Source organism: Mchenga conophoros, linkage group LG8 (genome assembly GCF_057382185.1).
Source record: "Mchenga conophoros isolate Kocher_MC1m ecotype Shallow Benthic linkage group LG8, M_conophoros_male_GT1.1, whole genome shotgun sequence".
In the NCBI taxonomy this organism is placed as follows: Eukaryota; Metazoa; Chordata; class Actinopteri; order Cichliformes; family Cichlidae; genus Mchenga; species Mchenga conophoros.
In genome coordinates, this window is record NC_140533.1 from 5,548,001 (window position 1) to 5,657,972 (window position 109,972).

At 40.7% G+C, this 109,972-nt stretch overlaps 3 protein-coding genes across 3 annotated transcripts; 1 reads left to right on the forward strand and 2 right to left on the reverse strand.

Moving 5' to 3' along the window:
• Window positions 1-28,328: 28,328 nt before the first annotated feature.
• On the forward strand, window positions 28,329-57,500 carry gsg1l2b (gsg1-like 2b). Its single transcript, XM_085283709.1, has 5 exons — window positions 28,329-28,786; window positions 29,690-29,737; window positions 33,535-33,687; window positions 50,022-50,133; window positions 54,685-57,500. Exons 1-5 carry the CDS (start codon window positions 28,486-28,488, stop codon window positions 54,983-54,985), a joined length of 915 nt encoding a protein of 304 aa, XP_085139835.1. The 5' UTR covers window positions 28,329-28,485; the 3' UTR covers window positions 54,986-57,500.
• A 381-nt stretch (window positions 57,501-57,881) lies between these two features.
• Window positions 57,882-74,653, reverse strand: hs3st3l (heparan sulfate (glucosamine) 3-O-sulfotransferase 3-like). Its single transcript, XM_085283708.1, has 3 exons — window positions 73,837-74,653; window positions 59,731-59,960; window positions 57,882-59,249 (listed from the first exon to the last, which is right to left on the reverse strand). Exons 1-3 carry the CDS (start codon window positions 74,334-74,336, stop codon window positions 58,861-58,863), a joined length of 1,119 nt encoding a protein of 372 aa, XP_085139834.1. The 5' UTR covers window positions 74,337-74,653; the 3' UTR covers window positions 57,882-58,860.
• A 7,734-nt stretch (window positions 74,654-82,387) lies between these two features.
• Window positions 82,388-96,845, reverse strand: LOC146567976 (low-density lipoprotein receptor-related protein 1-like). Its single transcript, XM_085283710.1, has 3 exons — window positions 96,785-96,845; window positions 83,731-83,875; window positions 82,388-82,644 (listed from the first exon to the last, which is right to left on the reverse strand). Exons 2-3 carry the CDS (start codon window positions 83,848-83,850, stop codon window positions 82,507-82,509), a joined length of 258 nt encoding a protein of 85 aa, XP_085139836.1. The 5' UTR covers window positions 83,851-83,875; window positions 96,785-96,845; the 3' UTR covers window positions 82,388-82,506.
• Window positions 96,846-109,972: the final 13,127 nt, after the last annotated feature.

Sequence of the window (109,972 nt, forward strand, 5' to 3'; positions counted from 1 at the left end):
CGACTCTGTTACTGTAGAAAACAGTAACAGTAACATGCAGTAATAGTAGTAACAGTAACAGTTTATACTGTAAATAATGGCAACAGGGTGGATATGTTATGCTTTAACATACTCATGATTTCCCTGCAAAGAAAAACATATAGAGAAAAAAAATAGTACTTATAGTGTTGAATATTATGAATAAGTCTATCCAACAATAACAGTAACGAAAGGCCATTTTTTAATAACTTATATTAGCAACTGAACTTTAACTAAGATGACTGGGGACATGGTAGTTGCAAAAAAATTTGTAAATAATTGTAGATACATATAATTGTTTTCTATGAGTGTGTGTCTGTCAAAAATAATAAAACCAAGTCTTTCAGCTACCTTAACGTCTCCTGGGACTTTTACACAAATCAACTTTCTCTCTTTCCTGCAGTCAGCAGTCCGAGGTGGAGGGCGAGGTGAGGCTCCAACCTCTGTCATTACCCACAGTGATACCAGCACCCTTCCCACATCTGTGCAGACGGTGTCATCTGACACGGACCCTCGGTTCATTACGTAACTATTGTCATTCAGAGCTGCGCGTCCTTGACTGACACACTAACGCCTAATCCCTCTAATTTGATCTGTTTTTCTCTTTTCACTCAAACAGTCTTATCAGAGACCTGTCCTGCAGGGATGGATCTCAGGCCATTTCTGCACTGCGACATGCCTGATATGAAGCAGCGCTTCATTAACCCAGAAGATTTCCAACCTGATATGAACTCCCAGCCTGTCTGACAGATGAGACGCAGGGCAAAGCTGGACACAGTGTCAGCTTTGTTGTGTACTATGAAAATTAAGATGGACTGATGTGGGTTTTTCAGGTCAGATAAGAGTCTTCACATTTCATCATTTTCCAGCTATCAGCTGAGTCTCCCCAGGCGATTTCATTCTTGTTAGCAGCGAAAATATCTTCACAAACCAGATGACTTTGTAAGATGATCACACTGGGAGAAACATTTCACTCAGCATTATTAAATTCTCAAAGTGAACACAACAACATTTCTTTCTGTGTTATCTAGTTAACCATGTTTCGTAGATACACAAGAGCAACACTTCATCTGTTGTATTTTCAGACAAGATACATTTGTCTGCGTCTCAAAACCGCATCATTATAAATGGCATGTTTGGGCTCTAATGCACACTTCAGGATGTTCCAGTTTAGGGGGACCAGACAATGAAGAAAGAAAATCGAATTTCTTGATTATACAGTGTACCCTTTCTTGTTCCTTGGCTTCTTATTCGTGACACCAAACTCCCCCTCCATTGTTGTTTGAGCAGACTAAACATGTGAGATAAGACAAAATAATTTGCACTTGAAACAAAGACTGGCCAGATGTTTCCCCCTGCTTTTTGCATGGGTGATGGGTCTAATTTAATGCTAACACTTTTGTAGTGTTGTATAAGTAGAATTATGATTTTTAAATTGGGTAAAACGAGTAAAAACATAATCATCACACTGCAAAACAGTTGTTTAATACAAAATAATACAAAATATTGGGGCTCTGCTGACTCATAGGAGTGCACATGAGCCTGAAAATCATTTCTGCATACAACTTCTCCACTTATTGACATCTGAGTAAATCCTCTTGAGGTTTTTCTCGAGATTTCAGTATGAAGAAGCTGATCACCATCAGGCTTCATACAGCAACATTAGCAGGCATTCTATGAGTTGCATTCGCATGGTCCTCTCCTGAATTTGGATGGGGAGTTTGGAGATACAATCAATGCCCTGAGCTATTTGTTGTGTTCGCTGAACCTTTTCTGGATAGTTGTTGCTGTGTGGGAGCGGGCATTAGCGCTTAAAACAAAGCCTGGCCAGATCTTTCACCCTGGAGAGGGAAAATTCCTGGAAAAGCCACTGTGGGAATGACACTGTAAAGAAAGGGTGTTCTTTGCTTTCAGAATATGTAAAGAGCCATTCATACGGCATCAAAAACTAGAAGCTACCGAGAAGTTTGCTTTCCCCCGAAACACACAGTTAGTGTTGGGCAGGGTCAACTTCTTAACAGTCTTTAAATCCCTGAAGAGCCAACAAGGGTTAGATTTTGGTCTGGGTTAGTTAGACTTTTTTTCCTGTTTTTGTCCAGTTTTTTTGGACTATTTAAGAAAAATGGTAATCCACAAATGAATATGAGATTTCATTTGAAAGGTAACATTTACAAGTTTACCTATTTGGCATGTATCTACTACAAATTCCAGCCTTAATCCTACTCCTAACCCTAGATTGGCTGCTGATCAGATGGTGGGTGTTAAGATGTTTATGCCGGAATTCAAAGTAACCCAGCTGGCAGGCTCTGCTGTTTCTCTCCCTTTCTCTCGCTCACGCTCTCTCTCCACCTCTTGCTTTGGCTCTCTCTCAGGAGGAGTTTGGAGCAGGTGCCCTGAGGAGGAGCAGGTCCCGCATTCAGGCAAACTTGCTCATGTGCGCCACGGCACGCAATTTATCTATTTATCACTGTTCAAGATTTAAGGACCAACTTAGTTTCTACCCCGTGCCAGATTGTTGTTGCCCTGATAATTTGGCTTTGAAAAATATTACCAATTTTTGAAACTTTACCTGTGTTCTAACAAACCATCCTAGCTTTCTCCTGGTTTATTACTCTGCTCGTGCTTTGTTTTACCTGCTGCTATGCTAACCTGTACTTACCTGCAATCATTTTCCACTGCTCCCAGTAAGCTGATTTAATCATACTCACCTGCACTCACCTCCCTGCCCACTCTCCACCGTCTCTCCTGAACTGTCCTGTCTGCACTTCTTCAGCTGCAACCTGAGAGAAAGGTCAAAGTAAGGAATAAACCCTGCAACACATTTAAACATTCCTCTTGTCAAACTGGGACCTTTTCTCTTCTCTAGACAGCATCCGTGGAGAATCCCTGACCCAGTCTCTGTAAAGCCTTACCTGAAATTCACCAGTCTGCCTCAAACTTCATGCTTCTATGCTCCTTTAACTACAGTCTGTAAATACCACTGGTCACCTGTCTCCTGCATTAGTATGCCATTTATAAATACAGATATATTATATGTACATGATGTAACAGTAACAAACATATCTGTATTTATAAATGACAAACTAAGGAGGAGTAATGATATATGTAAGATGAATTGAGCACTTGCTAAATCCTTATTAATGCTTAATAGTGTGACGTTATCATAAAGTGCTGCCGATTCAACAAAATGTTATTTATATAGCATCAAATCAATACAACAGTCACTCCAGAGCACGTTGTACGGTGATTGCTCCCTATGACCAAGAACTTGGCAACAGTGTGAAGGAAAAACTCCCTTTATAACAATGATGCACTGTATAAAACACAGACAGTGAAAACAGGTAAGTAAAGAAGAAACACATTATGGGAAACCCCAGCAGTCTAGGCCTATTGCAGGGTAACTAAGGGAGAGTTCAAGGTCACCTGATCTAAGCCTAATTATCAGCTTTATAAGTCTTTTTAAGTCTAATCTTAAAAGTAGAGACTGTGTCTGCCTCGCAAATCCAAACTGGACATAAAAGTAGAAAGCTCTGTGTGTCATGGTCCTGGGTCGTGCGACCCAGTGTTTTGTGTTTTAGCCTATTTTGATGTTTATTCTTTGTTTAGGGTCACTAAGGCAGTCCAGCCATTTGTACATATTACCCGTGTATTAAGTCTCCCTTGCCCTTCGTGTGTTTATGTCTGCGTGTCTTATATTGTCAAGTCCATGCTGTCGGTTATGTCATCTCCCCTGTACTACGTCTCCCCGGTTCATGTGTCTTGTCTAATCTCCATGTTTCCTGTTTTACTTTGAAAGTCTGTATTCACGGTCAGTGTATTCAGTTTCACTCCTTCTGTCCTGTCGTTAAGTTCATGTGTGTCAGCTGTGTTCCCATGTGTGGCCACTTCCCCTGATCATCCCTCATGTGTATTTAGTCTCTGTGTTTCATACAGTCTGTCTCGCGTCGTCTGTGTTACCACCTCCTGTGTTCTGTACCTCCAGCCATAGTCTTTCCTTAGTTTTGTCCAGTTTAGGTTTTCTGTTGAGTACTACACGTATGCTGCCCTCATTCTGTTTTTGTTCTTTTCATCAGCCATAATAAAAGGCTCGTTTTTTTGGAATCCACTCCTGCATCCTCGTTTGTGTTCGCACCTGGGTCCACCACACACCTTTCCGCACGGTCTGCCTCCGCAGACCGTGACACTGTGTCTCACAACCATTGGGATGGAACCAGCTCCACTGGGATGAGTTTAATCACCCTAGGTGCGTAGACCATTATAAGAGACAGACTGAATAAATTTAAGATTGAAACATTGATTAATGGCAGCCATACCTTCGATGGTTTTAATGTTGTGGCCGGTTGTGGACACAGTTTTAACTAAGTAGATCACATAAGTAGCTGTTTGCCCATCTGTCTTATCCAGTGATCTTGAGATCCACATCTTCATCACTCAAGTGTCTCCTTGAGTCTCCATCTCTTTGACATCCACAATGCCAACAACTGTTTTCCTGAAAATCGACCTCTTCGCTGCAGTTAACACATTGCTGCCTCGTTCTCTCCTCTCACCCTGCCTTTCAATATCAGACTCTCCTCTCACTTCAATCCCTTCAGCACAATATCTCACCCACCTTTTTAATTCAGGGTGACTTTCAACCCGGCATATTACTGACGTAAAAGCCATCTGCAGCCACTTTGTTTATTTCCAGTTGAGACGCCGTGTCTTTGTGAGGGATGTAACGGAGCAAACACTAAGACACACTTCCTGCCTGTCCTTGTTTGAGAACATGCAGGACAATGTCGAGAAACCTGGACAAAATTAGGAAGAGACGACAACAGGCATTCTGACACATGCAAACAGTCTGGAGGTGGGGACAGACAGTCCCACCTTCACAAAGTATCTGTTTAATGGCTGCAATCATGTCAAAGCAGTCGAAGAACAGGATGAACTTATACCTTCATGCACGTTGCCAACACTTCTCAGAGGGTGAAAACACGTCTTTATTGCTCTAAATAAATACCCATCTTAATGTTACCTAGACTATCTATGCAAATTACAGATACAAAGTGATGGATTCCACTCTGTTTTATTAACTTGTGTAACAGTAAATCAGTGGATTACTGCATCAAAGTAATTTTATTTATAAATTGTTTGGTGGTTTAAAATGATGGAAGGCAACTTAATCTGCCTTTTATGACCGTATCTTAAATTCTGTGAACTATTTTACCAGAACCTTATAACTGGAGTGAAATTACTGACAAATCTTTAGGGACGAATTTCAGGAACCTTTGGGGAAATTTCCAGGAATATTATCTTGTGTGGAACCACACAAACCAATCATATTCTTAGTAACATTTTATGGACACTATCCTTGCAAAAAAATTTCTGTTTTGTGACATTTTCCTCTTATTTTGTCATATTTCTCTTTGATGTCTTCCTTTGGATATTGTGTAACATCTGTCACATATACTGTAGGTTATCTACCATTTAGTTCCAAATGGACAAACGCAACAAAAGTTATTTTTAAAGTATATTTTACCTGATTAGTCAACAAAATTCAGTGCTGCAAACATTTCCCTCAACATTTATGTCCTCTGTCCTCGTTCTACAGCAACCTTTTTCATAGTGCTTCCATGTCTTTCACACATTTATACTGTGGCTTTATTTCCTAGAAATACAGAAGAATCTTAAAAGGGTTTTAGTCCCTGGTGGAAGACATGTCTAATTGCTGATCGCATTAGACATGTCCATCTGTGCATACTTGCCTTCTGACCTAATCACCCTGCAGATTAGTTCTGGGTGGTTTGTATTTGAGAGTCTGATCTGATGTTTGGTCTATAAAGCTCCAGTCTGTCAGTCAGGTTTCATAGTGTGATCCAGAATCAAAGATTTTCATCAGCAGATGTGTCCAACACCCCAAAGTCGCAACGTGTGATAAGATTTTAACGAAAATAACAAAATAAATCCCCTAAAAATGCCATTCAGTCCTAGTAGACTACTCCACAGCTTCCAGATGCAACAGATATCTCACTCACTTACTGCTGAAACGATTTTTAAAATAATTTTTCAAAGAACCCGTTAAAGGTCTTGACCAAAATAATGTTATGCCATTAAAAAAGTGTACTTGCTTTATGTCTAAGGTTGTGAAAGGGATTACTCAGCCTCCTTTAAATTAATGTAGTAAATAATCCACCAGACAAAAGTGGATGCTGTCATCAGAGTTTATAAAACAAGGGTTTTATTTCTATTACTAAAACATCCAAATAAACATTTATGAGGAAAGCGCAGTAATTGAAGCCAAGAGTGTGTTGTTTGTTTGTTTTTTTATCCTTACCCGTGTAAATATCACTGTAGTTGAAGCGGTTATTGTGCAGTGGTCTGATTACACACCTGTGAGCCAAATATAACCCGATTTCAGCCCTGGAAGCTGTGGACCATTTAGACACTTTTTAAAACTTCTAATCTAAACAGAAAATGTATCGATAAACAGTTGAAGTTAGATTGATAACAGCCTGAAACAATGACTCATATTTCACTTCTCGAGCACATTTAGAGAGAATAGTATATACTTTCAAAGGCCATAAATGACCAGCTAGTTTTAACCCAGAATCCAGTGCCCACACAGCATTGGGGAATGGTCAAGACCAGGGCTTCCCAATCCCAGTCCTCGAGAGCTACTATCCTGCAGCTTTTAGATGCATCCCAACACAGCTGAATCAAATGGTTTGATTACCTCTTCAGCATGCCATCGTGTTTGGCAAAGGCCTGATAACAAGCCATTCATTTGATTCGGGTGTGTGGGAACAAGGATGCATCTAAAAGCTGCAGGACGGTAGCTCTCGAGGACCGGGATTGGGCACCCCTGGTCAAGACCAACAGTCTGTAAAACCTAGTAAAGGTAATTTGGGAATTCTCTCCAAATCCAGCTTTAAAAGCATATCTCAAACAACAGCTTAAGACACAGATCTGTGATTTAGCAGAAAGCTAAATAAATCTCCCCAGTGTTATTTCAGGTTATAAGATAAATTAAACAACATGTCTATTGCGTTCCCACAAGTTCAACAAGGCAGCATATTTACTCACTCCCTCTGTGGGAAGATTTGGTTTTTATATAATGCTTTCAATAAAAAATAAACAGTTCACAGAATGATCAGTGGATTATCCAGACTAACAGGATTTGCAAGGAAATGCTTTTGGATGATTTTTTTTTTCAACATAATTCTTAAATGCTGTAGGGACTGTGAAGTAAAATTCCCTTCAGTTTTTACCACGGTAGATGAGAGAAAATGAAAAAAGGTCTAGTTGCAGCAATTAATCCATTTCACACATCATAAATGCAGATTAAAGCATATTTCAAAGACTTTTTTTATTTACAGTGCGTACAATAAGTGATCTATCGTGTTTTATCTTTCTTTGGTGGCACAGGAAAATATAGCATCAGCTGACAACACAAGCACAACCATTTTATTAGCAGTAAACATACTGAAACAATCACCTCAATAGCCTCTATGCCTAATTGCAGATCTCCTTATACAGTACTTCAGGGGCCTTTGTGATTTAATGTGCTGACAATGTGTTTTTACTGCTATGGAGAAAGGCAGCGTGTTGACTGCCACATGCCTCCTGCTGCTTTAGCATCAATGGCAGTTTTGTGTCTGTCTAAAACATGAAAGCACTCTTGAGAATCCTCCAATTCCATCCTGTGGGGAAATAAAAAAAAAGACAGAATGCTGCAGAAGTAGAATCTGTGTGGGAGTGAAGGTTTTATTGGTTTTACAGTATATGCCAGGGAAGGAGATGGTAAACTCAAACAATGAATCGTTGTCCCGATTGATTTTTATCCCCTGATCTTTCTCTGAGACTTTTACTTACATGGTTTTAATTTTGGAGAATTCATTCACCTTCATGCGGTTACCTCCAAGATCTGTGAGCATCTTTAAAGCGAGAGATGCTCACATTTATGCTTGATGGAAACAATATTAAATACACACACTTCCTCGGAAAGCTGTGCTGTCATGTTCAGCTTTTACAATGACATCATGTCTCATCATTGCCTTTACATTACACCATTACACATTTCCTTCATGGAATAAATCTGTCTGTCTTAAAAATGCAAACATATTTTTTGAATTTTTAAATATTTTTCTTTTTCTAAAATTCACAGTCAGTATTTGCAGTTTTTCACATTACGGCATCTTTACTGAAGAAAGAATGGCATGGATGATCACTGTTGGTCAAGTTACTTGAAAATAGTAATTAGTTACTGATTACTGATTACTTCTCCACGAAAGTAATCCTGGTACTTTACTGATTACTTATTTTCTTGAGTAATTAGTTACTTTATTACTCTATTACTTAGTTACTTTTAAAAAACATGATACACAACCTGAAAACATAATAAAGCAATGGACCTTTCAACCTTTCTATTTTTTCCTGCATAATCCATCATATAAAATTGAATCAAATGAAAAGCCTCTATTTAAAATTTGTTTTATTAATTTTAATCCTTTAATTTTATGCACATTGGATCAAGCAAAAATTATATGCAACTGTCTTTGACTGGAAGAAATGTGTTTAACATTTAAATCTATTTTCTGCATATCCCAGCATGTAAAATGCTGCGTGGGGCCCACGCTAATGTTTTTGTCACTTTTTACAGAACTCAAAGTAATGTAAGTACTTCCCAGCTTTAAATGCTGCATGGTCGTACTCTCCCGCGCTCCATATCATCCATTGTTGATCTGCACACATCTGTTGCTGCCATGGACAGCAATAACGCAGTGTTACGGGAAAGTAACAGTAATCTAACTACTTTTTTTGTAATAGTAATCCCTTACTTTACTCATTACTCGATAAAAGTAATCAGATTAACACATTACTGCCCACCTCTGATTGATCTTTCTAATCGTTATATATTATGATAACACCTCCTGGTGTTCCTGTCCTAGGAACAGGGTCGAGGGAAAACCCAGGACACAGAGATTACATCACCCAGCTGACCTGGGAACACCTCAGTGCTCCACCAGATTAGTCGGAAGATTTTTGGATTAGATTTTGATCCCTGCAATTTTCTAACATGGGTGTTAAAATCCTTCCCCCCCCCCCCTCAAATCTTTATCTTAAATGTCTTAAATTGTTCATTAAGTGCTGACCTCCATATCTGCTGAAATCCTCAACGTCTCTGGGATACTCCTTACTTACCCAGTTATGTTACTGAGCTGTGGCCAATCAACCTGATTTGCATCAAATTCAAAATGAATGTTTTTAACAAGCTGAAAATTCTCAGAATTGAGAGAAGTCTGTTGAATTTCTTCTGAGAACCACAGTAAACATCTTTCATGCACATATCTACTGATATTTTGTTGAAAAAGCTAACTGCAGTACTTCTGTCTGTATTCTTTAAAAAAAATTTGTGTGTTAGATACACATATTTTTCAGCCATGTCTGCAAACTGAATGGCATTGAACAGCTTTAAAAGTTTGTGGAGAAGAACAGAAATACTGAGCCACATCTGACTCATAACTCAGACACACACATGATGAAAATGGTCTTAAAGCTAGTGTGACGTAAATGTTTCATTTACCCTACCTTGAATAAATCTATTATAACTCCAGGAGTACTGTCATGGCTGCTACGGCAGTTGTGTGGTGTTTGTGACGGAAGAACCCAAAATGCAGGCAAAGGCTGTGATGCGAGTGAGCGTTTTGTTTTCAGTAGTACCAACGTGACAAAAAGAGGAAATAATGAACGGGGAGCTACCAAAACCTAGACTGGGAAAACTAACCTCATGCAAACAGGAACCGAAAAACAAAATGCTAAACACCAGGATACCTGGAAGTATGAGGAAACAAAAGGCATGGGAAGAAAGGCTGTGACATGCATGGGTGACACGGAGAACGTTACAAAGAGAGACGCAGAGAAACACCAAGAAATGCAGACGGACACACTAATATACAGAGATGTTTATTAAAGCTACTGCCACCATATTAACCTTTTTATTACAGGTGCAGCCATAATCACTTTATATACATTAAGAAAAAACTCAAAACACTGGGGGACCGACTCACCACCACCAACAACAGTTTTGTTCTAAATATAAAGTGCCATTATACTTTTGCGAGATCTCGCAAAAGTTTTGCGAGATCCCGAGTTTGTTTTGCGAGATCTCGCAAAAGTTTTGCGAGATCCCGAGATAGTTTTGCGAGATCTCGCAAAAGTCCGTCTTAATTTATTTTTCTCCCATGTCCCCTGCGGGGCTCCGTACCATTAGCTAATTTAGGTAAAAATTTTTAACATGTATGGCATACATGTAATTCACTTTTAAAGACAGATGTATTCTTCTTCTTTCACCTGCTTTCAGCTCAGCTCATTCAGGAACGAGCCGTCGCTAACAGCTGCTTCCATGCTTCAGTTGCTGCAGATTGAAGTACACAACACATGCTATGACAATAACACAAAAGCTTCATGGAAGCATTCAAAACAATCTTTTCTTTCTGTTACTTTCTCTCTGATTGTTTGCATTATCACTATCAAGCACTCAGTAACACATTAGTTGATTAACACCAACTGCTAAGACGTAGATATTCATCAGCCACACTTTAATGTCCTGCGGGGCTGATTGAATCTCGTTGAATTTCCACCCAAAACAATCACACAATGAAACCAAGTGCTCCGCTTTCAAACAGAAATACCACTATTTGCAATTCCAGTGGCGCAGAGGCATTCATTATTTTCATCAACTTCGTCCTCCCCAAAGGGGATATGCAGCAGGCAGGGTTTAACTGAATTAGCCGTGTTCTGCCCGGCAGTAAGATTGATACAGGAGTCCCCATGTTACTCGGTCATAGATCTGAAGCAGGTGCCAGGGTCTAAGTGAACCATACCTAAAAGCTTATTGACCCTCTGCAGTTGCCATATTGGCTAATATCTCATGTGCTGCATAATAGTGACTAAATGGAGCTTGTGGACAACAGCAGTGGGGAACAAATAAAGGAGAATCTGGAACAATGCAATACTTAGAAAAACATTGGTATTCCTTCTAGTACAATATCTCACAATAGCAACACAAACAGCTCGTAATGAGTTACAGAGTCAGTTTACCCATTTTAAATAATAACAAGTGATAGTAGTTACAATAGGGCTGACATTTTTATTGACTCTGAAATCAGTAATGCTTGTGCTTGTTAAATTCAAACATCTTGAATCTTTTGAAGTTTTTGCTCTGAAAATTCACAAGTAAATGGACAAAATGCATTTTTCAAAGCACCTACATTTTCAAGACTTGCAAGTGTACTATAATAAATAATAATAATGTAATAAATAATAAACAGAGAAATGAAAGCATCCTGCTGGCTTCATCAGTTAATTCAAATGTCAGCATTCTGTGAGTCAGACATTGGCCAGTTTTACATTAATAATGCTCAAGGCTTCATTCAGACATAGCAGGAGTGGCCTAAAGTAGCTGTGATATTATGAGCTGCATGCAGGATTTCAGTAGCTCAAGTTTCATATAATATAATGCATGAGATCTGGTCAGAAATAGCAGATATCTCATGTTACAGATGCTTTATTGTTTTCCAAGGGATTTAACATTCTCTGGACTAATGTTTAGTACACTGAAAACTCAAAATGCAAGAGATACATGCAATTTTTATTCTTGTGCAAGCCTGCACGTAAACAAAATACCATGCATCTAGACAGCCATTGTATTAAAATCAATACAGAAATATTACTCAGTACAACACAGAAAGATTGCTTTTGCAGAAAGGACTGCATGGTGGGGCCGGTGGACGCCAGTGGAGTTGCAGAGATTTGCACAAGTTGTCCTTATTTGCCTTTGCTTTGTTTTCACTTACTGATTAGCTGACTTTTTTTTTTGCTTTTTGACTTTTTATTTTTGCTTTCATTGGCTGATTAGGTAACTTTCTCAGCATTAAACCTGGACAAAAACAATGCATTTAAATGGAATAGCGATTTGGTATTTTACAGGCCCATATATGAGAGGTTTTATGAGACTCAGCTCAGTGTTAGACAGTATAAAAAATGCATCTAACTTCCGTGTTGGAACCAAATGCAGAAGTGCCTGAAAATCCTTCTATGTGAAGGCCACCTGATAGCTGTGGTTACATAAGGTCCTATAGCTTGAAAAACACCTTTGTATCATAGCCTCTGTAAAAACTGTTCAAATTTACGATCAGAATCTACAGTGACTGAAGATCTACCCTTACTTCCTGTCATCTCTTTGTCTAGTAAAGACACAAAATCCAAATAAAACCTTTTAAAAATGTTTTCCCAAAAATATTAAAAAGTTAGATTTCAACTTTTGACAGTGGTTTTCAATGTTGTTATCATTTAGACTCAATTCAATTTGACTGTTTTGTTCTGTATGACCCTTTAATAACAAAATAGATAAGGCTGTAGGCAATCAACATATTAATTAGCTACAAGTGATAAACTCTAATCCACCTTTGGGGATGTTTGTAATTTCAAGCTATAAAAGTGATAGTCAGATCTGATCAGATAGGACACTGACACCTGGTTAGGAAGAAGCAAAGGGACTTCATTACACATCATTTACTTACAAAAATGGGAAAAGACACTGAACAAAACAGGCAAGTCTAGAAAAGATAGATAGTGGGGGCCCTTCTGCTCGTCTCTGGGAGGAGGGAGGAAACGGCTAAGTGAAAAACAGTCGTAGTTGTCTTTGTGGGAGGGTTCAAGGATGAAGGTATAGACCTTCGTGTGGAATATTCTTTGTCTCTGTGTTTCATCAGTTTGTGTATAAGACATGAGCGAGCAGTGGACATCGTTAGAGACCATTTTGGTGTCGGACCACAGTGTTCTCTCCACTGCAGTGTTTATAATAAAATCCATTTCAGAAGACGCTCAGCAAGTTGTTGCAGTTTATTTGAAATTTCCCACGACGCTAATGATACAGGCGGGGCAAGCGATGGCAACAAACCAATCAAATCAAGACTGGAATTAAAATCAATTAAAATACGCAGAAATTAACTAAGAAAATAAAATAAGAAATGACTAAACAGAAAAGAGATGAGTAGCACACATGACCAAGGAAACACAAGGCATGCTGGGAAAAGGTTGGTGATAAAAACCATAGAAGAAAACAGGAAAAACTAACACAGATTACTCCAAAAGTAACCAAACCTAATAACTATAACAAAGACAGTGGATAAATAGAAAGATGCACTCGTGTGTCAGAGCTTAGTGAATCTGGGGTTTTTTCCAATCTGGAATGAGATCTAAAAGTGGAACAGGCTATCAGACTGTGAGCCATGCTGACAGTTTGGTGTTTTCAGACTTCAGGGATTCCCTCTTAGTGTTTTTTAGAGAAGTGGGGTTTTTTAGGGTGATTTGGGTGAGCGGACTGCCTCAACTAAAAATATTCTTGCTGACTTTCATTACTTACATCATCCATCAGCTATTAGCTGTCATGCCAAAAATTTGTGCATGCCAAGTGAACAACTAAAGCTGTGGAGCTCTAATTATCTGTAACACAATCATTTATTACACTGTCTGTCATTTTGACTCAGAACAACTTCACTGTTATTTTAATCAAGCAGCTGTTCTGATCTTGTAAGAGATCCGCCTGCCAAAACATTTATATTCTCCCCTGTCATATGTCCACTCTTTGGTGGTGCAGATGTATATTACAGATAAGATTGCGGTCTCAGAGGCATAATCCCTATCTTTTCCTTCTGGCTATGGCGTTACTCGTCTGTAGCAGCCCGCCTTTGATTTCTCCTCTCAGTCCTATGACCATCCTTGTTTTCCTGTTACACTTCTATCTGCTGTGTAATTGGTGCTTGTGCCCCACCACCTGAGACTCCCTTTAACCTTCCAAAAAACAAGAGAAGAGTGAAAGGAAGGGGATGAGATTCTTTCTCCAGAAAATCAGCTTGTTGAAAAGTAGGCCACAGAGCCGGCTGGCACCTGTGTAAGTGGATGGAATTCAGTGCAACAGTTTAACACATAACTTAGAGTATATTTTAAATCCTAATAAATTCAGTTGACTCAGATTTAGTAACTCCTGACTGTGTTCTTAGGGATTTGTGCAGCCATAGCATTTGGAGCCATAATTCTACATTTTAGATATTATATTTAATATGTGCAAGAACAATGCAATCAGTGTGCCCTATTCATGATGGTAACCTGAATTACAAACTATCTTTTGAAACTGAGAAATTGCCTTTTGATAAAGGAAAAAAAAAATTAATTCTAATTTCCATTTTAATGCCATAAAAAAAAGTTGGCATGTTGCATCACATCTTTTTTCAGCTACACTCTGTTAGCATGCAAACTGAGAAGGCTGGTTATCAAAGAAAATTAGAGGATTACAGTGTAGTCTGGGGTCTATTTTGTCTGATTTTTCCCCCCTTTTTTGTGTTTGTGCAAAGGTCAAGGAGGCCAGATTAGTACTGTGAGTCTACAATGAATCATGAGGTCTTAATATTTATTGAATGTGTTTTGACATTGACTTGCTGTATTAAGCAAGACCTGCCCTGAAAAAGACGTCATCTGGAAGCCAGTCGATGGTGTATATATAGTCAAGGTGAGAAGAAAGTACGCCCTCATTAAAATCCAAGATTTGGTGTATTGGGACATAAAAATGTGGTCCAAAGTTTTAAATGTAGCTAAAAACATTTCCAGATGAAATACAAAGCATGGCAAATGATGGGCGTTGGTTTTTTATTAACAAAAGTTCCAAAGCGGCTTGTGACAAACAAAGTTAGGAAACACTACTACTTGCATAGGAAAGTAACAGCAAGGTGCTGATAATCAATTTAACATATACTTGATTAGCTGATCATGAGTAAGTGTGACCACCTCTATGAAAACAGAAATGTTGCAGTTTGCAGGTCAGAAAATTGATGCCAAGGATGTCTTAGAGAAGCAACGCTGCCCATCCCTCAAAAGGTTATAAGGCCAATTCCAAATAATCTGAATCTGGGGTGAATTCGCAAAATAACAAAAGAGCCACATCTCAGACTCCACAGGGCTCTGTAACGATGTTAAAAGTTCAAGTTCATGACAGTACGCTTAGAAAAAGACTGAACAAGCATCATTTATGTTTGCAAAGTTGCATCTAAACAAACTGCAAGACATCTGGAACAATGTCCTTTGGACAGAAGAGACCAAAGTAAAGGTCTTTAGGCATAATGCATAATGTATGGTGAAAACCACAATTGGCAAATCAGCACAACCAACGGTTAAGCATGGTGGAAGAGGGCTGATGATTTGGGCTTGTTTTGCAGCCAAAGAACCCAAGCACTTTGCAGTCATTACAACCATGAATTCCTCTGTGTGCAAAATATTCTAGAGTTAGTCTGAAAACTAAAGCTTGACTAAAACTGGGTCATCCAACAATGATCCCAATGATCACCATAATACTACACCAGTATGTCTGTGAAGGTTCTCAGTCATCCAGGTCATTGTAGTGAAAGGAGCTTGCAAAGAAAACGTCTGGACTTCTTTAAGTTGCTTGAAGACGTTTCACCTCTCATCCGAGAAGCTTCTTCAGTTCTAAAGTCAAATGGCGAATCCAGTTTTGAGTTCCCTCCCCAAACGCCTTAACGCCCACTCACATCCTGGGCCATCTGACCTCAGGAAATCGCATGATAAGGTGGGGCCAGGTTTCACAATGAGCTCACCCAAAACCCTGGCTGATTGGGACCCACACCCTTTTTCGCACCTTGGCTCATGTGATTAGAGGATCATCAGGGGGTCCTTTTGTCCCTCTTTGGGGGGAAACTCCCACTGGGTTTAAATCTGGGACTCCCCGCCATTTGACCTTAGAACTGAAGAAGCTTCTCGGATGAGAGGTGAAACGTCTTCAAGCAACTTAAAGAAGTCCAGATGCTTTTCTTTGCAAGCTCCTTTGAATACTACACCAGCAAATTTTCAACTGGGTTGAAGGTTTCAGGGGTCCAGTAAAATTCCAGACCTCAATGTGAGTGAAATGCTGCTGTGACACCTTCAGAAAGCTGTCCATGACTGCTCACAAACCCCAATAAACTGAAGGAACATTGCATAGAAAGTTAAAGTTCCTCCACAACAGTATGAAAGACTGATGAAATCATGCTAAAGACGATTACTTTATTTGAAGTAGCTAAAAGTGGTCCACCAAGCTCTGGGCTCATGGAGTGTACTGTTTTTCCACATTCTGGGTTATGGATGCATGCCCCTTCAGTGTGGATACAGTATCCATGATTTCCAGTGAGGTTTTCACTTTTAATAGTTTTTACTTTTTCCAAGATAATTCACTTCAAAGTCTCAAACAGTCTTTTCTTGCCCCATTCAAAATGAGCATTTGACAATAAAAGTTTTCTGTTTTGACATTTGATAAGTTGTCTTTGTACTGTTTTCAATTAAATAAGATACTTGAGTCATTACACTCTGGGGATTTAGTCTCATTATCTTGCCATCGTAGACATATTTTCTGGGACAAAGTTACAAATTGTGCCCCCTGAGAGTTAGTTTGCCTCAAAGGAACATTATAAGTTTTCCAAAGCCAATAAACCCATCAAATGGGAGCTGATTTCTGCACTCATTCCCCACTCCCCCTGACAGCCTGAAGGAACAGTGAATACAGCATGTTTAGGATTGATTAATGATATGTGTTGAAGTCGAGGAGTGTAAGCTGAGGCAAAAGGAATAATGACTCTCACAAACCAAGCATCTCCATTAGCTGTGGAGGTAACGATTCAGTGATGCGCTTTAGACGTTATTGTCAGTAAATCACATTTTAAGGAGGATGAGTTTCAACCTCAGCTGGGATTAGTTTATTAGGAAGTGAAAGTCTGACATTCAGCAATGACAAAGTGAAAGACCCGGTTGCAACGTGCAGACTCACGTTGACATTTATGGAGAACAAACATGCAGACACACATACGCTCCGGCATACACGCACTGTCACATCCCAAGTCACCCACAAACAAGCCTTTAGTGGAAATGTACCTTCTCAACCTTGAAAATGATTGTCCGTTGCACCAAATGAGAGACATTAGAGCTGCGAGTCATTTTAAGCATTCGTAATCAGCCACACTGAGCAGACATCATCAGCAGCAAGGGGGAAGAAAAATCATGGAATATATGAGATAACGAGGGCTGTGGTCAGCCAGAGTGATTGGTGATGAGGTGATGAAGGTGGACTGAACGTGCTGAACCACGTCCTCTTCAGTGAGTTGGATGGAGGAGGGGGACAGGACTGTGTGGGGATGTGTGGTACGTCCACAAACCAAATGAGGGCAGCGGGTTGATGGAAGATTCAGGCCATAGTGGTAAACACAGCAAGGTGACCTTTCTCAGCTTAGAGAAATATGTTCAATGTAAAAATGTACACAACCAACAAAATACACGAGGCGACGTTTTATGGGAACAGGGACTGTTTCAATTTTCTAGCATTTTTATTATTTTTGTCTCTTTTTGAGATTACACCTAATGAACCCAGTAATGTACAGTTCATGTGCTGACTCTTTGGGGAGCTATAATACAGTGTGTGTTGCACTATTTTCCCTCACTGATTCATTTGTCCAATACCTGATCTAAATATAGTACAGAAATGGCACAGACTGCTGCTTTCAGTCCAAGTTTTTATTTATATATTTATTTTTATCTGTGCTTTCTATCCCACATAGCATTTCAAGATAAATGAATACCCTCTGATAAATAATACTCTCTGAGATAAATCTGATTAAGAAGTGATCAATTTTAAATAGCTCTGATAGATTATGTGTCTGTTATTAGTAAACCAATAAATTCTTGGAGTTTGGTGTGGATATATACTCTTTTTAGTTTAAATGTTCCCACATTTATGAAATCTTATAATCCTAGAAAGGGACACATGATGTAAGCGTAAGAATAAATCAGTTGCAAATGATAAGGATGGGGCTTTATAGCTCTGAACTGAGCCTCCAGTGCTTCCTCTTATTAAATGCTCTGGTATAAATGTAGATGTTTAAGGATGCAGCCATAGTTAAGCAGGATTTATGCTTTGTCAGAACTCAATGTTGCATGGTCAGGTAGTGCCATAAATCCCCCCACCATTCACATTTTCTTGATTGAATGGGGAGGTCTGTGTTAACCATTTGCTGTAACATTGTACAAGTTAGTTTCATAGTCGGAGGACTGTACTTTTGTGGCTTCATTCACGTGCACAGCCCAGTGTTTTCCTGAAAAATTGTTTGTATCAGTCCGTTTTTGGGGGTTGTGTTGTTTGTTTTTTCAATTCTGCTGACACTGAGTACTGATCCAATTCCTTTGTTAAATGAGCGTGCCGTGAGGAAGAGATGGGGTTACCGTTACCAGAGCCAAAACGTGGAGAGAAACTTAGCTCAATGACAAATATATGCAGGCATCCATTTTCTGCCTCTTATCTGATCTGGGACCAGAGGCAGGGCAACAGTCTAGCAGACTCATGCAGACCTGCCTTTCCCACAAGAAGAGAAAACAAAACTCTTACACTCTGGGAATTGGAGGTCTGTGAGGTGAGACTTCTGTACAGCATCTTAGCTGTTCCTAGGAATGCACTCTTCAGGGCAAAGACCTTTGATGTTGTGCCTGGAATCTCCTGATACTCCTATTACCACTGGTACCAATTGTGTCTCCCGTGTTGTCTCAGTTAGGCAGCCTGGTCTTAGAGTCCTTGTGTACTCTTCTGTCAACCAGGCATGGGTACTTTGGCTGTCTCCACCAATCAACATCTAAAATTACTAAAATACATTTGATAGGGCTCATGAAATGCAGTCTGCGGGTAGAGTGCATTAAGTGGCAATACAAAGCAATAAAGAAAAAGTGGAACTGATTATATGAGAAGTGCTACTTATTATTGATGGTAAATTACAATGTTAAAGACCTGCAGGGGCCAGTTCTGACCATTGCTATAATAATACATTTACATAATGAATATAACAGAGCAAGTATTAGTGCTTTATAGTCAGGGTATAGCAGACTTCCGGACACATTGTTCATCAATTAGCTAACGGACTCCTATAACGCTGCATAGTTTATATGGCCGTAAAAAAAACAACCTTTACATTCATTTAGTAGATTGGGTTTTACACTTACTCGTTTATCTGCATGCTGGGGATGATGTGCAGAACAGATTTCCACCATAAATATAAAGATGTCTGTTGCATTTGATTTTTTGATTAAAAAACCCCGACAGGCCTCCGCAGGCAGTGAAATATGCTTCCATGCAAGTAGAGGAATTTAACGATGGAGGCAGGTGAGTCACTTCCTTTCCATGTTTCCTACTTCTCACTCCCCCCCAACACAGTCTCTCAATCTCTCTCTGTCTTTCTTGATTCATGTCTGTGATGAATGATTCTGAGCTGTAACTAACAGACAGACTGTGACAGATGCTGGCAGCCGATTCATCCCTCTACATAATTACTCTCTCACCACCAATAGAGGCCACACATGTAAAGCACATACAGGCACACACCCCTCGCGTATACTCAGCCCTCATGCAGCAATCAATAAGACCCTGTGTGCATACAGAATGCTAACGCTTAAACAGTCTTGTATAAATTTGAAAATGGTTCCAGGATGTTCAAAAATTATAGGATTGCCTGAAAGTCTCAAGAGGCTTTTATGTTTAGCGTAACAGTTGTCCACTTTATTTAAATTACGTGGGCCTGGGCCATAGGTCGGATATAAAAAGATGAATGAAGCCACCATGACATCACCCACTGGCTCATGGACTATTTTCTTAAGACCTTATTTGGACAAGGGGAAATGGAGAGCATTCGCTAGCAGTGGCTAGGTCTCCACAGGCAGTGAAATAGCTAGCTTGGTTGCCAAGGTGCAGCAGTAATTCATGGTAGCATTAAATATTTTCCTAGCTAAAAAAAAGACTTGCATAGATGTGTGTTAGTGTCTTGTAGTGCAGCTGAACAAGATAAAATGGCACTCACCTGTCACTCCAATCAGCCATCCCTGTAAATATCCATAAATTACTGTAAGTATCTTTTTTTTCCTTATGTTGTAAATTTGCCCTGTCACTGTATCTCTTATTTCTTGTTCTTTTATTTTATATTCCTAACTTTGTGTGAATCTGCATCTGGCTGTCGCTTTGCGGCTGGAACGCATGAATTTCCTCAGTGAGGGACAATAAAGGATACTTCTATTCTATTCTATTTTATTCTATTCTAATACAATTTACATTCTACATCTGACTGCTTGTTTGTCACAAAGGGTCATCACAACTTTGATTTCGCAGTTTTACACTGGATGCACTTCCTATCACAACTCCGAGGACATTTATGTCTCTGTCCTTTCGCTTCCTAAGGAAAAATGTAAATGACTACACTATAGATCCACATCTTAATACAATTTAAATATGTGTTACTTTATATAAAAATGTATTTACTGTATGTCATAAACAGTGAAATTTGCTTTGAAAAACAATGTTTGTCTCAGGACTCTCCAAAGTTTGAATGACAACAGACAAATTTACCATGATAGAGTCCACTGGTTTCTGAAGTCCCATTTTGAAGCCCCAAGACTGGGAGGAATCTTGGAGTTGTTTTTCAGGATATCACCTTCGATGCACATATTAAACAAATATGTAGGACTGCGTTCTTCCATGTGCAATATCTGTAAAATTAGAAACATCATGTCTCAGAGTGAAACTGAAAAACATTCAAAAAATTTAATGTATTACTTACTTGTAGGTTGGATTAGTGCAATTCATTATCATCAGGATGTCCTAAAAATGCCCTGAAAAGCCTTCAGTTGGTCCAAAATGTTGCAGCAAGAATACTGACATTGACTAGAAAGAACAGGTCCCATCTTATCCTGAAGACCTCATAGTACCGTATCAGCCCAATAGAGCACTTTGCTGTCATACAGCTGGTTTGCTTGTGGTGAAATGGGAGGCAGAGCCTTCAACTTTCAATCCCCTCTTCTGTGGAACCAGCTCCCAGATTGCATTCGGGAGACACACTACATCTCTCCCTCCTTTAAGATTAGGTTTAAAATGTTCCTTCTTGATAAAGCATATAGTTAGGCTGGATGAGGTGACCCTGAATCCTCACTTAGCTACGCTCCAATAGGTCTAGGTTGCTGGGGGATTCCCATGATGCACTGGGTGTTTTTTCTTCACTCACCTTTTTTCACTCTCTATGTGTTTATACATCACTCTGCATTGAATCCTTACTTGTTATTATTCTCTGGCTTTCTTCCACACCATGTCTTTTGCCCTCTCTTCTTCCCCTCACCCAAACTGGTCGCAGCAGAAGGCCGCCCCTCCCTGAGTGGTCAAGTCACCAAACCATTTCATCGCACTTTCATAGGACCAGAAGTCTTTTTGCAAACACAACTATTGCCTTCTGGTGACCTTTAGATAGAATCCAGGTTAATGGAGCTTCCACATTGGTTTTCTTTTTTTAAACCAGTTTTACACTGTCTTTGAGACTGACTCCGTTTTGGAGTGAGCCTCAAGTGGCCATTTGATGAACTGTAGGTTCTTTTGGCTTCACTTCTTAACCTGTGAAGCTGCTGCTTGGTCTGATTTCTAGTCATCTTGAGAATTTGTCAGAATATAAGTATCTAATGAAGGTTAAACTATATACAAAAATGTTCCAGATTTTGCCCTTTCTGCCCTGGACCAGGCAAAATTAGTTGCTAAAATCATTACTTATTGACATTATTTTTAAAAGGCTGTCAAGCATGGAAGCACGCACTCTTTTGCTGATTTCTGCTGTAGTCAATTTGGTGGTGATAGATCGATTAACTGTAAGTGTGCGGTAATATTAATAAGCCAACAGGCCTTGTGTCAGTCTGCTTCCAGACCAAATCTGTCATGCGTCAAATCTCCCAAATATCCTCGTTGGTATTCTTCAGTGTATCGGTATATATATATATATATATATATATATATATATATATATATATATATATATATATATATATATATATATATATATATATATATACACTATATATTGCCTTTCTCTAAATTTGACCTCACTCACCCTTCTTCTCACCCAAGGTGACTATGTAAACCAAGGCAGATGAAACATTTCCAATATTTATCGCTCTGCCTGTGCTGCTCGCCATCACAGATTCAATGTATGGCGCTGCGGGATCATGAAACACCTGACATTTTTTATCTGGCCCCAACAAGGTCACTCCATATGATGAGAATGTGCCGCATTGCTCGACCTTGGAGCTTTTCTTCTCTGGCTCTAGAGAGGAAACGAGTCAAGCAGTAGTCTATGTCCTCTCAGTGAGAAATTCCAGCTGGAGTGATTCCTCTTTCCTTGTCATATGTTAGCAGTATACATCAACCTGAAGGTGACAGAGTGTCTTGAATCAAGATAACAGGTCTGGGGTTACAGGATTAAACACTGGGTGTGGCACATCTATGCACTGTAGACACTGCAACCCACTGTTGATTATCAGTAATTCCCCTTGTAAAGGACACACACAGAGACACAGATTGAGGTTATGTTGGGTGTGACAGAAAGCAGAGTGAGTGCATACATTACTGATATTAATTGTGATGATTCTAGGTCAACCTTTGGAAGAAAAATCATAATGGGGCCTGAAACTACAGTATTGGAGGTCTACACTGTGTCTCTTCTGGGGCTACAGCAGTTTTGCACCAGTTTAGTGTGTATGTTATAGGTCAGAAAATGGTTGAGGGAATGTAAGAAAAGATGGTGACGTGTAATCTCACAGGACAAACACGTGCAGTTCTTTGACAGCCTCCCAAGACTCACACACACACACACAAACTATTTTGCTCACTCTTTTCGTATCTATAACATAGGCAGAGGAAATTACAGATGGACATCCCGGTGTGCTGACTCTTCTCAGAAAAGCAAGAAGACACAGTCATATAAACATAATATTTGCACAGAGATAAGACCCTGCCCCATATATTAAGTGACTTTGGATAGTCTTGGTATTTTCACACCTACCTACAGCAGCCATTTAACCACTCTCATCAACTCGCTGTGTGTCTCTGTCACTGATTGAAAGCTGTCTTGCCCATCCTGACCTGACACAAGCAGAGCAATTCCCCTAATAGCAATTACATGGAGGTGCTATCTGCCAGTTTGCGGGGTGATAAAAATTTGCTGTCAGCAGTTAGTTTTTTCTTCCTTTCATGGAGGGACCTGCTGTAAAACGTTCAGATGTTATGGCCCCAGAAAAATAAACCACATATTCAAGCAGGAATTTTAAAGATTTTGAAGCTTTCTCCACCGTCTGGGGTTATAGCTTCACATTTTTGTGAAGGGGAAAAAACAAGTTCATTCATGTTTTTAGATACATGGTATAGCCTCTTTTCATTACAACGTGTTCCGTTTCTTCTGTTTCCTAAAATCTGTTGCATTACAGAAGGAGATGTGTTGTGTTGTTTTGCGTGTTGTGTTGTTTAGAACATAAATCTTTCAGTGTTTGGCTTTCTCCTCTGAAGAGCGGACTAGTGGTGGACTAGTTGTGTTTTTTGTTTCCAGCTGTTTGTAGGAGTCTTTCATCTGAGTTTTTAAATAGTCAAGGAATCACAGAATTACCTACAGGATGTATACATACATCCCCAAAGTGAGAACGATAGCTGTAACTTCATTATTTCAATATACCTGGGGTTTTTTCCCTTCACAAAAATGTGAAGCTATAACCCCAGACGGTGGAGAAAGCTTCAAAATCTTTAAAATTCCTGCTTGAATATGTGGTTTATTTTTCTGGGGCCATAACATCTGAATGTTTTACAGCAGGTCCCTCCATGAAAGGAAGAAAAAACTAACTGCTGACAGCAAATTTTTATCACCCCACAAACTGGCAGATAGCACCTCCATGTAATTGCTACTAGGGGAATTGCTCTGCTTGTGTCAGGTCAGGATGGGCAAGACAGCTTTCAATCAGTGACAGAGACACACAGCGAGTTGATGAGTTTCAGTTTTCAGTTTTATTTGTCATATGCAAGTTAGCACAGGGTCAACATCGCAATGAAATGTATTTGACAAGCAGAAGACAGTCACTCAGCAAAATGGTACAGCAGAAGAAAAAATAATAATAAAAAATAAATAGAAAAACAGTAAAGAGCAGAATATTAATAAGATGTAGTAAAAAGAAAAAAAGAGAGATTTCCAGTTAACTGACTAAATATATATATGTATATATAAATCTATGTACACACTAGTGATTAAATAAAGAAAATAAAGAATGAGCAACAGTATCGAACAGTACAAAAGTTGGGGGGGGGTTTTGTGGCAGTTGTTACAGTATTGCACTTTTTTTATATATAAATATCAATAAAGTTGAGTGACCAGTGCAGATTGTACAGAGTACTTGTGAAGCTGCAGGGCAGCTTCTGAGGGCTGTGTTGTGTGTGTTTAAGTGTTGTGGTTGAGGTGTCGCATGGCTTGATGGTAGAAACTGTGTTTAAGTCTTGTAGTCCGAGCAGACAGACTCCTGTAACGTCTGCCAGATGGTAACAAGGAGAAGAGCTGATGTGCTGGGTGGTTCTGGTCCTTGATGATGCTGTGTGCTTTACGGAGGCATCGCTGAAGATAAATGTCCTGAATGGCAGGAAGCCTCATGCCAGTGATGTGCTCTGCTGCTTTCACCACCCTCTGTAGTGATTTACGGCTGCTGGCAGAGCAGCTTCTGTACCAAGATGAGAGTGGTTAAATGGCTGCTGTAGGTAGGTGTGAAAATACCAAGACTATCCAAAGTCACTTAATATATGGGGCAGGGTCTTATCTCTGTGCAAATATTGTGTTTATATGACTGTGTCTTCTTGCTTTTCTGAGAAGAGTCAGCACACTATACTATACTAATTATTCCCACCATAATTAGCTATATAAGTTTGCAGAGACAGTAGGACAGGTCCAACCCCCTAAGGGTTCTTCACCTGACTCCACTCATTCCTTTTGCAAGTGGAGTCAACACATTTTCATCCTAAAACGTACCATACCGATGCTATGTGACAAATCCTCTGTATGTTACGTGTTCAGAAACATGAGAACAGTTTGGAATGACTCTACACATGTACATTTATTTTACTTTCTCATCATGAATCACTTTGGAAAACACTATCTAATATGATTAAGGTTGTGGTTAAGGTTAGGGATAAGGTTATGGTTCGGGTTAGGCTTAATGTAAGGGTTAGGGCTGGAATACACGGCTGGAAAGCGTGTTACCATCGGGAGCATCATTCTATTGGATTCTATCCACAATCCGGGGCATATCTTTGTATCGTTCCTTGATTCTGATTCTGTTGAACAAACCTAATTACAAGAACACAAGCTACTTACTGAAAATGAATGAGTTTCCTCTTTGGGAGTCAAAAAAATATCTTGTTGCATGCTCAGTCATCCAGGTAAGTAAATCTCCAAAAATTGATTCTGTTCATCGGGACGTAACGTTTTCAGTGGGAGAAACGTTTTGTCACTCATCCAAGTTTCGGCTGACTGCAGGAAGCTGACCTGGAAGCTGACCTCCCAGCCCATTGTTCCTTCAGTGGGCTAGTTTCAGTCAATATGCAAATGTACTGTTTATGAGATTGGGGAAAGCTGCAGTCAGCTGAGACTGAAGAAGTCACTTGGACCTTTGGTGAAAAAAAATAGCATTAAATATAATGCAAATACTGCTAATCTAGTCTTAACTATGAGGGAGAGACACTTGAATAATGTAAATGGTGATGAATGCTGGTTGTGGGGGCCCGGGTGCCTAGGGCCCCAAAAGACTCTAGAATCTCTACTGTTTGTTTCCTGTACAATCGACCCCCAGGTTAGGGACCACAACCACGTGCAAATAGTTGAAATTCACAAATGCTTGAGACACGATCCAAAAACACTTATAACTATCTATTTTAACTGGTCAAATACCAAATATACATTAAACCGTCATCCAAAAACAGCTTTGTGTTGGGGAATTTCTGCATTGTTTAGTGGAAGTTTTTTAAGAAAAAAAAAACATGTTATTGATATTTTGCTGTGTTTACATTCATGTTAATATTTGAAAATTAGTTATCATAAAAAATGTATTTACTCACAAAAAAATGACATCATTAGCAAATTTTGAGATATGCTTTACAAAAAAGTCAGTGAATAGGTGATTTTTCCATGAATATGGAAAATTTTGATTTTTCTTTTCTTTCCTCCAATTAATCAGAGACAATGATCTGCGAATACTGAATAGTCAGGGGTCAGCTGTGTGGAGATCGGATGATTTAGGAATAGTAAATCACAATCTTCTCTTCTACACCTTACACAGGTTATATATCACAAAAAAGTGAGGTGAATTTTATTGGTTGACTATTCTGTGTCTAATGCATTTTCTACTCTGTGTCTTATTAGCTACATTCTCACCTGCAATGCTTTTAGTATAAAATGGGTTTGGCAACAAATCAATCCCGATTCAAGCATTTTCCTTATTCATTAGCATTGCAAACTTATGGCTAAATAGGTTTTTATACAGGATATGTGAGCTAGTATTGCTCAGAGATAAAGGAATCTGAGAAAATGTAGCGATTTTAAACCAAATGTTGCCATGGTGATCTAGCCAGATTAGCAGAGCGCCACTACTGTGACACTGAAAACTCTGTGTTTAGGGTCAACATATGTCCCCATCCTATCAGTCTGACTCTGTAGTCCCTGCATCAGGATTTGCTCGTGTTTCCTGTATTTGCTGCTCATTTCTATTTTGTTGTTTTCTTGTCACATTTTGATATATTTTATTTTTTCCTGCCAGGCCATCTTTACATTTTCTCTGAATGAATTCACTGGCCATTTCAGAACAGACACTTTTACCCAGTGTTCTTTCCTGCTGCATCACCAAACCTTTTACACTCTTTTGCTAACCTTCTTCCTCCATCTGTCCTTCGTGTATTCCCTATGGGTCACATGGTGATTCTCCTTGCATTTTTAAAATAATTTTCTCTCCGAACTGCAACAAGCCCTTTGCCTGATCACTTTTATTTTATATCTGCTTTAAAGATAGCTTTAAATCTCACAGAAAAAAAAACATTCTTGAGTCAAGGGGGAAAAAAGTTTTTATGTACTTCGGTATCTTGTATTTGTTAACAGGTAAGAAAATAATTCTTTATACCAAGAATACCTCAACAGAATAGAAATCTGACATAGTAACAAGAAAGAGTAAAAAAAAAAATGATTCTCAGTCTATTCTGCTGTAACATATGGGGTTTATATTATGTTTCTAGTTTCTGTATTGATGCCAATCAATATCTACTTGACTAATATCATGAAATTCACAATAACATAACATGTCAAATCCGTCTCTTCAAGTCATTGTGTTGTACTTCTTTTGGTAAACTCATTCAATTCAAAATTAACCAGAGGTGCATGGATGAGACTATGCCTGCAAAAAAGCTGACAAAAAGTCTAATTACAAATTTATTTTATATTATCATATGTGCATTAATGACATTATAGTGACATTTCAATATTATGGATGTTGTCAATACGTGGTTGTCATGACATAAAAAGTGTCAAATGTGACAATTTAGTTGGTTTTATAGCAGTTTTTTTAAATACCCACCTCTGCCAAAAGCAGAGGTCAATTTTCAAACACATACAGGGATCCCAATATATGGAAGTTGTTTCTCATTGGTTAATGTGAATCATCTTAAAGATAAAACCATAAAGTACTTAAAGAAGCTGAATATATGATGTGTATTTTTCTGCGTGTCAAAAATAAAGGAGAATTGAGTGAAACAAAGAAAAAGTATTTATTGACTGGGAGGGTCAGCCTGGGGGGCAGTATGCGCTACTGTCCAAGGCCGATTGTGCTGTTTTGTTTGGGGTTTTTTGCTCCATTTTGTTTCCATTCCTATTCTTCTGTTTTATCCATAATAGCCAAATAGTTTCCACTCTAAACTCTGACAAATACCACCTCCCCCAACGCTTCGAGAAATGGGCTATAAACCGACACAAAAGTGAGTTATCGAAATAAAGTAATAACATAAAAGCATCCTCTGATCAGACAATGAGTGTAAAAACACTGGCTAAATGACTGTGACATCCATTTTTTCTGAGTTCATGGTACACAGTCGGATCCTGTTGTGTTGTTCATTGGAAACATCAGAAATGATCAAGAGGGAAAAGTAGCCGTTAAAGAAACAAAAATGCTGGGGGGGATCTTTATGACATTTTGTGGCGTGTGGTGATAATTCTTAAAAGGGACCAAGAAGGAACAAATGAGCCCCGAGCTCCGACGCCGAAGAGTTCGTGCGTGAGAGCTAGAGGGGGGAGTGCGCCGGGTGTGTGTGGGAGTGGAGGATGGAAGTGGGGGGAGAAAACCTACAAAATGAGAGTCCGCCGCTGTGGAGGAACAGAAGCGAGAGCGCGCTGAAGAAGCCAGATGTACCGTGATAATTAGCCGAGGATATTAATGGGAATAACGGGATTATGAGGATTTGAGGAGAAGTCACCAGAATCCGGTGTCTCGCAGGGCGAGGGATTAAGTTAGGCGTCTTTACTTCTTCCCTCTGCCGTTATGGGGATAGACCGGCGGCGGAGAGCATCGCTGGCTCTCACCTTGAACTTTCTCGCCTTGTTCCTGGCTGTGTCGGCTCTCACCACCAGCTACTGGTGCGAAGGGACACGGAAAGTGGTGAAGCCGTTCTGCACAGGACCGGTCACCACCAAGCAGTCCTTCTGCATCAGGTTCAACAGCACCAACATCAACGACACGCGGCTGGTGCAGTACATCTGGGAGACCGGGGAGGACAAGTACGTGTTGAGGAAGTTTCACACCGGCATTTGGTTCTCCTGCGAGCAGAACATCAACATGACCGGTAAGTTTGGTTTTCTACAGAAGTAACGGCGGACTGACGGCGGGACCGCTGTGCGCGCTGAGGAGGTGCGTCACGGAGGGAGACGTGCTGCTCCAGCTGCGATGAAATAAAATTAAAAGTCCGGGTTTTAATGCATTGACTTTTACGTTCAGTTCCACATCAACAAGGACTGGATTTGGGGATTAATCACGGAAACTACTGAGAAAATTACATGGAAATGTCACCAGGAAGTCATAATCTGACAATGAGTATTATATTTAACTAACAGGTTTTTGTGCCCATTGTTCAAAGGATATCAGATAGAGAAGTTCATAGACAGATTTATATAAACTCAGGTTCAGGATGTAATGTCAGTACACGCAAAGACATTTAAATTGCAAACACAAATACATGAATAAAACGCTAATTAATCACAATTTAGTAATATTTATGATTAAACAAGCAGACAATGGAATAATCATGTCTGGGAGCCTGAAAAGAGCAAACTAAATATATGTAATGTTGATTAATTGAATTATTCTTGGAATAGTTTTTATGGGAAAAAACATGAACAAAGCAAGGTTAAAGGTATATTTCACCCGCTTCAGTGGTTCTTCTATCACTGAGTGTGAAGCACTACGTGTCCGTGTGCAGACCACCATAAATGCATTTGTTGCACTGACAGTAGAATTTCTGGCCAGCACACAGCTATACGCTGCATTTCAGGCAGAAGACTGTGACACCCTAAGAGGGGGTGAGGGGGGTTGGGTGTTCTTGTTACTACATAATCACAGACTGGAACTTTTTCTTTAAAATTTTACATCGTAACTTTATCTTTGTGGAATATGGAGGAAAAACATATGAAGTCTGACATGCTATCAGCTTGGTACATGAAATAAATGTTTAATTTACGTTCTTTTACAGGTGAGAATTGCAGAAATTTCCTTTATGTTGCACCATCAAACGAAAGAGGTAAGTTTTTTTGGTTTTTGTTTGTTTTTGGGTTTTTTTACGTATAAAATGTTACTGCAAATAAAGACTTTTTCAGGGACATGGCAAAATTCTCAGTCAATCAGAGCCTTTATCAGTTTTGTCATCTCAAGGCTTAAAATAACCCAAAGATCTCTGTCATCTGTATGGCTGCTTTCTTGTGACTCTAAATAAGCAGATGAATCTGAAGTGGACGTTTCAGTAATTTTGTCAGTGTGATGAAATGCTGGCCAAAGTCATTTGGTTCTCCACTGACCCTCTTTCAGATATTTTTTTCTAGACATTTGTTTAAGCGTCTTTAGGCCTCCAAGTGATGTATTACGTTTTTTCTTCATCTTCTTCTTCATCAGCACTGACTTCCTGTCATTTGAAAGTGAGTCAGGTTCCACCCCAGATTTTTTTCTCACATAATTATCCTATATTGGAAAAAAAAAATCAACAGCTATTGGTGACACCATGGAGTTGTGGATGACCTAATCACTTGTGCTGCTGCTAGGCAATAAGAAACCAAAACAGTAAATCAATCAGATCCACGTGGTTTTCTCCCAGTTAATTAGTGCCCCGAACGCTGCTGTTGTGCTAAAATCTGCCTCTCGTTGCATTCTCGGTGTTTAGCACACAGAGTACAAATGAAAGAGGATCTTGGTCTCTGGGTCTGACAAAGTCAGTGGGGAAGTGCGTTAAACATGCATTTTTCTGATGGTCAATCTCATATTCTCGTACTATTTCAAAATGGGGATTAAGCCACATCTGGGTCTTGGGTGGAGGTTGGAAACAGTCATCATGATGTCACGCACTGGTTGATGAACTACCATAGCCACAAAATAATCTTTCTGTTAACTTCCTGCTTTTGTTTTTCCAACCCAATATGAAAAACAAGGGGTGAGTGTGGATGAGAGCCCACAGACACTAACCCCCCTTGAAACAGCAACTTGTCAATCAGAAAATAGCCACACCCTAAATCATAATAATGTTTTGATCCCAAATGAGACTGACATAGAAAAATGAACAAAACCTATATAGCACATTAAACTTCATGATTAAGATCATGAAGTCATTAGGAAACTAATAACTGATGTCATTTTTAAGTAGGAAGCAGGGATATGCTCTCATGGACTTAGATACAATTGTACTTCTTGCTGTAACCCTCTGCAGGCTGTTGGAAAGAAAGCAAGTTGCTATGAGCTACTATTTATGTCCTATTTATTAATGTCCTAAAGTAAACCAAGCAGAAGAGAAAAATATCTGTGCTATATTTCCTGGCACCAACAGTGCCATTAATTAAGCAGATCCTCCCGTGGGTCACATTCACAGGGTCAAAAATGTTTCCCAAAATCTCAACTCCTAAATTTTAATTAGAGCTAGCACGTAGTGAATATATTATGTATATTATGTTTGATACTCAGTTTTTCTTATTCATTTTTTCTCAGTCAGAATTTTATAGTAAAAGTTCAGTTTATTTTGTCAGGAGGCAGTACGACATGACAGAGAAGATACGTATTGTACCAGACTTAGCAAAACAAAAAAATTATTTTTTTATCATAAAAAAATGGGAATATTTTCTAGACCATCAGCGGGGAAGAGAGGGGAAAATGTAAATCCAAAGCCTGATTATTCCACTGAGCCCAACCTGCTTCTTTATTTCCAGAAAAAACTGACAACAAGGTTTTTTGGGAGGGTTTCACTCCGTTGTAGTTGCTGTCAGAAATCTTCCTTTTTGTGTCATTTATAGACAGAGGTGGGTAGAGTAGCCAAAAAATTGTACTCAAGTAAAAGTAGCACTACCTCAACATAGTTTTACTAAAAATAAAAAGTAGCCATCCAAGAAATTACTCAAGTAAGAGTAAAAGAGTATTTAGTGAAAAAGGCTATTTGAATACTGAGTAACTGATCATAACATCTGATTTAATTTTTAAAAATGAGATAAATGGTAAATGGCCTGTATTTATATAGCGCTTTACTAGTCTCTAAGGACCCCAAAACGCTTTACACATCCAGTCATCCACCCATTCACACACTGGTGATGGCAAGTTAGATAATCAGACAGACAAAAATATAAAGTTTAGTGCAAATTTTAAAGACTGAAAAGCAAAAAAACATGAACATAACATGATTACAAAATAATAAATCTAAGCAGAAGAAACACTTTTCTAATTCATTATTGAACTAATATTTAGAGAAGGTGATATAAATATATGTTAGAATAGTATAATACTACAGGTAAAATACTTCCAGTGACAGTATATGGTGTTACTTTATTTCTCCAAATGGCACAACAGACTCAGCAGATAGAACAACATTAAAACAACAAATAAGAAGTCTCACTTCGACATAAACTGTAGATTTGTGTCTGTGTCTCGTGCATTTTTGGTTAAAACGTTTATTATTCATTCAGTGAAGTTACTCACACTGAGTAACCAGACTTTTTTCTCAAGAGTAGCAATACTTCATAACAATGTTACTCAAGTAACAGTAAAAAGTACAGTGTAGTAAAACTACTCCTAAAAGTATTTTTTTCCCAAAAACGTACTCAAGTAAATTTAACTGAGTAAATGTAATTAGTTACTAACCACCGCAGTTTATAGCTCACTCCTCCACTAAAACCAGATCCCCAAAAATGCTTTATTTCAGTATATTTCAGTAACACAAAGAACTGTAGTGCCTAAAAACTACAGCGTACATCTGTTTTAGAAAAATATTGCTGTCTTAAAATAAGAAAAAACAATTAACTGACACCTGTTTTGAAAGACTGAGGTTAACTCCCTCAGACAATGGCAGGCTAACACTTTGTTTCATTCAGTTGTTTTATACAAAAAGAAGAAAATTCAATAAAAATGCCATCTTTATCCTTTAATCCCTCCTACACACTATGCAAACAATTAACTGTGTGCAGACATGTAAAATGCTGCATAACAAGATGTGGGCAGCAAATTAGTAATCTGTAACCAGGCAACTCCATATGAGCCTCGCCGCAAAGACAAAATAGATCCTCGTATAAAGAGATCTTCAGCGACTGAAACAATAACTTGGATGCCAGACTCTTTAAACAGAAGCCTGTACCGTTGTCCCTGTACAACAGGTTTAGAGCATCCATCTCTTTGCAAACCATTTGCCAGCATCATGATTAAAATACTAGGATTTAGCAAAACAAAGAAACATTTCTATGGAAGGGGCTTAATTGCAGTGTTTTAAAGCCTCTATCTTTTCCACCTGCCTAAATTAAACTGAAGAAATCTTTTACTGAAGTCAATTTAAAGCAAGCAAGAAAAAGAATTTTTAGCTGAAGGACGTATTTCTGTCCACAATTCATTCAGGGATATTTTGGGTAACAGCATGTTACGTTTATTACACACCTTATGATTAATTAACCACACACTAACTGCCTGCCCTTGGGTGATATATGCAATTACACTACAGCGTACACTGACAGGTTTTTAAATCCGCTGATATTTTGTCCTAACACGTATATAGACTCCAGCTCAGAATGCTCTGCGTCTCTGGGTAGATCATGCTCTGTATCCTCTCCCTGACTGTGAAGGTTAATGATACGGGGGATGGGGTTGCCGGTGCACCTTTCTCCACTCACTCTTCCCCGCTTCCTCTGCCTTTTCACGTCTCTGCTCCCTTCCTTCACCCTTGCTCACCCATATTCTCCCTCACGCCCCAATTTCCCTTCTCTCTCCCCACGACGTCACACTTCAACACCACCATCCACACAACTTGATTTTTTGTCTTCTTCCTCTTGGCCATTACTTTGCTATAACAAACTGTTTTCACAGGTGTGCTGTGGCTGTGCATAGTTGCAGAGTGCCTCTACATTCTCCTGCTGGCCACCGGAGGCATCCTTATGTCCATAGAAGTGTGTCACATCGGCAACGTCATCGACGGGCTCAAGCTCAACGCCTTTGCTGCCATATTCACTGTGCTGTCAGGTGAGAAGCATTAATATAATTACCATCTTTGCCATCAAGTTAGTGAAAAGCATCAAATCAAATAGTTGTGATTCAATGAGCGCTATTTTTGTTCATGTTTGTTTTGTGCTCTCCAATGAAAAGATTACAGATACTGTGATTGTTGTCAGTATCTTTTTCCACTTTAGATGAGAAGAGCTTTTATTTGGACATATTACTAACTATACTATATATAACTATATGTTGCTGCCATTAGTGAGTCTTATAGCCTCCCAAAAGTCAACTGGAAAACCTTGAAACTAGGTTAACTGGCTTCCAAAGTTAGAACTCATTGTTGTTCTCTTGCGTTAAAGGGAGGATTTTCAGTAAAGCCAATCATATGTGGGTAGCAGATACTGAGTATCTTCTTCTGCTTTCTACGTGTTTGTAACCAAAACCTGCTCAGACAGCGTTGGTCAGTAAAATAAAGAATTGAAATTTAAATCAGAAAGATGCTGCTTCCAGGAGTCTTTGTCTTCCATTTGTCACATATAAACTGATATGTTGCTTCCATTACTATTACTCCAGTTCATAACCGATAGTGTTCCATTGTTTGATTTTCATATCCAGTTATGCTTTTATTGCAACTATTTTAGATATGTGTCGTACTTAAAAAAAAGAAGAAGAAGCTATTGCTAATCCAGTGCTTTCCAGATGATTTTTTTGCAGGATGGGCCAAAGTCTTACAGTACTTTTCTGCATTCATTCAACTCATTCAATGTTTAATTGAGTCATTTTGACCAGTTCTCCAGCAACACTGGCTGAAATGCAGCCACAGCCTCTACCATGTTTTACAATTGACTTTAGACAGTCACTGTTGTACCTCTCACCTGATCTCTTCCATGCATATTGATGAGGATATACATTGGCAGTTCTTCCCATCTAGTTCACAAGCTCCCGAAAGAGTGTAACAATATGCCCTGAGGGGGGGGAAAGAGGTGTTTTAGAATTTACCCCCCTCCAGGTAAAAAGTAGTAAGACAGATCAAGGACATTGGAGGAAATCTGGAGCTTTAGATGAAAACCAAAGCAGACAATTCAGATTTTTTATACTTAGCTCTGCATTAAGGGGTTGTGATGTCATCTTTGTACACGGGATGATGAAAGAATCTGAGATGATGGAGGAGCTGTCAGCCATGCACTCAATGTAAGGGACAAGGACAGGGCATGATTAGTTCCTGGAGGCAACTGCATGCTTGGGTAGGCTGGGGCTCAAATGGGAGGCGTTAGAACTGATGGCTGTCCTGTTTTTCTCTACTTCAGACTTTCCAAAAACCTGTGAATTGTGGTGGATCGTGGTCTCTTTGGTGTTCTGGTTTGATTATTGCTAAGAGACTTGACAGCCAGGTTTGTTATCAAATGCGCTGATAACTTGCACTATGAAGAAGAGCATATGAATTTGAATTCGAGCCATTTTTCAGTCAGTTGTAGTTTTTGTCGTGGTTTAAGCCATGCTCTCCTTTTTACAACTCACTAAACTATTAAGTTTATATTTATTTAAGGAGGAGGAAGTTAGCCTACCTTGCAAGTTTTTGCAAAAACAGAATATTTATGGATTGCTATAGTGCTGAAATGTGGAAAACTATCAAGAACCACATTTTGTTTTTTGTGGACAAGGGCCTTTCCCTTATTTTTGCACGCGATTACATTGGATAGCATGAGAATCTGAAACTCCAAAGTGAAACTTTCTTAACCTCCCTTAATGGCAAGGTTACTATTAAATTTTATTAGGTCCTGTTGAGGCATTGGCAGCTCCTGTGCACTCAAGAATGTATTTTTCAGCATTATGTAACGCACAAAAAGACAGCATCCTGTAACTTCACCTGATTTTGGTAACATACCGATGCACCAAATGAATAGTGACAGTATTGCATTGATGTTAGGCTCCTTGTCCATGAAGTCACCGCATTCTTTGCTAATATAAAACTGAAAAGTCATGCCCTGTAGAGGACCCCAAAATAAAAATTAACATTTACTGCAGGAACGTTTATCCAAGCTTTAAATACACTTTTGCTAAGTACTGTAAGAAAACTATAGCAAACGCTTGAGATATATACTGATTTTATTCCGTTTCTGTTTAACTTTAAAACCACTGAGTCCTTAGTTCTGCTTCCTTGTTGGCATTTATCCAGTCATATATTCAGGCCAGTTGTAGCCTCTCAGCCCTGAAAAGATTTCCAGTCTGCCTCCCTCTCTCGGTGGAGGAATTAACAATGACCTTCTCTCTAATCCACTCTGTGAAAATGATCCCGACCACCACACTCTGGGCAGTGATTCAGCAATGAAAGATACTCGACTCCACGACAGTGACTCACAGCTTTTTGCTGCTTTGACAGGTGAAATTCAGAAAATGTGTTTTTAAAAAAACAGAAAAGGCTACAGGCTGAAGAATCGTACAACCTGTAAAACCGAGGTCCACACTTTGACCAATTTATTTAATGCTTAAAGGTTGTAACATATGTGTGTACTGTATCTATTCTTTAACTACAGGCAGTTCTAGTTAGACTATAGAAAAGACGCTTGTAGGCCTGGAGTAAAACTGATGCTATACTTGATCCACGGCTCACCCAAAATATGTTAGCATTTTGTGAAACACACTTACCAGCTTTTGTTATGTCAGTGACATGAGAGAATTAGTACTCTTCTCATCTCTGGCTAGAGACACATATTGTTTAGCATTGCTTAATTTAAAGACCTGAGGCAGCAGAGAACAGCTAGTCTGGCTTTATTGAAATATGTCTAAAACATGATAACGTCATAAATTAGCATGATGTGTTGGATTTGTTTAATCCATTCATAAACCGAAATGCAGTAATGTGCAAAAGTCTTGAGCCTTCTCATTTCTTGATATATTATGAGGAAAACGGGAAATACATGCAGAGACTGAAACATGCAGTCCTACAGCATATATGTAAAAAAAAAAAAAAGAAAAATCCCCCGCTCGCCCCTGTGGGCGGTCAATCCTTCAAGCTCGGGTCCTCTACCAGAGGCCTGGGAGCTTGAGGGTCCTGCGCAGTATCTTAGCTATTCCTAGGACTGCTCTCTTCTGGAAAGAGATCTCCAATGTTGTTCCCGGGATCTGTTGGAGCCACTCGCCTAGCTTGGGAGTCACCGCACCTGGTGCTCCGATTACCACTGGGACCACTGTTACCTTCACCCTCCATATTTTCTCGAGCTCTTCTCTGAGCCCTTGGTATTTCTCGAGCTTCTTGTGTTCCTTCTTTCTGATGTTGCTGTCATTGAGAACTGCTACATCGATCACTACGGCCGTCTTCTTCTGTTTGTCTACCACCACTATGTCCGGTTGGTTAGCCACCACCATTTCGTCCATCTGTACTGGACATCAGCCACTTACTCTATCTGCCGGTGGTACATACTGTGCAGGGGCCTGTCCTTCCATGATGGTTCCTCGCCTTCCTCTTTCTTGGGTTTCTACTGCCTGAGGTATTCACTGAGCACGTGGTCGCTTGGGGCCATCTTCCTGATGTGTATATATATATATATATGTGTGTGTACTGTATGATAACAATATATAAACAGTCTGAACTGTTTTTCAAGCTTTCTTCTAAATGAAACAGACTTGAAGTAGACTTCAGGATAGTTCTCCAGGCTCCTTGATGGACATTCAAAGCACTTCTTTGGATGCTGGTTGCCTCTTTTTCAGTTCTCTGTCAAAATGATCCCACACTGCTTCAATATCAATGTTGAGATTCAGGCACTGGGAAGGCAAATCCATGACTGATAGTGTTCATTTTGTGCTTTTCTGTTCTGTGTTTCATTGTCATGCTGAAAAAAGCATGACAAAAAACCAATCAGATACTTTCCAAATCGTTTTGCATGGTGGATTAAACTCCGATGGCACTTTTCTGTGTTCATAATTTTATCAGTTTTATCAAGATCCCCAACACAGAACCATGACAAAGCCTGCCCTGTGTTTCATAGATGGTTGTACTTCTCTCCTGACCTTCCCAGAACCACACTGACAACGATTTAGATTCTTGTAATTTTTTAAAGTGATCTTGAGCTATAGTTTTCCAGGCTTTCTGAAGGTCTTTCAAAGTTTTCCTGTGGACATTGGCTGCTTTTTCACTCATTGTCATTCTAGTCTACTTTCTGTTTTTTAAGCCACTTAACATCACTATGACTCACTTAAACATATAAGCTGGTCAGATCCACAATAACATTTTCTGCTTGCATCAAGCTTGTAACTTTGCAGACATCTTGAAACCTAATTTAATTAATTAGCTAAATTAACTGTAATTTCAGTGGTCACTGGAACATAAATACTGCATGTATAGAATCACCAGTAAAACCAGAATAAAAGGTGTTTTAAAATGCTTTTAATGCCCAATACTGACTTTCCTACTGTAGGAAAGAAAAACTGTTCATTTTGGTAAAAGGTCACGACAAGGAGAGTCTCTATCAAGAACAATGTGGATACAGAGCAATGTCCGAAAGCATTACAAAAAAATGGAAATATTACGTTTGCTCAAACCCAACGAAACTTTACTTCTTTGATCTAACTCTAAGACAAGACATTGCTTTGATTGATGCTTTTCTTCAAATAGTCTGTTTTAGTGAAATGTATTTTGTTGGAAATTGGTGCAAGAATGAGGTTTTTGTCTCTGCTTGGATCAAATTTTCTGTCATATTTGTCTTTTTCAAAGAATCCGGCTTTATGTCTGTGAAGGAAAGCCCCTGATCAGAAGGCAACGTTTTTAAAAACTTTAAGAGACCAAGAAGATTAGAGAAATTCATTCAAGAGACATATATGGATATGTGGTGAGCCTGAGGCTGCATATTGATTAGTTTGACGTTAGAGTTGGATTCCCCCTAGTCTGACTGTTGCTTTGATTTTAGTACAGAGTAACCCAAGTTCTCTTTTGATCCTGTTGGCATATGAGGCAATGACGGAGCTATAGTCTTACTAGTTAAGTGTCCTCAAAACTTCATATCGTGTATCAGGTGCCTTCTTAATCCTATATGACTTTTTTTGCAGATGAATACACTGGGAATGACCTACTTTTTCCTTAAACTGGAATATTTACAAAAAAAAGAAGTAAAAAGCAAATTGAAAGTTCTCATTCAAATAGATTTGTATAAAAGTGATATGGGTAATGCATCATATTTATCGTCATGACATCAGCACCACCCCACCCTGCTTGTAATCACAATTACTTCAAACCTACATTGCCATTACATTCAAATCACCACAAACTGTATATAAAAGATGGATGCAAGTGTCTTAAACATGCATTATTTCTAATGGCCAGCAGGGAGGGATGTTCAAAAAGGCATCAAGCTACATGGAAGTCTATGGAAAAACAGCCTTCAGCTCCTTTGACCTTAGTAAGACTTTTCCTGATCAGTTCAGATCAGTACCTTACATATTCCTCTGGTTATCAGTTTTATCACTCCTCATTTTAAAATCACCAAGATGGCAACAGTATTAACACTCTGCTCAAGCCTTTAAAGTTTGAGTTCAGGTGACCATCTTTTGCCTGGCATAGACTCAAGTGAGAAAATGCACCTCCAAACCTATTGTCAGTTTAAAAAACTGGTGAAGGTTTAAAACGCTGTAGCAAGGATGTTATAAGATGGAAAAGATAACTAAGATTTACCTGATTTTTTTATTTGTCACTTGTTAATCATATTGACAGTTTGCTTTTGTGTCGTTGTGGATTGTGCATCACTGTGAATCGTGAGACTTTATTATCTCCTTTCCAAATGGGAATCTCTGAGACTGACAAATGAAGCTAATCAGAAGTGCCAAAATCTGCAGTTCCTTTAATGGCCAACTGAAGCTAGATCCATATGTGAGTCAGTCCCCCAGACTCCAGTGTTGAAATGCCCAAGTAATTGGCATTTAAAAAGCCATTACTTTACAGTAAATGGATGTAGACGATGCTGGATGATTTTATTTTATCTTCTATTTATTTCTGGTGCATTTTACTGGCAGGGGCAGGCTGAAGGTTGACACCTTTTCCAGGGTCTGTCTATCACAGCAGAAAAACTACTGACCATCACTCAGTCATCCTGTTGTGGTCTTGTGATATTTTCATTTTCACCTGATAGGTGCTGAACCTAGCATGCTCTCCTGCAACTAAACTCAGGAGTCGTGTTTTCACACACTTACCCAGTGTTTTGCCAGCTGTAACGTTCAGTAAGATAGCGAGTGAACTCTCAACCCAGGCCGTATGTGTCATGTTTTATTTATATATGGCTCGCTGTCTGAAGAAGTGAGCTGTTTGCATAAATAGAGGGGGTGAAATCTGTGAGGCTGGTACTCAAGTGTGAGTGTAGTTTTTATTTCTCTAAAACACAAAATCATTTAGAATTTTTTTACGGCTTTTGTTGCAGTTCGTCGGCTCTCAAACATCAACGGTTTAGTGTCCTTGTAACAGTTTGTTTCTCTTTTTAATGGGCTGAATATGTTATGTTAATGAGGTCTGAGCTGAAATTTTATTACACCTGTCAGTTATGTGACGTATGATGAGGCGTGTGAGGTGATGATGAAAAACAGACGTATTGGGGAAGTAAAAGAAAGAGAGGCTTACTTTGATGTGAGGAATGAACTTAAGTTGAGCTGAATTCAGGTAATTAATGTGAGCAATGTGAGTAAAAACTTCAGTTTTTGTGCTGAGTGTGTGTTAAAAAAAATAAAAACTGTGGTTTTAATAGCGGGTGCCTGCGGAACTGCCAATTTGTTCCAATAGTAAGAGTGGTCATGCTAACTGTACTGTGTGTGACAGAGACTGCTGCTCGTTAGTGTATAAAGAGCCTGAGGGGACAGAAGGAAATACTGAGCAATCTGGAGCTATTTTAGGTGATACTTAACAATCTGAGAAAAATGTGACATGTTTCTCATAAACAAAACCAAAAAAGCATTTGTATTCCTTTAATTATATTTCGCATTACTTTTAGAAAATCTTTTTAAACATTGCAGTTTATTAAAAAAACAAAACGGTTATGCACCATTTAAATACAGCTTATTAATACAATTTTTCTTGATATGAAAGAATCTTTTCTGACTTTTTCAAAAAAGCAAGTTTCTCCAAACTCTCTATTCTCCATTTGTGTTACACTCTAACTTGCCAACTGTCAGCTATTTTCTGCCTTTTTCATGCTGCCCAAACAAAAAGAGCCTCAAAGTTTCATTCTAATGAGAAAGCTATACACAAGACAAACTCTGAAACTCTGGCTTTTTCCACTGGACCATATAGATGAAAGGAGTTCAAAACATAGACTTGCCTTCAGTTGATAAGAGCACATAAAAAGACCTCTCTGAAAACTACAAAAACACCTTTGAAAATGTTCAAGTTTATAAATATGAAATAAAATATCCATAAAAATTAAACTCTACTTCAAAGAACACATGCTCTGGCGGATTAGATTAACAACACTTACCGGTAATACGCGTGTTCTCAATTTTAACAACTTTTTTTTTTTTCACCTTCCAGCACCTTGTCTTAATACCTGCAGCTTAAAGCAACTGATCTCCAAAGCAAGAGAAACGTGGCACAGCAGCAGCAACAAGTTTACTTATCTCTGACATGGAGACAAACATCTGCTAGATAACCACACTTTCTGTTTCTATTTCTTAAATTAGTGTGTGCCTAGTGTACTAAAGTGTGCATGGATGTGTTGCTTGACTACTTAAGGCACAATGAACCTGTAGTTATTTAAGAAACTACCAAAATATAACAAGAAGTAACAATTTGATTTTATGTTGGAGGACTGCAGATGTTTTATATGTACAGAACAAATATTTCAGTGTCAGTGGAGTAAAGCAATCGTTATGTTAGAGAAATCATCTGCTCACCAAGTATGTGTAACCTAGTGACAAGCCTGTGAATGCTGGCTAGTAGCACAGTAACACAGCAGTACTTGTTTTTTCAGTCCTGTATGCTGGGCTGCATATTGTATGCTTACAAGTGTACTAATCTATCCTTAGATGCTGAAGAAAAACAGGACGCCTACAAGCTCAGGAGAAGCTATATTAGCACAGTAAAAAAAATATGCATAGAAGATGCACCTAGTGCAGCTGCTGTGATAGTGTAGGTAAGTAGAAATGCACAGATCAACCAGCCAAAGATCAGAATCAAACGAGTTCCAGGATTCTCAGCCCTGACTGACCAGTCAGCCTCATGTATGACATATTATGAGTCGTCCTGTTTCATGCCTGTGAAAAATCCACAGTGGTGCAGGGAAATGGTTGTGTGCACACTCACAGGCATACACTAATGCCACATTCCTTAATAAGTTGGAATTTCTTAGTGTCACAATTTGAATCTTGAATGCCCCCTCAACTTGGATTTCCCACTTGGAAGGTTGGAGTAGCCCTACCAACCCTCGAGGTAACGGTCCAAGATGGCAGCACTGAACATGAGCAAAAGTAAAACTGTAAAACCTGTCCTGCCAATGTTGTGTATGTGTGACTGACTAAACAAGCCATATGCAGAGCACTGACCAGGCTCTATACATGAATGTGCTCCAGCTGTTTTAAAAGCAAAAAAGTTTTATGTTGTATTGATACATGAATGGCTCTAACTAGCTTATCTACCTAGCAAATCCTGTTTTTCTTTTTTGGAAGGCCAAGTTCAGACGTATTTGGACCGCAGCAAAACATGCACTATGACTAAAGACACAACCCACTATGAAAACATACAAAACACCTTGAAACAAAATTATTTGTTTACATTGTAAAGAAGCTAACAAAGACAACAACCCAGTTTTAACCAACATAATTTAATATAAAAAGAGCAGCTTAGAAAGGCAGCTTCTCAGAAGTAAAGATGAGGAGAACCATCCATCCATTTGCTTCTGCTTATCCTTTTTCAGGGTCGCTGGAGCCTATCCCAGCTGTCTTAGGGCAAGAGGCAGGGTACACCCTGGACAGGTCGCCAGTCTGTCGCAGCGCTAACACATAGGCACAGACAATCATTCGCACTCACATTCACTCCTATGGGCAATTTAGAGTTTCCATTTAACCTAACCCCCCTAAGTGCATGTCTTTGGACTGTGGGAGGAAGCAGAGAGAACCCACACAAACACAGGGAGAACATGCGAACTCGACAAAAGAAGACCCCGTCCTGATCCTGATGGTAGAATTAAACTCAGGACCTTCTTGCTGTGCGGCAGCAAAGCTGACCACCATGTCACCATGCTGCCCCAGTCCCACTGTTCAAGAACATGTGTCTATAAGTTGTGGGAAAATTTCATAATAATGATCTTCAGTGTAATTGTGAAGCCTGTGAATGCTCTCTTCTTGTAGTCAGAGGAATTGAAATTTGAAATTAGTGTTTTCTTTTTTTTTTGCACACATCCTCCTGACTTTTTCGGTGAAGTCCTTGCACATTTCAGCAAGCCATATTTCTCATGAACCACATACTGCAGATATTAAAACAGCGTTGGTTTGTAGTAGAAGAGTGAAGTTGTTTAGACCTTCAACCTATAAACATTTGAAGCATTGCAAAATGAAAAATAAAACAAAGAAGACCCAACACTGTTGACTAGGTAGAATACTATATCAGACAGTATTAGGGCAGTGGTGTTAAAAAAGGGGTACTACACAGTAGTAAACATGTCCCTGTACCACACTGTTAGACGTGTTGCTGCCATTAAATTACAATAAGCTAATATTATTTATCAGTTTAAACAATTGGGTTTATTCTTTTCTTACTTACACTTTATACACTATTCCAACTTTTTGGTATTGTGGTTCTATTATTTACTAATATTCCAATACGAGGGAATATGTTGCACAATATCTCTCAACAATAAATGTTTTTCGGTCTGTACTAAAATAATTCTGCTGTGTTCTTGTATGAAATCACACTGTGACATCCTGTTTCTGATGTTCTGACCAGATACTCAGAAAAAGACTGTTCTTCAGCCAACTGGAATTAGACGAGGCATAATGCCCCACAAGAGAGAGAAAAACAATTCATTGCTCTTCGTGTGTTTGTGACTTTGAGTAAAGCATATTGTTTGTGTATAATCTTTCACATGAGAGCATTGCAGATTAATGACATGCCCCTACTTGTAGTTTGGTGTTGTTGCTGTGCATAATGTATAGCTACAATTTGATAGGTCTGACATGCCGAAAAATGAAAAGTGTAAAGTTTGACATATCCTGTGACCGGTATTGTATTAGCCACAAAAAACACATGTATTTTTTCTTTTTTCATATCCGCTTTGTCGTATGACAGATTTCTCATGCAGTTCTAAACGCAGGATTAAAAGCTCAACCACCTTTTGTACACTGGATGAATAGTCATTTTCCAAACAGCGTGATAAAGGACAAATAATCCTTAGTGTCAGACTTCAGTTGTAGCTTGTGCACAATGACAAAACAGATTAAAAAAATCTAGGTGCCCCCTGTTGACTGTGAGAGAGCTTTGCAGCACAGATTAGGCTAAACTGCTTTCTCGATGTTGTACGGCTGAACTGGATCAAAAGCGTCACATCTCTGAGGCTGCTTGTATATGTTAAGTGCTTTGACACTAAAAATAAATAACCTTGCAATGGCATGTATTGACTTCTTTTGGAAAAAAGTGACCTTGTGTTAGGAGAACAAGCATAATTTCCAGATGACAGAACGTGCTGAGACTCGGGACTGCGATTTGTTCCACTCATCCTGATGCACGGCTGCCTCTGATCTGCATAACATTATGATAATGTAGCACTGTCATATCTTTAGGAATAAACATGAGCTCTGATAGGGATGAGATGAGAATTTAGGTGTTTGGTACTGAATCTGGTGCACTCATGTTCGGCCCAGGGATTTGTGGAGGGGGGGGGCTTATGTGGTAATCGGATTGGTAGGCTACAAATCCGCAGCTTTTTATTCCTGTGCTGGTTTGTGGGCAAGGCAAAATCCAGCACAAAAAAATCAGGTGCAAAGATGAAAATAATAAATGAAGCGAAGCACAGAAAACCAAGCAAGAGGCAGACGAGGGGAAGAGATGGGAAGAATATGAAAGGACAAAGAGTATACCGGATAAGTGGAAGATGCTGCTAATCTCTACTTTACGTTTTGCACCCAGTTCTTGGTATATATGGATTGGACTCAGTTGATGGCTGCTGAAACCTCCAACAAACAATAGTTGTCCTATTACAGGATGAAAGCACGCCTGTTGAGCATGAGATTTCTTCACATAATGAAAAGGGTGTAAATAAATAGGAGATGTCTTGTAATGTCTGGGCTATCTTTTATTCTAGCTTCTCCAGCTCAGTACAATCTCCCATCAGTGTTATCCAGCTTGCTGAAAGTCAGAGTGTGCTTTTTGTTTCCATCTTTTCCATTCATAAAGAGAAAAAAATATTAAATATGATTTACACAAAGATAGGAAATTTTAACACCTTTGCTGTTTTCCATTTTTTACACAAAATCAGATTGGAATATTTTTCACAGTTGTTCTTTCTCACATTTGCCACAGCAGACAATTTTATCCTGCAGATATGTTTGCACTACTGTAAATAAACTATGCCTGAAGTACACAGGAAGCTGAACTGGTAGATGTAACAGGAAATGGTACCAAGATGCTAAACAGCTTATATTCTAATACATTTAACACTGCAAATGTGGGAGAAGTACAAATGGCAGCAAGCATGTCATTTGTTGGTGTTGTCTATATCTGTTAGTTTTTTCTAATTTCTAGTTTTAATCTCAATTTTTGGCATTTATCCTGCAAACATGCCCAGATAATAAAGAGCTGCTTAAAAAGAACAGAGCAAAAAAAAGCAGTATGAATAAATAATATATGCATAATAGCGAAAGACTCTTTCGTGGCTAGAGTTTTCATTATTACCATCATAAAAGGTGAAACACTGTACTGCGCTATTAATGAACCGTTTGTTTTTTAATAAAATAAAAACTAAAGAGTAAATTTGTTTAGAACGAACAAAAAAGTATGTTTGTGGCAGGCACTGCTGCATCCAGTTAATGGTTCCTCTGAGTATAAAGCTTTATTATCTCTAATTAGTAGTACATTCAAAAACTTCATAATTTTAACAAAGTTGAAAAAAGTTAAGTTAGTTAGGAAAGCTTGTGCATGTTCTTATCCATCATTTTCCTTTCGTATTTTCATGTATTCTACATGGATCTTAAGCTAGTTGGAAAGCTAACTTGCTGCCCAAGATACATAGTTTTACTTTTACTTGCTCAGTATCGCAAGTAAAAGTACAGAATGTTACTGTTTGGGTTTTTAAAATCATTTGGCTAGAAAAAAAAGCTACAGCTACATAAAAACTTCAGCCAATTGACAAAGTAAGCTAACTGTCGCTTGTTTGCTAACTCAACCCGTTCTCACTCCCAAAGCGTAACATTTTACGCTAGGTGACAAATCGTCACCATATTACGTTTTCGGCTACCCACCACGTTCCTAAATGACGACCTCGGAAAAAGAGGAAATATGAGAACCGTCTGGACTGAACCTACACATGTTCGCTCTTTTTCTTCAAATCGCTTAGAAACACGCTATTTAACATCATTAAAGTCCTGGTTAAGGTCAGGAATAAGGTTATGGTCAGGGCTAGGGATAAGGTTAGGTTTAGGGCTGGAATACAGGGCTGGAACGTCTACTACCGCGGGAGCGTCATTGCACTGGATTCCAGCCATAACCCGCCGCGTACCATAAGAACGCCGAAGGTCTCCTTTCGCGTTCCTCAGGAACGCCGCGGGACGTGACAAAACGTCGACATGTTACGCCTCGGGAGTGAGAACGCTCTGGCTAACTACAGCTCATGTGCTAGCAGTAGCAACAGCATTGCTAATATATTTTTTTTCCTTGTTTAGTCTAGTGTGTGTGTGTGTGTGTGTGTGTGTGTGTGTGTGTGTGTGTGCGCGTGTGTTATTGTATTGCAATGACTCACACGTATCTTTGAGACGAATGTGACCCTGAGGACACTTTGACAAGGCAGTTACTGTCACGGTCTGCAGAGACAGGCCGTGCGGTGGTGTGTGTGATGGACCCAGGTGCATACACAAGTTAGTAGACGGGAGTGGACTTAACAGAAAGCGAGCCTTTATTATGGCTGAAGACAAAGTGCACAAACAAAGCAGGGATGGCGTGACTAGACTATAACTAAACTGGGAAAACTAATACTGCGACAAACTAAGAAAACTCAGACTATGATGATCACTGCAAGGACTGACCGTGAAAACATGGAGGTGAGAACACAGACGACGCGACACAGACTGTACGAAACACAGAGACTAAATACACATGAGGGATGATCAGGGGAAGTGGATGCACACGGGGAACACAGGTGACACTGATAATCATAACAAGACACGGCAGGAGTGAACGTAACACTGATGGGAGATGGGCAAAGTAAAGCAGGAAGTACACAGAGGTTCAAACAGGAGGAGAGAGAGCACGGGGAGAACGCAGACATAACGGGCTGGGGAAAACATAGAATAAAACACAAAGAGAGACGAGGGCTCATAAATACACAGAGGGGCACACAGGGGGTAAGAGTCACGAAGGGAAAACACATAAGGAACAACGTAACAGATCAACCCAGGAAGCATGGCCTAAATAAAGAACAAAATACAAAAATACACGAAAACTAAGAATACTGGGCCCACATGGCCCAGGACCATGACAGTTTTGAGTCCTTTCATAGGTTGCTATATATAGTTCTGTCTGTGGATGTATTTTATCAAATTAATAATATCAGTATTATAGGAGGGCTGATATTAAAAGCTAATATTAGCTTTTTTGATAATCTGCTAGCGACAGCATTTATAATGGCCAATAAATGAAAATTTTAAACTCGAAAAAAGATTTAGGAGAAACACTCCAATCCACCAGGGGTCGAATGTTGGGTGTTTTTAACAGTAAATTATAGGGAAATCTATTTTCCTGTCGTGTGTCTAAAAGAAAAAATATCGCCTGATATATCAGAATATTGGAATGCTAAATCACCACATCTATATCATTGGGGTGCATTGCATCTGTGCTAGATGCTTTTCTGAATGTTTACTGGTGTGCAGTTAGGATTAAAGGCAGGTGAGAATAAGGCAGTGCTGGGAGAAATTCAGCTCTACCCTCCTACCATTACCTGAGGTCTGAGGTCTGGGTTTCTCTGCTCCACTGCTGCCAACACAACCCAGCCACAGATAAGCAGCCAAAACTGGATGGATGAATGCTTCTACAAAATATGTTTTTCACCAGCGTGTTGCTGGTGTAACTCAACTGTTTGATTCAAATGTAGTGTAAAAATTACAATTAGTTAAAAACCTTTGTTGTTTTCCTTGTAAATTGCATATTGGCCTTGAGCTGAGCATGCCTAGCAACAGAAGCTTAAAGGGAACAGGGTTTAGGGAAAAATGAATTGTCTCTCTGTTTTCCCCTTGACTCTCGTGGTCTTCATCTCACAAACAGTGGCACGCTGAGATTGGCTGTAATTACCATATTTATGCCTTCATTTCTTTCATTGCATTAGTTGATCCTATTCCCAAGCAGAAGCCTGCTTACGTGCAAAAGTAAATAACTCCACCAACACTGCTGTATTCTGAAATTTACTGCAAGATTTATTAGCAGCAGCAGCACTGTGAATGGTATTGTTTTCACCTCGTGAGTCAGCTTGTCATCATGGGAAATTGTGGGCCTGGATATACCTACTTTAGCAGGAGCTGCTCAAAGAGGCTGTTTTGGGAGCAGTAGCTGTGCCATGTTTTCAAATAAAACGGTAAAATACACCCAGTTTATAATTAACTAATAGTTAATGAAAAATAGTACATTAATTACTCACTAACATAACAAAAAGCTCTCTTCAATGAATGGTTTAAAACACCGACAAAGTGCAGACACAAGGATGGCAAAAGTGAAAGGCAAAGTTACTAGATACTAGTTAGGTCTGCTATAATATATGGTTGGAGATGGTGGCACTAACAAAAAGACAAAAGTGGGAGCTGGTGGCGGAGTTGAAGATGTTAAATTTTTAATTGGAAATGATGGACAAGATTAGAAATGAGTACATCAGACAGACAGTTTGGGATTCATGGATGTAGAGAAGGAGGATATGATGTGTTTGGTGTGACAGAGCGAATCTTATGAGCTTAAGAGATGCACTCAGTGGCCACTTTGTTAAGGTAAAAATACTAATCCATCACTGTAACAGGGACCCAGTGGTTTCAGGTAAGTAGGCATGGTGAAGATGTCCTGCTGATATTCAAACCGAGCATCAGAATGGAGAAGAACGTTGACTTAAGTGGCTTTGACGGTGGGAGGGTTGTTGTTGCCAGGCAAGCTGGTCTGCCTGGCAACAACCTGGTCCTTTCAGAAACTTATGATCTACTGGGTGCTTCCCACATAATCACCTCCAGGGTGTACAGAGAATTGTCAGAAACTGGGAGAAAATGTGTTGTTGATGTCAGAGGTCAGAAGAGAATGCCAGAATACTTTGAGCTGATAAGAAAGCAACAAAGCTCCCTTGGTTACATCTGCAGTACGCAGAAGTGCATCTCTGAATGAACCAGGTGAAGCAGATGGGTGCAGCAGCAGAAGACCACGCGATGTACCAGCTAAGAACAAGAAACAGTGGCACCTGCTGGGTCATAGGCTAGCCAAGATTGAACAACCGCGTGTGATTTAAATGCCGCAGCTTATGTAATATTTTTTAAAAACTTTTTTATCAGAGTTCTCCGTGTTGTTCCCAGTTCCTTGGTGCGCTGCTACTTCTTCTGGTTATTAAGGAATAAATGAGAAAATAATAATGCAGTAGACAAAGAAAAGTTGGTACACCTGAAAGTTGCATTTCACTGTTTATTTCTCACAGTTTTAGTTTTATTTTGTGCTCCACTTGGACTTTTCTGATTGATTTTTCAGCTGTTAGTGAAGTCTTGTCTATTTTTCTTTATGTATTTATTTCGTTTTAAGAATGTGTGAAATAAGTAAAGAAACAGAGAATCAGTGCCTAGTCTGGCCACATGCCAGACTAGGCACATGTGACAGTGTTATTGAATTATTAGACCATTAATACTCATTTTTAATAATATTTTAGTTAGTTCTGTGGTTTCATATCCTGGGATTGGTCAAAGGATATGTTAAATAGCTGAGAGGTAGTTAGAGAAAATTCTTCTGCTCTATTTTATTGCGTTCTTAGAGGTTTAAACTTTGTGTAATAGCAGTGTTTGACATGTATATGGTTGCAAACAGCTGCTCGTGTATGCGTCGTCATGTGTTACATTGTGTAATACTGCCATCAAGTGGTGGCTATCAAGAAATACACTTAGCAGGTTCTTTGGCTGCCAGTGTGGGTAAATCTTATTGATTTATCAGTGTTTGTGTACGTGTGTGTGTCCAGGTCTGTTGGGGATGGTAGCCCACATGATGTTCACCACAGCCTTCCAGCTGACAGTCAGTCTGGGCCCAGAGGACTGGAAACCTCAGACGTGGGACTACAGCTGGTCATACATGTGAGTGATGTTGGTTCTTTTTATTTTGCTCCCAAGCAGCCAGACATTCGTGTCATTTTTAAAGTGCTCTTGAACAATAATTCTCCAGGCTTTCTGGAAGTCTTTCAAAGTTTTTGTTCGGACATATAATCTAAAAATCAACAAGGTTTGTGAGTCACTCCAAGCCGAGTTTGGAGAATTTTTCTGAGCATTAAATTCTGACGTCTTTTTTAAATTTATTTGTAGCAAAATCGGTGAACTGACTGTAACTCAACAATGATTCCTTCTAATCATAGTTTTGTACAGATAGCACATCTATAAATTACACATTGTCATGCAGCCATGTGCAACACCATGTGTAAGGACATAACTGCAAGATGTTTTTTGCATGAAACTCCTTTTCTGTCCCATTTAGGATTTGAACATTTATGTTCTGCTCACTGCCAAATACGTGAGCTTGTTAAACTTCAAACATGAGCTTTTACAGGGGCGTTTTTTTGTGTTCCTGTGCCTCCTGGTACAGTAAATTGTCCACAAATTATGCCTTGCTTCAATGCAATTTTAACAGTTTGCAAAGCCATCTGTGGGCCAGACTGAACCTTTCAGCACCTCAGTTGTAGCCTACTTTTCAGTCTTTTCATCTGCTGCAATCACAGGTCCAAAAACTGAGCTTGTTACAGTTTTTTCTGATTGCTTAAGCACATTTTTTGTAACTATTGGCTAATTTTGCAAAACTCTTCACACAAATAAGGAAACCTGTCACCCGATCATCAAAACATTGTAGTTCTCTTGCAAAAGCAAACACAGCTAGATTAACTCTTCACACCTTCGTAAAAATGGTGTTTCCGTATCAAACAGTACACACAAGCCATCATCTACTAAGCACACAATGCGCCAACTGCACACTGATGGTATGAATACAAAACACATCTGGCTTTTGCTTCCTCTGTGCACAAGGTAGGCTATGTCAGTTTGAGCTACTTCTGTCATAGATCCATAAGCATAGAGGAATCCAAACTTCAAGTACTGGTGTTTATTCAAACACATCAAAACAAACACAAGTGTTTATTTCCAAGTATAGGATTATTTGCAATCGCCATAATGACTATATGGGTTACTTGGTCTGCAGTGAACATGCTTCCTCTGCCCCCAGCATCTGGTCATCTAGCAATTCTGTAAAGTAACAATTTCCGTATTTTTACATCAATGGTATTGGTGTGTTTCTCATTGGCATATGCCAGTGCTACAAATCTTTGTGCGAAGTGACTGTACTAACCGATTCTCATTTCAAGATGTCCTTATGGTACTTGCTACAGTGTAGCGGCTCGAGTTAGGCTGGACCCGTTGGCCAGCTACCCTCAGGGTCATTCCACGGTTGATTACATGGTCCACTATTGTAGCTCTGATGTCATCAGCAATTCTATTTCTTACTCTTCCTACCCTTCCTCTCCCCCTCCTCATCTTCCTCTCCCCCCTCCTCGTCTTCCTCTTGCTCCTCCTTGTCCTTGTCGTCCTCTTCATCCTACTTCTTCACCTCCACGTCCTCTTCCTCGGCCTTCTCACTCTTTCTGCTCCCTCCATTGTACTCCGCACACACAGCTTACCTGTATTATAGTGCTTAGGCTGATTGCAAAGTGAACTAATTATCTAAGAAAGTTTTCACATGTGAAAGTGTGCCAGACAGTTGGCAGATTAGTGTTAATGATAGCCATACATGTGTATACTTTTGCTAGGAGTGTGTTGGAAATTTGGTAATTGAGTGTTGTGCAGTGAATTGTGCCTACAGTTTTGCATAGTGTGTGTTACAAAATTGCAAACTGAGTGCAAAGCAGTTTTTGTGCTTTTAGTTTTGCAAACTCAGTGAGTGGTTTTGCTATAAGTCTGAATAGTTTTAGAAATTGTGCTACAGGATTCACAGTTAGTGTTTAGGCATTCGGTAAAAACTGTAAGTGGATAAAGGAAAAAGCCCACTCTACAAGATAGCTTAGTCTTTTCTCTTTGTGTCTCCTGTGCTGTTGCTCTCAGCCTACTTTTCTGTATTTCTCCTTACCCCGCTCCCTCCCATTACAGTCTTTGTAGTAATTTCTTTCTTATCCCACTGTTTCACCACTTGGCCCTTTGAGTCCTCACTTGTTTGTTCTCCCAAAGCATTGAAATGATTTGGTAAAATGTTCTATACATTGGTTATTTCATTTTTGATCAATTTAAATTGCACAAGAACAGCAGAAATATGTAATACTTAGTTTAACCATGCATTGCAGTTCTTTTCTCAACTTTTGTTTGCTTTGTGCTAAACTTGGAGCCCAGCTGATATTGAATTTTAAATCACTGAGTACTGGTATCAGTATTCAGTGATTTGAAAGGCAAACATTTCAACAGATTAGCCAATATCTTTTTCTTTTTCTGTGTTGCTAGTGGGAAAGCTTGTATTTATCAATCACTATAAATACTAATGTTGATAAATCAGCACACAGGTAATACTGGCCAGTAACATCAGCCTGACAACAAATGGGTTTGGCTCTAGTTAAACCTCATCAGTTCGATCTTTATTCCTTGTTAAACTAACAATTATGCCTGAATAAAGCAGACAGGTTTGCAGGGCTTTTGTGATGAATCAGCGCCACCCGGAGGACAATTCCTCCTTCACATTGGCTGGACTTTTATTCTGCAAAAACACGATGAAAGCACATAGACAGTTTTTTATCAGCATAGTACATCATTTCTGGTGGTTATTTAATATAGAAAAAAAGAATCTTTTACTCATAAATATCATAATTTATGCATTCTTGTAAATTTAGGATCAAATCACTAAATTACAAAGAAAAGAGAGCCAGTTTTTGGAAGCCACCATCTTGCACCGCTGTCTTGAATACAGCAGACACAGTAGCATAATAGTGTTTTATGTTCATGGCTTGAGATATACGTTGCATGCCTCATTAGAAGATCACAAACAGCTCTTTCAAGCTCCAGCTATTTAGCATTAGTACATGTATATTCTTATCATTTCCTTCTCATTATGCCTCTGTCCTCCTCCTCTGCTTTTGTCTCTTCCTCATTTTCACCTCGTCCTCTTCCTCTTTACCTCAAGCTTCATCTCCTCAACTGAAGTCGGGGCTCTAACACAAGAAAAGGTTCATAAATATGCTTATTTAGTCTCAATATTGTCGCAATTACTTACTCACCGTCTCTGGACAATGAGCTGAACAAAAACAGCAGCTGGTTTTAAGCTAATATTGTGCCAGCTAGTGTGCCAGACAGCTGAGCTAAACAGTAGAATGACACCCTACACTTACTGCAGATGACCAGCAGTCCTACAGAGTTTTTTGTCCTACAGTGGCCAGTGTAGCTGAGATTTATGAACAAGATTCAGTCGACTGCAGTCTGCAGTCTTTTGACATGTATTGGGGTGGCTGTAGCTAAGGCAGTAGCGTAGCACACCTACTAATTAGAAGGTTGTTGGTTTGATCCCTGTCTGTTCCAGCGCTAAAAATGCTAACCTGAAGTTGCTCTCTGATGCATCCATTCAGACTGTGAATGTTTGATAAAAAGGCACCTGCATAGGAAAAACATAGAAAAGTGTTCGTGTGACTGGGTGTGACGGGGTGTGACGGGGTGAATGAGGCAAGTTGTGTGAAGCGCTTAAAGTAGAAAAGTGCGATATAAGCACCAGTCCGTCTACTGGTGAGATTGTACATACTGCACCTTTAAAGTCACCTGTTCCTGATTGCCCTTCCCTCCTTGTATTTAGTCCGTATCTATAAACATGGTTTTTGTGAGGTAGCCATTGTTGTATATGCAATGTTTTCTCTTACTGACTCACCTCTCTGTACCAGAAAACCCATTCGTTATGCTAAAAAGTTCACAGTGTGCTGTCATTAAAACAGATTTAGATTGTCTTAGTCTATAAATGTGTGAATAGCAATTTTTAAACAATGGTGCACACGTGTAATATGCTGCTGTAAAATTGATAACTTATCTAAACAGGCATGTATATTTTTTTTAGCTATTGTTTGTCTTCTGATCCCTAATCAAAGCAACCCCTTTGTTTACTTGTCAAATAATTATTATTACTTGATCGTGACAAAAAAAATTACCTTGACAGTATTTTATGTTGTCACAAAGTAACTGTTTTCCCAAGATATCAAAATAATATGACAACCTGTTTTCAGTAGTCTGAATTTTGGAGGAAAGAGGCTTTTTGTGTTTTGATCATTAAATAAAAGAGACTTTCTATCAAGATAAAGTTTTCAAAATCATATTTTCATGTTTCTATGAATGCTTTCACTTGAGGATGCATTTGTCATACCTAGTCTGCTATCAGTATTTAACCTCTTAAGCCCCAACGCCCCCTGATACGGGGGCAAAAGGTAGGCTTGGGGCTTAAGAGGTTAAAGTAAGGAGGTGGAGGTGCCAGAGTTGAAGAATGTGACATTTTTATTGGGAGTGGCCACGATTTAAATGTTAGTATATCAAAGGATTAGCTCAGGTTCTGTAAAGGATAGAAAACTGAACAAAGGGTGTTGAATATGGAGCAAATGAAGGAGTTCATGGTGTTTTCGTTTCTTTCCTTAGTTTGGCATGGAGCTCCTTCACGGCCTGCATGGCATCCTCAGTCACCACCATCAACCGCTACACCAAAACCATCCTGGAGTTCAAGCACAAGCGCAGGAACATTGAGAAGAACCTGAAGATCAAGCAGAAGCTGTTGGAGCTGGACTCTCCGGAGCAGGTGTGGGACATGTACATCAGCTCTGTGCCGAGCACTGCCGAGGAACTGCTCGACCTGTCGTCAGATGGACGCAAGCTGTCCAACACCTCCATCTTCTTAGACCTCAATGACCTGCCAGATCCACAGGGAGAGGAATACTGCTAGACAAGCAGCGTGTAGCATTTTGAAACATGATTCTGTCACTGTCATGTCCAGTGTCTTACAAGGATGTAAATACTTTAAGGATAATGAGATCATGATTGAGACCTCTGGGGATTTTAAGTGATTAGCCAAAATGTTCAACATTTAGCATCGTAAATCACAGCACTAATTTGGAAGCATATTTCTGGTCACCTGATAAACATAACTCTTGTTTGGTCTTCACCATTCCTGAGAACTACAACAGGATGTTTAATTTCAGGTTTTTCACTGTGTTCAACAGATACTTGCTGACGGGTGATGACAGCCATGAACCCAAAACCATAAAAGCACAGCAGGATATTACATATTTTCAGCATAATAACTTCATATTTAAGGCAGAAGATTTAAAGGTTTGGGGGTTTTTTACACATCCTTAAAAAAATCCAGTTTTAGTTTTATATTCATGCGTCATTAGCAAGGTTACAACAATTATTGTTATTAGCAGGAAGACTATTTACCTTACTTTGAATAAAAAGTCAATTAAAAAAAACTAACTTGCATTTTCAGATCATCATATCATCTTTTGTTAGAAAATAATTTAGCCCTTCACAAAAAGCAGGGAAGGTATTTACTCGGAACTTATTCTGTATATTTGTGTAGTGACAAAACAACAAAAAGATCTGAAAAATAAGCTTTTCACCATTTAAATGATGGTCAAACCTGATCTGCTGTGGCACAGCATATCAACAAATATACTGTCAATATACAGTAAATGTACCATTGAAGCTAATTACACTACTGTAAAATTCAAAATGAAGGTTTGCCGTCTCCTCAGCAATGATCTCAGTGATTACAGTGATTGTTTATTACCTCAGAACTCATCAAATGTACATGGAAATTTGATTTGGAAACTTATCCTGATTCTGATAAAAGTCAGAACATGATATATCAAAGACTCTACAGGGACCCAGTTGGTTCAGGCCAACTGTTTAAAGCTAATCAAGCCTCCTATAACCTACATAGCTGTCCCGTTAAAACTGGGTTATAGCCTTATCCAGATTTCTGAAACCAAAACATATACAAAACATAACTGGGATACTTCTGCATACACCGATGCTCAAATGGTACATGTAGCTTCTTCCATGTCTAGTACTTCTAGTCGCTGAGCCCACCACAGTGGTTCTTCCCCGTTCATAAAAGATAGACATACCCATCATAATGTTTTGAAATCCTAAGTGTTCCGGCCGTCTCCATCAGGGGGCGTAACAAGCATGGTTCAGATCTGATGAGAACCTGAAGACACTGGATGAAGGTTAGCTGTGCACCAAAGCATATAAATATCATCATCTATTGAAACTAGCAACATTACAGAAATGTTTGCTCTAGTTGTAAATCATCTGAGAAATAGGATACATTTTTCTCATTGGCTGTACAGAGGCCACTCTTCAGTCGTTCTTATTTTCCATGTAGGAGTCACCCCATGGTGGCCGTTAGCATAAATGAGAATAGGTGAAGCTGAGGAACCTAACAAAAGCCAAGAGAAAAGCTCCATAGAAAGGACAGTGATCTGATCGCTTCTTCAACATCTCCAATTAGTTCAGTGAGGCGTAAAGAGTCTTGGGTTGCTGAATTTTAAAGTTTAACTATTGATGAAGGTGTACAAAGTTGCTAAAGCTGCGTGTGTCCATGACTCACTCAGCTGTAAATAGACATTGCTGGACCGACAGTATCCATATATTGATACACTGCCTCACACCTAACCAATCATGTAAACCAAATGGGATTTAGTGGCATCAAACACACTGCATTAGGTCTTTAGAACCGAGAAGTACGACCACGATCGAGGAACTGTAGCAGCATTGCTCTGTCTAACACATGGAAACAAAAGATGATTTTAAGGTGTATAGCAAGAAGGTTCTGGGGGTGGATGCCTGCAGGCCACGCTGAGTGCCTTTACTTCCAGTAGCATGCCTCCACTCACGCAGCATGCTCTGTGCTCACAACATATGAATAAGGGCAGTGGTGTTTCTCTGAAAAAGTGACTGCTTTAGAGGAAACATGTATCTGTCTGTGCAAACTGCCAAAACCCATCAGCGAGAGAACCGCGCGTCTTTTGAAGCTCTCTGTGTTAATATTTACTTGATGATGGGGGTGTTTTTCTTGTATTGACACACTGGGATTGTTGCTACTTACTGTCATTTAAGTGCATTTCAAAGTATATCTTTGCGTACCTTATTTATTTGTTCAGTTTAAAGTGAAATGTAAACGTAGATGACTTGACAGCTTATTCTTCTTGAGTTTAAATTATCTTTGACTCTCCTGGGTTGCAGTATATGCTGAAGCATGGATTGTTGTGTTTTTACGAGTATGTCATGACTTATTTACAGTGGCATTTTTTGTGCAGTGTTCATTAGTTGCTTTTTTGTGGATAATTGTTTTAAGCTTAATATGTTAATATGAATAATACGTTTTTATGAAAAGATTTAATTTGAGGCAATCAAGGAGCATATGTGATAATAAAGAAGTTGTTTTTATCATAGTTTCTGCTGGGCTTCAACCCCACAGTTCCTTGCTTTCACCACAAGATGGCGGTGTTGCCTAACTTTGAAATTAGCAGAAATTGGTGAGCCAACGCACCCCCATACACACGCATACATAAATATGTTTTTTAATCAAAAGATTGAACTCAGTCACCCTTGTAGTCCATCTCAGTAACCACACTCGTGAGTGTTCAGACATTAAAGTATTGTTTCACTTTATTACAGATACCACCAGACTTTTTGAATCTTACCACCGAGGCAATCTGCAGCCTTTACATTTGCAAAGCAATTGCACTAATGCCATTCAATAGAAATTCAATCATTTGTCATCCGAGCTCAGTAAGAGCTTATAGCAACAGAAAACAATGAGCAAGAAGAGCTGTGGGAAAGAAATCTTTGCTGAAAAATAGGTGTCTTTTTTATGCTTTCATACAAGTGCAAATACATGCAAACTGAAAACTGACAACCCTGTAAGCAGAAGCGGAAAAGCTTCGTACATCAAAGTCCACTGAAATGGCTCATCGGCGGGTTGAACCTCTGCATTCATTTAACTTCTTGTTTCTGTTGTCCTCCAGTGGTTCCCTTTACCTTGTTCAAGGTGCAGCACAGGATGCTGGTTTTGCAGCGGGATACCAACTTAAATCCTTCACATAAATGTGCCAAGCGGCAAGTGATCCACACCGCTTCCCCTACATCCATTTATCCGCATTCATTATTCAAGAATACAAAACCACTCAGTCAAATCTGAGCTCATACAAAGATTCTCTTGCTCACCCTTCTGCTGCTCGCCGCATGAAAGATTCATCCCACTTTATTTCAGAAACAATGCTTGGAGGATGGTGCTCAACATGTAGGCACTGATTGCTCTTAAATTCTTAACCAGCAAGATTAGAAAACAAACAGGTCGAAAGAGAAAGTTATGGAAATTGAGGAGGGTGAAAATGCATCAGATCTTGAGTTCCTTGTACAGTCTACTGAGCACCGGGATTAAACTGCAGAGACACTAAAAGCTACGGTGTTTTCACTGTTCTACAATTATACAGCCACAACTTACAGCAACCACATTCTCATGACCACCTTTACATATAAATGTTAACCACTTTGAGCAATCTGTCGTATAGAAAAAGACACGGCTGTCTTTCAAACATAAGGTGATTGATTGGTAGAGTTGAATGGATTGACACAGGGTTTTTATTAACAAAGTCTCTGCAATGCTGCTTGGCTGGTCATAAGCAGATAACTGGCTCTCTCTTCTGCACTCTGAGTCGCTGCATTTGTCTCAATCAGATGGCATGTTAACACAGGCGTCTATTCAAAACAGTGCCAACAAAAAGCCCCAAATTCCACCCCGTCAAAGGGTCACTGCCATCCAAAATCCTGTCCTGCCATCTGATAGAAGCGCTGGTTGTGAGGCTTGTAGAAATCCCTCAGTCTCTGAATCGCCTCTGGGTTGATGGAGGCGTGCGTCCTCCCTTTTGTCTTGCCCAGGCAGTGCGGTTTACTACTTCCCTCCGGCTTCTTGAGGCACGGGAAGCCTTTAGTTTTGTTGAAGTAGAAGTGCTTGTCTGTGACAATCCTCTGGAGGCCCAGAAATTCCTGGACTTTGCCCAGTTCCCCGGCTGGGTCTGAGATGAGCCTTTCCCCGCTGACCAGATGGATCTGATTTCTGGGGAACCAGGCCAGCCAACGCTCCATGTGTTGGGCATACAGACCGATCCACAGCGGGCTCCACAGAGAGTCGATCTGACCTAGAGACAAAGGCACGGGAGGCAGAGAGAGCAATGCATGTGATTTATGTCATCTTTACTCCTAGATAAGGATGGTCAGATGATGAGGATTTCGCCCCCTGTGTTCACTTTTTGACCCCACACCAATCATCTATATCACTAGAACCAAGATGAATGCTGATATCTTGTAAACACCAAGCATCCCAAGCTCCTAGTAAGGAAACAGGAAACTTCTCATTGTCAAAATGTTGGATGTAAAACACTTTGGCAGGTGTAAATAAATGCTAATTGATACAACTATTAAATGCAGCTTGTGGCAGCATTTGCAAATGCCTACAGATAGTGGAGCTGTCTGGAAATTAAACTAATCTCTGACTCATAAAGTTAGAGATGCTATGCATAGCTGACTGGGCAAACTGAAAAAAAAAACCCATAATAGAAAAAAATGAAAACATCTTCATGAGAAGTACAATCAAATCCTCGCATTTAGTTGTATCTGTACCTGTGGTTTGGTTCTTGAAGGCTAGACTCTCAAAGGCGGGGATGTTTGGGGTCTTGGAGATGATCTGTGTGTAGTCAGATATGGCTCGGGTCACAGGGTCACGGACGACTACGATCAGCTTCACATCTTTAGACATGGCATGGACTCGCGCTGGTGTTTCCACGGTAACAAAGTAACGAGGCGTCTTCTCCATAACAATCTGGCCATCCAGGGCTTTGGGCATTATACTTCTGCACATGAAAGTAAGCAGATGAATTTACACAAGTCAGAAACATAAATCCTTGCAAAAGATTGAGGCTGGTATGAAATGCGTGTATATGGAGGAACTACTCCACTGGAAAAATAATGGATCTATGTTTTTAATGTTAGTACATTTTCTTCATTATCCACCATGTGAGATTTTGTCTAACATGTGACTATTTAAAGAGTAAAAATAAAGGTTTTAAATGACTAGTTCAGCATTTGAAATTATATCCTGAAAACATGTATCTGCACATATGGGTACATATAGGTATTTTCTTGAAAATCAGTACAGTAATCACAAAGGTCTCTACACATTCCCTCATATGACCCTATTAATCATTTTGACACACATCGCATCAGAGTGTCCGAGCAAGATTTCTTCTGTGAACCAGACAAAGAGGCAGGTACGTAAAACAGATTTCCTTGAATGCACCTCACTCTGTTCACCTCCACCTCCGCAGCAGAAGCCCAGCAGATGGGACTCATTTAGAGATAAAAGACTCCAGAGGCCCCAAAGGACTGTCTGGGGATTCAGGGACATCTGCTAACACACCTGCCACACACCTGACTGGCTGACCAAACACAAGCAGCCACAGTGGAACGATCATAAGCAGCTCTGAATCAGCATTTCAGCTGGTGTTACGTTGTAAGCTAAAGAGCTGATTCTAAATAGGTAGTTAAGGCAAACACAGGGTTTCAGCGTATTTAGGAAAACCTCATTTGTTTCCAAAAAGACCCCAATGGACAAGGTGTCCTGTTATAATTTAATCTTCGCATGAAATGTAAAGACAGCCTCTCTATATTTGATGATACTGAATATTAGTAGACCTTAAATGGTCTCATTTAGCAGTAAGATGACTGACAGCCAGTTTCCATGATAAAAACATCACAACAAATTTGGCAAAGATAAAAATGATTTAACCTTTTTATGTGTTTTTATTTCCATTATCAATTATTCAGTTAGTTATTTTGGGCACCTTTGAGAAATAGAACAGCCAATCAGACAAAAGCTGTTTTAAAGCTAAAAAGGCTTGTTTCAGATAAGGGATGAACTAAGAGACTGCACAAAGGGCCAGTATTCAGTAAATTAGGATTATTTTGAAATGATGATGCAAAGCTACTCAAGAAGAATCCGAGAATAAAAATGTAAACAATAGAAACAGATTTATTAGAAGTAATAATTAAAAAAAATAGATAAATAATAATAAATAAATCAATAGAAATAAATAATAAATAAAGATGGGAAGTTGTTATGGCTAATCCTGTATATCACCTTAAATTAGGATTCTGTATTCTCTTAACAAAACTTTTCTTGTAGCTTTAGTTGAGATTCAGAATGAGGAATTATGTTCATAATTTGACTGCTACTAATATCCACAATGCTATTATGTGCTATATAATTTAGGCATATAGGATCACTGGCTGCTTTTAAATGCTTTGCTACATACACCAGATTCATGTCATGTCATAAATGTCACTAACACTATAAACCTGTTTAGTGATGGTATTCAGAAAAACTAAAATGCTCCACAGAACTTTTGGAAACTGGTCGTAATTTTCTGCTTCTGACGTTTGTACAGGGTGATCCGAAGGGCCAGCTCTGTTCTAGGATGCCCTCTGGACCCAGTGGAGGTGGTGAGTGACAGGAGAACGGCGGCTAAGCTGTCATCCCTGATGGACAACATCTCCCACCCCATGCAGCAGACTGTGACAGCACTGAGCAGCTCCTTCAGTGGGAGACTGCGGCACCCACGGTGTGGGACGGAGAGATTTCGCAGGTCTTTCCTCCCCACTGCTGTCAGACTCCATAATAAAGACTTTAACTGATCAAGCACACACATCCATACATATGCAATAATACTAAGTGCAATAATCCTTTCTGTCATCGTTGTATTTTTACTCAGTTGTATATAGTATTTGTATTTGTATTCTATTTTTATCTTATTGTATATTTATTTTATTTTATTCTACTGTATATAGTATTTTATTTTATTCTATTCTGTACAGTTGTGTACTGTATTTATTCTTATTGTATTCTAATTTTTGCCTCATAACTTTTGCACTGTCCACTCCTGCTGTGACAAAACAAATTTCCCACGTGTGGGACTAATAAAGGTTATCTTATCTTATCTTATCTTATTACAGTTTTTTCTGATTGCTTAAGCACATTTTTTGTAACTATTGGCTAATTTTGCAAAACTCTTCACACAAATAAGAAAACCTGTCACCCAATAATCAAAACATTGTAGTTCTCTTGCAAAAGCAAACACAGCTAGATTAACTCCTCACACCTTCGTAAAAATGGTGTTTCCGTATCAAACAGTACACACAAGCCATCATCTACTAAGCACACAATGCGCCAACTGCACACTGATGGTATGAATACAAAACACATCTGGCTTTTGCTTTCTCTGTGCACAAGGTAGGCTATGTCAGTTTGAGCTCATACTTCTGTCATAGATCCATAAGCATAGAGGGATCCAAACTTCAAGTACTGGTGTTTATTCACACACATCAAAACAAACACAAGTGTTTATTTCCAAGTATAGGATTATTTGCAATCTCCATAATGACTATATGGGTTACTTGGTCTGCAGTGAACATGCTTCCTCTGCCCCAGCATCTGGTCATCTAGCAATTCTGTAAAGTAACAATTTCAGTATTTTTACATCACTGGTATTGGTGTGTTTCTCATTGGCATATGGCAGTGCTACAAATCTTTGTGCGAAGTGACTGTACTCACCGATTCTCATTTCAAGATGTCCTTATGGTACTTGCTACAGTGTAGCGGCTCGAGTTAGGCTGGACCCGTTGGCCAGCTACCCTCAGGGTCATTCCACGGTTGATTACATGGTCCACTATTGTAGCTCTGATGTCATCAGCAATTCTATTTCTTACTCTTCCTACCCTTCCTCTCCCCCCTCCTCATCTTCCTCTGCCCCCTCCTCGTCAACCTCTTGCTCCTCCTTGTCCTTGTCGTCCTCTTCATCCTACTTCTTCACCTCCACGTCCTCTTCCTCGGCCTCCTCTACTTCTCACTCTTCCTGCTCCCTCCATTGTACTCCGCACACACAGCTTACCTGTATTATAGTGCTTAGGCTGATTGCAAAGTGAACTAATTATCTAAGAAAGTTTTCACATGTGAAAGTGTGCCAGACAGTTGGCAAATTAGTGTTGATAGCCATACATGTGTATACTTTTGCTAGGAGTGTGTTGGAAATTTGGTAATTGAGTGTTGTGCAGTGAATTGTGCCTACAGTTTTGCAAAGTGTGTGTTACAAAATTGCAAACTGAGTGCAAAGCAGTTTTTGTGCTTTTAGTTTTGCAAACTCAGTGAGTGGTTTTGCTATAAGTCTGAATAGTTTTAGAGATTGTGCTACAGGAATCACAGTTAGGGTTTAAGCATTCAGAAAAAACTGTAAAAAGGAGTTCTTTGTTCCCACTGTTGCCAAATCCTTAAGTAATATTCTAATTCATGTGTTTCTGTCTAAGGAAACAAATCATAAGTAATAAGGTATCTTCACTGTGTGTGTGTGTGTGTGTGTGTGTGTGTGTGTGTGTGCGTGTGTGTGTGTGTGTGTGTGTGTGTGTGTGTGTGTGTGTGAGTGAGATGCAGCCTCCTATTTAAAGGCTGTATCAGAAAACAGAATCAATAAAAATGTTCTCATAAATGACACCTTGATAATAAGAGGAAGATACTTTTTTTTACAAAAAGAGGAGAAAGAGAAAGAGAAACACTGCTGATCAATTGATGTTCTACCTGTCAGCTCAGTCAGGCTTCGGTCGCACCTGCAACCTGTCAATACATCCACCTACTACCCACCACACGGCCCTACTTCTAGGAGTTTCACAAACACACTCAGAGCGATTTCATTTGATCTGATCAGTGTGAGGCAGTGCTCACCACCACTTAGCCTGAAGACTTCCCTTTTAACTCCAATACCCTAGACAGGAGGAGCCGTACAGTCTGTTACATGGCCCCATAAACACACACACACACACACACATTCTGCAAAACACAAACATACACTCATTATTCACTCATTAGTCAAGCATTTGCTGTCATGCTTCTGGTCTCCCTGTGGACCAATTTCTCACAGTCTAACACACACAGAAAAAGACACATTTAAAAAAGAAACATCCTACACACACACACACACACACACACACACACACACACACACACACAAATGCTCTGAAGACATAAATGGTGGGTGTAGTGGATTTTTACCAGACCCTTTAAAAGATCGTGTGTGTGTGTGTGTGTGTGTGTGTGTGTGTGTGTGTGTGTGTGTGTGTGTGTGTGTGTGTGTGTGAGCCAGAGCATTTGCTAGAGTGTTTTAAATGAAAGGGGTGGGTGACTGATGAAGGAATGATGGGAGTGGATACAAACGCACCTCCATTAGCAATCTGTCTGTGAATAGCCTGAGAGCCAAGAGCCCCATACCATTACCTAAGCACAAAGAGCTAATTACTGCTCCTAAGAGCACCATCAAAAGATAAGATGTATTCCAAATATGCTTCTGCTATGAGGTTAGCAAAGACACACTAATTGATTGACAAAATAGCCATTAGTTTTTTCTGATAACTAAATATGGCTTCATCGTACTTTTGGCATAGGGAACTTTGTGCTCTTGGAGGTATAAGAATAAAGGTATGCAACATTTCGTCCAGATCAGAAACAATGTCACTGGTTGAAGTGGTGCTGACGGGGCAGGATCAAAAAAGAGTAATTTTGCTAGGAAAAAATAGTGTGTGGTGTTTTATATTTACTTGTTATTGGTATGAAAAATAAATGAGTAATCAGAAGGAAATGATGTGGTCACAGTTCCTCCAAGACAGTAACAACAGTAACAAACTAAATTAAATATTACAAGTGTATTTTTAAAAAGTCCGCTTTTTACATGTAGTTCTGCATGACTATTCGTGAAGAACATTATGTGAAGAAATATTATTCCCAATTAAGTATAACTTAAGAAACCTGAACTTCACTAAAGTGCGTGACCAAAACCCAAAGTAGACCAAATAAACAGCCTCGGAGGGTCACCAACTGGTGAATAAATAGGAATACTGCATCACAAACGTTCCCAGAGTAATGCCAACATTAACATGTTATGATGGCATTACTTTTGTACAGTGACACAAAGTGGTATCTTTTTATGGTCTGTCCCCACATTAGTAGTATTAACCTCTTGTGTTCACTGGCAGGCGAATAGAAGTGCCTGGAGACACCATGTGTTACAGAGAAAATGCCCCCCACCCCCCAACAAAGCTTAATAAATTAGCAGTTTTGAAGCTCCTGTTTTAGCTGCATCCTTTTACCGCTCATTGCTCATTTTCTCCTGAGCGCGAGATCAAACATCCAGGAAGATGAACACGTGGATTATCCAGCCCCTTACAATGAGCCCCTTTTCCTTTGAGGAATCCCTCTTTTGTCTCCTGATTTCCAATATTTCTGCACACCTCCCTGGTGAATTACTTCAGGCCAGCCAAGGCCAATGGCTGCTGATCCTGTAGGGGCTTAGGGGTTACCACGTATAGGTGGGTGCGAATGGTGCTTAGCCAGTGACAGTAGGGATGACATGACCTGGGGTGAATGTTATGATGGGGTGGGAAGTGAGGGGGTGCTGGTGTGAATGTAAAGGGATGGAGTACAACTGGTAATGCAGCGTTGAGCCTCAGCTGGGACCAAGAGAAGCAGGTGGAGACTAAAGGAGCCAGGACCCTCTAGAGGCTCATCAGTAGCATACTGTTTCATGTGATGTGTGTGTGTTAATAAATGTGAAGCAATTGCATTCTTCATCATGTATAGCAGGAAATATGCAGCAAAGAATCTGAGGATTTGAGGGTGTGCTGGATCAAAGAATGAAAAAGTGGTCTGTTAATCTTTGATGTTTGATCCAAGGAGGAAACAATAGCCATTTAAAGAGCAGCAACATATTGGCGGAATTCATTATACACACCTGGCTGCCTGCTTATGAGTCAAATATGAGATTTGGGTGTGTATTTTTGTGTTTGTACATATGCATGACTGTGTTTTTGAGGGACCATTCATCCATTTCCTCTGTATGGGGGACCATTAAGTGGTCGGTCTATTGTGGATGTGCCCTGTCCACTTCCAGGAGACATCCATCATAGAGGGGCCCCAGACCACCCCCAGCCTTTGCTTTCCAAACCCCGGGGGAGTGCCCTAATGAGAGCCAGATCGCCCCACCCGTCTAGGCCTTATGGTGATTACCTCCTGTACAGTACGAGGAACAGAGAGATCACACCTGAACCCCAGTTACACAAAGCCACCAAAATCAAGTATAGCTTTAATTACTTCATACTTTAGTGTGTTGTTTCATAACAACTTATCAAAATTATACACACACATGTGCGCACAAATGTGTGTGTGTGTGTGTGTGTGTGTGTGTGTGTGTGTGTGTGTGTGTGTGTGTGTGTGTGTGTGTGTGTGTGTGTGTGGAATATCACCAAAGAATATCAATAAATCAGATCAGATTCATCTAAAAATTTCGGTTTCATGTTTCTCTCTAACTCCTGCTGGACATCAAATGTTTAGGCAACTGTTCTTGTGTTATTTACATGATAATTATTTTCTATTACACATACACAAAAAACAAAAGTAACACCATGTGTTGTGTCATTGCAAGAAAAACTCAGCAGTGTATTGGTATGAATTTAAAAGCATCCCTTAACGAGTTCAGGATTAATTGCAAATGCACCGGTGCCATCAGAGCAGCTGATCCTGGATTGCAATTAAAAGTCCCAGTAGGTCTCCCACAGCATTAGAAAACCTCTCAGTCAGTGTAGTTTTAACAGCTTACTATGAAATCAAACCCCTGATATCAGTGCTGGTGAAAAAAAATACCAATTTGGGGGGGAAAGTAAAATAATGGAGCATTAAAACATTATTTTTTATTTATTTATTTATGGAATAAATTTCAACAAATAGTTTTATGTTTTAAAAAGGTTTCAGTGAAATTGGTCTTATTTAAATACAAAAAAATACATAAAGATTTATGCCTTTAAATATCTTAAAATGTTATTGGCTTATTTGATCCTAAGCATAAATTTCAAGTCGAGGTAGTGAAAAATAAATTATCTGTGAGGCTCAGGAAGAATCTAACATTCACCGCTGAAGACTAAACTTAAAGTAACTACAAATAAAGCAGAACTTTAGGATTTCACACTGCTCCAAGAACTTAATAAAAGTTTTTTGGGTGTTTTTTTAATCAATTTTCAGGAACTTGTAGATTTATGCCAAGGTAAGTTGGTGTGTCCGGAACAAAGAGGCTGCCTCCACATCTGAAAAAAGATGCTAACACTGACGTGCCAGAATCTGCAGCTCCTCTAGTGGTCACATGAGGCTGTCTCAGATAGCAGTTAGATAAACCCCTCCCATGAAATCACATGTTAAAATGCCCAACTTTACAGTATTAAAAACTTTTTTCAACCATGGTACCAATAAATAAATAAATAATTAAACAGCTCTCCACGTTATAATAGCTGTAGTCTGGGTGATCTCTCCTTTACACTTTTAAACTGCAGCTGTCTGCCTCAGCTCTGCTAATTTGAATTATTGACTTTGACCTTCGTGTCTATTTGCACTGCACCTGACTGCTTGTGAATGCTTAACAGATAACACTTTCTCAGCCAAATACAGCCAGTTTTACTCCAGAAATCGACCATTTCTGCAATCAAAACACTAATGATCTATCTTTTATATACAGTTAGCTGGCTAGCTAGTAGGCTAGCTAGCTAGACAGGTAGTAGCCTCCATGACACCTGCCACTGGTTGTTGTAAAGCCCTGAGCTGCACGCTTCTCACCATCGTAGTGTTGTGAAACTGGATATGCTCAGAAATGTGTTTACTAAGCTCACAGAGCAGATATCTGAGGACCATTTTACAACAGACTGTTGCAGCAAAACTGGAGTTTTTTTAGCAATCAAAAAGTGTCACAGGTGCAGTTTTTTCACGCATATATGTTGGCTTTACTTTACAAATATGGAAGCTACATTCATCGTCTATACTATCTATGGCTATCCATGGGCTTCCAACCACAAAGCATAAAGCTGCTTTTTATTAAAAGAGTCACATTTTTTACTGCCAGTAAATTAGAATCAATAATATATTGATAAATCTCACTGTACCTCAGGAACGAAATACAACCAGCTCAGCTGTCTGGAGGACAGAATGTCTATAGCCAAACCCAAAGATACACACACACACACAAACACGCAGACACACACGAGCCCAGCTCTGATAACAGTCCCTTGGGTTGAAGCAAAGGTCAGCAGAGATGTGTGAGGCTGCGGTAACACTGGCTTCACCCTTTAACCTCCAGCTCACCCAAGCCTTATCTCTTCCTCATCCACTTTACCCCTCACCCCCTCCTTTTTTTGCTCTCCATCCGCCAGTCATGCCATCTTTCAATAAGAAAGCATCATGAGGGAGAATGTGAATTGCTAGCTGAGCAATTTTAATGGATTCATCCGGAGTTGCTTGGAGAGAAAAAAGCTGTGAGTAACATGACCCCTGTGTGCCTATGCGAGAAAGGGAGGGAGGGGGGTGGTTATGCCAATGTAGGAGAAAGCTTCCTGCTAATTGTAACAGAAGCCGAGCTGACCAAAGCTAACTGCTCTAACGCTGGAGTCAACCCAAGGTCAGAGCGAGGAGATAGCGCTATCGATCCCAGGCAGCACAGTAAGGAGGAAACTTCCAGTCCATCTCAGGGCCCATCGCAGCGCTCTTCCAGATCCAATCTCTGCTTCAACGCCATTAGTGGATCTTTGTCAAGGACTCTGATCTCAATAGTCCTGGGGAAGCTAAATGTTATTTTACTCCCAAATGGAAGAGGGGGTGATTCTAAAGAAGATACACTATATCTCATCCTCTTTAATTTAAACTGAAAAAAAAACAAAACAAAAGTATCTACACAAAAATGTCATGTTGACAAAGTATGCACTGAAGCTGACCCTCCATTAACCATCTGTTAGAAAAAGTGCATTTTTGCCTTATGCCTCATTCTCATTTATTACAACATGAGTCTTATTTCCAAAAGTTGATGCTGAGTCTTATTTGTATTCTCTAAGCTATAGTTCATTTGCAAAACATTGTAAAGCTATAATTATTGATATTTTGGAACATGGCACAGAATATGAGCAGCCTGACAAACCTACAGGTTAGCTCCCAAAAGGCTGATTCTGTTCGTCTGCACGTGGCGTTTTCAGTGGGAGAAATGTTTGTCATCATCCAGGTGACTTCTTCAGTCTCAGCTGACTGCAGGTTTCTCCAACATTATAAACAGCATATTTGCTTAATGACTGAAGCTGGTACAACTGAGGGAACAATGGGCTGTGAGGTCAGTTTCTTGATCTTTACTATGATCATTGATCAACAACTACTGATCAAAGACCATTGATCAATGGCCATGAATACCATTCACAGAGAGCTGTGTCTAGCTACAGGTTAGCCAGACTTTTTTAAAGGGAAAGTAAACAGTAAAATTATTATCCAGCCTTAATGTTATCACAACTAAGCTTTGTCTTGAAAATCTGCATTTTTGAGTAGGCTATTTATGTTTATACATGTTGCTAGCTTGTATGTTTGCATTATACAGGGAGTGCAGAATTATTAGGCAAATGAGTATTTTGTCCACATCATCCTCTTCATGCATGTTGTCTTACTCCAAGCTGTATAGGCTCGAAAGCCTACTACCAATTAAGCATATTAGGTGATGTGCATCTCTGTAATGAGAAGGGGTGTGGTCTAATGACATCAACACCCTATATCAGGTGTGCATAATTATTAGGCAACGGCCTTTCCTTTGGCAAAATGGGTCAAAAGAAGGACTTGACGGGCTCAGAAAAGTCAAAAATAGTGAGATATCTTGCAGAGGGATGCAGCAGTCTCAAAATTGCAAAGCTTCTGAAGCGTGATCATCGAACAATCAAACGTTTCATTCAAAATAGTCAACAGGGAGCGTGTGGAAAAACCAAGGCGCCAAATAACTGCCCATGAACTGAGAAAAGTCAAGCGTGCAGCTGCCAAGATGCCACTTGCCACCAGTTTGGCCATATTTCAGAGCTGCAAGATCACTGGAGTGCCCAAAAGCACAAGGTGTGCAATACTCAGAGACATGGCCAAGGTAAGAAAGGCTGAAAGACGACCACCACTGAACAAGACACACGAGCTGAAACGTCAAGACTGGGCCAAGAAATATCTCAAGACTGGTTTTTCTAAGGTTTTATGGACTGATGAAATGAGAGTGAGTCTTGATGGGCCAGATGGATGGGCCCGTGGCTGGATTGGTAAAGGGCAGAGAGCTCCAGTCCGACTCAGACGCCAGCAAGGTGGAGGTGGAGTACTGGTTTGGGCTGGTATCATCAAAGATGAGCTTGTGGGGCCTTTTCGGGTTGAGGATGGAGTCAAGCTCAACTCCCAGTCCTACTGCCAGTTTCTGGAAGACACCTTCTTCAAGCAGTGGTACAGGAAGAAGTCTGCATCCTTCAAGAAAAACATGATTTTCATGCAGGACAATGCTCCATCACACGCGTCCAAGTACTCCACAGCGTGGCTGGCAAGAAAGGGTATAAAAGAAGAAAAACTAATGACATGGCCTCCTTGTTCACCTGATCTGAACCCCATTGAGAACCTGTGGTCCATCATCAAATGTGAGATTTACAAGGAGGGAAAACAGTACACCTCTCTGAACAGTGTCTGGGAGGCTGTGGTTGCTGCTGCACACAATGTTGATGGTGAACAGATCAAAACACTGACAGAATCCATGGATGGCAGGCTTTTGAGTGTCCTTGCAAAGAAAGGTGGCTATATTGGTCACTGATTTGTTTTTGTTTTGTTTTTGAATGTCAGAAATGTATATTTGTGAATGTGGAGATGTTATATTGGTTTCACTGGTAAAAATAAATCATTGAAATGGGTATATATTTGTTTTTTGTTAAGTTGCCTAATAATTATGCACAGTAATAGTCACCTGCACACACAGATATCCCCCTAAAATAGCTAAAACTAAAAACAAACTAAAAACTACTTCCAAAAACATTCAGCTTTGATATTAATGAGTTTTTTGGGTTCATTGAGAACATGGTTGTTGTTCAATAATAAAATTATTCCTCAAAAATACAACTTGCCTAATAATTCTGCACTCCCTGTACAAACTCCATCTTTGGTTCAAGTATTTAATCGGGAAAAAAAATAACAATAATAAGACTACTTGTAAGCTAACCCCCCTCAAAAATATGCTAATTCGTTTTTGCATGTCATGTTCTGGCATTTACATCTCACACATAAATTATAGAAGAGAAGCAAAACGAAATCAACTACATTTTGTTTTAAAAAAAAAAAATAGGATGCCTTTTTAAAGATATTTTGTAATTTATGTATTAAGTTCCTTCAAACTTGCACAGAAACAAGAATAACTTTACTTTCAATTGTCAAGAAATACATAATAATAATAACGATTGCGTGACCAGTAGCTAAGCAAGCAATTTGTGGTCACTCCAGAAGTAAGTCTCATAACTTGGCAGCCATCTTTAATACTTCTATGCACCCATTTACTCAGTTTGTTTTTGAGCATTGTCTATAATAGCTTTAACTTCACTGACACATAAAAAAATGTATGAAAGACCAGTCAAATCTGAAAAAAAAACTTTGGTCACTTTGCCCCAAAATAAAGTTTTTAAAGCTTTTGGCAATATTTACTTCTTTGTTAGAATTCATCTATCCATCCTTGTGGTTGTGGGGGGCTGGAGCCTATCCCAGCTACCATAGGGCAAGAAGTAGGGTACACTCTATGTGTTAGGCTCCCAGCCAGGGCTAACACATTGAGACAGACAACCATTTGCTTATGGGCCATTTAGAATGACCAGTTAACCTAACCCGACTAATTGCATGTCTTTGTACCGTGGGAGGAAGCTGGAATACTTGGAGAGAACACACATAAAACACAGAGAACATGCAAACTCCACACAGAACAGTGGAGTCAAACTCAGGACCTTCTTGCTGTGAGGCAACAGGGCTAACTTCCACACTACCATGCTGCCCGGTGTTACAGCAGATATCAAATAAATGTAATGTTTTTGAGCGCTGTGTTTCTCTTATGATGCCGAAAAGTTTCCTCTACAGCTCAGCTTTGACCTTCATGATAGATTGGCTTTCGTTTTGTGAGAAATAGCTCAGCAGTGTGATTAAACTGTCCTCTTTGCAGTGATAGGACTAATAGGAGGTCCCAGACTCTGACTAGAAAGGCTTTTGTTCACATGATTATACATATATATAAAGCTGGTACAACTGAGGAATATATATATATATATATATATAGTATAACTTCTTGAACTGCAGTCTTTTTTAAATCAACATTAGAAAATACAAATAAAAACAATAGTAATTTAAGAATTTTTTCAATAACCACAAACAAAGGGGTCCATGTCCTTTGTCCTTTGTGAACTGCTTGTTATGAAGTGGTGTGAACACATCATTAACTCTCAGCGTAAAGTGACCTAGAGTCAGAGGTCAATTGACAGAGCTGACAGTGATGTCAAGTGGCCCAACATGCAGCGAGGCCCATCTGGTCTGAGGGTAAGATGTGACAATCTGGTGTCACATACACATAATCTTGTGGCACACACAGACACATACACACTCTCACACAGAGCAGACATGTAGGCAGACAGATGAGGCCTCTGTGGCTTTCTCAGTACTTCCAGATTTGTGGAATTTTCTCATTATGTTTACATCCCACAGTTTTTGACATGATGGTGGCTGTGGTGTGTTTTCCTGTCTTTGCATGTGATCACATCAATGTAAAAACACTCCCCAGGAAGCAGATATTACTTCTCTCACTTTATCTCTCTGAGTCATAGGTTAAATTGCTGCTGACGTATCAAACAGGCTCCCAGATCCAGGCCAATGAGAGCCATTATTGAGCCCCTGTAATATACTGTAAGCTGGTTAACAGCATGCAACACTGTATCCAGATTTGGATACAGTTTTAATCTGTCATATTTGGAGCAGTTTGCGGGTCTGTGGGTGCACAGGCTTACAGTAGGCACAGTTCGAAAAGCAGAATGAAAATCAAAAATGTGTAATCCAGCATCTGTTGGGAACTTTTTTTCCCTCAAAGTCCCCTCTACCAGGTCTAAGTAACTTGAATTGGACCTAGAAGAGAGAGAGAGAGAGAGAGAGAGAGAGAGAGAGAGAGAGAGAGAGAGAGAGAGAGAGAGAGAGAGAGAGTGTGTGTGTGTGTGTGTGTGTGTGTGTGTGTGTGTGTGTGTGTGTGTGTGTGTGTGTTTCCGAGTTGTCATGAAACAGCCCAAGAACTGAGCCACATGACAACAGTAACATCTGGCTCTGGCTCCAGAGATGATTACTTTGCTGCTCTGTGAGAAGTCAGTCTGGGAGGCCTCTGCTCTCTTTCTCTGCAGCCCTACAAACAAACAGGCACGTATGCACGCACACAGCAAGTATGGCAAGTACACACGTGTACGCATGCACAGATTGGTATAGCCAGATGGCAAATTCTCTTTGACTGTCACCTAAACCTCTTCGGAATAGCAGTAGATGTGTTTGGGTACACAAGATGAAGCTGGCGGTTACTAATTGGCTCTCGAATGTAATACAGAAACCTAATACTGGAATCATTTGTGTCATTTAAATGACAAGAATTATTAGGGCACTGTAGCATTTTGGTTTTCTCTTTTAAAAAATACAGATATCTGTAAGACACATCTTCTTAGGATAAACTTTGTAAAGGAAAAATAAAACAAAGAGCAACTCGTGCAAAAACTAAAGTACTTTCAGCACTTCTGGTGAGCTGGATTCTGTGCGTAAAGTGCGCGTACCTGTACCAGTCCAATCCCCGTGCGTAATGCCGGTCGAAGAAGTGCGGCTCAGACCCCAGGGCGCGGATGTCTGGATGGAGCCGCAGAAACTCCAGCAGTGCTCGGGTGCCTCCTTTTTTAACCCCTATAATCAGCGCCTGGGGTAACCTCCGAGTGGCTGTCCACTCTTTCCCGGAGCTGTTCGCCTCCAGCTCGGGATGCTCGCTGCCGAATGCGCCTTCTCCAGCTGCGGTGACACTCTCTTTGGCAAAACTGGTTCCGTTTCTCTCGTACGGCCATCCTGACCCCGACACGAGGAATTCGCTCGTGGGCGACTTTATTTCAGAGTTTTCTGTCAGTTCCGACTCGCAGCATCCAGTGAGAAAGTAGACCAACGCAAAGCAGAGGATGCTCAGCGAGGACGCGATGGTGAGCCGGTGGAAAAGCCGCCGCAGGTCCGTGTTCGGAGGGTGGTGGTGATGATGGTGGTTGTAGTGGTGGTGGTGGTAAAAAGTTGCCATTCCTCACAGGCCCATGTGTGATAATGGGCCATTCTACCACAAGTTCAGCTCACATCCTAACGCCATGAACATCCCGTGAACTCTTGGAGAGTCTCTGTCAGTCCGCTCCGCTGCTCTCCTGCTCGTTCACGTCGCGTGTTTGGAGCATATTGAGAACTCTTCGAACCATAAAGCCGCTCAAACTCAGTAAATCACTGGAACTAGTGTTTACGTGACATCCAGGATATGCGCCCACTTACTCACCCACCCTGGCAACCTAGGGGAACTAATAACGCTCTGATGTCAGAGCCTCGCTGCAGCGGGTCTCTCTCTCTCTCTCTCTCGCTCTCTCTCTCTCTCCCCACTTCACTGGATTACTCTGCGTCTCTCTACCACGGCTTATCCTAAGGGGATTCACGTCCACAGTTTTCTCTCTCTCTCTCTTTTCCCTCAGATATCTTTGATTGCGGGGTTATGGCTTGGGGCTCTTTTAATTACAGTATTATTTATTTGGTGAAGACTTATAGAAGTTATTAAAGAAAAAGATCACCTCACATGTTCAGTAATCATTATTATCAAAAGAAATGATTAATTTCTGGGACTTTATGCTACAAATCAGCGCATCAAGCATTATCATCTCTCTCCATTGCATATTTGTATAGATGGAAAACTCTTCTGATGGATCCCCAAAGAAGTATTGGTGTCATTTGGATCTGGATTTATCGTACTTAGAGCTGAAACTCTGCTCTGTAAAACCTATGGCATAATTGGCTTAAGGGTCAGACAGTTTTAGATGTAGTACAGCCGCCAATAGTTAGCTGACTGACCTCAAATGACAGACTGTTAGCCCACAGTGAATCATTCAGAAATGCCTTGAAACCTTGTTTTCTGTGTAGGATGCAGTGATTCTGTTCTGATCCCTTACATGATAAACTCCCAAACTATTGACAAATGGTATTGATACATGAATCGAAAAGCGTACTTATTTTTGATCCAGGAAAAAGGTTTGCATGTCAAAAGTGAACGCTTTATCACTGGCATCAGGAGTGTGTTGAGTTGCAGTCTCCTGTTAGGGAGCTCTGCAATGTTGGCTTTTATTATTGCAGAGTGCGGAGCTAAGGTAGGGGTAATAGCTCATAGGAGACTCATTATTCCCCCTCCCAACCACACTTGCACAGCGCGTGTGCACACATGCACACACACACATACACGCACACGTTCACTTACCCACACAAATAAGCACATACTTCATGTTCCATTTGGCTTACCCCTGTCATTATCCCATAGCAGATGTGACCCATGCCATAAAACCACTGCATTGTCCTGCATAGATTAATAAAAGCCACCATCTATTTACAGCAAGATAAACTTTGTTATTTAGCCATAATCATACTTCTATTTATTATAGTGATACATTTATTCATAAGAAAGTATTGTGAAAAGCTGAAGTGCCGTGAAAAAGTATTGCCCCATTCGTGATTTTTTAGGATTTTTTTGTGGTTTTTGCATATTTGCCTCATTTAAATGTATCAGATCATAAAACAAATTTTAATATTAGACAAAGATAACCCAAGCAAATATAAAATGTTGGGGGTTTTTTTAAGTGATCATTTCATTTATTTAGGGGAAAAAATGTCCAAACCCACCTGGCCCTATGTGAGAAAGTAAATGCCAACCTAACTGGCTGTGCTACGAAAAACAATGAAGTATTTGCAGTGACTGGCAGTGAGTGTCTGACATCACTGGGGAGGAATCTTTGGTCCATGCTTTTGTTGAATTGTTTTAATTTACCCACACTGGAGGGTTTTAAAAGCACGAATGACCAGTTTAAGGTCAAGTCAAAGTATTTCAATCTGATTTAAGTCTGGATTTTGACTAGACCACTCCAGTCTTTTTTTTTTTTTTTTTGGGGGGGGGGGGGGGGGGGGGGGATCGAAGGTCATCTGGATTTTCTGTTAGCGAGCAGAATTCATGGTTCCACCAATTCCAACAAGTGATCTGAAGAAGCAAAGCAGCTCCAGACCTTTACACTATCACCACCACATTTCACTGAGATCATCAATGCCTTTTTTTTGTCTTTTGTCCTGTCTTCCTTCTCTCACCCCAACTGGTCACAGCAGATGGCCCCGCCCCTCCCTGAGCCTGGTTCTGCTGGAGGTTTCTTCCTGTTAAAAGGGAGTTTTTCCTTCCTACTGTCGCCAGAGTGCTTGCTCAAAGGGAGTCATATGATTGTTGGGTTTTTCTCTGTGTGTATTATTGTAGGGTCTACCTTTCAATATAAAGGCGACTGTTGTTGTGATTTCGTGCTGTATACATAAAATTGAATTGAATTGAATTGAATTGAATTGAGTTGAATAAACTTGTGGGAAGGTTTCTAGTGTTACAAATTTTGTTAAGGTGTGGATAATCACTGTTACTGGGGTTCACTGGAGTCCCAAAGACTTAGAAAGGGCCAGATAGCTTTTTTCGTTTAATGAGTCTAATCGTCATTTAAAAACTGCATTTTGTATTTACTGGATTTTTGTCTGATATTTAATTAAATCAGAAAGGGGGGGATGCTTTTTCATAGATCTGCATATATACTTTACTATATGTGCTTTTCATGTGATGATGAAAGAGAAAATTTAATCTACTCTTAGCTACTCTATTGTTCTGCTCCTTCCTGTCTCACTAACACTTTATTGACAAGTTGCCATCAGACTGCTTAAATCAATGCCCCAGTGAGTCAAAAGAGTTCAAATGTGGGAAACACAGTGCACCTGTGGATGTTCAAAAACCAAAAAATAAAATCATTCCTTCCTTTTGTCAACCACTATTTATTCCCTAAATACACCTGTGGAGAATGGTATCCTATCCTATACATCCTATACATCCTATACATCTCGCTCTGTAAATGCTCACTCTTACCCCACTCTTCCAACCTTACTCTCTTCATCATGAAGGGCATATGGACTCTTCTTGTCCCTGTCAGTTCCCTGGTAAATCTGGGAAAGCTCTGAGAGGTGGTGGGCAGGGGTCATAGCTGCAGTTTGTGGTGTACAGAGCAGCTTTATTGCTTAACCACGTCTTGAGCCCTGAATCAGGGTCATGATGAAAGCCACCAGCTGTAACATACTACAAATACTCCATGATGCCAATGGAGTCTCCGCAAACATGCCCTGTATCATCTTGTGGAGCTTATAAGCATCCATCAGGTCCAACTGGAGAAGAAAGGTCTGCGTTCCTAACTGTGGTGTTTTAGGCTCCATTGCCACAGTCTTTGTTTCATTTGACACATATTTGAATTTTACGCTGATTTGGTGCCACTGTGGAAGTTTGGGAATCAAACATGACTGACTCTGGAATCATTTTGTTTTAAAGAAAACCATGGAAAACAAAATCTGTGGTCTGTATCTGCAAATCATTGCTACATTTCCCTTCCTTGAGCTACTGATGCAAATCAAAATGGTAAATGGCCTGTATTTATATAGCGCTTTACATATCCAGTCATCCACCCATTCACACACTGGTGATGGCAAGCTACATTGTAGCCACAGCCACCCTGGGGCGCACTGACAGAGGCGAGGCTGCCGGACACTGGCGCCACCAGGCCCTCTGACCACCACCAGTAGGCAACGGGTGAAGTGTCTTGCCCAAGGACACAACGACCGAGACTGTCCGAGCCGGGGCTCAAACCGGCAACCTTCCGATTACAAGGCGAACTCCCAACTCTTGCGCCACGATCACCCCAATTAGTCTTTGTGTAAATCCATAGAAGTGATTCTAGATGAGGAACTGGCACTGTGTTGGTGGGAAAAGAAGTAATAGCAAGTATTTTGCGCCACACCTGTTTTGGGATGGTGCAAAATGGTCTAGGCAAGGACATGCATCCCCTACTCCATCTGATCCAGTTTTGCCAGAAGTCAGAGCTTACTCTGACTTACTCTACCCATAAAAATTATGGGCAATCTGCAGCAAACTGTTCAAGTGAGAATGCAATCACTTGTTTGAACAGCTTTTGATTGGGGCAAAGTACTTACATGAAGTAGTTTCCATTCCCTAGATTGTGTTGTTTTCAGATATCTCGTACTTGTCAATGTGAAAGTACCTGATATACATAAAGTCAAAGCCTTAGGCACATCCTAGCCACTGTTACTTATTATCACTTATTTTTGGGAGTGTTCCCAAAGATCACTGGGACAAATGTTAGATTCATTTTGAAAACATCAAGTGTGGCTGACCCTTTCAGCAATCAGACAACATTACTCACACTGATTTTATTCTTGGGCTCCTGTATGGGCCTCTCCAGCCACAGCAGCTATGGCAAAAAAAATGAAACAAGGGTGACACAAGTAAAGCCAGACCTGCCCCAAATGAGCCCAACAAATACAATCGCATCAACATTGGTTTTGGAGATACTACTTATCACCTCTTATGCGCTTTTCTTATGTATAAAAAGAAACAGGACATTGAAAAATATCAATTACTTTAACCTTTTGGTGAGACCATCAAAAATATCCCTACTCTGATAAATTTCCAAAACCACCCAACCCCTAAGTGTCAGTTCAGTAAAAACTCCATCCACTGCTCAATTGACCCTGAAATAAGAGAGTCATTAAATGCCCCAATTACTCAATAACACTTATACCAAAGTCACCCTTAAGTGTTCCTTTCTTTCTAACTACACATAAAAAACACGTACACTAAGGCTCCATAGAGATGATCAACTATACTTTGTATATCCTATTATTTCCTGTTTATTTTATTCTCCAGCCTTTCTCCATGGATCAAGATGCAAGGTCATCAGGTGAGGCTGTGTGTCTTTTGTCTGCAGTCGCCCTGCAGATTGTTCTGTGATGAAGTGGTCGTCTATAAAGTGTGACCCTGAGGTCAGGGCTGAAACCTAGGCAGGGATTCATTATCCGAAATGGGAACAGAGCAAGGTGATTAATACATTCTGTATCCCAATGTATAAAATGGGGAGTGTTTATTTAAAAAACATAAATATATGAACGCGAGCCACTCTGTACTTTTGTTGATGTTTTACGTTTCTTTGACTTGACGGTGTAATTAATTTCAGAAGGTTAAGAGGTGGTTTTGTGCAACACGAGCTCGTCTTGAATCAATGCATTTGTCACCAACCCTGAATTTAGTATAATTCCTATACAGTCAGTCTGACTGCATCTTTCATCTTCACCTGCCCTGATTGACAGTCTAATTAGAGGTAAAGTAATGGTAAATGTAATCAGGGCTAAATTACAGCCATAACTCACTCAGTGGAGAGCCTCATACCTGCAAGCCAGTCACAGTCACAAACTAACAAACTGACCTCACCATCCATTTCAAACATAAGGACCTGGTATTAACATCTCTCAGCACCACAGGCCGTGCTGAAGTGGTTTTTGTGGAGTGCTTACAAGGTCGCCGCACCCACATTACCAAAAAAGAGAGAAGAGCATATTTTCTCACTTAATGGCATCGAGAATGAGACAAAATGTGTTTTGGGGGGATTTGGTTGACCATACTCTTTAAAACCCATCTGCCATTAGTGCGTGACACGAGTCATTGTATGTTTTTATTGTGTCAATCCAGTTTGAAACGTCCTATTTTCAAAGGGTAGTAATCTTTCTGTGAAACTACAAGCATAAATTACAAAGACAAACAGGGGGGTGTGAGGGGAAGGTTTTCATACAGTACAATACATACAAAAGGAACACTGATTTTCAGAAGTAAAAATAAAAAAGTACTTTGTACAACTGAAGACATATTTCATGTGGGTTTTTTTGAGACAGACTTTTATTTTGGGGGGCAGGGCAAGGGTTTGACCTATACTGCAGCCAGCCACCAGGGACTTGGAGACATATCCATGGAGAAACTACGGAGGCTGAAAAATGAAGCACAAGTGCCAAAAACGGGAGTTTCTCTAGTGGCTGGCACCAAAAGTAAGTCGGTCACATACACACCAGTGTTAAAATAGCAAGAAAAACATTATGATCATGTTTATAGGTACAAGAAAATACATTTAGATGTGTGTGACTGGTTACTTTAGGGGGAGGGGGAGCCCTCACTCCCCATACTTTAAAATCACTGAACCTGACCTTTCCACCACATGGGTGCCACCCAGTGTTGCCAACTTAAAGACTTTGTCGCTATATTTAGCGAGTTTTCAGACCCCCTTAGCAACTTTTTTTCTAAAAAGCGACTAGCGACAAATCTGGCGACTTTTTCTGGTGTTATTGGAGACTTATTTATGATGACTTTTTGACATGAAAGCACATGAGCAAAGCCCCCCCCCACACACACACACACTGTAATGCAGGGTGGGAGCTGCAGTAAATGTACTTTTTTTTTTGACTAAAATAAATCAATGCACTAAAAAATATCATTCCCATCATTGCAAACTTAGAAATCAGATGCCCTTGATGAGCCTTAAGTCCGTCTTGTACATCCGATATGACTGAAGCTGTCTGGTGAGGCTTGCTGTGTCCATTTTTATTTTAATGGTTAAAAATGTTCTTCTTTTGCCATTACTTTTTATGGATCACAAGGTATAAAACTATAAAACAGACACACACAGACACACATTCACACACACAAAATAACTTGTAGTTCTAAATGTATTTAAATGCTTTTATGGTGTTTTTTACTCACTTTATGTCTCTTCCGTGATGTTATTTCTCTCTCCTACAGCGTCTGTTACAATTACATAGGCATGACCAATTATGCAAATTAGGCGATGACATCATTTAGCGACTTCTAGCGACTTTTAGGACAGCCAATAGCGATTTTCCTTACTGAGGAATTGGCAACACTGGTGCCACCTAAACAGTTTGCTAGCTAAGCTTGCAAGCTAACAGTTGCAAGCTAACCAAGCTTGCAAGCATTAGCACACTCTGCACCTTGTATCCAAATACAGTAGGGCTAACTTCTGACTCCAAAAAAGTACCAAAAACTACAGCAGCGGTTATATTCCTAAATTCAGGCTTCTAAATGTAGCGAGTATGACCATGTTTTATATGCAGTCTATGATAAATAAGAATCCATCCAACACAGAAACTAGCTGCCTAGCAGACTAAGTGCAATGAAAAAAAGTTGCACAAATACATATAGTGTGACTACAGTGGAGAGTTTTGACTGTTTATCACTCAGTTTTACTTCACTATAAAGAAGATGACTGTATATTATGACTTCTGATGTCTCAACAGCAGGCGTTATGCTAAAGGAGCATTAAGAGCACTGACAAGATTGTATGAGATTAGTCCACATTAGGCATACAGTACGGTTGAACTTGTTTGACAGAGACCCCCATAAACTGAGCTAGCCAACCTCTTATTTGCTGCCTAGAAACGTGAATTGAGTAAAATCAAATAATAGTTTAGCTTTTCTAGATGTTTCTAATACTATTGCATCAAAGTAATTCAGTTCTGACCTGCTTTTGTTCTAGTAAATGTGTGTGAGTGTAAAAATGCTACTTGGTTCAGAATGAATAAGTATTATGATCACTGCACATATAGTACCTACAGTTCTTTTGAAGCTCTTGGTGTCCTGTTGGTGTCTCTAAATTAGAGGACTGCTGGGCCAATGAGTCCTGCCAGAGCCACACCCTGATCAGAGGGCTGCACCTCCTGCTCTCCCAGCACCTTTTCCACCTGTCATTTGATTCACATGCTGGCCAAGAAACCACACAGTGCCCTGGTGAAGAGCGAGTAAGTGTGTGTGTGAGTGTGTGATTGACCCATAGGGTGAACAGAGATCAGAGGTAGGTGCCAGATCAGATCAGATCAGATCAAGGCTTTCCAAGTAGGATAAGCTCTACTTATGCTGCTTTCAGAAGGGTCGTGTGTGTGTGTGTGTGTGTGTGTGTGTGTGTGTGTGTGTGTGTGTGTGTGTGTGTGTGTGTGTGTGAGAGAGAGAGAGAGAGAAGTTGTGAGGAAGTGAGCAAAATGAAAAAGAACTGGATAAAATGTCTATAAAATGGTTTCTTTTCCGTCACCAGAGGATTTGTTTTCCTTTTTGTCAAAGAACAAAATATAATACTGCAATCACTTAAAAAAAGTAGTTCTTCATTTTATACATTTTATACAGTGTTCTCGTTTTTATGTTTTTTTGTTGCTTTTCTTTTCAGTTGGTAAAGGCATAAAATGAGAGAGCTCGCTGGCTCTAGGTTGGGCGAGGCAGGGCAATGTTGGCAGAGTTCAGTCCATGCCGAGGTCTATGCCAGGGGGTCGCTCATGTCCTCGTCAACCTGGGAGAGGAGCTCCTTCTTTTCATCAGTGCTCGCCAGAGAATTGCGGCTGTTGTGGGCACCCATGTACAGGGTGGCATACACTGGGTTCGTGAAGTTGGTGGGCTGCGGAGTGAAGAAAATTTCTCAGTGACTCAGGCAAAAGAAATGAAAAGATTTGGTATATTGTGAAAGAAGCAGTATTTTTCTTATTCAAATAGGCTCAGCTCGCATAAATAACAAGATGTTTCCCAGCTCAGTGCTGAAACCCTGGCAGACATTTGTGGTTTGTTATGTTTTCTGTGTTTGGTTATTTGTTTCTGAAAGTCTGGGCACTAATCATCTGCCCCCAACAAACCAGTAGGTGTATTTCCAGTGAAGAACTTGCAACTTCTTTTTAAGCACTCAGGACTTTATGGACAATTCCTCATTTGATGTTTTATGATTGTGGTGAAAAGTGTTTGAATATAGTGACCATGAGGGCTCCAGCATAAAAGCTTTATTCAGCTGCTCCCCTTATTCACAGTGGATTTCCGTTCCTGACACCCCCAAGGGATTTTTGTCTCCAGCTGGGATTAAACTGGAGATTTTTTCACTTCTTAGGTGAATGTAAAAGAAATGGTATTTATATAGTGCCTTGTGCTTTTATCTGCTGAATGCATTCACACACACAGAGGTAACTCAGGGTTCAGTATCTTGCCCAAGCATTGATCTGTATACAAACCACTCGAGCCACAACGTGTAAACCATGAGACTATGGAGCCACTCATCAGAACTAAAGTATATGATTCACATAATTCTAACAATATTCATTCCAAAATTCATTACAGATGCCAGAAGTAAATACCATAACAACACCCACTGGTTTCTTGCTTTAAAGCTTTTGCATTTGGACTGTGGTGATCTCGATGGCAAAAAACTGGATATAAATGTAGAAAAGTGATTACAGATCAGTCAAGACAGAAAACTGTTTTTCACTAGACGTCCAAAGGACAGGAATATATTGAGAAACCCAGCTACTTTCATCCAGTGTTCTTTAGATCACAAAGAAGGGTCTATTTACTGTCTATAATGACTCCACAACCAAAACCAATTCATTAAAAAAAAAAAACTCACAAAAGGACTCATAAATGTGGAAATATCTGCATGGTTAGCCACTACCAGGCATTTTCAGATATTTTGTAATGAAACGGCTTTTTTAAGCTTTGTTACCTTGTCTGGGTCTAAAGCAAAGTCGGAGTCCAGAAGTTCCCCAGCATCATCATCAGGATCTCCTTCATAGATCTTATAGGCAGGGTTTCCAATCTCAACATTCATGGCCCCGTTGGTCATTCGGTGGTGCTGGAAGCCCTTGGCACTGCAGAGAAACAGATCAACAATTATCTTAGAAGCAGATTCAGACCCTTGTTTAAAAGAATTGATGTGCTAACCTCAGAAGAAAGCTAGAGTGACTAAAAGGTGTCTTATCATAAACCCATATCATAAATTCACTCAGCACTGGCTATGTACAATTGACAAGAACAAGACAACATATATCAAAGGTTTTCAAATGAGCTTTTGTGTCAAAAGGCCATTTGATCAAACCTATCGAATATACTGCAGCATGTCCATTGCGGAGAATGCTGGATTAGATTGCAAATATTCGGCTGTTTGCAAGCATATAAACATTTTTCAGAGATGCACAGTTATACATTTTACTCTGCAAGCACATTGCCTGAGCCTAATATTTACAAATGTAAACAGGGAAAGGCATGGAGGACAATGGGAGGACGTCAAAAGTTCAACTACTCGTGCATCACCAGAGCTATTCCAGAGTGAGTAGGCCCCCTGTGTTGTTGGGTGGGAAACCCCATGGAAGCCAAACAGAAGATGGCAAGCGAGGACAATGCGTTGGAGGTCTGTAAGCAGGTTCCACCATTCTCGCAGAAGCCTTAACACTTACATCACCACGGACTGCCATTTGGCTTTTTCTACCTTTAAAACCCGGAGAGCAGCCAAATGGGTTTTAGCTAAGCTTTAGCTTCAGCCAAGTGGAAGCTAAATTGGCTAGTCATTCATATGTATATTAGGTTGTTAGCTGGGAATTCTGGAGGGAGGGGAGTGGGGGTGTGTGGATGAGGGGGTGGGGGAGCTGCTAAAAGCTGTGAACTTCCTTTTGTGTTTCATCTTGATGCATTCTCAATCATCCAGGGAAATAAATCTCCAAAAGTCACCAACTTGGAGTGTTTCAGTTTGCCGTCTTAGGGAGAAATCAACACACATGGGTGTAGGTCCTTTGTTGCTGAGATTTATTGATAAAAACAGTACAAAAAACCAACCATTTGTACACATATTTACAAATAATAATAAAAAGTGAGTGAGTACATTTCAACATTATACCAGTGGTCTGATTGATGCCACAATGGAGCAAATCGAGCAAAGACTGATAAGTTCGCTGCAATTTCCAGTGTGTGGGGATCATTGGTCACCAACTGCATCACGTGCTACAACCCTGGTCTACATATCACCGTTGATGAACAGCTTTTCCCATCAAAGACTCGGTGCTGTTTCCTGCAGTATATTGCAAGTAAACCTGACAAGTTTGGGATCAAGTTTTGGGTGGCTTGCGACCTAAAATCCAAGTACATTTGCAATGTCTTCCCATATCTTGGCAAGGACCCCAATCGTCCCACTGGGGAGAGACTTTCTGAAAATGTAGTAATGAGGCTGATGGAACCATTCCTAGTCATTCATATGTAAATGTGGTGGAGCTTGCAAGAGAGTTGGCTCACTCTCATGTAGCTGAGAAGAAGGCAAGAAAAGAACAGTTGCTTCGGACACAACCCTCCACACCTAGTCCTGGAAAAAGAGCCATGTGTCAGGTCAAACACAAATGCAAGAACAATCATGCCACTGTGCGATGTGTTCACTGTGCCAGGATTGTGAGTGATTGCTGAAAATGTTGAAATGTACTGTACCGGTCCGTTGCCATGGGTTACCTGACCGTTGCCATGGGTTAACTGTCCGTTGCCATGGGTTAACTGTCCGTTGCCATGCGTTTACATGTGTTGTTATGGGTTAACTGTCCGTTGCCATGCGTTTACATGTGTTGTGGGTTAACTGTCCGTTGCCATGCGTTAACTGTCCGTTGCCATGCGTTTACATGTGTTGTTATGTTTTAACTGTCCGTTGCCATGGGTTACCGGTCTGTTGCCATGGTAACCGGTCCGTTGCCATGGTAACCGGTCCGTTGCCATGGGTTAACTGTCCGTTGCCATGCGTTTACATGCGTTGTTATGGGTTAACTGTCCGTTGCCATGGGTTAACTGTCCGTTGCCATGCGTTTACATGCGTTGTTATGTTTTAACTGTCCGTTGCCATGGGTTACCGGTCCGTTGCCATGGTAACCAGTCCGTTGCCATGGGTTAACTGTCCGTTGCCATGCGTTTACATGTGTTGTTGTGGGTTAACTGTCCGTTGCCATGCGTTTACATGCGTTGTTATGGGTAACCGGTCCGTTACCATGGCAACGGACCGGTTACCATGGCAACGGACCGGTTACCATGGCAACGGACCGGTAACCCATGGCAACGGACAGTTAAAACATAACAACGCATGTAAACGCATGGCAACGGACAGTTAACGCATGGCAACGGACAGTTAACCCATAACAACGCATGTAAAAGCATGGCAACGGACAGTTAACCCATAACAACACATGTAAACGCATGGCAACGGACAGTTAACCCATGGCAACGGTCAGGTAACCCATGGCAACGGACCGGTTACCATGGCAACGGACCGGTAACCCATGGCAACGGACAGTTAAAACATAACAACGCATGTAAACGCATGGCAACGGACAGTTAACGCATGGCAACGGACAGTTAACCCATAACAACGCATGTAAACGCATGGCAACGGACAGTTAACCCATAACAACACATGTAAATGCATGGCAACGGACAGTTAACGCATGGCAACGGACAGTTAACCCATGGCAACGGACAGTTAACCCATAACAACGCATGTAAACGCATGGCAACGGACAGTTAACCCATAACAACACATGTAAACGCATGGCAACGGACAGTTAACCCATGGCAACGGACAGTTAACCCATGGCAACGGTCAGGTAACCCATGGCAACGGACTGGTTACCATGGCAACGGACCGGTTACCATGGCAATGGACCGGTTACCATGGCAACGGACCGGTAACCCATGGCAACGGACGGTTAAAACATAACAACGCATGTAAACGCATGGCAACGGACAGTTAACCCATAACAACGCATGTAAACGCATGGCAACGGACAGTTAACGCATGGCAACGGACAGTTAACCCATGGCAACGGACAGTTAACCCATAACAACGCATGTAAACGCTGTCCGTTGCCATGGGTTAACTGTCCGTTGCCATGCGTTTACATGCGTTGTTATGGGTTAACTGTCCGTTGCCATGGGTTAACTGTCCGTTGCCATGCGTTTACATGCGTTGTTATGTTTTAACTGTCCGTTGCCATGGGTTACCGGTCCGTTGCCATGGTAACCAGTCCGTTGCCATGGGTTAACTGTCCGTTGCCATGCGTTTACATGTGTTGTTGTGGGTTAACTGTCCGTTGCCATGCGTTTACATGCGTTGTTATGGGTAACCGGTCCGTTACCATGGCAACGGACCGGTTACCATGGCAACGGACCGGTTACCATGGCAACGGACCGGTAACCCATGGCAACGGACAGTTAAAACATAACAACGCATGTAAACGCATGGCAACGGACAGTTAACGCATGGCAACGGACAGTTAACCCATAACAACGCATGTAAAAGCATGGCAACGGACAGTTAACCCATAACAACACATGTAAACGCATGGCAACGGACAGTTAACCCATGGCAACGGTCAGGTAACCCATGGCAACGGACCGGTTACCATGGCAACGGACCGGTAACCCATGGCAACGGACAGTTAAAACATAACAACGCATGTAAACGCATGGCAACGGACAGTTAACGCATGGCAACGGACAGTTAACCCATAACAACGCATGTAAACGCATGGCAACGGACAGTTAACCCATAACAACACATGTAAATGCATGGCAACGGACAGTTAACGCATGGCAACGGACAGTTAACCCATGGCAACGGACAGTTAACCCATAACAACGCATGTAAACGCATGGCAACGGACAGTTAACCCATAACAACACATGTAAACGCATGGCAACGGACAGTTAACCCATGGCAACGGACAGTTAACCCATGGCAACGGTCAGGTAACCCATGGCAACGGACTGGTTACCATGGCAACGGACCGGTTACCATGGCAATGGACCGGTTACCATGGCAACGGACCGGTAACCCATGGCAACGGACGGTTAAAACATAACAACGCATGTAAACGCATGGCAACGGACAGTTAACCCATAACAACGCATGTAAACGCATGGCAACGGACAGTTAACCCATAACAACACATGTAAACGCATGGCAACGGACAGTTAACGCATGGCAACGGACAGTTAACCCATGGCAACGGACAGTTAACCCATAACAACGCATGTAAACGCATGGCAACGGACAGTTAACCCATAACAACACATGTAAACGCATGGCAACGGACAGTTAACCCATGGCAACGGACAGTTAACCCATGGCAACGGTCAGGTAACCCATGGCAACGGACTGTTTACCATGGCAACGGACCGGTTACCATGGCAATGGACCGGTTACCATGGCAACGGACCGGTAACCCATGGCAACGGACGGTTAAAACATAACAACGCATGTAAACGCATGGCAACGGACAGTTAACCCATAACAACACATGTAAACGCATGGCAACGGACAGTTAACCCATGGCAACGGTCAGGTAACCCATGGCAACGGACAGTTAACCCATGGCAACGGACAGTTAACCCATGGCAACGGTCAGGTAACCCATGGCAACGGACCGGTTACCATGGCAACGGACCGGTTACCATGGCAACGGACGGTTAAAACATAACAACACATGTAAACGCATGGCAACGGACAGTTAACGCATGGCAACGGACAGTTAACCCATGGCAACGGACAGTTAACCCATAACAACGCATGTAAACGCATGGCAACGGACAGTTAACCCATAACAACACATGTAAACGCATGGCAACGGACAGTTAACCCATGGCAACGGACAGTTAACCCATGGCAACGGTCAGGTAACCCATGGCAACGGACCGGTTACCATGGCAACGGACCGGTTACCATGGCAACGGTCAGGTAACCCATGGCAACGGACAGTTAAAACATAACAACGCATGTAAACGCATGGCAACGGACAGTTAACCCATAACAACGCATGTAAACGCATGGCAACGGACAGTTAACCCATAACAACACATGTAAACGCATGGCAACGGACAGTTAACCCATGGCAACGGACAGTTAACCCATAACAACGCATGTAAACGCATGGCAACGGACAGTTAACCCATGGCAACGGACAGTTAACCCATGGCAACGGTCAGGAAACCCATGGCAACGGACCGGTTACCATGGCAACGGACCGGTTACCATGGCAACGGACCGGTAACCCATGGCAACGGACAGTTAAAACATAACAACGCATGTTAACGCATGGCAACGGACAGTTAACCCATAACAACACATGTAAACGCATGGCAACGGACAGTTAACGCATGGCAACGGACAGTTAACCCATGGCAACGGACAGGTAACCCATGGCAACGGACCGGTTACCATGGCAACGGACCGGTTACCATGGCAACGGACAGGTAACCCATGGCAACGGACCGGTTACCATGGCAACGGACCGGTAACCCATGGCAACGGACAGTTAAAACATAACAACGCATGTAAACGCATGGCAACGGACAGTTAACGCATGGCAACGGACAGTTAACCCATAACAACACATGTAAACGCATGGCAACGGACAGTTAACGCATGGCAACGGACAGTTAACCCATGGCAACGGACAGGTAACCCATGGCAACGGACCGGTTACCATGGCAACGGACCGGTAACCCATGGCAACGGACAGTTAAAACATAACAACGCATGTAAACGCATGGCAACGGACAGTTAACCCATAACAACGCATGTAAACGCATGGCAACGGACAGTTAACCCATAACAACACATGTAAACGCATGGCAACGGACAGTTAACGCATGGCAACAGACAGTTAACCCATGGCAACGGACAGTTAACCCATAACAACGCATGTAAACGCATGGCAACGGACAGTTAACCCATAACAACACATGTAAACGCATGGCAACGGACAGTTAACGCATGGCAACGGACAGTTAACCCATGGCAACGGACAGTTAACCCATAACAACGCATGTAAACACATGGCAACGGACAGTTAACCCATAACAACACATGTAAACGCATGGCAACGGACAGTTAATCCATGGCAACGGACAGTTAACCCATGGCAACGGTCAGGTAACCCATGGCAACGGACCGGTTACCATGGCAACGGACCGGTTACCATGGCAACGGTCAGGTAACCCATGGCAACGGACAGTTAAAACATAACAACGCATGTAAACGCATGGCAACGGACAGTTAACCCATAACAACGCATGTAAACGCATGGCAACGGACAGTTAACCCATAACAACACATGTAAACGCATGGCAACGGACAGTTAACCCATGGCAACGGACAGTTAACCCATAACAACGCATGTAAACGCATGGCAACGGACAGTTAACCCATAACAACACATGTAAACGCATGGCAACGGACAGTTAACCCATGGCAACGGACAGTTAACCCATGGCAACGGTCAGGTAACCCATGGCAACGGACCGGTTACCATGGCAACGGACCGGTTACCATGGCAACGGACCGGTTACCATGGCAACGGACAGTTAAAACATAACAACGCATGTAAACGCATGGCAACGGACAGTTAACGAATGGCAACGGACAGTTAACCCATAACAACACATGTAAACGCATGGCAACGGACAGTTAACGCATGGCAACGGACAGTTAACGCATGGCAACGGACAGTTAACCCATGGCAACGGACAGTTAACCCATAACAACGCATGTAAACGCATGGCAACGGACAGTTAACCCATAACAACACATGTAAACGCATGGCAACGGACAGTTAACGCATGGCAACGGACAGTTAACCCATGGCAACGGACAGTTAACCCATAACAACGCATGTAAACACATGGCAACGGACAGTTAACCCATAACAACACATGTAAACGCATGGCAACGGACAGTTAATCCATGGCAACGGACAGTTAACCCATGGCAACGGTCAGGTAACCCATGGCAACGGACCGGTTACCATGGCAACGGACCGGTTACCATGGCAACGGTCAGGTAACCCATGGCAACGGACAGTTAAAACATAACAACGCATGTAAACGCATGGCAACGGACAGTTAACCCATAACAACGCATGTAAACGCATGGCAACGGACAGTTAACCCATAACAACACATGTAAACGCATGGCAACAGACAGTTAACCCATGGCAACGGACAGTTAACCCATAACAACGCATGTAAACGCATGGCAACGGACAGTTAACCCATAACAACACATGTAAACGCATGGCAACGGACAGTTAACCCATGGCAACGGACAGTTAACCCATGGCAACGGACAGGTTACCATGGCAACGGACCGGTTACCATGGCAACGGACCGGTAACCCATGGCAACGGACAGTTAAAACATAACAACGCATGTAAACGCATGGCAACGGACAGTTAACGCATGGCAACGGACAGTTAACCCATAACAACACATGTAAACGCATGGCAACGGACAGTTAACGCATGGCAACGGACAGTTAACCCATGGCAACGGACAGGTAACCCATGGCAACGGACCGGTTACCATGGCAACGGACCGGTTACCATGGCAACGGACCGGTAACCCATGGCAACGGACAGTTAAAACATAACAACGCATGTAAACGCATGGCAACGGACAGTTAACCCATAACAACGCATGTAAACGCATGGCAACGGACAGTTAACCCATAACAACACATGTACACGCATGGCAACGGACAGTTAACCCATGGCAACGGACAGTTAACCCATAACAACGCATGTAAACGCATGGCAACGGACAGTTAACCCATAACAACACATGTAAACGCATGGCAACGGACAGTTAACCCATGGCAACGGACAGTTAACCCATGGCAACGGTCAGGTAACCCATGGCAACGGACCGGTTACCATGGCAACGGACCGGTTACCATGGCAACGGACCGGTTACCATGGCAACGGACAGTTAAAACATAACAACGCATGTAAACGCATGGCAACGGACAGTTAACGAATGGCAACGGACAGTTAACCCATAACAACACATGTAAACGCATGGCAACGGACAGTTAACGCATGGCAACGGACAGTTAACCCATGGCAACGGACAGGTAACCCATGGCAACGGACCGGTTACCATGGCAACGGACCGGTTACCATGGCAACGGACCGGTAACCCATGGCAACGGACAGTTAAAACATAACAACGCATGTAAACGCATGGCAACGGACAGTTAACCCATAACAACGCATGTAAACGCATGGCAACGGACAGTTAACCCATGGCAACGGACAGTTAACCCATAACAACGCATGTAAACGCATGGCAACCGACAGTTAACCCATAACAACACATGTAAACGCATGGCAACGGACAGTTAACCCATGGCAACGGACAGGTAACCCATAACAACACATGTAAACGCATGGCAACGGACAGTTAACCCATAACAACACATGTAAACGCATGGCAACGGACAGTTAACCCATGGCAACGGACAGGTAACCCATAACAACACATGTAAACGCATGGCAACGGACAGTTAACCCATAACAACACATGTAAACGCATGGCAACGGACAGTTAACCCATGGCAACGGACAGTTAACCCATGGCAACGGTCAGGTAACCCATGGCAACGGACTGGTTACCATGGCAACGGACCGGTTACCATGGCAATGGACCGGTTACCCATGGCAACGGACAGTTAAAACATAACAACGCATGTAAACGCATGGCAACGGACAGTTAACCCATGGCAACGGACAGTTAACCCATGGCAACGGACAGGAAACCCATGGCAACGGACCGTTTACCATGGCAACGGACCGGTTACCATGGCAACGGACCGGTAACCCATGGCAACGGACCGGTTACCATGGCAACGGACCGGTAACCCATGGCAACGGACAGTTAACCCATAACAACGCATGTAAACGCATGGCAACGGACAGTTAACGCATGGCAACGGACAGTTAACCCATGGCAACAGTCATATAACCCATGGCAACGGACAGTTAACCCATAACAACGCATGTAAACGCATGGCAACGGACAGTTAACCCATAACAACGCATGTAAACGCATGGCAACGGACAGTTAACCCATGGCAACGGTCAGGTAACCCATGGCAACGGACCGGTTACCATGGCAACGGACCGGTTACCATGGCAACGGACCGGTAACCCATGGCAACGGACAGTTAAAACATAACAACGCATGTAAACGCATGGCAACGGACAGTTAACCCATAACAACGCATGTAAACGCATGGCAACGGACAGTTAACCCATGGCAACGGACAGTTAACCCATAACAACGCATGTAAACGCATGGCAACCGACAGTTAACCCATAACAACACATGTAAACGCATGGCAACGGACAGTTAACCCATGGCAACGGACAGGTAACCCATAACAACACATGTAAACGCATGGCAACGGACAGTTAACCCATAACAACACATGTAAACGCATGGCAACGGACAGTTAACCCATGGCAACGGACAGGTAACCCATAACAACACATGTAAACGCATGGCAACGGACAGTTAACCCATAACAACACATGTAAACGCATGGCAACGGACAGTTAACCCATGGCAACGGACAGTTAACCCATGGCAACGGTCAGGTAACCCATGGCAACGGACTGGTTACCATGGCAACGGACCGGTTACCATGGCAATGGACCGGTTACCCATGGCAACGGACAGTTAAAACATAACAACGCATGTAAACGCATGGCAACGGACAGTTAACCCATGGCAACGGACAGTTAACCCATGGCAACGGACAGGAAACCCATGGCAACGGACCGTTTACCATGGCAACGGACCGGTTACCATGGCAACGGACCGGTAACCCATGGCAACGGACCGGTTACCATGGCAACGGACCGGTAACCCATGGCAACGGACAGTTAACCCATAACAACGCATGTAAACGCATGGCAACGGACAGTTAACGCATGGCAACGGACAGTTAACCCATGGCAACAGTCATATAACCCATGGCAACGGACAGTTAACCCATAACAACGCATGTAAACGCATGGCAACGGACAGTTAACCCATAACAACGCATGTAAACGCATGGCAACGGACAGTTAACCCATAACAACGCATGTAAACGCATGGCAACGGACAGATAACCCATGGCAACGAACAGTTAACCCATAACAACGCATGTAAACGCATGGCAACGGACAGTTAACCCATAACAACGCATGTAAACGCATGGCAACGGACAGTTAACCCATAACAACGCATGTAAACGCATGGCAACGGACAGTTAACCCATGGCAACGGACAGTTAACCCATGGCAACGGTCAGGTAACCCATGGCAACGGACCGGTTACCATGGCAACGGACCGGTTACCATGGCAACGGACCGGTTACCATGACAACTGACCAGTAACCCATGGCAACGGACAGTTAAAACATAACAACGCATTTAAACGCATGGCAACGGACAGTTAACGCATGGCAGCGGACAGTTAACCCATAACAACGCATGTAAACGCATGGCAACGGACAGTTAACCCATAACAACACATGTAAACGCATGGCAACGGACAGTTAACCCATGGCAACGGACAGTTAACCCATGGCAACGGACAGGAAACCCATGGCAGCGGACCGTTTACCATGGCAACGGACCGGTTACCATGGCAATGGACCGGTAACCCATGGCAACGGACCGGTTACCATGGCAACGGACCGGTAACCCATGGCAACGGACAGTTAAAACATAAGAACGCATTTAAACGCATGGCAACGGACAGTTAACGCATGGCAGCGGACAGTTAACCCATAACAACGCATGTAAATGCATGGCAACGGACAGTTAACCCATAACAACACATGTAAACGCATGGCAACGGACAGTTAACGCATGGCAACGGACAGTTAACCCATGGCAACGGACAGTTAACCCATAACAACGCATGTAAACGCATGGCAACGGACAGTTAACCCATGGCAACGGACAGTTAACCCATGGCAACGGTCATATAACCCATGGCAACGGACAGTTAACCCATAACAACGCATGTAAACGCATGGCAACGGACAGTTAACCCATAACAACACATGTAAACGCATGGCAACGGACAGTTAACCCATGGCAACGGACAGTTAACCCATGGCAACGGACAGTTAACCCATGGCAACGGTCAGGTAACCCATGGCAACGGACAGTTAAAACATAACAACGCATGTAAACGCATAGCAACGGACAGTTAACGCATGGCAACGGACAGTTAACCCATAACAACGCATGTAAACGCATGGCAACGGACAGTTAACCCATGGCAACGGACCGGTTACCATGGCAACGGACCGGTAACCCATGGCAACGGACCGGTTACCATGGCAACGGACCGGTAACCCATGGCAACGGACAGTTAACCCATAACAACGCATGTAAACGCATGGCAACGGACAGTTAACGCATGGCAACGGACAGTTAACCCATGGCAACGGTCATATAACCCATGGCAACGGACAGTTAACCCATAACAACGCATGTAAACGCATGGCAACGGACAGTTAACCCATAACAACACATGTAAACGCATGGCAACGGACAGTTAACGCATGGCAACGGACAGTTAACCCATGGCAACGGTCATATAACCCATGGCAACGGACAGTTAACCCATAACAACGCATGTAAACGCATGGCAACGGACAGTTAACCCATAACAACACATGTAAACGCATGGCAACAGACAGTTAACGCATGGCAACGGACAGTTAACCCATGGCAACGGTCAGGTAACCCATGGCAACGGACCGGTTACCATGGCAACGGACCGGTTACCATGGCAACGGACCGGTAACCCATGGCAACGGACCGGTAACCCATGGCAACGGACAGTTAACCCATAACAACGCATGTAAACGCATGGCAACGGACAGTTAACCCATAACAACGCATGTAAACGCATGGCAACGGACAGTTAACCCATAACAACGCATGTAAACGCATGGCAACGGACAGGTAACCCATGGCAACGGACCGGTTACCATGGCAACGGACCGTAACCCATGGCATCCTCACCCCTTCCTGTTACGTGTTGCATGTTGTCCATTGTTTATTTACCTCTCACCAGTCGGCAGCGTCCGCCATGTTTGTCTGTGCTAAATGTCACCTGCGGTGTGCTCAACAGCTATTTGGTCAACAGGCTCTAGAAGAAACCAGAATCAAACTTACGTGAACACAGTCTGTATCCACACTTTTGTTTCCTCTGTGACAGCCATCCTGTTTGGTAATCTGCAAACTCAAGAGCTTGTTGACCACTGTATCGTAACCAGAGTGGTTACTTTGTAACGTCCTCATTGTTTAGTGTTACTGATTTGCCAAAATCACCGTCTCAAAGCCTTGAATTTCTCCGTTTTGAAGCACAACTTCTAGCAGTTGAAATACAAGGCTATGGGAATGTGGCATTCCTGCCACATTTGCTAATTTTGTAGCTCTTATGGACAATTTCAGCTTTAACCCAAAGTTTTAACTGCACAAGTGTTTCCAGATTTTCTGGATTTGAAAATTATAACAATAAACACTCAGTTGTCAGTTTATTAGGGAGCTCAAACTAATGCAGACTAACAACAGTCCTGCAACAAAGGCAACTTTTCATAGTTTCATCTTCATTGTAAAAAAGAGGAAGTGTTTGTGGTGCTGTTTTCATGTACTGCATTATACAGTAAGGTGTTCCTATTTGCTTTTCTTTTTTTAGCTTAACCTCATTTACAGAAATGAGGGAACAACTGATATAAATTAGGTGTACCTAATAAAGTGAGAACTGAGTGTACATCCTCTGCTCTTCTTGCTTAAAAACACTCTTAAGAAATTGAGATGTAAACAGAAGCAAATGTCCAGATTGACCTCTTGGTCGTCTAACATGTGTGTCCCCCTGTCTCTCACCCCCCCCTCTCCATGCCTACTCACAGATCTCCGAAACCAGCCTTTCCTGCGAGCGGACGCGTTGATCCGGAGCGGTTGGAAGAGACCCTAAACCACTTATTCGTCACTTATAGTCCCCTCCCTATTGTAACCCTTCCCTTTGTCCCAGTGGCGCATCTCAACCCTGAGGCTGCAGATCACAAAGACTGAAAAGCGAGGACAGGACAAAGCCCTTGTTTTAGCCAACATTTAAATATTAAATTAGCAATAGCTATGTGCAGTACATCAATATCATGTTTTATATTTGGACTATATTAAACTGCACTGTCCCTTTTAAATAAAGAATTATTATTATATTAAGATCTGATTTGTTTCTTAATAACATGTCTGGATAAATGATAACACACACTGTTACATGTAACAAGTGTAGAACACAGGACTGACTAGATCATCAAGGCCACACTTGCTGTTTGCAGTTTGATTTGTGAAGTGATCACAATGATGTAAAGCGTTGTCCATAATTATAATGACATTCACCTCCTCAAATGCTTCCAAAGATGAGTCAGTCCCAAAGACTTCCATGTAAAATACATCATTTTACAGCAAAAATAATTATTACACATTACTAACCGTTAAGGTTGAATGTTATTTATGGTCACCTTTGAGTGACAACTAGGAGCTTTTTTCTCGTGTTCAGCATTAAATAATAAAACACTCCAAGGTTAAGTGTTTTTATCTTTTATATATGTGACACAGTCATGCTGTATTATTATTTATCACGTCAATACTTATTCAAGTTGTCATTATACGATTATGCAGTTATATGCATTATGTATTATACAACCATCATTATACGACATGGTTTGCAGAAAGCAGAGGTGTCAAACATGAGGCTCTAAGGCTTTACAGCAGTCTAAACAACCTAAGTGGTGACGTATTGTGCATCTTTCTAAATAAATTGTGGTGATCAAGTTCATAAGGAAAAGCATCTGTGGTTGAAATTTGAAAATTTCAAAGTTGCAAAGCTTCCTGGGGCTCTTCTGCACTGAATGTTCTCCCAGTGTTTGAGCGTGTTCTCCAGGAGCGTTGGTTTTTCCTGCCATTGAAAAACCTTGCTGCCTGTTGATGCCAAGTTCATTCTCACAAAAGAGTCTTAATCTTAGGCATTTCACTTCCTGGTTAAAATAAGATTTTAAAAAAATATAAACACTGCTCTGCATGTTAATGAAGCATTTAAACTACAGGAGAAACCACTTTAGAAAAGAAGAGTACATTAGCTTTAGCTAAATTAATCTCAGTTCATCTTTTTAGGCTTTATGGAAGAGGTAGATGTGTAAAAGTCAAATTGTGGCATTAACTTGATTAAAATATGTGGTTACAAGATTAGTTCATGCATTACTGCAGTCATTATCCAAATAATCTACAGATCATAACGTAGACACAACACAGACACTACCTTTTCCCAGAACAACAACCTTGTTTGTCCTTGTTTCCTTACTTTCCTTACTTATTCTTTTTTTTCCTTACTGTAATCTGGAGCACTGTAACCAAAATAATTTCCCCTACGGATCAATAAAGTATTCTGATTCTGATGATTCTGATTACAATTACCTTTTATTCACATTTTAAACTCATTGGCCCTTTAGTAGCTGTGCTAGAAAGTGCTTGTGAACTATGTGTTAGTTTACCAACATTTACTAACCTTTATACAGGACAGAACTGGGAGCATGAACTTGTGTTTAAAGTTGTAAGAGGTAAAAGTGAGGACTTGTTGGGTCATATTAGATGTAAATGGGGTATTTACACTGATATATTTTGCTTTCAGTGTCTTACCTGACTAAAGTCTTGTTCAGCAGTTGGGTTAGGTTGTGACTTCTCTAGATCTCAAGAACTTCTCTGGGGGGGAGGGGGGTATAATGGGCTTGCTAGGCCAGCCTTAATCTGCCCTAATGCCCTGATTCAGGTGCCAACATGGCTATCAGCATAGCCACGTGTCCTCACAGTCAGGCTAATCAGCAGAGCCACACCCTTTAAGCCCTAAGTTAAAAGATTAGCACAGCTGAAGGGATGAAGGTTTTTCCACATGGAGGGACGGACAACATTTAGAGTTAGTTCAGAAGCTGGAATGAGCCCACAGGTGCTGCAAGACTCTGTGTGTATCGACAGAAGTGTTCCTTTATGGATCCTAATGGAATAATAATGAATTGTAATTGCAAAGAGCCTCTCTCTGGGTCTTGATGCATTTTTAGTATTGACCCGTCTGCGCTGAAGCATGAAGACCTAGCATTCCATATTGATTTGCCTTTTACAAGGAGAACCAGTGGTGTGATGTATTTTTCTCGCAGTTTTCTGCCATTAAAATGTATTATTACATAGGCCACGGATGAATACTCATAACACACATTGACAGGATCCAACCTCACTCAGCCAAACCACCTGACTCTAACCGCTAGAGACAACAGGTTAATGTCCCGGCACTCAGCGGGGCTGAGTGCAGAGATAAAGTGTACGAGTGCGTAAGAGAGAGACAGATACGGGGAGAAAAAAGAGATTAAGACTACCTGGAAAGCCTGTCCTCATTTCCGCAGGCTTTCAGACACATCTGCTAGCATTGTTTAACATCCCATTGTAAAGAGAGACGGATTATTGCTCCCCTTTGCCTCTGAGAGGAGGGGAGACAGTGTAACGACATGGACGTTATCCCAGATAAATCTGTTATCCAGGGTTTGTGCAGGGATACTCTCTGCAAGGGGATTAAAGACAGAGAGAAAGCATAGCAATATGAGAGTAATCCCATCCAGTTTTCTCTTTCACCTTTTATAAAACCTGCTGTCATCAAAAGGACTTCTCTTCACAAAATTGTTTCCGCAAGTGTGTTTTTATATGATTTACAAGCTCATTTTGAGGCTCAGAGACGGCCTCTGCAACTAATGGACGAATCATTGTTGTGAAAGCTGTTTCGTTTTTTCATTCCACGGCTTACAATGAAAGAAAATGAATCCAAAGCATTGCTCATATGGATTTGCCCGAATAATTATGCATTCTGTCCAACTTCAGGCTTTTGCTTGATTACAATAAGAAAGAACATTTTCATGGCTATAAAGTGATTTGCAGTTTTGCACCGTTTCAGGATTGTGTCCAATTTAAACAATAGGGCTTTTTATTCATATTCATTATCATTTGTTTATTTGACCCATTAGCTATCCATCTGACAGTGTTTTTCTCATACAATAAATGGAAGGTGCTGTATATGTATATATATATATATATATATATATATATATATATATATATATATATATCCCTATTTAAGTGCTGGATCACCAAAGCAGGGTATGTTGAGGAAAAAGTAATCATGCACGGCTGAAAAAGGGATTAACTTTTTCCCTCTTGCATTTCATACCACTAGATTAGTGCTACCTTTAACCTCTGATTTCAATCGGGATTAGATGCTTAGTGTAGTTACCAGCCTTTCGTCAGTTTAAGTGTTGATTCACAGAAACTTTGCAATCATGACCAGATATCAGATGATTAATTTGTAGGACAAAGCAGGTGCTTGTCTCAGATTTGTCGCAGTTTGACAGCTAAGTTACTTTTCACCAGCGTCAGCTTCCTGAGTTTAATGTTCTGGTTTTCAAATGTCATTATAGCTTCAGGCATTATTCAATACTCAATAGTACCCATTCAATGTCATCCCCATTTCCATACTTACATACAAATACTGTCCATCCCTTCCCCCGCTTCCTTCCCCCAAGTCTGGTCCTGAAGGCAGCAACTAGCCGTGGACTGATTACCTTGTTCATTTAGTTGGTTCCTTGGGGGCCTCCATCTCATTGGCAAGTTCCAATAAGATCAAGGCCCCAGTGTGTTTGTGTGAGTGTGTATGTGTCTATGTATTTAATTAAGAATAAAGGCCATTACTGAATTTCCTGGATCCAAACATGCCGTGTAACGTACATACATTCATTCACTGAAGATTTGTCCTCAAAAATGCACTGTGAGCGAAACGAAATCAGCACCAACCAATGATGAGCTCGTCTTTCTAACAAAGAAAAGGAAAGAATGGATGACCTGGGTTTATTCAATCCTCACGAATTCTTACTGAAGGAGTTGAAGCTGTATCATGAATGCAGTGGTCTGATTGGTCAAGTTTGTTTATTCGGGTCTGAATATCTAAAAATCTAGCTTGGATAGCAAATGCAGGCAGTGAAATTATGTGAGCCTGAAAAAAAAGAAAATGTTTGTACAGAACTGGCCAGAAACCTGATACAGATTTAATAGTAGAAATACATCTCACATTCAACAAGCGACACAAGAGCTAGCACAAATAATAATGCAATGATTATAGAATATTATGATAGATAGATAGATAGATAGATAGATAGATAGATAGATAGATAGATAGATAGATAGATAGATAGATAGATAGATAGATGATAGATAGATAGATAGATAGATAGATAGATAGATAGATAGATAGATAGATAGATAGATAGATAGATAGATAGATAGATAGATAGATAGATAGATAGATAGATAGATAGAATTGCACCGTCCATATTATTTATATATATATATATATATATATATATATATATATATATATATATATATATATATATATATATATACACACACACATATATACACACAGGGTGGGCCATTTATATGGATACACCGTAATAAAATGGGAATGGTTGGTGATACTAAAGTCCTGTTTGTGGCACATTAGTATATGTGAGGGGGCAAACTCCTCAAGATGGGTGGTGTCCACGGTGGCCATTTAGAAGTCGGCCATCTGGGATACAACTTTTGTTTTTTCAATAGGAAGAGGGCCATGTGACACATCAAACTTATTGGTAATGTCACAAGAAAAACAATGGTGTGCTTGGTTTCAACGTAACTTTAGTCTTTAGTAGAAGTAAGACTGTGTCAGAGAAGTTAAATTTGCATTTATAAATTATGCGTACATTATAAATATAAGAAAAGAACCAATTATGGATGAAAGAAGATAGTTACGCTAAAATAAAGAAGGTATTAAAAACAAAGGGCTAACTGTGAAATAGGCTGAACTGACCACACAGCTGGCAAAATAAGAATCTCATTTTGCTAAATTAAGTAGGGTTAGAAAATCAAACGTTTATGACATCATCCACGCTGCCTGCAAAACCTTTCTGATTTGGCTGCTCTGTTTTCTGATTTTACTGAGTGTCCGCTCAAATTAAAACTCTTTCCTCTGCTCAGTTCAGCTACAACTCTCCCACTGCTCCACACAGCCAGGTTCTCCATGAGTTCAATCACACACTCTGACCCAGCTCCAGCTCCCATCTGCAACCCATTCAGCCCTGCAATAATTGCTCATCTTTGATCTAATTACAGCCCTGTATATATTTATCTATCAGTCACATCTGGCTGATGTTACGGTATTCTTAATATCTAAATATGTATAAACAATGACTGTTGCTAGGCAACCAAGCATGGGCAAATGTTGTTTTACAAAAAATGACGTCCTCAGCAGTTTTAGATATTTGTCGTAATTAATTTTTTTTTTGCCAACTCACCCCAAAATTCACTCTATGATAAATAAACTAATTTTAGAAAACATCATGAAATATGAGATCATGGGTTTTAATTAGTGCTGTCAGCGTTAATCTCGTTAAAATGATGTTAACGCCATAACCTCATTAACGTGGCAAATCTCCGTTAGCGTGTTAGCGCGAATCACCCCATGCATGGGGCTGCACGGCGCCAACACGTTAAGGAGCTAACGGCGCTAACACATTGGGGCAACACGCGCTAACTCGCTAACAGAGATTTGCCGCATTAATGCGGTTATGGCTTTAACGTCATTTTAACGAGATTAATGCTGACAGCACTACATTTAATTAAACAGAGTTACGTGGTTTTTAAAATGCCAAGGGATAAAAATGACACTGGTTCTAGTGTTAAAGGTGAGTTTAAAAACATTGGTTACCTGGTAAAACACTGTTGCTAGCTGCTAACTTTACCAGAACATTTCGGTGCTAGTCTGCCTGCTCTCCCTGCACTCAGCCATATGCTCAATAAGGTTGATTTAATCTTCTTATATGCCATTCAATGTAAAGTAAATGTAAAGTTAGCTAGCTTTCAAGTAATTGTCAAGTTCTAAGCTTGTTAAAAATGTGTTTGTTGATGGGTATAATTTTACACATGATACTCTATAAAGGTGACATTATCTACAAACAATTTATTGCATGGAATGTGTCACGATTTGGTGCTATAGCAGGCAGGATGAAGGACCCAAAAGCAGAACTTATGGAAAGAGAAGGTTGAACTTTATTGTGCTGTAGCAAAAAATACACAGTAAACGAAAATCGAAGACCAGAGAACTAGAAACTAAGGACAAGGAACTAAGACACCGAGAAACCATAAACTATAAACTAGAAGCAAGAGTGACGAAGAGCATAGAGGAAACACACAGTACATGCAGTGTTAGTATGACACAACAACAAACGAGAAGACTGAAGACTAAAATACACAAGCAGGATAAGGAGAGGATGGAGAACAGGTGGAAACACAGCTGGGACTAATCAGACAGCAAAACTCAAAACGAGGCTATCAATGTAAAAAAAGAAAACACCAAAGACATCTACAAGGACACAGACTCGACACTGACTGAGGACACACAGGAAACATGGAACATAGGAGGAGCACAGAAACACAACCTAGAGACTAAATTATGAAATAAAAGCCTATTAATAAATTCAAAACACTGGGTCACTGACCCAGGACCATGGCAAAATGTATTTATTTTTCAATACCAAAATGTTGATTGAAAGTACATAGAGGCATAAACAATAACACAATCAATTTTAGATCCATTTGTGAGTCTGCATTCCCAAAGTTTGATTGAATTCAGAAAAAGCTGCAAGTTGCAAAAGAGAAAAGCTATAAACTTTAAACTCCATTTAAAAATAAATGGTAAAAAGTCATCTTCACCAGAAAAGTTTAACATACATGCTGGTTTATGGTCTTTATATCTTCTGCTGCTTCCATCTATCTTCTACACAAATGCAAAAAATTCTATCAAAACACATTTTTTATAAAGAGAGGTTGTTAAGAATATTTGTATTTCTGCTGGATATGGTGAATCTAAACAGCACAAAATTATTTTCTGTTGTATCTAAAAAAAAAACGGTTCTACCCAACATCCTATTACTCCTAATTATACAGTGAAAACAATCACATCTTGCAACCAGATTAAGCATGTAGGCCAGCTTTACATATCTTTTCCTCGTGCTGTCCACACATATCTGAGTGGTATTGTGTGTCCTGTGATTGCCAGCTGTGTATTGTCTGTATTCCCACAGAGAAAGAAGCCCATGTGACTGAGCTCTGACATATGTCGCTTTTACCTAATGGGCCCACACAATCACTTTGTATTGTGTTTACACAATAAACAGACTAACACACACAGCATGACTCTTGGGATGACAAGACTATTGTCTTTATCAAGGAATATCTACAGTGGCAGAAGGTTATTGAGGACACCACACCGTAAATATATATGGACCACAGCTGCTCTCAATGTAATATTCGCTCCACACCACACTTTGTTTACAAATTTTTAAATTTGAATTTAAATTCCAACTATTTAAATGATTGGCGGGGGGAGGGGGATTGTTTATTATTGCTGTCAGGGTAAGGTTTATAGAATCATAGTATAATAACCGTAGTGTATATCTGTTTGTATGTTCTCTATCATCTTCTAGGTGAGTGGACTGGTCCCTCCCCTCCAAGCAGTCGCAGCAGATGCTGCCCCTCCCTTAGCCTCGGTATGCCAGAGGTTTCTTCATGTTAAAAGAGAGTTTTTCCTTCCCACTGTCCCCAAGTGCTTGCTCAAAGTTGGTCGTCTGATGAGGTTTTACTGTGTTATTGTAGGCTCTTTACCTTACAAAACTAAGTGCCTTGAGGCAACTGTTGTTGTGATTTTGTGCTCTATTTAAAAAGCAAGGAAATTTAACAGGCAGCACAAATTTTTAATCTTCCCAGTGCAGCTAAGCAGCTACTGATTATCGATAAATATGGCTTATTTAGATAACTTGATCAATAATAAATAAAAAAGCTGAAGTCTAGAAAATAGCACAGCAGAGCAACAGTATGGGACACTGAATGAAGCAGCCCTTGGGTATTAAATCTCAACAGGCTGCTCACAAAATATCACATATAACAAATTTGTTATATTATTACAATCAGCATTTTGTATAAATTTACCACTGTACAGATCATGACCTAACATTAAAGCAAAGACCCATACTGCAAGTGTTTCTTAGTAATTATTAGTTACAACTAAACAAATTCTGACCTTAAAAATGTAACCACAGAATTAACAACAGTGTAACATTTTTTAAAATAAATTAATATACACAATATTACCAGCTTCTTCTTTTGACACTCAGACATAGCTAAACAAATGAATCCTTCCACTTGGCACCATTTGGCCAACACTATCATTTAACTTCAATATAAATATTGAAATATAAATATTATAATACAGAAATACATATGAGATAATCTGAAATTGCATTAAAAAGTATTCAGAAATATTTCACTCCAGTTTCTCCATAAGAAAAAAGTTTGTTTTGTTCACAGACTTTTTCTGCTTTCTTTTGCGGAGCATTTGCCGTTAGTTGCTGCCCCTCCCTGAGCCTGGAGCCTGCTGGAAGTTTCGTCCTGTTAAAAGGGAGTTTTTCCTTCCCACGGTCGCCGAGTGCTGTTGTGATTTGGGACTAACAAATAAAACTGGATTTATAATTTACATCAACCAATATTATTCCTGCCCGCAAAGCCCCAGAGAAATGTTGCTAGGGGCTAAAATCCCAGTCTGCCAATATCTGTCTTCTTCTCTGTTGAGTGAAAGAGTAAACATCATTGAATTCTAATGGAAGCATTGTCTTAGACATAAAAGCTTCATTTAATAGACTGTATATTTAGAAATATCTATGCTGTAATGGCTTTGTGTATTGCCATTTTTTTAAGTGCTGTTGTTTTTTTCTGCCAAGGCTCATCTAAGCTTCTCCAAAGCAGCCTTGCTATCATCTACATACTCTAATACTCCCACAGAGACCAGAGCTGTTTGCCTATTTCAGCTGAGCAGAGGAGATCACAACTACCAGTCTATCCATCTATCCTCAGAGTCCCATGAGTCCAGCAAAGCTTCTACCAATGTCCCTGTGGTAATGACTAAAGTGGGGCCTCCATCAGAACTGATAACAATTCTCAATCCATCAAATGGTAATGTGTTTATGCAGTTGAACTGTGTATACTGCCCTGCAAAAGCAAAACAGAGAAAATACCCATTTAAAGTTTAAAGTGAGGAAATCTCATTTTTGGATTTATGCTTAAAATATTTTTCTGCAAATTTGACTATAAAAATTATTCATTTTGCTGATACACTACTCATTTGCTCCTGCATACTCATGTCATACCGTGCTCTTGTGAACTAACTGTGATGCATTACTGCTTCAAAGTGTATCAGCTCTCTGATAACAGTTTGACTGTGGGTCACCTTTGGATACTCTGCATTACCTTCAACAGCATGTTTAAGGTGGTCCAAGTCACTACCTGCCAGTTTTCATGCTTTACCAACATAAAACCATTAAAATATTCAAAATCTGAACATCTGAGTCTTTGCTGTCAACTTACTCCTGAATAACTCAGTGTCACTCCAACTTCTACATCTGCACTGTTATGTACACTGGGGTTCCCAACGGAGGTTTGTTTACACTGCATCCCACCCCAGCTCTTCTCTGTGACAGGCACTGGCGTCATCACAACAAACCACATTGTTGCCCGGCATCCTGAGGCGACTGGTCTGTGTTGGTGGTATTGTTAATTCCACGTGTTTCACTACCATTCTATCGTTAACAAAGCATTACTTGTACATGACATCATCACTGGCAGGAATATTAATTTTAAGTTCTTTACTTAGATATGGCAAAATTTTAGGACTTACACTAGTGTGGCTTGGACACTGCTGTGTGGTGGTGAGCTTGCTGTTACATATCATCCTGACATTGTGGTTTAAGAGCTGTCTGTACCTTCTGTCACCTCTTTTGAAAGAGTTTTTTTTTTTTTTACATTGGCTGGTTTTAAGCAGGTGTAGGTGATTCTGGTTTAGCACCTGCCAGAAGCTTACACTGTCTTCAGTTTTGGGCTGCCTGAGCTGCTTATCTTCGTTACCTCCTTGGGGACGTCAATGTCCATCCTTATAACAGCCCCTGTCCTGCAGAATTTATGTCACTCTTAGACTGCTACAGCATGTAAAAGACCCCACTCATGTCAAAGGTTATGCACCAGACTTAGTGTTTTCCACTGGTACAACCCCCACTGGCCCACAGTGTATTAAAATCGCTGTCTCTGATTACCACATCATTCTTTTCTCTGCTTCTGTCCTCCTTTCCCAGGCAGTGTCAGGTATACATCACATACAGGAACATCAAGTCTGTTAATACATCAGATCTAGCCAGCATCACTGGGATTTACTTGACCTCTGACACTCCCAACCACAAAGCGGATGGCAAAGTGGCGTATTACAGTAGTGTGCTGTCTCAATGATTTGACTCTATGGTTTCATCCTTTGTCTTGTGCCCTGGTTCACCAGTGCATTAAACTCTCTGCCATTCTCAGAATGCTTTCACTTCATTCCCTCTCCACTGGACACCTTGGAAAGCTCAGTGAAAGCTAAGATCTCCAGCTGTCCTCTGAATCGCACGCTGGCAACCTTCATCAGTTCTTGCCTACCTAACCAGTGTACCATCATAGTTGACATCATCAACAAAGCCTTAGAAATCAGACTCGTACCCTCAGATCTAAAACAAAAAACAAAAACCTTTCATTCATCAGTAAATAGGAAAGAGCAGTCGCTGCCCAACTCCAGCACCATATGTCTATCCATGAACTTTTCGGAGCTTGTTTCAGACTACATCACAGAACCTGGAATGTTCTTATCAAGAGCACAAATGACCTCCTCATTGCTGCGGACTCTTCCCACGTCAGCATTTTTGTTCTCTTGTACCTTTCAGCAGCTTTTGTCCCTCATTCCATCATTCTTGAGGGTTTATCTAACTAAGTTGGTCTCACTGGTGTAGCGTCCTTTCAGTCTTAGTCTTGCCTTAGTGGCAGGACACACTGTCACCTGCTGAGACTCGTGTTCTTCCTCTGCTCCAGTCAAACAAGAAGTCCCTCAAGTATCTCTGCTGGGGCCTCTTCTTTTCATCATTTGCATGAAAATTTCCCATCTGCAACACTTGTTCATCCTCTCATTCTCATCACATATTCTAGCCAGTGCCCTCAGACTCTGCAGTGGACACCCTGCATGCCCTCATCACCTCCTACTTGACCTCTATAAATGCATTCCTATTTGGTCTCAGTATCAAAGCCTTGGATGTGCTGAACTATGTTCAGAACTCAGCTGTCAGAATTCATAGCCGCACTAAGTCCTGGCAACCCATCACCCCCACCTTCTCTGCTTCCAATAACGCATAATGAAGTCCCACATCTATAAAATCTTTCAGCTTGCTATCTGTTCTTCTCCTTAAACCTACACCCCATCCCAGACTTGCAGACAAAGGCTAGCTCTTCATCCCTCACACCACAATACAGTCTTTCAGGGACAAAATCTTCAGTGCTGCTGCCTCTCTGCAACCGGCTCCTCTCTGAGATCCACAATGCCCCCAAATGACATAGGGGCACATGTGACAATATTAAAATAATTATGGACTGTAATCATAATTATGGATATATTTTATTTAAAGAAATGAGTTCTTCCACTTCCATCTTCCACTGCTATGTTGAAATGTCCACAAAGGCTTTTTAGGTTTCAAACTGGCTTAGTGTAATTTGATCCATGTGTTAAAGGGATGTCACTTGAATGGAATTTTAAAATCTAATGGAATTCTGATTTCTCCTGTTTCATAACAAAAGTGTAATCAAATAAAAAAGTTCAAAAAGGAATGTCCTCTTCAAAAACAAACAAGAGAGATTTAAATTTGGTTCAATTTTCATTGAGTACAAGTCCTTCTCTGTCCCCTGTGCTCATGCTTCTGCCATGCACATTGACTCATGTACAATGTGTCTGACCACCAGTGGGAGTTTGGGGAACTGAAGGAACTTGTAGGGAAGTAAATCTGTGAGTTGTGTTATACGTTAAACACCAAACTGATTTGAAGATCATTGCTAATTTTGCATAGATGCAATTAGTTGTTTTTGTGGGGGGCAATTCCTTATCACCAAGAAATTTCCAGGACTTGATGTATTTGGTTGAGTAACATTTATAAAAGATGAACGAATCAGTACGTCAGAGACAGAAATCAGTTAACCAGTCTTGATCAGTGATCAGCCAAATAGTGATCTGATAGCAGAAATCTAACTGTGAAAAACAACTGATTGTTCTGCTTGACAGCAGCATGACCAGTAAAAATGCAAACTGATATGATTGCAGCATAATGGTTTGCACAAAGATATTTCCTCTAAAAAGAAAATGTAATATGTACTCTAACAAGTTGTAACTCTATCTCCTAATGCTAACACAGCAGCCAGTAATCCACTAATGTAGCATCTGCCATTTACTTGTTTTCACTGTTTTTCTTCCAATCCCAAATCTGTCAGTTCACCCATCTTACTTTGTTGTAACTTTATTCAACAAACATTAGCTCCAACAGGTCAACGAGTTTTGCTTGAAGCACATAAAGATGCCTGATATAACTTAGTGAACCTAATGTCAATAATGTATCTACTGCAGTTTGTATTCTAATTTTACAATGAAGCTCTGTCCCCCATCTTAACCTGGATTAATTTATTTTAAGATAACATATATTAATTATAATAGAGTAATGAAACACATATACACTGAAGAAAGTCATGTTCTTTGCTCCACCGGCACCCAGTAGCTCACCACAAAGATTACCCAACAGCTCGCATGGCCTTCATTCACTAATTCAAAATAACCCTTCCTGCCTGCAGCAGCAGCATAGCTCCCGCCAGCCAATCAAGGGGTAGAGTTCCATCGGCAGAAACACAACGGGTACCAGCAGCTCTTTTCATAACCAGTGATCCGAGACTTGTTAGCAGCCATGTAAAAGCCACACACACACCCTCTCTCGCTCTCTCCACACACATTCACACTGGACCTTTTACTGGGTACATAAAGAAAATGCTGTCAGCCCCACATAACGGAACAAAAGTCTTCTTAAC

What these genes read in the sequence shown, in the direction of transcription:
- gsg1l2b (XM_085283709.1), top strand. Translation starts at nt 28,486, where the DNA reads ATGGGGATAGACCGGCGGCGGAGAGCATCGCTGGCTCTCACCTTGAAC. An exon ending in GCAGAACATCAACATGACCG is followed by an intron (nt 28,787 to 29,689) that starts GTAAGTTTGGTT and finishes GTTCTTTTACAG; the next exon opens with GTGAGAATTGCAGAAATTTC. An exon ending in GACTACAGCTGGTCATACAT is followed by an intron (nt 50,134 to 54,684) that starts GTGAGTGATGTT and finishes TTCTTTCCTTAG; the next exon opens with TTTGGCATGGAGCTCCTTCA.
- hs3st3l (XM_085283708.1), bottom strand. Translation starts at nt 74,336, where the DNA reads ATGGCAACTTTTTACCACCACCACCACTACAACCACCATCATCACCAC. An exon ending in CGGGGATTGGACTGGTACAG is followed by an intron (nt 59,961 to 73,836) that starts GTACGCGCACTT and finishes TTTCATGTGCAG; the next exon opens with AAGTATAATGCCCAAAGCCC. An exon ending in CTTCAAGAACCAAACCACAG is followed by an intron (nt 59,250 to 59,730) that starts GTACAGATACAA and finishes CTTTGTCTCTAG; the next exon opens with GTCAGATCGACTCTCTGTGG.
- LOC146567976 (XM_085283710.1), bottom strand. Translation starts at nt 83,850, where the DNA reads ATGACCAACGGGGCCATGAATGTTGAGATTGGAAACCCTGCCTATAAG. An exon ending in TTGCTTTAGACCCAGACAAG is followed by an intron (nt 82,645 to 83,730) that starts GTAACAAAGCTT and finishes TTCACTCCGCAG; the next exon opens with CCCACCAACTTCACGAACCC.